Raw genomic sequence first — 124998 nt, forward strand, 5'->3', positions numbered from 1 at the left:
GTGTTTCCACTTTCATTTGTCTTGAGATACATGTTTTAAATTTCCCTTTTGATTTCTTCTTTGATCTATTGGTTATTCAGACATATGTTGTTTAATTTCCACATAGTTGAGAGTTTTCCAATTTTCCTCTTGTTCTTGATTTCTAGCTTCATACCATTGTACTCAGAAAAGATACTTGGTATGATTTCAATTTTCTTCACTTTGCTGAGACTTGTTTTGTGGCCAAACATAAGATCTGTCTTGGAGAATGTTTCATGTGTGCTTGAAAACAATGTGTTGGATGATTTTCTGTTTGAATGATCTATCCATTGTTGGAAATGGGGTATTGTAGTCCCTTACTTTTAATTATTGCATTGCTATCTATTTCTCCCTTTAGTCTGTTAATATTTGCTTTATATATTTAGCTGCTCCAATATTGGGTATATCTATATATATATATGGCTATATCCTCTTGATCAATTGACCCCTTTATCATTATATAGTGAGCTTTCTTTCTTTTGATAGTTTTTGACTGGTAGTCTATTTTTCTGACATAAGTATAGCTGCCCCTGCTCTCTTCTGGTTACCATTTGCATGGAATATCTTTTACCATCTTTTTACTTTTGGTCTATGTGTGTGCTTAAAGCTTAAGTGAGTATCTTATAGGCAACATATTGTTGTTCATAATATTCCCTTATCCTTTTTGTTTCTCTAAGATCAGTAGAGATGTCTCCTCTTTCATTCCCAATTGGAGCTGCAACTGTCTTTTAATGTAAACATAATGTGCCATGATGGAGCCTTGAGACATTTTTATTCAAGAAAACCAAGTGTCTGTGGAAATTAGTAAGATTTCTAAGGGACTAATTTAAACTATGGAACCAGTAAGATCACCTACCTTAATGCAGGTTTTTTCCAACAGCGCTGGCCTCAGTTCCCAAGAATTGTTTGGCAGACTGGGAAAGTCAGAGAGAGCATTCTGTGTATCAGGGTCTCGTGGCAATACCAGAAAAGGCATGAATCAGCACATAGAGCACCTGGGGATTATCTGATAACATATGGAAACATTTTATGGGTAGAAATAATTTGAAAAGGAGGTTGAAGTCCTGAAATTAACCATCCTTATTCATTTCCATGTTACAAATATGAAGGGCAGAATTCACTAACTTCTTGTTGCTTTCTTCAATTGTTTTCAGAAAGGCAGTTTAGAAGAAGGAAGGAAAAATCAAAGGACTTCTCAATTCACACAAATCATATAGCACAAGCAAAGCTGTTAATTATTAAATATTTAGCTAGGGATTGATAAGCCGTTATTTGGGAATGAGCTAGAATATTTAGGAGAATGGTAATATGGGTCTAAGTATTGTTACTGATTAGGGGCTATTCCAGTACAATCAAAATATAACCAGTTGAAGTTGAATGTGTTACCTATTTTTCTTAAAATTGCACAAATTAAAATGATTTATTCCTATTAAATACAGTAAAACCAGGTTCTAAATCAGATATGTCACTCTGAGCTCCACCATAATACTAAAAATCAATTGTTAGTTCCATGAGGGCAGAGATTTTGATCGCTTCATTTCATAGCGTGTCCCAAACATAGTGCTTTGTGCCCTGTAGGCACCCAATGAATTGTTGTTGAATAAATACATGATTAGTAGTAGCTGCTGTCACTAAGGTTCCACTGTTTTTTGTTTTAATTTTTTTTTAAGATTTTATTTATTTATTTGAGACAGGGTACGCAAGAGAGGGAGAGAAGGAGCAGGGGGAAGGGCAGAGGGAGAGGGAGAGGGAGAAGGAGGCTCCCGGCTGGAGGTGGGGGGTGGGAGGGCTCCATCCAATGACTCCAGGATCATGACCTGAGCTGAAGGCAGCGGCTTAACTGACTGAGCCACCCAGGCGCCCCACTAAGGTTCCACTGTAAATAATAACGGAAACCTCCTTTTTGTTGAAGAGTTATCATAGTTCAAAGGCAAAATAACCTCTCCTAGCAACTTCCAAAACGCAGCTATAAAACACCCCCTGAAGGATTAGTCCCCTGAGTGATAAAGCACCCTGATTCAAGGTTCCAAAAGCTCAGCCTGTCGGAAATATCAGAGTCTTAAAACAATCATGTTTAAAAACACTGTTGTTTTAAAGATTTTCTTTGATTTAAGTGTTGTTTCTCTTGGAAAGGGCTTGTTATTTTTCTAAGCAAGTTAGGTCATTAAACTGGGCATACCGGGAAAAAGGAAAATTAAAGAAGACATTTTAAAAACAGAAACTATGGTTACTTCATTGTATATGTCTTGACACAGTTTCTGGTGCCTCCCATTTAATTTTACCAATAAATGTTCTTTATTAAAAATAGACTGAAAATATAATTTGAAAGAAGGAATTTTAATAAGATGTTTAATCATACCTTCCTAATGGGGTTAGTATGAGGAGTAAATGGTCTAATGAATGTAAAGTACCTGAAATATATAAGACAATCATTAAATGTAGGACGTTTATTACTTTTGCTGTGGGTGGAGCCTGTCCTCATTAAACATTTTGATATTTTGTTCATCACAGATTTTCTAAAGGGAGTTTGATTCTTTAAAATATTGCATTAAAATATCATTTTTCTTGATTACTAAGCTTTGGGGTTTCCCTAAATTTTGTGCCTGAGGCAAGTGCCTCACTTGCCTCACTCTAATCCTGGTCCTGGTGGGTGACTCTGTGATCCACGGATGATTTAATCAGGTTCTCCAATGTGTCCCATGCCTGATCCCCTTATATAGAAAACTGCTCCACCCTTGACCTTGTGGAGAAGCAGTATCCTTAGAGTCATTTTGTGTCAATGACCACAGTTCTCCCTAATCCTTTTTTAAATATATGTGATTTGAACTATTCAATTGTATTTATTTTTTTAAGCTTTTATTTTAATTCCAGTTAAAATACAGTGTTACATTAGTTTCAGGTATACAATATAGTGATTCAACACTTTCATACATCACCTGGTGCTCATCAGGACAAGTGCACTCCTTTTTTTTTTTAAAGATTTTATTTATTTATTTGACAGAGAGAGACACAGTGAGAGATGGAACACAAGCAGGGGGAGTGGGAGAGGGAGAAGCAGGCTTCCTGCCGAGTGGGGAGCCCGATACAGGGCTCGATCCCAGGACCCTGGGATCATGACCTGAGCTGAAGGCAGATGCTTAATGACTGAGCGACCCAGGCGCCCCAGGAGAGGTGCACTCCTTAATCCCCAACATCTATTTCCCTCACCCCCCACCTCCCTCCCCCTCTCTGGTGACCATCAGTTTTGTCCTCTGTAATTAAGAGTCTGTTTCTTGATTTGTCTCTCATTCTTTCTTTTTTCTCTTTGCTTGTTTTGTTTCTTAAATTCCACATATGAGTGAAATCATATGGTATTTGTCTTTCTCTGATTTATTTCGCTTAGCACTGTACTCTCTAGCTCTATTCATGTTGCAAATGGCAAGATTTCATTCTTTTCTGTGGCCGAATAATATTCCATTGTATATATATGCAGCACATCTTCTTTATCCATTCATCAACCAATGGACACTAGGGCTGCTTCCATATCTTGGCTATTGTAAATATTGCTGCTATAAACATAAGGGTGCATATATCCCTTTGAATTAGTGTTCTTGTATTCTTTGGGTAAATACCCAGTAGTGTGATTGCTGGATCATAAGGTAGTCCTATTTTTAGCTTTTTGGGGAACCTCCCTACTGTTTCCCACAGTGGTGCCCCAGTTTGCATTCCCACTGAAGTACAAGAGGGTTTTCTCCCCTTCTCCACATCCTTGAAAACACCTGTTGTTTCTTGTATTGTTGATTTTAGCCATTCTGACAGGTGTGAGGTAATAGCTCATTGTTAGGTTTTTATTTTTTTAAGATTTATTTATTTGAGAGAGGGAATGAACAGGAGGGGCAGAGGAGGGAGAGAGAATCTCGAGCATACTATGCGCTGAGTGCAGAGTCCAATGTGGGGCTCAGTCTCACAATCCTGAGATCATGACCTGAGCCAAAACCAAGTCAGAGGCTCAATCAACTGCACCACCCTGGTGTCCCTCATTGTGGTTTTGATTTGCATTTCCCTGATGATAAGTGATGGTGAGTATCTTCTCATTATCTGTTGGCTATCTATATGTCTTCTTTGGAGAAATGTGTGTTCATGCCTTCTGCCCATTTTTTAATTGGGTTATTTGGTTTGTAGGTGTTGAGTTTTATAAGTTCTTTATATATTTTGGAAACTAACCCTTTATCGGATATGTCATTTGCAAATATCTTCTCCCATTACATAAGCTGCCTTTTAGTTTTGTTGATTTTTTCCTTTGCTGTGCAGAAGCTTTTTATTTTGATATAGTCCCAATAGTTTATTTTTGCTTTTATTTTCCTTGCCTCAGAAGACATATCTAGAAAGAAGCTGCTATGGCCAATGTCAAAAAAGTTACTGCCTGTTTTCTCTTCTAAAATTTTTATGGTTTAAGTCTCACATTTAGGTCTTTAAATCCTTTTGAATTTAATTTTGTGTATGGTTTACAAAAGTGGTCCAGTTTCATTCTTTTGCATGTTGCTGTCCATCCCTAGTCATTCTTGATAGGACTGTATTGGTCATCTCACCCAAAGACATCCAATCAATGGACAGTCTAGTAACCATTTGTATGGCAAGGCTTGAAATGATAAGCTAAGCCAATCAGATTCCTTTCTGATGGAAAAGATCTAATAATCTTAAAATATGGAAATACAATAAAAGTATTTAGAAGTGAAATGAAATGATTTTGGGGATTTGCTTTAAATCCCCTTTTTTTAAAAAAAGGAGAGATAGAAGTTAGTAAAATGTTAATAATTGGAAGGTAAGTGATGGGTTTTTGGAGTTTCATTATCTATTCTCTCTCTATTCTTATCTATTTAAATTGGAGCTATTATAAAACTAAGCCAATGAACAGTGAGGGCAAAAGCCAAATATCTATATCAAGAGTTGCCATTAGGTAGGACGCTGGGTGGCCACGATAAGCCATAGGCATTCCAAAGTTATGAGGGATTTAAAAGAATGAGTGAGCCGGAGCCCCTGGGTGGCAGAGCCTCTGGGTGGCTCAGTCAGTTGAGCATCCTACTCTTGATTTCGGCCAGGGTCAAGATCTAGAGTTATAAAATTGAGCCCCCATGCCCAGTCCTAGCACCTAGCCCCTGCACTGATCCCCCACACTGAGCCCCTACACTGTGCCCCTGCACTGAACCCCCATGCCAGCCCCCACGTGTAGCTTGGAGTCTGCTTGTCCCTCTCCCTCCTGCTGCTTGAGCATGCATGCTCTCTCTTTCTCTCTCAAATGAATGAATAAATAAAATCTTAAAAAAAAAAAAAAAGAGTAAGTAGAGGAAGCTGGTGGGCTTATGGAAGAAAATGGTGCTGTAATCCAGAAAGGCAGATGCCTGAGGAGAGTGGTCTCTGCTCCTTGTCGATTTCTAGTTCCTGGTTCCTTTTCCCACGGGGCTCAGCCATACTATAGCTTTTGCTCTTGAATTCCTATGCCATTCCTGATTCCAGGATGCCTCGTATTTATCTTTAAAAATTGATTCCCCTTTTCTTGAGCTAGCTCCAGTTATTTAATTAAAACAATTATTTGTATTTGTTACAGTCAGAATCTGCCCAAGTGGAGTGGCCCTACCAATCTTGGAGTCAAATGGTATTCAGCATCTCCTGGAGGGTTAGGAGATCCTTGTAGGAAACAGGATGTCAGGTGATCAAAGCCAATTCGATCTGCCCTCTAGGTACAAATGCACCAGGAGAGAATTAAAAGCAGTTTTCCTAAGAGGTCTCGACAGTGAACAGGCAGAACTGATAGACAGTTTGCCATGACTGTTTCCTGGGGAATATGTTGATCTAAGAAGTAAATATGGTCATTGACCACTCAAGTTGACCTGTAGGCTCTGTGTGCGAGGCCAATGTTCTTGCCTGAGGGGGACTTCCATTTTGAGTGCTATAAAAGCAAGGTAATCTCCCATTTGGATAAAGATGAAAGACTTGGAGGACTACCCTTTTGCCCTTCAATTTACCACAGAGAATAAAGGGTTTCTAGGCGGGATGAAAGAAGTAATTTAGGAAAGAAGCCAGGAAAAGGATTCCAACAGGAAGTGTCAGGAAGCTAGTTATTGGGGGAAGTTAGAGCAGAGGTGAAATAGGCAGAATTTGATGCCTGTGGTAGGGCAATGCTCTGAGGAACAAGTTGGGATTATCTGACAGCATCAAGGCCACCAAAGGGAGAGGGACCAAGGCAACCTCAGTGTGGGAGATCTTGCTAGAGCCAGAAGATATAAATGTAATTCAGGGAAATCTAGATTAGAAAAGAATATATATTTGTGCTTCAGAACTGAGAAGAGGGAGAATAACCCACTTTGCTCCTTTCAGGAAAGTGAGGTGGTACCATATACTTCCTGGGTCAAGGAAGGTCATGTTCTCGTAAAACAAGGAACAGACATGACAAAAGTGAACACAAATATCTGTAAGTTTAAAGAAAGAAGTAATATTCATCCATGCCCCACCACACAGAAAGAATCACCTTAAACAATTTAGTTTATTTTCTTAGCTTTTTTCTATGCATTTACTGAGTTGGATAAGATATATTGCTGATTTTAAGTGCCATTTCATTCAGGAATGTTCACAAATCACTTAATTTAGGAAGAGGCATTTAATGATATATAATGTCTATCTCTGGATGATTTATTGTCTGTCTTCATCCAAAAAAAAAAAATTCCAACAAGTTAGGTCATTTAACATGAAGCCTAAAGATGCATAAAAATAATTTCTCAAGTTCTTTAGCAATGAAAAAGTTCATTATGTCATTCTATGCAATACTGCTTTTGTGGAAAGGGAGAGAAAAGACCTTTTGTTTAGTAATTCTCTTGGCACAGGGTCTTTACTATGTAATAAGCTTAGCCATTGTTAGAAAAATCTGGACAAGAACAGCACCAGTTATTGTTATAAGTGATCATCAAATAAGGCAAGAGATTCCATATGAACTGGAGGTTAAAGGATATGGCTCAAGAAATATGTTTCTTGGTACTGAAAGAGGAATAGAACCCATATTCAGCTAAGTTAACACTTCAGGGCTGTGTCCCTTAGGATGTTTTTTCGACTGTAAGTGACAGAAAGTTCTGACTCATTTGTATTAAATAATAAATACTTATAGCATCACAGTGCAGGCCCAGATTTGGTTAATTTAGCAAACCAGTAATATCAGCAAGGACCCAGATTCTTCTCATCTTCTGGCTTTGCCATCCTAGGGATATTGGTGTGGTGGTGAGGCCAGCTCCTGTCACGGCTATGGGATGACTACAGCAGTTCCCAGACATGGCAGTAACCAGGGAAGAGGAGCCTGTCTTCTACGAGGTGTCTCTTTTGAAGAGAGGGGAAACTTTTCCCAGAAGTCTCCACCTACAGACTTCCCTTATGTCTTATGGGGGGGAGGGGGTTATGTCACACATCCATATCTAAACCAATCATAGACCGGAGGTACCCCAATCATGGCCCTCACCCTGTGTTTGGACATGAAACTAGCTTTCTTCGAAGCCCATGACTATGTAAAGAGATGGAGCTGAGCAAAACTGGGGTAGTACTAGAAAGGAGGAAGGGAGATGTTTGTAGTAACCAACAACATCTCTCACAAGGACTAAGTGGTCTCTGAGCTACACAAGGTCCCAGACGACAGACACAATCTACCGAATTTCTGAATATGGTTCCTAACTGTGTAAGGGAAGTCCTGCTCCTTTGTGCATGTGTGTTATTAATTCTGATTCTTTTATTACTTGGTCAGTGTATGTCTTCAAATAATGTCCAAGAAAAGACCATGGGCTGATCTACTTTCTGAGTCCCTGACTATGTGAAAGCATGTCTTTCTATTGCCTTCATTTATCAGTGATAACATGGTTAGATGTAAAATTATAGATCACAATCCTTTCCCATTAAAAGTTTGTAGATATGGTTGCATCATTTTCTGGCCGTTAGCACTGCAGAGAAGTCAGAGATGGGACTAATTTATGCTCCTTGTAAGTAAATTATTATTTTTTAACCTGAGTGCCGAAGGATTCTTTTCTTTATCTTCTCAATTTAAATATGTGCTCAAGATACATCTAGATGTGGGTCATTTTTCTTTAATTCTACCTAGAGTATGAGTCCCATCAGTCTGCACACTCAAATGTTTTTCATCACAAGAAAGCAGTTTTTAATTATGTCTGATTTGTCTCAGTTTCTCTTGTTCCTATCGTGCTTATTAGGTGGAAACATGTTTCTGTCCTCTGTCTACCACTTTCTCTCCACCATTATTTCTTCCTTCTGCTGTATATCATAGAAAAATATCTCAAGTATGATCTTCAGAATATTCACTTACTTCTCAACAGGACTAGTGCTACTCTTTACCCATTCCAATGTATTTTCATGACAAATTTTTTGATATGAAACTTATTATAGTTTTGGTATTGTTAATATTCTTAATTATCTAACCTATCTCTCCCTGCTATTCATCTCACTCTTTTGTCTTTGGGTCCCATCCTTTTCTCTGCGACTCTGTGCACTTCTTTCCCAGAAGCCATGTCTTCTTACATCTTTCTGAGGATATTACACAGTTTTCTAAAAATGTTTGCTGGTTCCCCTGCAGAAGGTCATTTTCAGAGGAATGTTTCTCATCTGGTCTTCTGTGTAATTGTTTTTCATGTTTCCAATGACAGTTTTTCTTTTTCTGATTACTCATTTTTTAATGAAAAGGCAAAAAACCAGTTTCAGATTCACCCACAGACAGGGTGTGTAGATTTTATTTGGTCCTATTGATTGGACACTTGGGTAATGATGGAATGTTCTCAGATTTATAGCTTGACAAGAATAGGTATCTGCCCAATTCTGATCATTTAGCTAGCATTCCTATAGTATGGCTCTGCTGTGCTGAGTTCCTTCCTCCAGGTCTGGTTCTATGATATCCTTCTCACTATGTACGGCAACTGGGACAATTCTTTCCCTACGCAGTGACAGCATTTTATTTTTTTTAAATGGTCAGAAATCCTCTATTTCTTGAGAAAAGGCAAGACTGTTCGCCAGTTGTTTTTTCCTTCTCATTTAAAAAGTTTAAGTAAAAAATTTCCTTCTAGATTTTAGGAAGTGATTTTATGTTGGTCTTGGCTTTTGGTGGCAAATGGGATTTTTATATTTGTGTCTTTCTGGGTACTTTAGAAAAAACTTAGGCAAGTTTCTACCAGGGCAGTTAGTCTGGTGTTGTTTAAAATCAGAAGTAAAAAAACAAATGTTTTAGTTGACCCAAACTGCATATGAGCCAATAATGTACTTGGCTGCTAAAAAAAGGGGGGGTGGCAGCAGCTATTTTAATATACAAACCAAGGTTCACAGTATTCTCACTGCATTCTCCCAGATGTAACTGGGAGTTTGGGGTCCACTTATGTCCCCTATTATTAATAAAACTGCAAACGTTTCTTGATAAATAAGAGCCAGTTCAAAGGTAGGATAACTAGGATGCTAGAAGTCTGCGTATCATGTTGATGGAGTGGAGGTAGTTAACTTAAAAAGAGATGATGTGGGTAGGGAATGGGGACGACCAGATAACTGTGATAAAATATTCAAATGGTGGTCATGGGAAAAGGGATTATATTTGTTCTGGTTTGCTTCAAAGAGCAGAACAAGGATCACTTGGAGAAAGCTACCACAAAGTGGATTTGGCTCAACATACAGTTAACTGGTGATGGAGTGGGCACCTCATAAAGAAGACCGTAAACTGCTTGATTCTTTCTGGAAGATCCTGGTCAAGAAGATCCTGGCTGATCACCCATCAAGGAAGCTGTGGGAGAAATTCTGATATTGAGTGGGAAGTTGGGTGATCCTGTGATCCGTATTTTAATGATCTTGGTTTTGGAGTTTCATTCCTGAAGTTTCTGCCTTTTAGGTTGGATGAGTGACTTGGATTCTCCTGCAAGGAAATCGCTGAACAATGAGAACTCGGCTGTTCCAAAGACTGGGCTCCATACAGACAGACAAGGCCCCAGGAGAGGTGAGTTCCACTTTCTCCTGGGCCCAACCATTCCCCGTCACACAGGAGTGAAGACTACTTCAGAAGCAGACCATGACCAAGCTTCTGTCGGGAGAGTGGAGAATGGGAGCAAACAGGTGGTTTATATGTCATCTCATGTAGTCCTCACCACGGCCTCGGGAGGCTGCTTCCCAGACCAAGAGCCTGAGACCAAAAGGGACCAGACAGCTTGCCAAGAACAAGAAGACATTCATTCATGGAGCCAGTGGAGGCCCCAGAATTTCCATGTAAGAGGGGCTCAGGGGCAGCAGTTGAGTTGGAATGAACACCTGGAACATTATCATGAAGCTGCATTTGCCTCATATGCATTTTCTAACAAAGCATTTAATCACATTTTACATTGTTGACGTCTGTAATGCTATTTTTATTTTGTCTTGGAGTGACTGGTGGGGGCAGTTGAAGATGGGGCTAGAGCCCCTCTGTCACGCCCCCCCGGCGCTCCTGGGCATCATGCAGGGCAAGTCAAGATTTGGCCCCTGGTCTGACTCCAAAGCTCATGCTGACCTCAGGGTGAGCAGAAAAACCTCTTTAAATGTTACTGGGGATTTGTTTTGTTGTTTTTGTACTTCATTTAAACTAATATAACTAAATAAGGCAGGAGAAAGCAGACCGCGTGATTTAACCTATTTTCCTGCAGACTCTCCAAATACAGAAAGCTGGCCTGGAGGCTGGCCCTGTCTTCACTCCAGCTCTATGCTGGCCCTGGACCCTCTGCTGGCCCCTTCCTCCGGCCTGCAGGTGCTGCTGCTTGCTACATGGGCAGGAGGATCCCCCATCTGCTGCTTCCCCAGGGGACACTGCGGTCTGTCTGGGTCAAGGCTGGAACTCCTTTTTTCCTTTCCTCTTACAAACAGAAATGCCTCCCATGTTTGTCCTATCGGGCTTGCAGTCCCAGATGTGTCAGGAGTTGGTTCCCGTAAAGCAGCCCAACCAAGGGGCTCTTCCACCGCATTACATAATGGCAGTCTTCACGTCATTTTCCATTGGTTTTGGACTGTGATGCATCGTCCTTTGGGGATGTGCTCAAGTTCAGGCTCCGTCAGAGTCAGGAGAGAAAAGCCCAACAGCAAAACAAGTGGAAAGTAAGAGAATACTGGCCACGTGGCCTTAGGGCTCTTCTGAAATGCCTGCCTGTTCCTGTGTTTTGTTCCTGGAAGGTTGTCAACGGTCTTCTTAATGCTAGTTCTGATGTTTTTTCCCTCATTATCAATCCTCCTGCCTTGTCTTTGAACATTTAACACTGTTGACCACTTCTTTTCTGCTTGAGGCTGCTTCTCCCTTAATTTCAGTAACCCTGCACTTTTGGAATTTGGTTTTCCTACTCACTCCTCTTCTTTCCTTAGCTGAGCATTCTGCTTCTGGATCCCCTTTGCCTTGCCATTCACTTTCAACCTGGCATTCCTCAGGGGGCCTCTGTGGTGAACCAGTTTTCAATTACAAATAGTTTCAAAAATTATAATGGCTCAATCACAAAAGAAGTCAATTTCTTACTTATGTATTAGCACACAGTGGCTTTTCCTTTTGGCAGGTGGATTTCCTCCACCTGGGGACCGAGAATCCTCATTCTATGGCTTCACCATCCCCCTAGACCTCTAGGGCCTCACTGTTACCTATATCCTGCCAGCCAAAAAAGGAAGAAAAGAATGAAAAAGGCACATCTGATTTGAGACTTTGGCCTGGAAGTGGGACGCCTGGGTGGCTCAGTTGGTTGAGGGTCTGACTTCAGCTCAGGTCATGATCTCAGGGTCCTGGGATCGAGCCCCATGGCAAGCCCCACATTGGGCTCCATGCTTAGAGGGGAGTCTGCTTCTCCTTTCCCTCCACCCCCCACCCCACTTGTGTGCGCTCACACACACTCTCTCTCTCTTAAATAAATAAATAAAATCTTAAAAAAAGACTTTGGCCTGGAAGTGACAGACATCACTTCTGCTCATTCTCCATAGAAGAAAACTAGTCATGTGGCCCCTTCTAGATGCAAAGAGGGCAGGAAAACATGGTTCATGTCTAGGAACCTCTTCCCCAGCAACAAGTCTATTCTAAGGTAGGGAAGATGGACTTCGGGACACAGTTGGCCATCTCTGCCACAGCCTTGGAGTTCTCTCACCAGACTCTCACCCTTGGTGACCTACTCATCCATTCTTCTCATTTCCTTATTTACCTCAGCATTCAAGACTCCTAAATCTCCATTTCCCCATCATTCTCCATCCAAAGCTGGCTCTCGTTCTGCCCATCCCCAGTTCTGTCAGTGGATCACCATTCTTCTGGCATCATCCATAATCCTTGCCTTTCCTCTGGGCTCCCATCCAGTGCCTCCCTGAGTCCTTGCTCATTCGTCCCTTTTTCTGTCTTCAACCTTCCACTTTTCTGATCTATTTAGAATGCTTCTGACAGGCTAATCTTTCTAGAACACTTTTATTATGTCACTGCCAAGAAATTTTCTTTAAGAACCTATGATTCCTCATAGCCACTTTAGAAACGTGAAACAGTTTTAAATAGTAACAGCCTATAAATAGGACAGCTTGTTAGACAAAACAGTTATTTTTTAATCTGAAGGGCAAGTTGAGTTCAGTGTGATGAGGTATAACAACCAACAGACAAGGAAGCAAGAAATCCTAATTCTAGCTTACTCTCTACCTCTAACCAAATCTCTGAGCCTCAGTTTTCATTTTGTAAAACTTAGAAGGTAGCCTTTTTCCTGTTTGAAATCCATGCACAGATGATCTCTTTTGGTTCCTTCCAGCACAATGATCAATAATTCCAAAACTACAACCTCCCCTGCCTAGTTTTTTAAGACCCTCCATAATGTGACCCCACTCTCTTTCTCCAGCTTAGTCACTCACACCTTCCTAAATGCTTTCTCTATTCTGTCAACATGTTTTCTCTGTATGTCCCAGGTGTGCTGAGTGTAATCTAGCCGAGCGTGAGTGCCACACCACTTTCCCTGTCCGGGATCTCTTCCCCCTGCTCTCTGCCCATCTAAGGCCCACCTATTCTGTAGGCACTGTCAGGAGCCAGCCTGGAGCATCTTGGAGGATTTGAGGCATTTAGAAGGACATTGCCACCCCACTGAGCTTGCCACTTAGGAGCTCCATGACATCAGTAACACATGTAAATTTTGCTTTGTAAAATGCCCTCACTACATTATTTAGTCCTGTGATTGCTTCATGAGTTAGTTTTGTTTCCCCAGGTAACTGGCTGACTGGTTAGATTAATTGATGATTGATTGGTTGATTGATTTCATCAGTCAACAAGGCTTGGCATAAGGTTGAACCATGTGAAGTTGCTGATATTTGACTGCTTTTGACCTACAAAGAAATGGCAATTTCCTAGGTAAACCTGATAAAGTATTCTAAAAATATTTGTTATTCTTTCCACTCAACTTAGTCCAGTCCTCCAACACAGGGGAAGCCAACATCTGGGAGTAAGAGTCAAAATCCTTGTGGATGTGATTGCTACATTTTCTTTTGTTGGTCATTTTCTATGCTGTGATTTGGGGGAAAGAGCTACCCCTGGAGGAGTGGCACATTTTCTCTCTCTCTGAGGTGGGCCTACGCTTTCATCTGCACTAGACCAAAGGTCTGTGAGATTTGGAAGGACAGATTTTAGACCCAGGTCTTGGCAACTGGGCCTCCCCACCTTAACTTTCCACAAAGGAATCAGAGTCACTGAGTGAAGACCTTAGGAATCCAGATCCTTTCCTTGTTTCTTTTTTGTCCCTAGAATTCAGTCCTTGTCAGAAATAAATAACATGGCCACTCTGTAGCACATGCAGGGTTTTGGCGGGAGAGATAGCATGAGTTTTGGAATCAAGCAGACCTGCCTTAAAATCCTATCACTGCCACTTATTAGAGATAAACTTGGACAAGTTAATTTCTTGAATCCTCAATTGTGTCATCTGGAAAAGGGGGATGAAAATGGTTAACTAACAGAGACAAACCTTTTTTGTTAAGAATCCCTTCAGGTGAAAGGACGCCTGGGTGGCTCAGTCTGTTAAGCGTCTGCCTTTGGCTCAGGTCATGATCCCAGTGTCCTGGGATTGAGTCCCTCATCGGGCTCCCTGTTCACTGGGGAGCCTGCTTCTCCCTCTGCACTCCCCCTGCTTGTGCTCTCTCTCTGACAGATAAATAAATAAAACCTTGAAAAAAAAAAAGAACCCCTTCAGATATTTTACTTAAAATATTTGCCCTTTTTACTGCAATAGCCCAAAGCTAGTGGCTCATTCAAGACCTGAGCTCTTGCCTTTCCTCTTATCCATGTACTCATGCTTCCCACCTTGAATTCTTCCTGAGCTCCTCCTGCACAAAAATACTAAAATGGGATTTCAGTATAACATTGGGTTTTTTTAATTATATGGCTCATTTATTACATGGAGCAAATCAAGTTCTAGAATTACATTGGGAAAAGCCACTTACCAGCCTGAGTCAGCAACGAGGGCCTGACTTATGGGTATACATGACAATTATTCAATGAGAACTTTTAAGTTTGTATTATCTCACAAATGAAGCATGGTATCTGTGGCTATTCTTCCTAAACCAGAGCTTGGGAGGCTGAGGAGCAGAGGTGTGCCTTGTCTAAGCTCCCATGGGTCAAGCTTGGGGGTCTCCTGAATCCCAGGGTGGGATGGTGACTGCAGGCCATCCTCTCCCCATGGTGGCTGGCCTCGAGACTCCCTGGACATCTCAGCCCTCCCCTAACTCCCTCAGGCTATCACTTGCAAAGTGATACTGGCAAAGGAACACTGCCAAGTTGTGCTTTTGCAGAGGAGGGGAGGCTCTGATCTATCTGTGCAGGCACTCCTTCATTCATCCTGATTTTTTTGCTATTTGACAGAGCCAGAAAGTAGAGCAAGTCCAAAGTGTCACTGGCATCTCAAGCCTCTGGGATTCCCTTGTGGGCTCAGGAGCTGAGGGATCCCAGAAAGGCTAAAGCTTTTCTGCCATTTGCCTGCAACTGGGTTGATGACATGGGTTTCTTCCAGGTCCCCCAGATGTTTAGGGTGGGTCCAACTTACACTTAAAAGGATCCAGCGGGTTCCCAGTCTGGTCCACACCCATAATTCCTGGAGTTGAGTGACTCAGCATTTTAGAAGATACCTCTGTGCTAACTCACACCTCCTCCCCAGACCCCGTCATGAGGAAAGGGTGTTGCATGCTAAGGGCTGTGTCACCTGTGGGCTGGGAACACATTCTGGGCCTTTCCACCGCAGCTTTCACTTAAATCCTGGGGTTCACAATGCAAGCTGGCATTCTGCTACCCCGTTTCCAGCCAGACTATGGTGACATTGCCACAATCCATGAAGACTCCTTAGTGGGTCATGGACCTTGACCACCCTCTCTCCTTAGCCAGTTTTAAATGTGTTAACTAAAGGAGAGAAGAAGTGTAGATGGTCTATATAGAATTTGGGGTAAAGAAGAGTATCTACACAGCCCGGAGGCCGACCTGCAGGAGACCGTGGACCTGGCTCTCAGTCACACACTAAAGGTGTGTGCACACAACAACCCTCAGTCAAAGGGTCTTCCCGGAGTCAGTCCCTTGTGCTCGGGTACGATTGAGCTCTGGACCTTTAAGCTGAGTAGCTGAGTTCTGTTCCAGTCCACCAGTGACACAGCCCCCGAATGTGAAACAGCCTCCCCTGGGGGGTGATTTAGCACTGAGGAATCTTCCGAAGCCCTGAGTCCAAAGTCTCCTCAATGCCTCAGCCATAGGCATCTCAAAATACATGCTTCTAGCTTCAGCTGAGCACAGGCCATGGATACTGAGTACAAGAGTGTGACCCAGACATGGCGAGGACTCTGTGCAGAGCCACACTGACATTAATAGATATTCCCTACTGGAACTTCTCGAGTGGAAGAGCAAATGCTGAATGTGGGCAGAACCGTGGCAGTTTGATGATTTCCAAAGTTACCATTATTTACATATTTATATATGCATTTATATATAATTTATATATACATTTTGCATGTAGTGAGGTGGATACTACAGGGCACAAGTTTTGGAAACAAGACACAGCTTTTAAGCAGCTTCTCGTCTTTCACGTATATGTGCCGACCTGTGGCTCACAATATATGTTTACTGCTATATTTTTATAATATTAATAAACCACAAGTTAATGTAAATGTCCACTTACAGGAGAATGATTAAGTCAATTGTTACACAATGGGATAATCTTTAGCAGATTAATGATATAGAGAAATACGATATCTTGCTAAGTAAAAAAAAGACTAAAATATTATATGAACTGAATTTTGAACCTGTCCCCACACAAAACCAACAAAAAGCAATGTATAATATACATACATTTTTAAAAAAGATTTATATTTATTCATTCATGAGAGACAAAGAGAGAGAGAGAGAGAGGCTGAGGCAGAGGGAGAAATAGGCTCTCTGCTGAGCAGGGAGCCCGATGCGGGACTCGATCCCAGGAGCCCAGGATCATGACCTGAGCTGAAGGCAGATGCTTAACGACTGAGCCACCCAGGTGCCCTACATACATTTTTGTATACTGAAAAATACTAACCTGATATATACCAAGATTTATGTAGTTATCTTTCTTCTTATGTTTTTCTACAGTGGTTATGTACTAATCTTACAATTTAAAAATGTTATTGCTTTTTAAAAAGGACACTTAGAAATTGTTTATTTTGGAGACTTAGGGGGAAGACTCTGGTCCTTCTACTAATATGTGCACACTGTGCACTGAACTCAAGTGCTGATAACGTGAGCCGAGTCCAGGGGACGCAGGCCAAGGACGCCGGTCACGGCTGCACCCTTCCCCTTCATATCCCTGAGCTGATTAGTCCCCAGATCAACCAATGAAGTCAAACCATACACTTTGTTCATAAGCAGCGTCACTCACATTCTTAACATGCGCTGTGGAGCATACAGCCTGGGAGGGGCTCCTTCTCTGCTTTGCTGCCCCTCTGTGCCTGGAGCCCATCCACACTCAGGGATGAGTAGGCAGCACCTGCTCAGGAGCTCCAGCACCTGCTGGTGGCCGGGGTCTGCCGACCCACACTTGTACCCTTAGAGGCAAAAGGTCCTATTTATCCTCACCTGAATACCCTAACCGAATGAACCCTAAGGGCAAGCTGGAAGGGTAAAAGGAGTCACAAGATGGTGGCATTCAGCCCAAAAGGTATGGAAAAGGTGGGATGGCAAGGTGCCTTGTGGAGGGGGGAGAAGGAGAGGGATGTGGGGTTCCTGCCAGCTGTGTTCATGGTGTTCCAGGTATCTCTCACATCAGCTGAAAGCTCTTCTGATCCATTGCCCAGATACTGGCCATAGTAAAAATCGCCCTCCTCTGCCCTTCTAGAGGGACAAATCATAAGGCCCAATCCCTTTTGGACATGTGTGTCACCATGTCTTGGCTTCTTTTTTTTTTTTTTTAAGATTTATTTATTTATTTGTCAGAGGAGAGAGAGAGAGAACAAGCAGGAGGAGCGGCAGGCAGAGGGAGAAGCAGGCGCCCTGCTGAACAAGGAGCCCGATGCGGGGCTCGATCCCAGGACCCTGGGATCATGACCTGAGCTGAAAGCAGATGCTTAATCGACTGAGCCACCCAGGTGTCCCCATGTCTTGGTTTCTGAAGGATTTGACCCTCTGGGTGATTTATGGAATTTGACTTTGAGGGTCTAGAGGGCACATGAGCCGTGCAGGTGCTAAGTGAAGAGAATGAAAACAACAAAAGATACCACTTATTCATTCATTCATTTGTTCATCTACTGCATATTGACTGTATACTATGTGCCCTTGGGTTACAGCAAGGAACATGGCAGATGAGGACCCCACCCTCATGGAACTGGCCTTCCAGGGTGATGGGAGAGAGACGATAAGCAGGCCAACAATAACTTATAATGGTAAGTGTAATAATGAAACTATCACATCAAGATGTGATAGAGAGTACCTGAGGGCAGGGGTGCAGGGTTCCTGTAGACCGCCCACTGTGTCCATCAGGGGCCCTGGAGGGGAGAGAGGGAAATGATTCTCAGTAAAGTAGGAGGGCGCCCTTTGGCTGTGTGTATATGTGGTCATGTCCTGGGGCTCTCCCCTTCAGCCTAAGTTTTTCTCTTCCTTAAATTTGTCTCACTTAATGGTAAGGAGGACTCCTGGGGTCGATTTACATGTGGGTCTTTTAGAGAAAGGAAGGAGTCAAAGAAGCACTGGGGTCCCAGGTAGAGGGAGAAGAAAGCAGGTGTCTGGCATGATGTGTCCTACACCCTCTTTCCCCTGCCTCAGAGCTCAGCTTGATGAACTCCTGTCTGAGCTTTCTGGAGAGAGGCTGCAGACTAACGCAGGCAAAACTTCTATCACTGAGGACTCCGAGGGCCACAGGGCCACAAGCGTTCTGGTTGTGAACAGTTGTATGGGTGTGTGTCCAGTATAATAAATGCTCAACGATGCTAATTATTATACTACTTTTTAAATGACGAAATAGGAGACAGAATTAGGGAAGGGAACATCCCATTCAAATGTGGCTAATGTAGAGGTTCCTGGGCATCTAGAAGGCCCGAAGCTCTGGGAGGATCCAGGGCCTCTCCACGCTGTGTAGACATCAGCCTTCTCACACGAGAGCCACTTGAAGAAGCCAGGATGGCAGCCAGGGGCAGGACGGGGACCTTACCAAAAGGTGGAAAGAGGGAGAGAAGAAGCCATAGGAGGAAAGGGAAAGAGGAACTTCTTTTTCCTTTCAGTCCTTTCCTTTTTTTTTAATTTAAATTTTAATATTTTTTTAGAGAGAGATTGAGAGTGAGCACAAGCAGGGGAGGGGCAGAGGGGGAGGGAGGTAGAGAATCTCAAGCAGATTCCATGGTCAGCCCGGGGCCCGATGTGGCGCTTGATCCCACAATCTTGAGTTCGTGACCCTGAGATCACAACCCGGAGATCATGACCTGAGCTAAATCAAGAGTTGGATGCTTGGGGTGCCTGGGTGGCTCAGATGGTTAAGCATCTGCCTTCGGCTCAGGTCATGATGCCAGGGTCATGGGATCGAGTCCCGCATCGGGCTCCCTGCATCAGGCTCCCTGCTCGGCGGAGAGCCTGCTTCTCCCTCTGCCTCTGCTGCTCTCCCTGCTTGTGCTCTCTCGCTCTCTCTGTCAAGTAAATAAGTTAAATCTTGAAAGAAAAAAGAGAGTTGGATGCTTAGCTGACTGAGCCATCCAGGCACCCCTACTTCTAGTCCTTCCTATTCATCAGTAAGCCAAAAGCAGAGTGTTGGTAGAACACATGCATAGCAAGATGAGAAATAAAAACAATGTATTCATTTTGTGCAGTGTCTGTACCGCTCAGTAAGAAGGAAGTACATAGGCATATACAGGCTGTGAGATACAAACTGCGTAACGTTAGTGATTCTACGTGAGTTAAATGCTCTACATTTGCATGTAAAACAGGTATTGCACAATATATAGATGAATGGCAAAAATTTGTGCTAATAATCTAAAATGTTCATTTGTCTTTATTTGCAATGCTCTATAGCAAATAAAAAACACCACGGCAAACAGAGACCACAGGTGAAACGAACAAGCTTTATGTTTTAGTACTTTCAAAGGCACTTCTTTCTCTGCTTTTTAAATAAGGGATGCCACATCTTCATTTTGCACTGGGGCCCACAAATTATGTAAGTGGCCTTGGCAAGGAGTCTATATCCATGCTGCAGGTTTAAAAAATGTGTCTGTGTCACCATCCTTGGACCCCAGGGGAATCTCGGGAGCACTCACCTCATCCCACCCGAAAAAGAGATGCGTGGACCATTGATGAGCAAAGATGCAGTAGGGCCGCGTTATCTGAGGGAGCCTCAGTGAGGCAAACAGCTTCCCCCTTTGCTTGTCTTTCCTTTCCTCAAGAAGGGTAAAGTCTGGAGGACTAAGGTGAAGGTGCTGTTCACCCTCAGCCAGATTTTCACTAAAGCTCAGATCTGCCTGTAGCCTGCAAAAAACCTGGCTCCTCCTAGCTCATCTGAAGACAATTTGGGGGCTTGTGGCCAAAGACCATTTCAGGGATATAATTTTTCCCCTCTGTGTATTTGTATGTATATGTGTCTGTGAATCTCCTTCGGGGCTTATCTTGGTAGTGGAGGCTCAAAGATTTGCGGTTCTTGATTGGGACCCTCAAACCAGCACCTCAGGCTCTCAGAATCCATTTCCCTCTAGGGAGTCTGCGCGCTGGGGCTGAGGAGAGAGCATGGAGGACTGAGGAAATGGTGAGCAGGTCTGGGAGGCAGGTCTGGGAGGCAGCGCTGGGAGGACAGACCTGCCAGGGAGAGCGCTCCCCGCCTCCCCCTCCAGGCAGGCAGCGGATGTGGGGACTGAGGAGCCCTACTGCTAGCGAGTGAGTGAGGACAGGGGAATCAATCACCAGGGCCAGGCTGGGTGACACCACCTCAGGCCTCCTGTCAGCGAGCTGGCCTCTCTCCTACCTGGGCCTGGCAGCGGGGAGTCTGGAGGATCCTAAGCCAGTGAGATGTGTGCCAAGGCAGGCCCTTTCCAAGGCTGCAAACAGCTCCCAGGGGTTTGAGCACACTGGGGGTTTGTTTCAGCTCGTTTGCCTGCGTCCAAAGAATCAACCAGAGTCAGCAAGCCCTTACAAAAGACTGAGCTCCTTGGAGAGAAAGCAGCTTGTTAGAAAGGCAGCACCTACAAGACCTTGTAGGTTTATCTTTCTATGGCACCATTTTTGGGGGCAATGGGAAATCAAGGGATATTAGGAACATTCATTCATTCACTCAGTGTTTATTATCTACCTATTCTGTGAAAGAAAATGCTGTTCCAGGAGATGAGACAGACTTAGGGAAGAAAACCCAGGGCACCTTTGAGTGGCGGAAAAGTTTAGCCAGCATTTAAGAAAATGAATAGTACCAATAATTAGAAAAGATAAGGGGTTCTGGAGTTTGGACTTTATTTTAATTCCTTGTGCAAATGGGAACCATGAAAAGTTCTTGTCACTGTCACTGCTTTTGAGGTGTCACGTACATGCAGCAGAATTCATCCTTTTTGTCATTCTGATGTTCGTAAATGCATATAGTCTTGTAAATACCACCATGACCAAGCTACAGAACATCCCCATCATGCCACAGAATTTTCTTGTCTCTTTGCAGGAAACCCTTCCCCCCACATAGCCCCTTATAACCACCGATCTGTTGACTGTCTCTCTAGTTTTATTTTCCAGAGTGTCCTATACATGGAATCATAGAGCAAGTAGCTTCTTGAGTCTATCTTCTCTCACTTAGAATACCACATCTGAGATTTATCCAGGTTTTTGTATGTCAACAGTCATACGTTCCCTTCTTTTCTCACCACTATTCTGTTCTGTGGATGTGTCACAGTGGGTTCATCCATTCATCATTTGAAGGACTTTTGGGTTATTTCCAGGTTTTGGTGGTTGTGAACAGACTCCCTAAGAACAGTCATGCACAGGTTTTTGTGTGAATGTAAATTTTCAGTTCCCTTGGGCAAATATCTAAGCATGTAAGAGTAGGATCGCTATGTCAGACCAGTGTTCATAAGTGTGTATTTAACTTTATTTAAAAGAAAACCTTGTCAAACTGTTTTCCAAAGCAATTGTAGTATTTTCTATCCTCCCCAGCGGAGTATGGAAATTCTAGTTATTGCACATCTTATCCTCACCAGCACTTGGTATTGTATTTTTATTCTTAACTCTTCTAATAGGTATGTGATAGGTATGCAATCGGTCGTGGTTTTAAACCGCATTGACTAATGCTGTTGAGCATCTTTTCATGGGTTCATCTGCTGTTCGTATATGTGTTAGGGTGAAAGATCTGTTCAAGTCCGTTCAAGTGACACGATCATAGTTGTGCATGAGGAAGATTATCCTGGCAGCAGGGTACAGCCTTGCTACTGGACATGCTGAATCAGGACCTTGGACTCATTCCAACAAGATCTCCAGGTGGCTTGTATGCATGTTAAACTTTGAGAAGTGCTACTGTACAGGAGTAATTGGAGGAGAGGGGAAAAATGCTGGGATTAATTGTTGTGATATGGAGAAGTTGGGGATGCTGAGCAGTCAGAAGGCTAAGGAAGTAAGAATCTATGCATCTCCTGCTGACCTGCTCTGGAAACCTGGCTCATAGTTTGAGTTCCTGCGTTCCGCTGCTGGATGAAGGCCCATGTGGTAGCAAAGAGGGCCTTCAGAGGAAACCATTCCCTGGAACGGCAGACCCACCTGTTCAGGCCTCCAGTCATGGCCAGTGGGGCCAGAGCGTAGGGAGACCTGTCAGTATGGCCGAGCAGGATAGGATTCTGTTTCATCAATCACGCCAGCCAATACTGACAGGACCTGTGTGTCGGCACATGGATCAGGCTCTGCCCTCAGGTGAAAGTGCATGGTCTAGATGAGGAGACAGGCAGACACCATTGCCACTCAGTATAGATGAATGGCCTAGCAGAGACTTCTATACAGTTCTGTGTAGTCTCATCCTCAGCACAGCCCTGTGAGGTGGGGACTGTTATAAGCCTCATTTTATGAGAAAGTATCCACGGGCACAGGGGGATTCAGGGACTCACCCTATGTCTCATAGTTCGATGCCCACTTGGTCAGGCTCCAAAGCTTGTGTTCTTAACTGACCATGTGCTAATGAGCCAGGGGCTGTCCCAGAGGACCCTGAGGAGAACTGACACAGAAACCAGTGTCCCTGGCCCCAGCAGCTCCCAGTCCTTGCCCCAGCCCCGACTGTGCCCAGGGGGGCTGATGATGTTGAACAGATGCCGAGACAAAGTCTTCTAGCTGCCTGTAGACAATTCGAGCACAGACTGGAGGCACCGGGCTTTCTTGCTTGCTGCGGAGCTGCCCTCTTGGTCAGGCCTCCGTGGTCATCCTCTGCTCCGGCCCCTGCCTTTTACTGCAGGCGGAGCTGGACAGTATCAGAAGCTTGGCTCTCCTTAGATCCCACATAACTGTGGATTTCTCCTCTATCCAAGAGATAAAGCCAAAGACAGACTTTTGCGATTTCTCAGCCTCCCCTGACAGCATTGAGGCCTGTGCATTGTTAAGATTTCCAAAAAGCAACTCTGCTGTAGGTTTTAGAAGTCAGCCTGGAGATGTGGGGTGGACATGACCCCTGGGATATCTTTGTAAAGGCCTCATGCCCCCTTGACCCATTGAATGTTGTAAGCTCCTTGAGTGCCAGGACATAGATCCCTTTATGTTCCTCTCTCAGTGCCTTCCCGCCGTGCTGGCCTAAGACAGATGTGCTGACAGTGTTAGGATGTTGGAGCTTGGAGGGGCTGTGGTTCGTAGGAGTGAGGGGCACAGACTCTGGAGCCAGGCTGTCGGGCTGAATCTTGTCCTTGCCACTTACTAGCAGTGTGACCTTAGGCAAGTAACTTAACCTCTCTGGGCCTTAGTTTTTCCTCTGTAAGATGAAGATGAAAGTTCCTCCCTCCTAGAGTTGTTGTGAGGTTTAAATGAGTTATTACAAGTAAAGTGCATAGAAAAGTAGCCCACAGTAAGCGCAAATAATAAGCATAGTGTAAGACAGCAGTCTTTGAAATTAGGCCTGGTTTGAAATTTCAGCTCTGTCCCTTTCTAGCTATAACCTCCAGCAAAGTCCTGAGCCTGAATTTTAGCTTCAAACTGAAAAATCGGGACAAGACCTTCAAAGGAGGATGAAGGAGAGGATTAAAAAGTAGTAAAGAGCTGGCCCAGTACCTTCTCAGAGTAAGACTGCTGCAATCACTTGGTTTCTTCACCCATTGTCTGCCTGATCTGAGGGTGAGGGAGACAAGGCTGCTCTCTTGTCATCCTGGTGAGGAGCCTTGGCCCCATCCAGGACAGAATCATGAAGCAACTGGAGGTTGTGGGCAACGGGGCAGCTGGGCTGTCCAGAGAGGACCTAACCCTTCTAGGGCAGAACTAGCAAGACCAGTTCGGTGGGAGGCCTGGAGGAAGATGAGCAAGATAACCCTGCCCCAGAAAGTAAATGCAGAAGGTATGGCAGCTGTCTGGCCCCAAGGGAGTGGAGAGAAAGCTGGATGGATGTTGGGTCTCCCCCACGCCGCGGTTACCCGGTACCTCTGTGCATCCCGGCCCTCGGCAGTCTGCTGGGAGCCTCGTCCTGTCACAGAGCAGCACCCCTCTTCCTGTTTCTGTGCATTCCAGGCTCCCTACAGACAAATCTGTGCCCTTCACAAAGCTCATGGACAAAATCAGAGTAGTTCCAGGAAAGTAGGATCAAGAACAAGGACGAGGAGATAAAGCAAACATCTGCTGAATATTAGTGGAGAAACCCTGACTGTTGGTGTAAGTATCACCCAGGGTGGCCACAGGGTCTTCTGGGTTTCTGTGCTGTTGGCCGTGGGCGGGTGGTCTGACGAAGCCTTTTATCACCTTCCTCTTCTGATGCGCCGCTATTGTGACCATAGCAGTAGGGCCCTTCACCGTTCTGGGCACAGTCTTTGGAAGCCCCCAGAGGAGGGGTGCATGGCACTGGGGGGACGGGAGCTGACTCGGGAGAGGTGGGCAGGGCGGGATCCCAGAGGCTCTTGACTGCAGAGCCAAGGAACCTGGCTTGGGTACTGAGGGCAACAGTCAGCCAGAGAGGGACTTCAAGCAGGGAAGCTGAATGATTTGGTGGGTGTTTTAGAAACTCTTTTCACAGCTTGTGTGGAGGATAAGCTCCTGAAAAAGATAAAACGTTGGCTTATTTTTTTTCTTAAATATGCTATATTTTTTAAGCAAAGCCTAAATCACCAACTTCGCTTTTCTCTATGTATTTTTTATTTGATCTCTTTAAAAGGTTATGGGAGACTTTTATTAACTTAAGCCTCTGGTGATGCCCTAATTTGTCCTCTCCCCACCATTCTCTTGCCAGAGAAATAAAGCAGCCTTCCCAAACTGGTGCGGTGGGCTTTGGCACAACCAGGAAGGATTTCACATAGTCTGGATTCTCAGAATTGTGCTCTAAGGAGACCCTGTGGCCCTCCACCCACACAACCAGGTTCACACGTAACCTCCTAAAAAGTCACTTTGGACTCAGAGCACACTCAAGCTTTGGAAACTTGGCTCCACGTCCAAGTCCCACATTAGACATTTGCAGATCACTGCCTCAGTTTCTTTCTGCGTCACTGGGCTCACGTTGTTAATGTTTCTCAGGGAGCTTCCTGCCAGTTCCTTCACTGTATTATAAATGTAAACGCAGTACCAAAGTTGGCCTTCAGCCCAGTGTGGCTCCTCAGGAAATGTGAGTGGTAAACAAATGCTGAACAGAGAAGTCAATGCTGACTGCCTTCTCTTCTAATACTGCCAACGTATCTTTCCCTTTACCATGAAAATTGGCTTCAGCCCCATGAGTCTGGCAGTCTACCCACTGCCCTCTGCCTCCAGAACACCCCTGATGGGAAAGATCTGTATGCAGAGGATGTCATGAAGCTGCATGTTTCGCGTACTGTGGATTTCACAGAAATGCTTCTGTAATTTGAAGTGGAAAATGGTATACCGTATATCATTTTAACTAATTGACCTCAAACTCTGTGCCATTCCTGAAGTTCATATAAATGCATCGCTGTCCTTGATACAAAAGGCTTCCAAACTGTACAATGATGAACAGGTACAGTCCTGTCCAGAAGATACTACGATCCTGTGTAGTACTTTGCTTTCAGTCCAAACCTCATGCATCTAGCCTTGAGTCCTCGGAGGCAAAAAAAAAAAGGTGAAAACCTTTAGGTCACATAAGTAAACAAAGTTTGAGCTTTTTAAACAGGATGTTGTTGGGCTCAAATTGGACTTCGGGCTAAGGGGAATGAACAGTGCCTTTAACTACACCCTGAGGCTTCCAAAGAAAAGTACGGCAGGCTTGAAAGGAATCATGCTTCAGACAGGTTAGGACTTTTCCAAAAAAGAAGAAACAAATAGAAATCTGTACTTTTTGAGCAAGAACTGGTAAGATAGTCTCAGTTCGCTTAATAAAAGCATGTTTAAACCTATCTCAGAGTTGGGTCTATAAAGCATCCTCGCCGGAAATCAGAGATGGGAGTGGGGAAAGGTGGAGGTCACTTGATTTTCCCTCAGAGAACTAAGTGTGGTCCCAACAGGATACAGTATCCCCTGGATCTGAATAAAGCCCCGAGCAACACAGCTGGTGCCAGATTTCACCGTGACACCATCTGGGCCCTGTTCTTAATGCTCAACATCCATTTTCTCTAAATGAAACACTAACCTGGAACAAGACAGAGCTTACGAGAGGACTCACATTCAGCTCAGTCCTTATGAGAGAGGGTAGCAAATACTGACCACAGGTGGCAAAAATCCAGGTGGGAGAAACACCCTCCAGTGTGCCTTTCAGAAGTCGGAGATGTCCCATCCATATTATACTATAAGCCTCTCCTCTATCTTGAATTTTTAAAAACCTCAGAGGCCATTTTATATTTCCCACCATCACTTATGTGTTTTGTTTCACTATCAGATGTATTTCTACCATCAAATGATTGTTTCATAGCTTCATTTTAACTATTCTATTTTACTCCAAACCCCCTTTCCTGGGCCAGACCAGGACCCCAAAACACAATCACCATCAATTATTATCCCAGGGAATTCAGGAAAAGCTTAGAATAATATTCCTTAGGATCACTTTCTGGAATCAACATTTTGCAGCAAGTCTGAATATTTCTTCCTTTTGCCACAAGAAAAAAAACTCACTGGAGAAATCATGTTGCCGATGAAACTGAAAAGAGTACACAAAGTCAAATGTCCCCCATAAATCTTACAGCTAGAGAAATGAGAACAGCTTCCCTAAAAAGGGATGAGGTTAAATGGAATTATGTGATCATGTTGAGCTGTGTTTACAAGATTCAAGCTTAGGGTGAGCATAATGATCAGGATAAAACCAGCCTGCTAACTTTGTTTTTAAATGTATTTGAAAACGTCAAATATAGCAAAATTAAAAATTTACAGAGGGCTGGAAGTGTTTTTTTAAAAGAATGCCTTTTCTTTGCCCAAATTTCCAAGTTAATAGAATTATTAACTTGTGAAATTGACATTTGAAAAGCTACATATTAGTTTAAACCAGACTTGATTAGTACAATGTCTTTACCAACTTTCCCCCTACCTGTTCTTTCATCCCATTTATCATTATATCATAGGCATTTTTCCCTGCTATAATCTCCCTTCATAATTATCCTTTAATTTATACATTAGTATTCCCAACCACTAAATGCACAATACATTTATTATTCTCTTTTTGGTTGCTTCTAATTTCTCACTATTATAAATATTGCCACAATGAGCATTTTACGGACTTTAGCTTATATTTTTAGAAGTAGAAATAATGGATTAAATAGTATGTATATCTATATGTGTCTGGATGTAGTTTGCTAGATTATTTTTCAAGAAGATTATACATAGTTATCCAGTCATTATCAATGAATGAGAAACTTGTTCTCACCAGCTTTGGGTATTAAGATGTAAAATTTGCTCATTAAACAGCAAAATAATTTACCTGAAAGCTTTAAAATTTTTAGGAAGGCAAACATGGCCATCTTTGTCTCTGCTTTCTTAAACTGCTTTCCGCTTAGAAAGTTGTTCCCTTCCCCCTTCAAGAGCATTGGATTTGCAAATGTTGGGAGGGCAGGATGCTCCCCCTGGCTTAAGCCACACCCTAGGAAAATTACATCAAAATATCTGGAAGTGGGTCCTGGGCCCCAGGTGATTCCAGTGTGTATCCAAGTCTACCACTGGGATAGAAGGTAGGGATCAAAGTTTGTTTTGAAAGGGGCAAATAAGAAAAGGAGTGCTGGGGACAGAGAGGCAATAGTTTCCTTTCATGAAGTTTGACCGAAGGCAGAGAGATCATGAAAGTAGCTTGAAGAAACAGCAGTGTCAAAGAAAGGTGCTTTTAACAAAGAGTAGGCGAGCTGCATAGGCTTGAAGGCAGAGGGAGGGATTCCATGGAAAGGGAGAGAAAGATGTGAAAAGCTGAGAGAAAGATGGAGAAAGCAGGAATGAGGGGAAGGCATTGGCCCAGGAAGAGGGGTCAGCATAGGTTAAAGGGAAATCATTCTTGCTGAAAGAGACGTGAAGGAGCAAGTATGGGAGGAAATGCTGGGACATTTTGAGGCGTGGGAGTTTGCATCAGCTGGCCCTGAACTTTGCAGAGGTGCAAGAAACTCTAGGGAGTGGAGTCAGGGCAGGGGAACCACTGTGGACAACCACTGTGGGGAAGGGGAAAAGAGGAAATAAAAGCACCTTGTACTAGGTGCAGCCAGTTTGGTCAACTGGTCAACAACACTCCTGATGAAAGTCCCCATTGAGAAGGGACAACAGACTAATGACTAAAATTAGGCTTGGAGATTATTAGCTGTCATCCATTCACATGATCCTTGCAAGTTTGTGCCCCTGAGCTGGCTGTATACTTTGTATCAGCCAGGGTTCGATCAGAAAAGCCAACTATGCATGATATATAATGAGATTTTTTTTTAAATGTGGGTTGGAATTGAAGCAATCGTAGGACCTGGTGGAGAAGTCTTTCCAAGACTGTTGCCTCTGCATGTGGCATTGGGACTGAAGTCACCGTAGGTCAGCAGGGACTGAAAAGAGGATATGCAGTCAGGGACAAGTTGGAACTCATGAGGACAACTAGGACCCACATTGGTATCCCTGCCTGCAGCTTTGAGGATATGGGTGACCTGCAGAAGCAGCTGGTGCCCTTTGTCGGAGCTGCACATGTACCTGGCCCAGGACCTGAGAGGAGGGAGCCCCACATCAACAAAGTAGCCCAACATAGGCCTGACAACATAGGTGAGCTGCCAAAGTGCCTGGTGCCTCCCCAGACCTTGGGAGCATGGAAATGGCTGCCTCATTTTTGTCTGCCAGCTCTCACCCAGAACCAGAACCACAGGGGGCAGTGAATTCTGGGAAATTCGCTTCAGTGTGCTGACACCTTACAACCTCACCACACACACACATGCACACACAGTCTGTGTTCAGAAATTTGTTGTTGTTTTTAGATAGGGAGATAGAATGGGGGAGGGGCACAGAGAGAGGGAGAGAGAGAATCTCCATCAGACTCCCAGCTGAGTAAGGAGCCGGACTCCGGCCTGGATCCCAGAGCCCTGCGATCACGACCTGAGCTGAAATCAAGAGTCCACGCATTAGGGACTGAACCACCCAGGCGCTCCCAGAAGTGTTTTAAAGCACTCCACAGACTCATGCAGGAATCTGAGACGTGAAGTAGACTGCAAGCAACATTTGAGTTTTATAAGAGGGGAAACGTCAGCCCAAAGGTTACAATTTGGACCCAAAATCTCATCTTGGGTTTCCGCTGGAATGGTGACATTTAAAACTTTGTTTTCTGGTCCTACCCGTGAGTGAGAATGGCAATGCCCCCTCTCTGCAGGCTGTGACCTGAGGCCCCGGAAAACTAGCGCAAGTGTTTCGTGTCATTGCAGCAAGAAGCTTGGGGCCAGAGGCATCCGCAGCGTTTTTAGGAATGTGGCGTTTAGTGAGTTTTTCTCATCTCAGCACCCCCTTTGAGCACACCTGGAGGTGCTGGGGGGTGGATCGGAACACTTGCACAGCTGGCACCTTTGCAAAACGCGCAGGGGGGGTGGAGGGAGCACATAACTCTCGTGCGGTAGCTCCGCTGTGAACCCGAAAACTCGGCAACGTCCCGGATCCTCGTGAAGCTGCTCACATATTTGCCATCCAACCAAGCACGGCTGAAATAACACAATCTCCTTGTTGTAGGTTTGGGGAATGCTGCGTCAGCTAGCCTTCTGGCTGCGTGGCTTCCATTCCCTTCCGTGGAGGTGGCCGCCTGAGGAGCTAGGCCCTCTGGTCTGAGGGTGGGGGACCACCACGTCTGCTCTGGCATGCGCCCTGCCTGCTTCCTCTGGCACCTGGCCTCGGACCCAAAGGCAATCAACAGCAGGATAGAGGTTAGCCAGCTCTTCCTTCCTGTGCCTGGGAGAGGGTGACGTTTTAGTCCGACTCAGATATCATTGAGTTTTACTACACCTGTGCCATCAAGCTATGCTGGAAAGCAGAGCCATTTAATAGGACCTGGGTTGGAAGGATTTTGGAAAATGTTCTTGGAACCATGAAAGGCTGGCTGCCCAAAGCTTTGCTCCATCTCTCCCTTTTCTTTCCTCCTGGGTTTCCTCTTCCTTCGTCCCCCTTCTCTTCTCTGTCCTTCATTCTCATTCCAGAAACATGTAACCAACCACATGTTTACTGGTCCCAGGCCTGGGATGGGAGCTGGGGATCCTGAGAGGTCACAGCCTCCACCCCCAGGGAACTGGCCCAGGCGAGCGTCAGTTGAGCTGAGTCTTGAAAGAGACAGCAGGAGTTACCTGGTGGTCTCCTTTGTTCCTTAGTTCTCATTGCCCTGCCCAAACGTCCTCTTTTCGTACATTTTGCCACCGCTAGACTGTCTGAAGAAAGGGGGAAACTGGCAGCCAATAGTAAACCCTGAAGTCACACTTCCTGTGGGCATCTCTGGAACCCATCTCCTGGGTAAAGAAATCATTCTCAAATGCCAAACTCTCGAACTTCCTGACTCCCCAGAAGCACCCAAAGTAAAGTTCCAGACACCTAATCTCTGGCCCACTTTTAATTAAGGCCTCTCAGCTGTGTTGGCCTGTTAAAATTTCTGCAATTCTCTTAAAACCCAAACATACTTGACTTTCAAGGCTCTTTCTTGTTATTCACAGTTTTCTGGGCTTCCTGTGCTGGATTTTGCTGTTGCCTTGACTTTCTCTTGTGCCCCATCCATACCAAAGCTTATAAGGTGGCCAGCAACTTAAACAGAATTGGGCTCGCAGGCTGAGAATCTAATTTATCATCCACCCATCCCCTGGTATCTCACCTGTCCTCCCGACAGCAACCTCTGGTAACCTGGCCCAGCCATAACCTGAAGGTGCTAATTGCCAGGGAACCGGAACCAACTGTTCAGGGAGGGGCTTGAGAATGCTGACGTCATAGCACCAGACCAGCGAGAGGACACTGAGCAAAGTGTGAGATGGCTCTGGGACTGAAGGCAAAAGTTGACAAACAGGTAAGAAGCCTTTGAAACTAGGTACCAAGAGAGATACACTTCCTGCAGAATCTTTAGGAGGCGCGTGTCACTTATCTGCTCTGCCATCTGGGTGCCTCAGCGGGACAGTTTGAAGGTCTTGGAGGTTTGCTGTGGGCCTGATAACCAGAATGCTGCCCTTACGTTGTATAGCCGATCAGAAAGGTGGGAGGTGGGGGGTTGGTGGTGGGGTCCTGAGACCAGCAGCATCTGTGTCACCTGGGAGCTTGTTAGAAATGCTGGATCTCAGGCCCCATGCCCGATCTACGGAAACGGATTGTATTTTAACAAGATCCCCAGGTGATCTGCATGCACATGACCATTTGTTACAGAGTTTTATGGCTAATAAAGCCCTGTCACCTGCATAAAATCCTCATCCAAGGAAAGCAGAGGAAACTGGGGATTTGAGGTGAGTGACTAATCTAAGGTCACATAGCTGCAACTAGAAGTTTCTTACCCTCTACTAGCTTGGCGTTCTTTTTGCTGTATCTCTATGTATCCTGGCAACAATCAAGAAAGAATCACTGTTCACAGGATACTTTTGTTGAGCTCTCACCTCCTGCCAAGCACTGCTCTTAGTGAGTTGTTAATCTCACTAGACTTATGAGGTGGGACTTTTATTTTTCTCCTTTTTCAGCGAGTGAGGTGGTGGAGGACCAGAAACAACTAGTGTATTCCAGACCTTTTTTGAGTTGCCCACCTGAAAGTTGGGTGTTGGACTTCCCAGCAGTGACTGGGGAGCCGCAAGGAACCAGAGGATGACACATGAACGGGGACCTAGCAGCGAAGCACCGGATAAGTCACCTCCCCATCCTGCACCCAGCCTGCTGGCCAGCGTCAGCCCAATCTGCCATGTGGCATCTTGGGATAATTTCCAATACAGCTGTCCTACAAAAATTTCTGAGAGTGACTTAAAAATCCTCCTTGCAGCTGCATCACACCCTTCCAAATTGAGCTGGCAGGAGGATGCCTTTAAAGAAGGGAAGGTGGTTGGGTCTGGAGTATTTCCTACAAATCCCACACCACAGACTGAGTTACTGCCAATGAATCGGGAACATAGGGTGCTCAACAGGCTTCTCTCAGAATGTGCACTGTTTAATAACCTAGGGAATCGCTGTTTCTCAAAACAGTTGGGGTTTGTTAGCAAATCCAGGCCCTCTGAAATCCAGTTTGAAATGCACTGTCAAACACGCCACACTGTCCAGGGCCAGATTAATGGACCTTTGCTTTATCCACAGGAGATTATTTCCCAATAGTACCATTTGGTGATTGTGACTCAGAATGGGGTCTGATTAGGACCAAGGTTTAAAAGACACCTGACCAGTTATGCTGAGTAAATGCAGCTTAAAACAAATCACAAGCACGGCTTTAGTCACAGTGCAAAAGAACACACACTTGCTGCTTCTATTTTCAGAAAATTAATGAACGATTTCAGTTATGGCAAAACAACCCTGCAGACAAGGGTCAGTTTGCTCTTTTAATCAAGAAGCTTTGCCAAATATTTACTAAAATAGGGCAGACTCCTTGTAAAAGTATAAATAGTTTTGTTTCTTATTTAAAATAAAAAAGGTCCCTAGCACCTTATATGGTCTGATCCTTTGATGGCACTCAAGTGTTTTTATAGTAGGATTTCCATTGTGGTCTCTGTTAAGGAAAAAAGAAACAAGATTGCTGCACGAGGTCAGAGAAAAATGATGCTTCACATAAAAATCTGATAGGAAACTCTGCAGAGTAAACTGTGAGTAATGTTGTCTTGAGAGGAAAAAGCATGTGGTAATGCACTCAGACTCAGTGAAGGCCAAGGTTTCTATAGCAGACTCAGTTGGTTGCTTACTCAAGATTTGTCCCTCCTTCTTCTCTCCTTCCTGATGTGCCTTTGCTCAGTTATTTCTCTCTCCCCAGTGCTATTCAGGGGATGGGCTCCATAGGCAAATTCACTTTAAACCAATCACCAGGAGTCCCCTAGAAACAGGCATGTAATCCAGTTCTGTCCAATGAAAGGTGGGAAGTCTGCCGAGGGGATTTGGGGAAACATTTCCTTGCTCCCAAGAAGGAAAAGTAAGAAGAGACAGGTTCTTCTTCCTGTGGATGTTGTCATCTTGCAAAGAGGCAGCCATCTTGCTCTCAGACAAGGGCAAAACTGATGCAGGGTTTGGGCAAGACGAGAATCAGGGAGACCTGCAAAAGAGCCCTGACACATTCCATCTGGAGCCCACCTGCCTTTGGAGTTCCTGTTATTGGAAATAACAAGTGTCCTTATTGTTTAAGTCAGTTTGGGTTGGTGTTTGCAGTATTCGCTGCCCAAAGCATCCAAACCCGTCTACTATTACATTGTCCTGAAAACATCACCTCACCTCTTGTGTTGCCAAAAGGCTTCTGAGAGGTTAAAATTTCCTTCTCTGATGTAACATAGAGCTGTAGGTTAAACAATATGTCAAAATGATGATTCTATACTGGTTACAGCTTATTTATTTTCACTTCTCAAGGTAGGCAGGTCCGAGTGGTATCCTAAAAGGCACTTTTTATAATAAAGATAATATTGGGTCAATAGTACATGTGTGGCTAGGACTGGGTGAGTGTCTATTCATCCTCTCTCATGTGTTTCTTTGTAACAAGTTGCTGAAAATGTCAAGACAGCTGATGGGGGTCAGAGTTCATGGTCGGGGCACCTCGAACAGCAAATCTTACTAGGTCACCCCAGAGTTAAGCCTCTGGCCCAGGCTGCAGGGACATCTTGAGCTATAGATACAGAGGTTTACTGTCCCAAACCCCATTTGAGAGCTCAAGCTCAAGTTTTAGAAAAAAAATCCCTTTGCCATACATACAAAGTAAAAATGAAGGATTTTCAATTATCGTCTGGTAGTATTTATGCCTCTGATTGTATGTATCCCAAAAATAGGCTTCCAATTTTCCCAAACATAGATTTCATCTCAAATTGTTCTTTCTGCCTAGATTCAGATATATACAGATATATTCTGTATTTTACATTCAGAATGTCTTTTTCTCCCCTGCCCTTTTATTACCTTCATTAAATGTCTTCATACAAATACTTCAGAACAAAACAATGTAATAAAAAAGGTTAAGGGGAATTCTGAAAGCATTCTCTGCCAGTATCTGATGAATGAAAAGGTTGGATTTTTCACCTTTAATTATTTGGCTCATTGCCTGAGTTTTCTGTTGCCTTATATCTACGACGACCCGGTTTAGCACTCTCTGCCAAATCCCTCGCAGGAGGTGATTACTAAAGGTGCGGCCAGCTCTAACAAGGAAAGGCGGGAGGCTTAGCTCCATGAGGGCCCCTGGTTCTTAGATTACAGGTTGGAGGAACGATGGGTAATGCCCAACCAAAATTGAATCTGGAAATATTTTTCATTAGTATTTAGAATAGTAAACTTTGCGCCTATATTCACTCAAAATTATTAATAGAATAGGGGTTAAGTTCCGTGGAGGACGGCAGCAGAGGTTGTGAGAACCTATTGGCTGAAGGGCAAAACTCACAAATCATAAATCACATGTTGATCCTGCTTCTATGTTGATATATTCTCACAATGGCAAGGAGAGCTCTCCTGGCACACATCATCACTCTCTTCAAAGATGTAAACAGTGTGGTGTGAGCTCTGTTCAGAGAGAATTACTGCTCTACAAAGTTAGGCACTGAGAGTTTTTTCGTTTCTTCTCATTCCTGGAAAGGTACAGCGCCTTCCTTGCAGACGTTGCTCTGGGCAGCACGGTGCACAGACGCAAAAACTGTACTCCGTAGCAAGCACAGCTTGACTTCAGATTCATAACCTTTGGGACTCTTCCCTTTATTTAATTATTTATTTTTAAAGATTTTATTTATTTATTTGAGAGAGGGAGAGAATGAGAGAGAGAGAGAGAGAGAGAGCACATGAGAGTGGGGAGGGTCAGAGGGAGAAGCAGACTCCCTGCTGAGCAGGAAGCCCGATGTGGGACTCGATCCCGGGACTCCAGGATCATGACCTGAGCCGAAGGCCATCGCTCAACTAACTGAGCCATCCAGGTGCCTGGGACTCTTCCCTTTAATGTGAAATCCAAACACAAGGCTCCAGAACCATGTTAACACAGGCCTTTATGCATTGCCTTTGTCACAGTTCAAACAAAGAGAAAGTGGGATGCGCCCAGTACCACGGGGCAGCAGGCTTCCACCATATTCATGTCATCTAAAGCACACCTCAGGTTGCAATGGTTTTCCACACGTTCTCTTGTTTGAACCTCTCAATAATCCTGGTGGAACTCTATAGACAAGAAAGGTAGAGATGAAATCAGAAGGCTCAAATTAGGGACCTCTGGGTGGTTCAGTTGGTTAAATGTCTGCCTTCAGCTCAGGTCATGATCCCAGGGTCCTGGGATTGAGTCCCGCATCCGGCTCCTTGATCAGTGGGGAGCCTGCTTCTCCCTCTCCTTCTGCCTGCCGCTCCCCCTGCTTTGTGCTCTCTCTCTCTCTCCTCTCTGACAAACAAATAAGTAAAATAAAAAAAAAATAAGGTTCAAATTACTTGCTCAAGTTCACATTTGGAGGCAGAACTGACACTTGAACGAAGAAGTGTCTTTACTCCGAATGTGGTGCTTCTTCCATGAAACCATATTTTCTTGAAGAATGCCGCACGAGAGCAGTATTATATAATTGGGAAAAGCACAGGAGATCTGGGTTCAAATTCTAGCCTCACTACTTACTTCTTCTGTGAACTTGGAAATTTTCTAAGTCCCTGCCTTGGTTTTCCGTCTATAAAATGGAAGTAATAATATGTACATCACAGGGTTTGGGAGCTGAATGCATTTAATGCATGAACAGCACTAAGTGTAGTGCTTAGTACAAAGCACGGTACTTAGCAAGTCCTCAGTGAGGAATAGTTATTAAAAAACAAAGGGAAGATTAAGCTTTGGTTGACAGCTTTAAGTGCAAAATGTCATTTTGGTGGCTTTTCACTCTGCTATTGACTGTGTTAGTCAAAGATGTCCTGTGAGTTCGAGTTTCTTGCCCCACCAAATGAAGGCAACAGGGGCTTCATATGAAAACCTGGGAGAACCATTCTATCTGCTGTCCATCTTTAGCACAGGGCTCTCCACTCTGCGGTGTGTGTGTGTGTGTGTGTGTGCGTGTGCATGTGCACGCACTCTAGATGTGTTGTGGGGAGGAGGAGGAAGAAAGGAGTGAAGGGCCCTTGTATCAAATTTACCAGCTTTCACTTCATGTTAACACTCACCGAGCACCTAGCCAAGGAGTTGCCAGGGTGGGAGATTAAAATGCAAAGTAAAGTGGTGACATTTGGAAACTGCCACGGGTCTCCTGGAAAATACATACCAACACACACACAAGGCTGCTATTGACTGCAAAGACTTACTGATTATAGGAACGCAACAATATGATTAGGTAGATTTCTCAATTTACATCATTTCTTTCAAATACTATAGGGCACAAACAAGTAGAGTGAACCACAATATTCACATCACCTGGCGGGAATGATCATGCGTTGAGAAAGCCCGCACAGAGAAGAGACTGCTGCTCGTGACCGCACTAAATGAACTGGCCATTCTGAGGAGGAATGGTTTGCTGTGTGCCAGAGAAACCATTCTAACTGAGGCCCAGGAGGTGGGGGGCAGGTCCAGGCACTCAGAGTCCTCTCTCCAACCCTTTGAAAGGTAAATGAAGCAACTCCTTGCTGGGATGTGCAACAAACAAGAAAGTACAAATTCCCGTGCAGGGTCAAAGTGATTCTTGACGTAGAACAACGTTCCTTAGGGTTCTACTTGGCCAAAGGGGCCACAACTCAGGCTCCCAAAGTTAGAACTCTTTATAGTCAATGTTTAGTTGTTCCCGAGAAGCTCAACATCTCTGGGGGGGGTGGGAGGTGGGAGGTGGGGGGTGGTGGGGAGGGTTTTTGTTTGGGCTTTTCAGATCAAGTGTTCCCACTCTACGCCTACCGTCCGCCTTTGACAGCTCAGGCTGTTGTATGGATTCTAGAATCTCAATTGACTCCCCCCTTCCTGCCTGTGAACTCCCATGGTGTCTTTTCCCAAAAGTAAGTTTTTATTTGGGCCCTCTAACCTCAGAGAAGCTCTAATAACATGAGCCTCTGCATAACGTCTGTATGGATGAACAGCCTCTGTCATGCCACAAAAAAAAAAAAAAAAAACGTTTCTGCTACCATCCTCTGCTGGGGCAATGAGAGCTTCTGTGCTTTAAGACATTTAAATATGAGGCATCAAAGGGGGACCACTCAAGCGGTACTTAGGATATGGTCTCTTCTCATCAGTATGATTGTATTGTTTGGGGGCAAATTCATGCTCAGGGACTGAGATTGTCTTTGCCAATAGTTTATTTAACACAGTTTCAGTGCAGGAATTTCACAAGCCAAAAGCGTACAGGATAATGTCTGTTAATAAGCCAACAAAAACCCAACATGCTCCAAATCAATGACAAATCAATCATTGTTCCAGGCAAGGGGAGATGAAAGGTCTGCTGTCCAAATGTAGTTGAGGTGTGCCATGGGAACGGTTGGTACTCGTGAGGGTGGCTTAGCCAACTAAGCGCCGTTGTCCACCAGTGAGCACAGAAGTGAAAGTCCCGTGTTGCTGGAACACATTGTTTGGAAACTAAGTCACCCCTGTCTTCATTACCTTCAGTGCGTGATTTAGGCAGCTCCTTCTTCCGTCCTTGGTCACGAGTCAGGTAAACCCGAAGTCACAGCTTTCAAAAGCCAACAAACTACAGGGAATTAATTTGTGCTTATAACTTCAGACCACCTTCTTTCTCTTCGCTGGCTGTATCTGCCCACCGCTGCATCCTGCTCTATTAACCACAACTCAGAGTTGCTTCAAACTGCTCTTTCTTTTTAGGGAATTATCTTCATCCTGAGCACACACTGAGATCGGAAGTTACATTCTCTATTTGGTTAGAATTAGGCCTCTCGGTAATCCAGGAAATTAAATGGAGCCCTAATCCATCACCCACCACCTAATCTAAGAAGGTGCTGTTTTAGAAACATATCAAATGATGGGCCCAGGATCTCAGTGAGAGATCTACTTTTTCTATAGTATTTCTAATTTCAAATGGAAAGTCACGGCATGTGAATTAATCAATACTGTTGTTTTTAAAGTTTAAATCGTTAATTGCTAGCTTCTCATGTAACTGACCGAAAAACAACCAGGAGGGGCTCTCCATTACTAATGCGGTAGAATTAAATTATCAGTCACCCTATGACCCCAGTACACTCCTGTAAATTTTGAAAGAAATAGACTGTCATTTATATGTTTCATTTGGTTGTCAATACGAGTTTATATATCCCTAACAGCTGGGTGGGGAGCAGACTATGTTTTTTTGTTTGTTTGTTTAGTCTATAAAAGCTAACTTTCAAGCCAGCTGCATTTCTTCTTCAAGAGGGATCACTGAGGAGGTGATGGTTTGTTTAATTGCAGAAATGTAAACAGAAGGAAGCCTGTCACAATTAAGTTAGAAAGTAAGCACTAATTAAGTCTGATGCAGGAGCATGGAGATTCAGATTTAGCAAATATTGGTCCCAAATGGCTCTATTTTCTTTATATATCTCAAATTAATCTTAATGTAAACCAAAGTGCATGTGTTCTTTTCAAAGTAAAATTCACTCATATCTGTATTCTAAGAGAAATGAGATTGGAAACCACAAGATTACATTTCCCAGGAATGTGTATGAGAGAGCGCGGCCTTGGAGCTGTGCTATCTAGTTCTGCACTATTGCTTGGGGCCCACCACTTCACACAGACCAGCACAGATTGCGAAGAGATCCTGGGCGAGATCACACACACACACACACTCACACACTCACCCTCCCCCCCACACACTCTCTCTCTCTTATATAAACTGACCCAAAGTGTTACAGACTCCAAGATTTTAAGATCTACTTTTTAAGGTTGGTTGCGTAACTGGAAGAGTGTGTTAAAAATATTTGAAAAAAAAATTCTAATTAATCTACCAGCAACTACAGCTCCTCTTTCAGTCTACCTGTGTGATGGCTAACTGAAAATCCAGATTGCCTTTGAGGGCATGGGGAAATAAACCGTTCCTGATACTTCACAGAAGAGGAATTTATTTAATGCTGCTAAGGGAGTTCGTGATTGCCCAGTTTCCTTTAAGACCATCTTTGTCATTAAAAAATACGTTCTTGTTGAGTAAGTTAACCTTTAACTTTTGTTTTTATATAAAGATGAAATATCTATATTATCTTCTTCAAGTTTTATTATTTTTTTAAACAGCTGGGATCAGAAAGGAAAAACAAAAGCCAACCCTCACCTAAAATGGGTAAATGATTTTCCCAAGAGAAGAATTTTGTCATATGAATTGGTGGATAGACCAGGAAATATTTTGGTAATGGAATGTATGGCATCTTACATCTTCTATCAGAATCACAGACCTGGAAAAGACAATCCCCCTCTTCTGAGCAGGGCTATCCCTGAAAAACATTAGCATTTTTCTTAACAATTTGATGACCAAAATAGAAATTCAGAAAGTAAATTATCTGGGCTACCCATTTTGTAGATGAGAGGACTGAGGCTTCCTCTGTGAACCCACAAAGCTGATGACAGCTTAGATGAGATCCGGGAGGGATGTTGGAGGAGGAACCAGCAAGAATCAGCAATGGGCGGGCTGTGGAGGAGCAATCAGGGATGACTTCTAAGTTTTTGATCTGAGAAGTTGGGTGGGAGGTGATGTCACGTCCTGAGATGGTGAAGACTGGGAGAAGGACAGGTGGGGAAGGTGGTGGGACACAGGGGTCTGCTGTGGAGGATGTCTGAGATGCCCGTTAGCCATCTAAGTGGAGATGTCAAAGAAGCAGCTGAATATGTGAATGTGGAAGCTCAAGGGAGCTTGGAACTGGAAATTAAAAGTGGAGAGGATTAGGATGGAGAGGAGAAGCAGGCTCAGGACGGATGTCTGTATAGGGAGAACTTCTAGAAGGAAAATCAGAGTTGGAAAACTCATCATTTTGAGCTTCCTTATTGAGTGTCTTTATCGTTTTGTTTAGAGTTATAAATTCCTGGAATAGCAAACATACTCATGTTCCTACATATGGCTTAACTATGTGGACAAAAGTATATTCTGGGGTCAAATGGTGATGAATTTTGGATGAATTGCTTTAGGATTATTTTTAATCATTGCATCGGGAGCTGACTGTATTCACATCTTCATATCCAGTAGGAACTAGTTCAATGAATTTGGCAAACATTTAATAAATGGCTTTAGAATCAGATATCCTGGACTTGAGTGCTAATTATCCACTAAATTAGCTGTGCTTTCCTAGGCAAATAAAGTCTGGTCTGAGCCTCGAGTTCCTGAGGTATAAAATGGCATTGGGAGGATGAAGTGAGACAATTGAAGATAAAATGCCTGGAGCAATTCCTAGCACACAGTAAGAGCTCCACGAGAGGAATCTATTATTATTTAGATAAGGCATGTTCTCCCAGGGACCTTCCAGTCTGGTGAGAGGACCCAACACAACCAGGAAATGCCAGCAAGAAGCTTCCAAAGTGAAAAGATTTGATAGGAACAGGGATCTCTTTAGAATACTTTCATTCCCTTCCTGACAACCGGAGTCAGAAGTATGGTGCCAGCCTCGTCGGCTCTCCTGGCTGGCTTGAAGCTAGATGGCAGCCCAGCACTAGCCCTTGGAGAACTGTTTCTGGCCACTGAAGAGGCACTGACTCCTCAGGACTTGGAGCCAAGGGCAGTTGGCGGGCCCTCTCTTGGTCCCTGGTCCCTTCCTTCCCTGGGGTGCTTCTGCCCTCCCCTTACCGGCCTGAGTCTCCTCCCCATCGGAACCTTTCTTTACTGCTCCCAGAGTTATACTTGGTTTCCTAACATGATGCTCTGTCCCTAATTAGCTGTTTCATTTCCCTCTCCGGCCTGGGGTTTCCAATAACAAAGGCCGTGGCATCCAGAGGACATGTTCTTACTGCTGTGTTGGGGTCCTTCCAGCGGAGCCTGATGTACCCCCACCTGGCCTGGAGATGCTGAGCTCACATGAGGGTTATTCGCAGACCTGGGCTGAAACTCCTGTTGTGTGGTTTGCTCTGGTCTAAGGTGCCACTATACTTTTGCAATCATAGATTTCAGCCCTTATGATGGCAGGGGCTGTATGTCCTTGCTGGGTCTAGCTACTTGGTTCATTGGTGTAATTCACTATGGATCTTGAAATGTTTCTTTCTTCTGTTCATATCACAGCAGCTTCAGTAGCCAAGGGATCAAATCTAAGCAGGAGATGAGCTGTGCTTCTTGCCTTAGTGGCCGCCAGGCCAGCTATCAGGGCGAAAGGCAGATTTTAGTACGTTATTTGGTATATAGCTCAGTAACAGCTCAATATCCGGGGTGTTGGGTCCCAAGGCAATGGGTGATCAGTTTCCCCGGGGTTTATGGAATTGAAGAATAACAGCAGTAACAACAAAAATGTATAAATGTAAAATGTTGTATGCTGGTAAACAACATCTCATAAGTTTATTTAAGCCAGTAAATATTAGGGCACCTGGGTGGCTCAGTCGGTTAAGCATCTGCCTTTAGCTTGGGTCATGATTCCAGGGTCCTGGGATCAAGCCCCACGTCAGGCTCCCTGCTCAGCAGGGTCTGCTTCTCCCTCTGCCTCTGACCCTTCCCCTGTTTGTGCTCTCTCTTGCTCTCTCTTGCTTGCTCTCTCTATCTCAAATAAATAAATAGAATTAAAAAAAAAATAAACCAGTAAGTATTCTGTGTAAGTTTCTAAAATGATATTTTAAAATGATTACTTTTTAATTGATTAACCCAGTGCTTCAATCTATTAATAGTCCTCAGCTTTGCTGGGCTTCTTTTTACTTCTTACTCTGATCTTTCTAATTTCTACCCTGAGCTTGAAAACCAACAATTAGGCATCTCTGTGTGCCAGGGAAATAAGGTCAGGCCTTGCTTCCTACTACCAGACAGGAGCCATCAAAGATCTTGGGTGGTCAAAGCTCGGGGAGGGGCAGAAGTGGGTCTATTGAAAAGGTGGGTTTAAGCATGTGGACTTGGGATTCTTTTAAGGCCCTGTACCTGATTTTGTATTTGTAATTTTGCATTGTTTTTATTTTAAAGGGACAGAAATGATATGAGCCTGAGGTCTCACCAAACCTGAGTCTACCTTTGGGAAAAGTGAACTCACTCTAGGGCCAGGCAAGGGACCTTTCTGGTTCCCTGAGGGCAGCCTGTAACAAGGGGTCAGGAGGCTGAGCTATGAAACCATGAGGGGTATAGTCTCCATGTCAACAGGACCCTGGGCACTGACCTAGGGCAGTGTTGGGGGCAGAATACTGCTGGAGAAATTTGCGTGACACGAGGCAATGGACATTGACATCCATCTCTGAGTACCAAAAGGAGGTGTTCTTGGGGGCGCCTGGCTGGCTCAGTCAGTAGAGCATGTGACTCTTGATCTTGGGGTCAAGCCCCATATTGTGTATAGAGATTACTTAAACAAAAACACCCCCCCAAAAAAACAAAAGGGGATGTTTTTGATGGGGTGCTGAAAGAATAAATCCAAAGAAAATGTAGGCTATGAGGTAGGGCTGAATATCCATCTAGCCTCCTAAGGGAGCCTCCCAAGCCCTCCTGTCTCCCTGAGCTTACCCCCGTGTGATCAGGATCCTCTTCATCTGGGGTTCCCTGTTCTTTGCATGTCCCATTTGGGGTTCTTGTTATTGCTGTACATTTTGTGGTTTCTATTTAATCCTAGCTGTTTCCTTAGGACTCTGGCCAAGTTCCTAGATCCATCCTACCTGCATGGAGGGAACGGAATGTAAATAGTAATAGATTTCGAACAACACTGTAAATGCTTTATGGACTGTGTGTTACAGGGAGTAACTGAGCTGTAAAATTGGAATTAATTCTATGTGTTTACAGAAATGTGCCAATTGTAAAACCTCCCTACTTTCTAAATAGAGCCTTTGTGATGCAGAGCTTTGGGTACACAGAGGGTGGCTCAGAACTGGTGACTCTGGGACCTCTCTGGCAGCCTCCTGTGAGCGTCTGAGACTACATCTTGCTCCCATTTTCCCCACAGCCCTTTGGAGTAAGTCTTCTTGGGGGGCATGCAGCTTCTTCAACGAGTCTGTAATGCATTCTTTGTTAAATATCCCTCATATGTGCTCTTCCATGGGAGCAGGAAATACCCCTCCTCTGAGGTGAAAATGGTGCTGTCAACACCTCTCTTCAGAGGACATATGGTTTATGAGTGATAGTGATGAGCTCCACCAGCCGTCATGGTCTCTGCCCCCTTCACTGACAAGCCAGCTGGAAATATCCCTCTGAGTTGCTATGACCAAGGCAGGAGAAAGCAGCTTTCTTCCTTCCTTTCCTTCCTCCTCCATCCTTTCCTCCTTCCCTCTTTTCCTTCCTCTCTCCCTCCTTCCTTTCTTGCCCTTCTTCCTTCCTTTCTTCCTGTGGGTCTCCTTTCTGAATGTCTGCTCCCAGACTCTTGACTTTGCTCATTCGTCACTAATTGGCTCCATAAGCAGTATGTAAAGTAAAAGAGGATTCTGCCAGCTTTTCTGGGCTCAGAGGACATCCCCCTCCCAAACACACACACACACACACACACATCAAAGGAGTAGGAGTAATAAGAGAGGAAGGTAGCTTAGAAGCATAGAAAAAAAGTCAGACAGTCCTAGCTTTGAATCCTGGCCTAGATACTTACTGGGTGAAGGACCTTGGGCAACTCATTTAACCTCTCTGAGCTTCTTCTGTTCCTTCCTCGGATGCATGATGGGGATAAGAACTTTGCAAGGGCAATCTAAGAATTCAGATCCATATAATAGGTGCCCACTAAGTGGTACACATTGTTATCTGTATGATTTGGACAACTGTGCACAATATTTCCTGCAGTCTTTAAGAAGGAAATACCCAGAAATCAGTTTCATCATTTGGGTTTCTGATGGATATAGATTGGTAGGAAATAAGTAAATCTGTATTTCAGAAATTGGCATAAAGCAATGGGAGATTCAATTCAGAGACCATTTTGGACTGGTCTTGGCTCACAACACACTGAAGACCAACCCACCAAAGTTCATTCACTGGGAGCCAAATTAATGAACTAGAATTGAAATAGGAAACATTTGGGCATGTCAGATAGCTAAGCATCTTTCTACTGTGGGCTTGTGGGTGCTAAGCATTCTGGAGCAGGGTTCCAGGATGTTCTGTCAGTGGAGTATGCACAATATGACCTGGGGGACACTAAAAATCCTGCCCACCCCCCAGAGTGTTTCTCTGGCGGTTGGTATCTATGTTATGATCATGGCACCCTGTGTTCAGAAATGCCGAAGCAGCAAACTTCCAGGCACCCTCTCAGCACCTCTAAAGTTTTTAAAATTGAGATATAATTGCCATATAACATTAGATTTGTTTCAGGTATACAACATAATGATTCAATACTTGTAAATGTTGCAAAATGATCACCCCCTAAGTTTTGACACTCGCCACCCTGGAGTCCAGGCCCTGGGCACTTGTGCTTGGCATCTTTCCCCAGCCTCTCCTACCATCAGATGCTCATCTCTGCATTCCATTTGCTCTCAGCTGACCGTAAATAACACTAAGAAACCACCCTGCAAACCACTCCCTATAGAGGGATTAATGGCTGGCCGCAAGAACAAGGGCACTAAAAAAGCACTTATTTTGTACTAGCAACTTTACAGAACATATTATTTCTAATCTGTATGAGAATTCTGCATGGTGGTTTTTTTCTTTATACTGTTATGTAGATGAAGAAACTGAGGCTCAAACAGTTTACTAATTTGGACAAGGTTGCACATCCAGTACTCGGTGGAACTAGGATCTGGACTCAGATTTGTCAGTGAATGTTTATGAACTATTCACCTATGTAGTGTCTAAAATCGAGGCTGCATGAGGGATGGTGTGGATACCTGAATAACAATCGGTGTAGTTACTAAGGGTGGAGGAACGGATGTTGGGGAGGCAGGCATAATGGCCATTGCAACTCTGTACCCAGCCTTCATGCCATGCACTTGAAAGGGAAAATGTTTATCCCTTCTGGGTACATTTCCCCCTCCTCTGTGTTGAAGCCATAGGGTGACTGGTGCTCCACCGAGAAGCAGTCAACATGATGTCGTTTCGGAAAGGATATTGTCAACATGGGCTACAGGCAAGCCACCTGGTCCTCAGAAAATGGCAGGGCACAGAGTAAAGACACGTGGCAGCCGAAGGGCTCTCAGAGCTATGCTGGGCCATGTGTGTGCCATCCTGGGGGACTGCGGTGTCTGATTCCCACCAAGTGAGTTGGGACTGCTGGTAGGGGCTTCTATCTTGGTGGTGCCAACAAATTGTTTGGTTTCCCAATCGGGCGAGAGAGTCCTGGGGACTCTAGGGCATTGGATAACACAGCTTGGTGACAAGCGGGAGGGTGCCATTGTTGGAGGGCTTGGGTCAGATCCTGAATTGGCTGTTCATGAGGAGGGTGAGTCTGAGTATGTTGATATACCCTTCTCACCCCTAGTTTCTTCATCTGTCAAACGCGACTACTCACTATACCTATACTTCACTAGGATCTTGTGAGGATTAAATGGGAGAATGTATGAACATATGTAATTCTTAATAGCCTTACACATAATAAATACCCAATAAATGTAAGCTTTTAGGATGATTTTGGTTTCTTCATGTACTATAGTTGTTCTCAACTGGGGGCGACTCCCTGGCCATTTGGAAATATCTGGAGACAATTTTGGTTGTCACAGCTAGGAGACTGAATGCTACTGACAGCTAGTGGGTAGAGGCCTGGGACGCTGCTAGATATCCCGCAATGCACAGGACAGGCCCCTACAAAAAAAGAATTACCAAGCTCAACATGTTAATAATACCAAGGTTCATAAAAACCAAACCATGTGGATCTCCCATTGTTTACCAAGAAGCTGGTGAGATAGTTGATCCAACATGAGACTGGAAAGAGCTGGATTCAGGAGGTTAACAAACAGGCTCTTCCATACGGGTAAGTGGAACTATGCGGCACATCATTTTGACCCAGTCCTCAAATTCTCCTTCCAGGCTCGCTTCATCTGCTGCTTGTATTAGCAAGCAATATTGGACTACCGTGACCCCTGCACTTTTATCTTTCTTGGCAGAGAAGATCGCCAGCCATCTGAAAGAGTGGTGAGTTGCAACCAGATGATAAAACAGGCCATGGTCATTGCTGAGGGTCGGCAGTACCGCTTGCGTTCATGGAGGTCCCCTACCACCAGTGGTTTTACTCATTCTACTTGCAGAGGATTTTATAAAATCCCATTTACATTACTTTGTTCAAGACAGTCCCTCCACCGGGAATTCTGCTCTGTTCTCCTTGCATCCCACTCCCCCCAGTCTCTTGACTATTAAAATGGAAATCTTATTCACTTCATAGGGTCTGCTTCACACTTCACCTCCCGCAACATCGCTGAAGTAGTTGGAAAGTGTCTCTCCCTCCCCTGAACTCCTCAGTCGTGGTCTGATCGCACCCTCACCTAAATGAGGTTGCCTGATAGCTGTTCAGGGCAAAGACTGTCTTTTTTTTTTTTTTTTTTTCCATACATGTCCCCAGGTTTCTAATGCTCAGGCTCAGTAAGTGCTTGAATGAAGGGATAGCCATACGGGGCGCCACAGGAATGCTCCATCACCACCATCCAGATGTGAGTCAGTACAAGCCTGGGAAGACCTGTGCCCAGGCCCCCTCCACTGCTGTGCATTTCCGTGGGGCCGCATGCCTCTCTGAGGAGGCTGCTTTCTCTTGCATTTCTTGGGAAAATGTCCCAGGCATGGGCAATGAAGGTCACCACTCCAGGCAGGGGACTGTCCCGCTGAATTTATGTTTCTACCCTCAAGGGCCTGGAGCTAAACTGCACATAGGGTGGGACCCAGAAATAAGAGGAGATTGTGGTGTGAATGTCAGCAGTTGGGAGCACTGGGCCCTCTGCCCCTGACTTGGCCAAAGGGCACGGCCCGCTCTCTATAGGACCGCTGTTAACAGCCAGAGGGTGTCCAGCGGGTGTTAAAGGAAAGTTCACATTTCCATGGAAGGCCCAGAGGCCAGGGGAGAGGTCAGATGCGTCTGTGGGGCTTTTGTCTGGTGGTTCTTTGTTAAACCCCACATGTGGGCCTATTTTGCTCTCGCGCAGATCGGCATGTGTTTCTGGGTAGATGGGAACGCTCTGCAGCTGGACCCCGTGGCATGGTTCCGGCCTACGGCAGGATCGAGCAGGAGCCTTGTAGACAGGGTTGCATTCTGCTCTCAGTTTCCAACTTGGCAAAAGAAACTGCATGTTCATCTCATCAAGCAAGGGGAGAGTTAAGGGCGTTGCCACCAAATTCTTCTCCCTTCCCACATGTGCAAGTCAGGAGGGAAAACTCTATGTTTTTCTGGAATGCCAATTCATGGCTTAGGTGCAGTGCGTCCAGCCTGGTCCCCGGTACATAGTAGGTGTCACTCCCCAGCTTGCATTGTGGAAAATTCAAGCATGTGTAAAGATGGAATATGCAAGATTTCAGGCATCTATCACTCAGCCTCAACTTCTGTGGACTCACGGCCAAAATTGTTTCATATATACCCCCACTCACCTCCTCCACCCCATCTGCATTATTTTGAAGCAAATTCCAGCCATCATAGAGTTTCTTCTATAAACAGCTCTGTAGGAATCTCTGAAAGAGAAGGACTCTTTAGGGAAAAAAAAACAAAAACAAAAAAACACATAACTACAACTCTATTATCACATCTAAAAAAATAGTGGTAAGTCCTCAGTTGCATCGAATATTTAGTCAGTGTTCAGATTAAGTTGTCTCACGAACATCATCATTTTTTAAGAAGTTTTTTTTAGTTAATTATGTTCCTTATTTTATGTTTCTTTGTCTTCTGTTTTACCTATAAATTGGTCGTTGGATTGTAGGCTTCATCAGCTTCAGCTCTGATTTTTACTTTTTGGTAGGACTGCTTTATAGATGTGGTATTCTCCCAGCAGGAAGTACATAGTATCTGGCTTCTCTCTGATCAATGATCTCTCTGTTCCTCTACTGAGGATCAATTCCTATATCCCTTAATTCATTGGAAGTTGCAAAATGCCATTACTTCCTCATTTATTAGCTGTAATACTTCTATAAAGAGAAGAGAAACTTCTCATGTACTGCTTGGTTAGGCAGTGCAATCATCAGTGTAGGAAAGGCAAGAGAAGTGCTTGATTTTTTTCCCTCCTATTTTCCACTGATTAAAAAACAAGAAAGAAAAAATTGATTCACCAGCCTTCAAGTGTGACCGCACCACTGATTATCTTTTAGAATCAACATGAACTCATGAATTTAAACATATTTGATGCATTTTAGTCTATTGCAGTTACTATTACTATTTATTTTCAAACTGCCCCATTTTTGGCCCGTGGGAGCCCCTCAAAGTTAGCTTGTTTTCTTTTTTAAATTGAATACAGTTGACACACAATGTTGCATTAGTTTCAGGTGTACAACATAGTGATTCAACGTCTCTCGCGTTATTGATGTGCTTGCCAGACAGCACTATTCCAGTAACATGGACTATATTCTCTATGCCGTGCCTTTTATGCCCGTGACTTCTTCATTCCATGGCTGGAAGCCTGTGTCTCCCACTCCCCTTCACCCATTTTGTCCAGCCCACACCCCGTTCCTTCTGGTGACCATCAGTTTGTTCTTTGTATTTACAGGTCTGATTCTGCTTTTGTTTGTTTATTCATTTGTCTTGTTTTTTTTAGATTCCACATATGAGTGAAATCACACGGTATTTGTCTTTCTCAGTCTGACTTACTTCATTTGGCATAATACCCTCTAGATCTATCCATAAAGCTGAATTTTTAGTCCCTTCATGCAATCCTAGTAGTTTTCAATAACTTTCTATCTGGAGTGACAAGATGTTCCAGGCATATCTTGTGCATTTCCTGCTTTAATCTGAAATCAGCTGTTTCTTCAAAGAGCCGTGTGTCTTTTAGTGGGAAATGGTGTTGCTTAAGCTCACTCTGGGCATCAGGGTGCTCTATGCTAACTGGTCACTCATTGCTTCTAGGCCTTTTTAGTAGACTGAACCAGGAAATATATTCATTTCTTAAAATAAATACATCATGAGTTCATACTAATACTTCCAATTTAAAATCAGGATCACAGGGATTCGGCTTAACGTCTTCAATCGTACATCTCCTTTCTCCCAAAGTTGAGAATCTTAGTTTTCAAAGACAATCCTGGTTTTCAAAAATGACACAATTACACATTTGTTCTATCATACCACACACACACACATACACGCACACCCCTCAGAAAAATACCAATATTGCCACCAATGGTAGGATTCCTGAAAAGAGTTTAAATGGGTTGTCTTCTTGCTCTTGTAGTTCTTACTGCCCCTAAAGTATGTCCCGTCAGGGACCTGATGCCAAACTGAAGTTTTAAAGTCCCATGGAATAGTTCCTTGGTGTGAGGTTATGCAGACTGTATTCACACTTAGGGTCATTTGTTTCATTTTCTTTTCCAGGATTACTTTTTTAATAATGTAATTTAATAAAATATTTACATGGTTCCAAAGTCAAATCTATAAAACATAGTATATTTAAAGTAGTCTAACTTTTATTTCCTATTTCCTTCATCTAATTTTCTCCTATATCTTCCAGGTAATCATTTATTTTTAAAATTTTATGTTTATTCTTCTATTCTTTTTTAAATGTTATGCATACATATACACACCTAGATATACACTTCCTTTCCTCACATATATACACAATTTTCTCAACTCTGCTTTTTTTGCTGACTATAGCTTAAAGACCCCTCCATAATGATATATAGACACATTGCTTACTCCTCTCTTACTCCTTCTTTTAATAATGGGTATTTGAGTTGTTTCATCTTCAATGGCAAAACTAATAATAATCTTGTGCTCTTTCTTTCTTTCTCTTTCTTTCAGTATTTTCAACAGTATATCTTTGGAACAGATTCCTAAAATGGGATTGCTGGATAGAGAGTAGTTTAAACAAAGTTGTTTAACAATCTCAAACTTAAAGAAAATTTGCAAATAGAATACAAAGAACATTTTTTCCCTGTATCACTTGAGTGTATGTTGCCCCATCACCAGTGAATACTTGAGTATGTTTTTCCTACAAATAAAGACATTTGTCCATGTAACAACAATACAATGATCAAAATCAGGAAATTAACGTTAACCTAATACTACCATCTAATCCTTGGATCCATTCACTCTCCAGCAATTACACTTTTTTTTTTAAAGCACAAGGATCCAGTGTGGAATCACACATTGCATGCCAGTGTCCCATCTCGTCATGTCTCATTTTGGGATACTTCTCTCTTTCCTTACCTTTCATGACCTCAATATGTTTGATGATGACAAGACAGTTATTTTGTTGTATGTTTCCCAATTTGGGTTCATAGTATTGTGAGGTTTTTAAAAAGGACGTATTGAATTAATGTTGATCATGTTCTTCTTAGGTAGTGTCAGGACCTTGGGGGAGACGATGGAGCAAGATGAAGGGGGAGAAATATCTCTGGAAGAGAGGGGCCCATCCCCTTTGAAAATGTGTTTATCTCACTGTACACAAAGGATGAAGGCCTCTTTTAATGAAGGATGTGGGTCAGAGAAAGGGAGCTGATTCCCCAGGAAGTTCTCCCAGATAAGAAATCTGTGACTATGAACTCGTCTGCTTCTGTGTTTTTGTATTGTCCCTCCTTGGCTTCCTCTTTAGTTCCAGTAAAATTATTTGCGGGTAGGAAAAAAAAATCCCAGGTTTGTTTCAGCTGAACTAAGGGGAAAAGGTTGGTCAAAAGAGCTGGTCAGGAAGGAGGGCCGGGTGTGATGGGTCTACCTTCTTCATGAGTCAAACTCAGCAGCTGGCTCTTAAATACAGATGGAATGAAATCCTGTATGAGAGGTGCCTCAACACAGCAAGCACTGGATAGATAGCTGCTAGGTAGACAGGAACTCCTCCTTCCTCCCGCCTGGGCTCTGCTCATCCCCTGCTATATAGGCCCTACCCTGTTGGAACTGTCAGTGCTCCTTCTCCATGGGCCTGGGGGTGCCTCCTAGATGGGGGCCGTGAACTCTTATCAGAGCTGAGCAAGGGGAAGGGCATATGCTGAATGGCGTCACATTAATACGACTTTCAGCCGCTCAACCTGTTAGTAACCCTACTTAGGAGGGCTTCCTTCAGGCAGCAGGAATCGTCCCCAGAAAGAAGCTGGGTAAGGGCACGATTAATATGGGCGAAGAAAGAAGGACCGGGTAACCATCTACTTGATGATCCTTTTGGGTCCATCAGGCCGAGTAATTTCACTTAAACTCAACTTGAGGAGAGAAGGAAGAGAGGGGGATTGGGAAGGTTAAAGAATCTGTGATTGGTTTCCTTTCATATCCAGGATGCGGGAGCTGTCAGAAGGGGCCTAGGTTGGCAAATGCTCCCAGGAGCCCCTGCAGCTGGAATCCAGCCGGACCCAGCCCTGAGACTCTACATCCTGAGCGCACCTGAGAGCAGGGCCAGGCAGGGAACAATTTACCTTAGCAGCATGTGTAAAGCCATGTTTTCTTTTCAGGCAACAAACAAAAAAACAACCTGAAAAGGAAAGAAAAAAAGGTAAAATCTTAGTGCAATCCAAGTGTTTGCCCTGCTTGCCAAAGCTAGAACAGATACAATTTCCCCTTAGGAGGGATGGTGGGAGTTTGGGGGATGGTGTCTGTGTGTGCATTTAATCCGGTAGATCCCCCAAATTGGATAGAGCCCCTAAAGCCTGAGTCCTTTTGTTACTTGAAACTCCAACCCACTCATCAGGGGAAATCAAGGAACACCTTTAAACAACAGCTTTGAGATAAACTCAAAGACTTAAAAGCCAGTATTTGCTTATAGAAACTCTATGCATATTCCACACATTTCATACATTGGTCTTTTAAAATTCCCTGTGTCTGATGAAGTATAGTTTGCGGATTACCACTCATCAGAAGGTCCCTATTTCCCTATCCTCCCCCACTTTTTCTGGACAAAGCATTATTTTTAAACTCTCTAGTGATTGGTATTTGGCAATAGTAGGAGCTCTCAATAAGGGGATTTTTTTATTTTTATGAATTTTATGAATTGGGGAGAGACAGCACAATTTGACAGTAGAGCTTCTAGGTAGAAAAGATTTTATTAAAACACTTGGAATTTAAAAGCTCTTTTTGCCTTGTAATGAGTCCTTTGAAAGATAATCTGTTCGAGGCCCTATGGGGTTTCTGAGGAAACATGCAGCTTTGAGGGGAAATGCTCTCTCTCCCCCTTGGTCCCACAAGTGCACATTTCCCAACCCGGTGCTCTAGCTGGATCGTTCTGTTTCCTGATGCAGTAATCAGATATTTTGGTGAAGGAAATTTTAAAGCCTAATCATGCTGTAGTGAGGAAGGTGGGATTTCTTTCCTTGCATGTAACTCAAGGGCACATTTTTCTCAAAGACCAGGTGTTACCTTTTGGCTTCTCACAAGATGTCCAGCCCATTACTTTGAAGGAGGCCACAGTCTTTGCTCTTGGAGAGGTTACCGTCCAGAGTGGAAGAGAGGCAGCCAGCCAAATAATTTACACGTGTGGTAATTGCAGTAAACTTTTATTACTGTTGTCAGTACATTCGACACATTTATTGCATTTACTGAGCCCAGTGCCTGGGGACACAAAGGCAAACACTGAAATTTTTCAAATCTATGCCATATATTACAGTCACGCCATTACTCTCTCCCCCTTTTTTTTGGACTCACCAAGAAAGAACAAAACACTGCCAATTGTGATATAATGCATCTTGATTCCAAAGATGCTAAAAAGTTGAGAATCTGCATCTTAGAATGAATAAGATGCAGTAATCCCTTCCAGATTCACCCAGTAGACAGCTTGGGAAACATTCACAAAGCAAGAAACGCCATCAGGTTGGAACAATGTGCTAAGTTGGTCCAGCACCAGGAACACCTGATGCTAAGAGGCAAGGTAGGTAAGGCTTCACAGAGGAGGTGACATTTGAACAAGGTCTTAATGAATGAATAAGGATTTGCAGGTGGAGGACAGGGCATTTCAGGCTGAGGAACCGGTGTGTGAGCTTCAAATAGATGTCAGTTTAAGGCGCATAGGAATACCTTAGGTTGTATTCTCTTTCATGGAGGAGGAAACAGGCACAGGTTTAGTAATTTGCCCATTTCTTAGCTGGTACCAGCTATTACTCTTTTTTTTTTTTTTAAGATTTTATTTATTTGACAGAGAGAGACAGCGAGAGAGAGAAAGCACAAGCAGGGGGAGCAGCAGAGGGAGAGGGAGAGGGAGAAGCAGGCTCCCCGCCAAGCAGGGAGCCCGATGTGGGGCTCGATCCCAGGACTCCAGGATCACAGCCTGAGCCGAAGGCAGATGCTTAACCGACTGAGCCACCCAGGCAATCCACCCCCCCAATTTTTTTTAATTATATATGTGGCTCACGTTATAGTTCCATCAGTCAACACTTTTCTAGAACAGTCTGCTTGAAGTGGTGTTTTTGAGCAAAGGAACGCAGCTGTGCCCATGTTCACGACCCTCCGCGGCCAGAGTGTGTTCGTCATACCTCACATACTGACAGCTCCCTGGTTAGGCAGCCTGTCCCGGGCTCCACAGCTGTAAGTGCCAGAGCTGGGCTTTGAACCCAGGCAGCCTCGCTCCAGAGCCTACCTTTGAGCTTCAGAAATGTGAGCTGTTGGTGACTCTGAGCGCAAGGGGGTGGGGTCAGATTGTTACTGTGTTACTCCCTTCAGGGAGCAGGTACATGCATGTTTCCAGAAGGTCTCTGAGGAGTGGGAGGAATGCTGGGAATTCTGGCACCAGCTGCAAGGTCTCCAGGAAGCAGCTTCAGTCCTGAGCCAGGCTCCTGTAAGAGCTGGGCACCTGGGGTGTTACCTGGAGGGCAACCAGGTTTTGGCCAGTACTCGTGAGCTTCTGCCTGAAGCCTAAGTCTTGAGCAAGGATCCAAACTCCTCCACACCCAGGACCCCGCGTCCTAACATCACTGTTCCAGCACCTACCCCACGTACCCCACAGACTGAGGCAGCCATGCCATCGTTAACGCTTTCCCTCAGCTTACTGGCCCTTTCTTGTGTTGCCTACAAGTGCAGCTCATCCTCCCAGACCCAGCCCAACCCGCTCCTCTGCTCCATGTTGTACTTGTCGGTCTCCATGGCCGTGGCCCTGCTTGACCATCACCCCACGTGGGGTGGCAGCCTCCTACACGTCCTGTCCACAGGGCCAAGGACACGCCGCACACAAGCTCAGTGCCTGCTTGGAATGGAATGGACTCGAATCACATTCAGCCAACGGAAGGACACCGGTGACGACCCCCACACCGTCAAACTCCCCTCTGCCGATCCTCGGGGAGGCCAGGGGCTCTTGCTCTTTGCCTGTCTGTTAAAAGGCAGGACTACAAGAGGACACGGGCAGCAGTTACCTTTAACCTCTGAAGTGAGTGTTAGAGAAGCAAATCATGCAAGAAAAAACAACTCAGCAGCATGATTCAGTGACGGGGCACATTCCAGGGGACACGCACGTTGGTTTTACTCACAGGCTCTTAATCCCTGAAACACAATCCCTCTCCCTCTCAGGTGTCACATGCTCTGATGTCTTGGGGTTGGAGGCACCATCAGGGGCCCGTTTCCGTGACACCTGGAGACTTCTATGCTTGAGTTCTCCACTTGATTCGTGTGCTTCTCACAGCAGTTTCACAGAGTGAAGTTTGGGGAGATTTTCACTGGTCTTAAAGTCTTGTCTCATGAGTTAACCACATGTGGCAACTTCCCCTACCTCTGCGTGGTTTGATGTTTTCCCTTCAAACCTGTTACTGATGGTCAATGCTTTGGAATCCTGCCTCTCCTACCACGACCAGAAGCTGACAGCAATGACCAGGTGCCAGGGGACACCTTTAAAATGGCAACAGGGCTCCCTGAAAAGGAGCTCCGAGTCAGACCCGAGAGCCGGGGCATGCTGCCGTGTCTGTGGAATCGTCCGCCACTCCTGTTCTTGCAACAGCCAAGTAAAATGGACCCTTATTCCAAAAAGGAACAATTTGACCCCCAGCTCCCCAAGCACACCCCAGGAGCCTATCCCACCCATCACCCGAAAAATTCTTTTGCATTAGAATTTTGATTCTTTTACTACAATGTCTGGCCAAGATTCAGTACCTTGAAGCCAGACAACTCAACAGGACAATCTCTCCCTTTTCTTCCTGATTGTAAAGTTGTGCACTACATTTTGGAATATGCACAATTTAGAGAAGGAAGTCCGTCTCCTGCTCAAGAAAAGCAGGGAATATGCCTGTGCAGTCCGTGTGTGAAGAGCTGTGTAGTGGAATGACATGCTGATATTCAGCTTCTGTGGTAGTGTTCTCATTTATCTCCTTCCTCATCTCCTCTTCTCTTTCTACAGAGAAAGGTATCGTAAGGTCTGGGAGGGTGAAATGTCCTGAGGTGTTGCAGTATCTCCCTCCTCCTGAGGGAGACCATCAAAGTGACCAATCTAAGAGGTTCGGTAGCCCTCTATGCTGGAAATGAGGAATGCCGAGGACCTTTTGTGTTGCAAGGGCTGGAAAGGAAAAGTTGCTGGACCTACAGTGGCATGGTCCCTGGGAATGGAACGTTTACAGAAGTTTGGGGTCTGCAGGACTGGACAGCCTTATATAATCTGACACAGCCCTTTTGGGTGACTGGGTCTTTGAGGAAAGGTCCCATGAAGAACTGAAGGTTGGCAGTAAGAGCTGTAATTCTGGGAACCTACGCTGAGCCGAGCATGAGGTAGAGGATCATCCTCCCCCAGCTCTTTAGTGGCCCGTGTAAAGCCCTAGCCCAGCATCCTCTGAAGGCTCTGACTGGGTATCTCACACAAGCAGGTGGCAGTGATCAGCCACCATCTCCCACTGGGGTGGAGAAGTCCGGCAGACCCTTCTGTTTGGATGATGTGAGCCTTTGAGGTTTTGGACTAGTCATGGGGTGGGAGACAGCCCCAAGACAGAGATGCTAGACTTTGTGCTCATCCCACAGTCTGTTAAACCACAGGAATTTAAGCCTCTTGGTTTGTATAAAAAAACTAAACCCGACAGTATTTGCCCCTGGGTTTGTAAGCGGTCCTATTGGTTATCGCATGGAGAGTATGTGTGCACATGAACAGTTGGAAAGCAAAGAGGTTTTCACCATCAGCCCCAAATTGAAAGGTGGTGAAGGGGCTTACCCCAAGCTTCTGTCTTGATGGTTCTGAGACTCACTGAGTCAAATACAAAAAGCAGAAGCCACTTGATATATATTTTGTGTTTATAATGAGAAAGGGAAATGATCAGTCTGGGGAAGATGGTTTAACAAAGCAAAATGAGAGCCTAAGTTTTGAGACTGGTTTGCCCATAGTTATTCTGCATTTAATAAGTATTGCCATAGTATCTATTCTTTGCCATGCACTGTGCTACGTACTAGAAAATAAAGTGATAAAGCAGCCGTTGTCCTTGCCTTCTGGTGCAGAGGTGGAGAAATACATTAATCAAATAATCAACTCAAATAAATAACAATAGTTAGCACTGAGGATGAATTATTGTCTATTTCCAGGCTGATTTATTTTCAGCTAAGGGACAGGATAGTTGGGATTCTATATATACAGCTGGAGATAGGAAAGAGTTAAGCCCTACATGGGGCCTTGCTGGGGCTGTCCCAGGGGAAAAGAGGTGCCCATTTATCAGTCCTTGGGCAATGGGTTGGTTCTTCCTCTACTGTCATTTCAGAGAATATGTGTTCCCTCCAGCAACCTGGCTGGCCCGGAAGGTCGCTGCAGGCTCAGGGTGCCACAAATGCAGGATTGTTCACTCTCTTTGGCTGGGGAAATGGGCTGGGGACCAAACTGGCCCACAAACTCAGGTTTTCCCATTTCGTTTCAAGAATAGCCAACTTCAGGGCCTTAAAAACAGGTTTGTGGTAACACTAGGAGGGATGGGGAGGAGGGCCAAAGTCAATGCCATCAATAGGCCATGGATGCCTTCAGAATAATTTCCCAGTTTTGAAACAACTACAGAGTGATTGCCAGAGTAATTCAGAGGGGAGGAGAGATGGAGTGATTTGGGCTAGCAAGGCTGTATGTTGAAACAATATGAAATAGTAAAAAGAATGTCCTAGGGTTCCCCAAACTAGTCTATTTTTGAATAGTGTGGGTTTGGTTTCTTGTTATAATTCTTGAGCATACTGTGCATTAATTTTCTATTAATTAGCTCATCAATTCAACAAATATTCATTGTAGTTCACTCTTCTACTAGCTGTAATACCTTAGGTTCCAATCTATCCATCCCTCCTTCCATCCAACCAACAAATACTTATTTAATAGTGCCTACTGCAAGTCAGACTTCATGCTTCCCCCAAAGAGGGGAACCTAACCTAACCTAACTCTTGGGAGAGGAGCTGGGTACAGTAAGGGAGACTTCCCTGTAGCAAAGACAATGCTTACAGTTCACCAAATCTCATGCCATTCACCTCTCCCCAAGCACATAGGAAAACTACATTTCCCGGACACCCTTGGAAGTCCTTATTAGGTTAGGACCACGTGACTAGATTCAACCTATTAGGAAAGAGTAGAAATGATGTATGTTGCTCTCAGGCCTGGCCATAAAACTCCTTGTGCAACTGTCCAGGGTCTGACGTTCCCTTCTGTGGTGAATCCAGATGGCATCAATATAAGATGCAAGGGATGTGGAACCCTGAGTCACCACTTGGAGGAGAGCCACAGAAGGACTGTTGTGTGGAATTTATTTGTTATAACCTAGCCTCACCTTCCTTAACTTATGCATACCCTCTAAACATAAGGATGTCTAAGTTTAACACTGAAAGAAAAGGAGAAATTATCCTGGCTAAGTCAGGTAACATGACCACATTTAATGATCTTTTTCTAGGTAGGAAAGAAAAAAACATACTAAAAAAAGCCAACTTACCACACAAAATATCTTGATCTTCATACCAAAGTCTTGAATGAACCCCAAATTTCTATTTGAACAACTGGGTATAGTGGTTGCGTTCATCAATATTGTAGAAATTTCCTGAAAATTTCTAATTTACCCTTTAGAGAGTTTTAATATGACTGAAGAAGGTAACATATTAGCTGAAAGAACCACTTTCTCATCATAAAAATGGATCAGCCAGGCCTTGACCATTTGGAGTTTACAATTTAATGAGGTAGAATAAAGGAGAGCAGGGAGAGAATATCAAGTTCATTCAAATCCTAGAGCCTGTGTCTAGATTTCTTTCCCCTTCCAGGAAGGCTGCTCTTGTCACTTGCTTCCTCCTGACAGCTTGATATAAAGCAGTCACCCAGTTACACTCTACTGAATCCCCCATTCTAATTTTCTGTGTAGTGTCCCTCACTGTCTGATAGTTTTCTTGTTTATGAATTTTATTATCGGCTGTCTCTTCTCATTAGAATGGGGAAAAAAATACTTTGTTCAACATTATCTCCAGGATGGTGAACAGTGGCCAGCACATAGTAGGAGCTCCATACGTGTTTACGAATAAGTGAATGACATGTGGCCAAACAGGAATAAAAAAGCAAATGTTTTATTTTAAAACAGATTTGCAAATGTACTAAATGGCCAAGGTTGGGATGTGTCCCAAATGAGAACCGTGAGGTGGCCATGTTTATCATTTTGTAGCAAAGAAAAACCAATGTCAATTGGCATCAATATCTTATCTTTTTGAAATTAAATTTTCTCAAAAGACACTCAGGAACAGTCCATTCCTGAGAATTCCTTGTTGACAAAGTCCCTCTATGTAAATGGTTTTGAATTTAGTGTTATTCATATACATTAAATCTCTTTTTTGCAACATGTCTTACATAATTCAACACTCAAGAGGCAATTTTTTTGCTGTAGATGCTAAAAGAAGCAAGAACTCTCTTTCAAAAGAGACATGAATTCTTGAATGTGGGCCTTCTAACTGCTCTGGACCCTGAGGCATGGACATTTCAGATTTGAGTTATCAGGAAATCATAAGAACACGTAGTGTGTCTGTTCTATGATCTAATATTGTCTTCAGACAACTAAAATCTCAGTTTTGAAAGTCATGTCCAATGAGTGTTAAGACTAAAAAGGATGTGGTTGCAATCCTGAACCTAGAAGCTATAGCCAGAAAATGGGTCAGGAAAAAAAAATGCCAAACCAAAACTGATGGAACTGGGCCCTCCAAGGACTAGCTTTGCTGGTTCACCAAACAAGGTAGACTCCTCAGGAAGCTGCATGGGTGGGCTCATCTCAAACCAAGCTGACCAACCAAGCACTAAAGAGGAGTCTACAGCTTCAGTAACAGAGCGACTAACATTTACTGAGTGCTTACTGAGTGGTAGGCACTCCGCCAAGTGCTTTACCTACATCATCTCATTTAATTCCTCATGGCATGTGCCAAGGATGGAGGGGTTAGTAATTTCTATTTATAGGCCCAGAAACAGGTTAATAAACTTGTCCAAGTACAGACAGATTTTCCTGACTCTAAAATTCAAGGTTTTACCCATAACCTTTCCAATTCTCCAGTCTTAGCATTCATTGTAATTATCATAAAAGATGGACTGCTTCTAGAGTGGCAGAAAACAAAAACAAAAACAAAAAATAAGCAAGCAAACATGGGCTCTGAAAACATATAGGTATATTTATTTCATTTGAGTCTTCTTATAACAAAGAGGATCAAAATGTGCAACTCAGGAGAGAGTATGGGGGGTGGTGGAAAGAGGAAAGTAGGTCAAGCCTCTGGGTCCTGCCTCATTCTTGTATGAACCATCAGTGTGACTCCAGATCCCCACTCATCTGCTCTCTGTCTCTGTTTCCTAGTCTGTGAGATAGGACTAATCTGTACCCTGTATTTCCCAGTCCTGAGAAGATTTCTGAGAGGCCTAACAAAGGGAAGTATTCTCATTTACATTGTCTAAACAGTTTTGATCCATTTTAGTCTCCAGGATTTTTTTCCACTATCCACTAGGTACACAGGAACAAGAAATGTTGCAGTAGAATCACAATACGATTAAAATCTCATCTGCACTACAGGAAACCTAATTCATTCTTTGTGGCCTATCCTGTGCCTTTTCCCTTCAGAGGACTAGAAAAGGGAAGGTCTTCTGATCTCTGCTGAGGAGGCAGCAGGAGGTAGCTTGGAAGAGAGGGCGGACACCAGCTTCTCACCTCGGAGTGGTCGTGGGGAGGCAGCAGGCATAGTGTAGTCGCCCAGAAAACACCAGCAGAGTGGAGGTTGTGCCGTATCCAGCTACTTAAATTCCTGCAACATTGTTATTATCTTCTGTCTAAATTATAAAGCTTCAAGCTAATATTTCTTTGGCATTTTCTCAGGTAGAAGTCTTGAACCAACTCCATATACATTATACTCAGACAAGATGGAAAGGGGCTCCTTGGTCTGGCTGTCTGTCCCTGGGAGGCAGAGGTAAGGCCCTAGATGGGGGCTGGGGGGGGGGGTCTGTGAATCAGGGAAACTCTGATCCCCAGAGGTGTTGAGGGACCTCAGAGCTGAGCTTGAGGGGGCTCTGTGGGTGAAGGATGGAGCCCAAGGGATGCTCAAAACAATACTCTTCCTTCCGTCTCCAAATGTTGACTGTGTGACCCATGTCCAGGCACTGTCCTGAGCACTGGAGAAACAGGGATGAGAGGACAGTCTTTTATAGTCCAGTTTAAGACAGACTTTTGAATCAAACATGTAGGGAACTGGACTGGATGTGTTTAAACCTTGCCTGTGCCACTAATTAGATGGGACTGTGGGGGTTACTTGACTCTGAGCTCAGCTTCTTCAACTAGAAAGTGGGGACAACCTCACAATTATGACGGTGAAAATTAAGTTAGATTATTGAAGTGAAGCATTTAGCCCGGTCCCTGACGTGTAGTAAGGGCATCCACACAATGCTGTAAGCCCCATGAGATAGGGATTGTGTCTTGGATTCACGTTGAATCCTCAGTGCTTACTGGGGTTATACAGAAAGTACTGAAAGAATTATCTGTTGAAGGTTTAAAGGCTAATGAGGGAGTCAGGTTGGAGGCCAGGAAGCAAACTAAGGTTCTAGAACAGGATTAAAAAGTCGAAATGTCAAGAACTAGAAAAAACAGAAACACGATGTAGGAACTGAACATTCATAGTAACCGGTTCCTGAGGGAGGCCTCTGCAGGAGGCAGTGGGTATATGGGTGGGCATGGAATAAAGGGTCGTGGGAGATCCTGGGGTCTCCTCCTCAGACCAACCCATAGGTTGTTAACAGTCCTCCTTGTTCCCACAAACACCCTGACTCTCTTCTAGTAACCATAGATCTGCTCTGAAATAATTAGCTCCCCTTCAGGAGTTTCCACTTGCCTTTTCCACCAAACCTTTTCTTTGGGTCAAGGGGGTACAAACAGAAAATCAGTTGTCAACCTGATGAACACACCGTGGTCTCCATGCAGGAGGACACATCAGGGGACCCGGCAGTTCTGAGATGTGGGGCCTTGGAGGGCAGTCGCTCTACCAGGTCCAAGAATCACTCTGGGGTTTTCCTTCAGGTGTCCTGGCTTTCGTTGTGAAGCCTATGTGAGGCTTTGCAGGGGTTGGTCAGCATCTTTTGGGCCAAGAAGTGAATGGGGCACTGTGCAGGATGGAGAAAGAACAATCTCTGACTTTGGATTAAGAGGTAAGATTTCAGATCCTTTCAAAGCCCGGACATGCGAACGAAATCAAACATGTAGGGAACTGGACTGGATGGTGTTAGAAGAGAGACTTGCAGGTAGAAGGGAATTTCACACTGAGTTTTGCAGGAGATAATCCTGGGGGATTAGTGGAAATGGATGAAGGAGGCTGCTGAGTTGAGGAACTCAAAGGTGGAGGTACAGAGGCAGGAAGGAACAAGCTCTAGGAGCAGCCTCCCCTCAAAAGCCATCAAGTCAGAAAGAAATACCTCAATCTGTCAAGGACCCACAGGACACTCTTCTCTGTTAGTTCCGAGGGCGAGCCCCTGGGGCAGCAACCAGCCCACATCCTGCCTTCCATACTCTGATGGCCCAGCGACACACAGTGCCTGGGCTTTTGGAGACATTCCCATGGGTGTTATTTTGATCATGCGTGCCCAGCAGTAAAATAACACCCAACTAATGAGCTGCCAATTGCAAACAGTTGCCACCAACGTCCTCCCTCCCTGTCCCAGTTCCCATCTACCCCGGAGTGGCCCCACATCTTGATTTTCCACACCCTTCAGAGCAGGGTCAAATGAAAGGCACATTCAGGGCTTCTGGGGAGAGAGGAAGGGCCGGGAAAGGGTTGCCTTGCTGCAAGACAAAGCTAGGGGAACAACTGAGTCTTTGCCTCGTTGACAAAGGAGAATGAGGGACGAGCGCCAGGCTAGCTTGAACTGACTGAAGAAAAGTAACTTTTGTAATTCACGGCCCTCTGTGTGCTGTGAAAATGCTGGCAAGACAGTGAGACAGGCATGTACTTTGCAGGCAGAAAGAGCATGAACCATGAGACAATTTTGCGTTCCAGGGTCAAGGATGGGGTTGCCCAAGGGCATCAGGAGAGCCTCTGGGAGGCAGGGACTGCCGGGGGAGGGGCTTGGCCACCCCTGCTGGCCTCAGGGTCCATAGCTCCCCCAGCACCACCTGCTGGGCTGGAAGGACTGGCACCACCCACTTCTATGTTCACAGGGTCAATGTTAGCCAATCCAGGATGGCCACTGAGGGGTTCTGCGGGGAATCAAGGAGAGCCGGGAGGCTGCTCTCTGTAGGGAGGGAAGGCACAAAGAGCAAGTCAGGGGTAGTAGGAGGGAATCCAGTGCACCCCATCTATCGGTTACTCAACAAGGCATTACTGGGCTTAGCATAACAACTGGATTTTTGCTCCACTGCTTAACTAACTGATGAGCTATAAGGTATAGATAGTGAATAACTTAGCAGTGATGAAGTATATACTGAAGACTTACCCCACAGCCACAAGAACCTCAAAGAGGAGGTTGGTGGCCAAAATTGAATTTCTCATCATTTTTGGTGGGTAGGTCTCAGCCAGAGGTCATGGTTTAGAACAAACAAATGTGACATTTCTTACATCCAAGTGGTCTAGGAAAATCCATATTAATTATACAGCACAAACCTGCTATATGACTGGGGGGCAGTTGAGTACAACTGTGGAGAGGTGGAGAGCTCCCCAAGGGCCAGCGCCATCAGGAAGATCTTTGTGGAAGAGGGAGAACTGGAGTTAGGTGCTGAGGGAGAGGTGGGCTGTGGACAGGCAGAGGAAAGTGGGGAGGCATTCCAGGAGGGAGGGGCAGCACAACCGAAGACCATGAGATAAACATGGTGAGTTTATGGTGCTTTAGAGGGATTAGGCTGTTTGGGTTTAGCAGATGCTCTTAAGAGCATGGGAGAGAAGAAAGTGCAGGCAGTTGGAGCTTAGAAAGGAGCTCATTGCAGGACCTCACAGTGCCTAGGAGGGTCTCAGCTGTCAGGGTCTTCTCCTGAGACTCATCCTCAGGTCCTTTTGGGGTTTCAGGAGATCTTTCATCAGAATTCCAAGCACTTTAGTTGATTTTTAATTCCCCCTCACTGAACCCCATGGAAGGGGGCCAAGAAAGCAGGTGCTACCCTGAAGTACTAAAACTGGGACTGAGAGGAAATTTTTAGAGAGAAAAAGGAGTGTCTTACAGGTTTCAAAAATCTTAGGCATGAAGCCAATAAGGCAGGAGGAGCTGCTGAGGGGACACCCTAAGAAAGCAGAAGAGCTTTGGGCAAAGAATTGGTTGTGGGGACAGGGAACTGGGCTTTACAATAGGGGAGCAGGGGTTGGGGAGAAGAGAGATGACAAGAGTCTCAGGCCACCACTAGAAAGTTGCTGTACTGAGATCCTGGGTATCTGCAGTACCTCCTCCTTTTCTGGAAGTGGCATCAGGGATCCCTTTGAAAAGAGATCATCCAGGATCTGTCAAAAGGGCAGGACAGAAAAAGGCAAGAATGTTTGTGCTCACCGCTTCAAGTCAACTTTATTTTTATTTTTTTATTTTTAAAGATTTTACTTATTTGACAGAGAGAGACACAGTGAGAGAGGGAACACAAGCAGGGGGAGTGGGAAAGGGAGAAGCAGTCTTCCCACTGAGCAAGGAGCCACGTGGGGCCCAATCCCAGGACCCTGGGATCATAACCTGAGCCGAAGGCAGACGCTTAACGACTGAGCCACCCAGGCACCCCTCAAGTCAACTTTAAACAGGAGATCCTAGTCAGTACAATTGAGCAAGAAAAAGACATTAAAAACTGTATATACAGATTGGAGAGGAAGAAGTAAAACTGTTCTTATTTGCAGGTGACGTGCTTTTGTATGTAGAAAGGCCTAAAGAGTCTACAAAAGTCTACTAGAACTAATAAGCAAGTTTTGTAGAATTGCAGGATACACTATTAACAAATGACCAAACAATGAAATTTTAAAAATTCCATTCACAATAGCATAAAAAGAAAAAAATATTTAGCAATAACTCTAGTAGAAGAAGTATAAGACCTATACACTGAAAACCTCAAAATCTTGCTGAGAGAAAGTGAAGAAGATTGAGACAAATGTAGAGATATACTATATTCATGAATTGAAAGATTCGATATTGTTCCTAAAGATAGGCATATAGATCATTGGGACAGAATAGACTGCAGAAGTAAACCCTTACATTTATGGTCAGTTGATTTTGATCTAAAGATGTGACGGCAATTCAATCATCTTTTCAATAGATGATGCCGAAACAATTGGATATCCACAGCAAAAAAAAAAAAAAAAAAAAAAAAAAATTTTTTTAAAACAAAAAGCAAAAAAAAAATTAAACCAAAAAAAAAAAAAAAAAAAAAAAAAAAAAGAACATATCTTTACCCCACATCATAAGCAAAAATTAACTCAAAATGAATCATAAAGTTAAATGTAAGAGCTAAAACTATGAAACTTCTAGAAGAAAACATAAGAGAAAGCCTTTGTGAATTTGGATTAGGCAAAGATGATCCTTAAAAGAAAATATGGATAAATTGGACTTCATGAAATAGAAACTTTGGCTTTTCAGGAGATACCACTGAAAAAATGAAAAGACAAACCAGACAATATGAGAAAACATTTGCAAAACATATATCCGATAAAGGACTTTTGTCCAGAATATAGAAATAACTCTTATAATAAGATAAATTGATTTTTTTTAAATGTGCAAAAGATTTGAACAGGCACTTCACCAAAGCAGATTTACAAATGGTCAATAAACATCTGAAAAGATGCTCAACATCAGTCACAAGGAAATGCAAATTAAAAGAGTAATGAGCTGCTACCACCTACACTAGAATGATTAAGGTATCAGATTGACAATATCAATTATTGACAAGGATATGCAGAAATTGGAACTCCCATACATGGCTTTTGGAAACATAAAATAGTACAGCTAATTTGGATAACAGTTTCTAAAATGTTTCTAAACATTTCTAAAATGTTCCTATATGTTTCTAAAATGTTTCTAAAATGTTAAATGTTCTAAATTGTTTCTAAACTGTTTCTAAAATGTTAAATATATATTTCCCAGATGACCCAGCCATTCCACTCCTAGGTGTCTACCCAAGAGAAATGAAGACATATATCCACACAAACACATGCAAAATTTCATAGCTACATTAAAACAGCCCCTGAAGGGTAGCAGAATATGCCACCCCAAAATACGCCTCTTTGGTATAAGGATTATTTTAAGAACATCAGACACAGAAGAAGCTCTGAAAACAGCAAATTTACCCTTTGTAAGGGAAATTTACATTTATGAAAGAAATCTCCATTTGTAAGGATGTCTCCCTTTCTGTACCAGGAAGGGAAGGATAATTCTTAATCACAAGAGAACCTTATTAACAGAGAAGGCACTGACCTAAAACTGCATAACAAACCTTACCCTGTTCTACCATGCTTTTTCTAGTAACTTCCCCTAACTGGCCTCCACCCCCACACTCCCTCCCCACACACAACTTTCTTCTTACTTTAGCTGAAAATGGTATTCCAGCTGGAGGTTTAGCCCACCTCAGGGAATTACTCATTATTCCCTGGGTGTCTCCCATGTATACTTGATGTATCCATGTTAATAAACTTCTGTTTGTTTTTTCCTTATTAATCTGTTTTTTATTATAAGGGTCTTGGCCAAGTAGTCAGAAAAGTAGAGGGAAAATGATTTTTCCTTCCCTACACCCCAAACTGGAAATAATCAAATGTCTGTCGACTAGTATGTAAATAAACAAAATCTGGTTTATCCATACGAGGGGATAAATAAAAAGGAATGAACTACTGATACATGCAAAAACCCAGATGAACTACAAAGACATGCACAGTAGAAAAAGTCACTCAGAAGCCTACATTTTTATATGATTTTGTTTACATGGAATTTTTAGAAAGGGAAAGAGTATAGAGGAATAGAGTTAGAAACGGCAGTGAACTACATAAGAATAGGAGGGACCATTCTGGTGGGATGGAAGCATTCTAAAACTGGATTATTATGATAGTTGTGATTGTACTGCTGTTTAACTTTACTTAAATAATCAAGCTGTACACGTACGATGGGTGACCTTTATAGTATGTAAATTATACTTCATTAAACCTGTTAAAACAGGGGTGCCTGGGTGGCTCAGTTGGTTAAGCCACTGACTCTTGATTTTGACTCAGGTGGTGATTTCAGGGTCGTGAGATGGAGCCCCGCATCAGGCTCCACACTCAGCAGGGAGTCTGCTTGAGATCCTCTCTCCCTCTCCCTCTGCACACACACACACTCTCTCTCTCTCACACACACACACACAATAAATAAATCTTTTTTAAAAATCCTACACTTAGGCAAGTTCTTCTGCACCTTGTTTTCGTACCTATAAAATGGAGGGGGAGAAAAGCTGTTAAACCAAAGGACAGGGAGGCTCCTAGAAAGGTCTTTCCCCAAAGACCTTTCTGTAACACACCCCAAAGGGGGGGTGTGTGTGTGTGTGTGTGTGTGTGTGTGTGTGTGTTACAGGAAGGGAGAAAACACCTATGGGAGGTAGTTATGAATTGAAGTGCAGTGGAAAAACACAGGGGCTCTGGAGCCAGACTGCTGGGTCTGAATCTGGCATCTACCACTTACTACCTGGATGGACTTGAGACAAATTACTTAACCTGTGAGCCTCAGTGAAGTGGGGCTAATAGGAAATACTAAGGTAGTTGTGAGCATTGAAGGCAATGTATGTAAAGTGCTTAGGCCAGAGTCTGACGACATAGTAGGTACTCACTGAGAGAAATTTCTAAACCAATTAGTTCTACAGAAAATTCAGGGCTCTGTTGGAGCTGTAAAATTATGGGCTCTCTGGGTGTATTATAACAGAATTACAAGCCTCTCACTGACCTGGTTTAGCAGCCTTATTAATGAAGAAGCTTGGGACCAGGGGCCAAAAGCCTTGGTTTCCAGTACTGTTTCTACCACAATCACACCATGTAACTATAAGGGGGTTTCTTAAACTCTCTAGGTCCCTAAGATATGCCCATTTACCAAACAGGGTTGCCAGGATGCTCCACAAGTCAGAGCTTACTGCCAACATTAAAGGTGTTCTGTGTAAGGTAATGATAGCACAGAGCACAGAGTGGGGGCTGGGGGCTGGTGCTAGAGGAACTTGGTCTGGCCAAGGTCACTGGGCCTATGCACTGGGATATGTGAACATCAGCCTAGCAGGAGACCATGGAAATTTTCACAAACCAAAATTGGCATTTGGAGCTGAACTGAAAAGCAGTGAACACAGGATGTTGCTGAAAATGGTGCTGGGCAGGGCTGCTACCTGAGGTTTTGGCAGGCTTCACCCCCTGCCAGTTGATTGCAGAAGGATGTTGGACTATCAGGAAATAGGGATTTGAAATGATCCCACAGGAAGTGTGAATAACAACAGAAGCAACAAACAAAGTCAGCTAGGCCAGGTCTGACAGGGGGGTATTGGGTTGGGAGACAAGTGAGTTCTCACTTTCTTCAATACTTGAGGAACTTCTAAGGAGGAGCCCATCTGGGATTCAAAGATGGCTTTGTGATAGATTCCTCCACCCCTTCTCCCCTCCTCCATTAGCACCTTCTGGAGGAGCAGAGGGAAACGTAGCAGCTTGAGGGGACAACTAATTTCTGGCTCAGGATCCTGGCGGTGCTCCATGTAACAGTTTGTAAAGGACACCCGCTATATTTTTGGATGCCCAGCACCCATTCTTATTTTTTTCTGGTAAGATCGTGTGGGTTTTTTGGGGGGGGAAGTTCCTCTCCCCATTATGTATGATCTTGGTGGAACTGTCAATACAGGTATGCTGCCCTCCTCTGGCCAATTAAAATCTCCCTCGTGGATTCTGAGTTGAGCTGAGTTATCGATAAGAATGGAACCAAGTCTGTTGGAGAGGATCTGACTCCAGGCCCTTGTTCAACCTTTACTTATACCCACCTCTGCCCTGGTTTATTAACTCTTCTCTTATTTTGTGAGCCTCTGAGATCATCCCAATAAGTTGTTTTGCTTAGCTGTGGTCTATTTCCATTTCAAAGAACAGACACAGAGCATGGCTGTGGCTCTTGCTTAGGGCAGGCTTCACGGAGGACACGCTCGGGGAGTAGAAAGAGCCCAGCCTCGGTCATCTACCATCAGCCATCCCACTCCAACTCTAACCATGTGGCCACAGGCAAGCTACTAAATCCATCTGAACCCCAGCTTCTTCTGTAGAATAGAAATACTATTACTTTGTAGAACTATTAGGATTAAATATATTTATTCTCTCTTTCATTTAGCATTTACTCATAGCCACCATAATCTTTATATTCTGTGAGGATCCAGAATAGAGATGTGAACAAGACAGACGTAATACAGTCCCTGTCTTCAAGACACACACACTTTTAATGGGAAGAGAGACAGTGAACTTGGGTTTACAAGTCTGATGATGTTACTATAGACGGTACAAGGCACTGTGGGAGTGGTTAATAAGGGGATTCAAAGAATCCATTAGAGGCCACATAAGGAAGGGCCTTAGTAAATGTGACTTCCTTTCCCCTTTCTGTCTCCTGTTTTCTTCTTCATCACAGTACCTTCACCACTGAATGATCTTCGCCACATTCTTACAGTAGAATCAGGACACTCCAGAGAAGTCCTGACTGGATTCTGCCTATTGGGTCTGTGGCAGAAGTTGGAAGCCACTCACCCGAACAGATGGGCTTACCCAGGCATAAATGGAAGGCACTTACACCTTTAGAATTGACAGCTTCTGAGACCAACAACCTTGTCTGGTAGGAGTCAAGGTGGAAGAGGCGTATGCCTAACGGTGATACGGACAAGACAAGATCAGGCAACTGCCCTGATCTATTAGGCACCTACTTTCTAGCATCACACAGTCTCAAAATTCGTGCATTTTTAGAAATGATTCATAAAATGTTAGCACAAGGGAAAACCTTCGAGAACATCTAGAAAGCCCCTTCCTTGGCAGAGGAGGAAGCCAGTGCTCACAGGTATTAAGTCTGTTATCTGTGTCCTGAGTGTGTAACCTTGTGACACCTTTGCCAGGCAGTGAAAGAGACTGGTTCCTTGTTCACGTGGACAAGTCTGGCGGATGTGCCTTCTGACAAACAGTCTAGGTTAACCTCCCAAATGGCAAGGACAAAGGGAACGAGGCTCTGGGCTATGTGCTGGGGAGGGACAAAGACAGTAAGACACAAGTCCTTTAGGGTTCTTCTGACATAGCTGGGGAGTTGAGATACTCACAGTGCCAGATAATCACACAAAGGAGCAATACGTGGAGACCGCCTGCTGGCCAGGGTTACATGGATGTTCTGGTGTTCTGGTGCAGTTCCCCTCTTGACATCCTGAAACCCTTCTCGTCATTTCTGCCCACTTTTCTCCCACGTCTCCTACTGGGGGTGCCTTCTCCTCAGGCACTTGTGTCTTAATAGTGAAGTATCTTCCAATCACAAAGGCTTGAAATATTGAACTTAGTTTTTACTCCTTTCTTCCTTCCTCCCCACTCCAGTTAGTCACCAGGTCCTGTTGATCTGATCCTTAAATTCCACCTCGTCCTGTCCAAAGACATCAGAATAGTATTTCTTTTTTTTTTTTTTAAGAAAGATGAGATGAATATTTCTTTTTTTTTTTTTAATTTATTTATTTGAGAGAGAGCACATGAGAGGGGGGAGGGTCAGAGGGAGAAGCAGACTCCCTGCCGAGCAGGGAGCCCGATGCGGGACTCGATCCCGGGACTCCAGGATCATGACCTGAGCCGAAGGCAGTCGCCCAACCAACTGAGCCACCCAGGCGCCCCAGAATAGTATTTCTAATAATCATGCCCCTGCTCAACGTCCTTCAGGGTGCTGCAGAGGAATTTGTAGAATGAAACCCAAACTCCTTAGCTTTTCATGCTTGTGGTGCCTCATGATCTAGTCCCAACTCCCATTTCCTCCCTCAAGTCTCCTACAGGAATGTATCAGCCATGGCTTTTTGCTTTTGGGGTCTTTTTATATTGTGATTCTTTTTTTTTAAGATTTTATTTATTTATTTGACAGAGAGAGAGCATAAGTAGGGGGGAGCAGTAGAGGGAGAGGGAGAAACAGGCCCCCCATTGAGCAGAGAGCCCAATGTGAAACTTGATCCCAAGACGTCAGGATTATGACCTGAGCCAAAGGCAGATGCTCAGTCAACTGAGCCACCCAGGTGCTCCTGTATTGTGATTCTTTGACGTCTGGGCCTTGCTGACCCTGGAGGGTTTGCCCCTCCTAGGGCTAGCCAGTTCCTAGAGATAGTAAACAACTAGCCCCAGAATGCGCCTTTCAAAGGCAAACCAGGGGCACCTGGCTGGCTCAGTTGGTGGAGCAGGAGACTCTTGATGTTGGGGTCATGAGTTTGAACCCCACATTGGGTGTAGAGTTTACTTCAAAAAAAGAAAAGAAAAAAAGCAAACCAGGGTGCTTGGCTGACTCAGTAGAGCATGCAACACTTGATCTTGGCATTGTGAGTTCAAACCCCACATTGGGCATAGAGCTTACCTTAAAAAAAAAAAAAAAAGGCAAACCAACCAATCCAGAGCCCACACCCCAACTACCTCCCCTCTCTGTCTCTTACTCTCAAGGCTACTATTCCCCTAACTGAAACAGTCTGGGGCCAGCCCCTAGGCCCCTGGGCCTCCTAAAATTGTTCCAACTAGCCAGCTCTAAACTTGCTCACCCTGTCTTGCCCATTCCTCCCCATGGAAACCACAGTAAAGGCTCTTGCCCATGTTTTACCCTGCTCCTTCTGCTTGCTGACCAACCTCGATGCTTCCTCATGTGGCCCCCTGTGGCGTGGTGTGCCCTTTCTCCTGGGATTGTGAGTGTAACTACCTTTTCAAGGGCAGTCTTCTCCTAATCTTCAGTTGGCCTTGCCTTACCTAAATAATAATAAAACTTATACTTTAAAATAAGCAATCTCATGCTCCAGAGGAGCTCTCTGCTTCCCAAACAAGCTCCTTCTGCTTTCCTACATACATGTCTTTGCCTGGACTATTTGTCACTCTCAGAATGAATTCCTTCTGCCATTCCTGCATCTTACAGTTCCATCCATCCTTCAGTGTACTCTCATCAGCATTGGCCTGCCTGGATCACTGGTAGGGTAAAGCTGAATGTGTGATTTGTACCGTAACACACAGCAAGTGGAAGGCAGTGGCAGACCTTGAAGCCCAGCAGGCTTTCTCTGTGCCCTTTTCCATCACTGCACTGGCTCAGGTCCTTTGAGTATGTGCCACAGAAACTAACCCTGGCCTACTTGTGTGCAAAAGGGATTTCCTGGAAGGATGCTGGGGCAGCTTACATAACGAAAGGAGCTGAAGGACCCGATTGCAGGTAAAGTGTGATCCAGGGCAGCCCTGCGGATATGTCTGAATCTTCCTTAAGATCCCAGTTCTTAATAGGACTCAGCTCAATCCCTTAAAGTTTCAAATATCTGGAAGTAAAAATTTGAGGGACCCCACATGGTCAGGTGTAAGCCCTGGATCAAATGTGGGTATGTTTGGGAGGGGGCAGGGTAACAACACTGATATGATCACTGGGGGACCACTCCTGTGTATTGGAGAGTTCCCCGAAGGAAAAGGGAGCCGTTGAGATTTGAGCATATAGCCCAACTTGAGTCTCCTACAGCCATCTTTCTAGTATTTTAAATACTAAGCTCCTCAAATCAAACTGGGTAATAGAAGGCTTGGGTGAAAACAGCTCCAAATCCACTTAACAATAGTCACTGAATGCCTGCTCAGTGTAAAGCACTATGTGAGAACCTGGGTGGGGAAAAGGATGAGTTTGGAATGTGAAAATCTGTAAGACATGGCTCAAGGATAAGATAGGCATATAAATCAGGACAATGCAAGGCAGAATAAAGGCATGACGATGCAAGGCTCTGAAAGGGGGAGAAAGTCCTAAGAGATTTTACAATACGGTGAGATTCCCTAAAATTTATATCCAGAGGAAAAGCAAAAAACTAAAGTTCAGATTTTCCTTCCTATTGCAACTTTATCACATGCTGGGGAAACTATACATGACTCCACGTGGAAAGAAACACAATGTTCTTATTTCTACCCACTGCAGCCCAGCCGCCAATCCAAGCATCTGTCACCCCTGAAACGTGCACTTAGGGAAGCATCAGGTTCAGGGGGCTCGTGTGCCACTGCTAAACTCCAATGGCCTGGATAAACATGGTGTCTGGGAAGGAAAAAGGGGAGCCAGAGGAGTCCTGCCTAGACTCCTATGAAGATTTCAGATGTTTGTTCCATCAGGGAGACACTTCAGAAAATCTGTGGGCACAGACAGGGAGAAAGCCCTCTAGCATTCTTACTGATAGGGTTCAGGACAGAGTCTTCTGCTGATAACATCTCTGTACAAGGAGAGTTTGCCACAACATTTCCTAACTCAAGAGCTGCAGGCCCAAGGCCACGCTGTTGCAACATATTTGGATCCCTCTCACGTTGTGGTGGTGAGAGAGTGAGAAGAATGTAAACATCTTGGTCCCATGGGGATCATCAAAACAACCTGGCTTTATTGAGAGCACCAGGTGCTCCTCATGACTCCCTGGGGGCAGGGAAAAGCAGTTGAGGATCTGCTGTAGGGTGGGGAGCGCCACGGCTTCTTCACTTACTACCGGGCCCTTGGCCTGTCTTTAGTCGGTGGCTGCAGGAGGAGGCCGGGGCGTGGGGACGCGCAGGAAGGGGAGGCTGAAGAAGCAGGTGAGTGGGGAGCCTGTTTGGGAGCAGGGGGCATTGTTTAGCCTGGCTTTCACCATGGGGGAGAGAAAGCAAAACAGAATCGGTGTTCCATCGACAGTAGAGAGCAGGGCCACGACAGGCCGGGCACCGCAGCATTTCCTTCCACTTGGGAACTTAGGAACAGGGAAGCCTCCAGCGCGTAACACTTGGAGACTTACAAAAATATAGCCGACATCTCCTCACCCTTAATCCACACATAAGCTTCATCTCTCAAATGTGGCTTTCTTTTAGCCGGGTGTTCAGTCCCCACCCCTGGGTCAGAAAGCTTAGAGCGCTTTTGTTTGGAGGCTGACAATAAACACACAGAGGCTATTGTAGGAAAAAACAAAGCAAAACCTAGTATAAGTAGTAGCCCTGCTACCATGAGTCCTCTGCTTCACTGAGTTCCTCAAAAAACAATTTGCTTCTCTGTAGTCCTACCATGCACCTATGTGTGTATTTAAGTTATACATGCTCCTTTTCCAACAAATATTGATTGGGGCCTCACTATATGCTAGGCACTGAAGATACAGTGGTGCGTAAGATAGGCACGGTTCTCGTTATGAAGTTGATAATCTAGTAGGTGATACAGACGAGAGCCTGATGATATATGCTGTAAGTGCCACATGGAAATGACTGAGGCTACAGGGTGCTGTGGAAGTAGTCATTCCTTACCATAGGGTGTTTTTTAACATTTTTTTAAAATTTAAATTCAATTAGTATATTGTTGATTTCAGAGGTAGAGGTCAGCGATTCATCAGTTGTGTATAATACCCGGTGCTCGTTACATCACGTGCCCTCCTTAATGCCCATCACCCAGTTACCCCATCCCCACCCCTCCAGCAACCCTCAGTTTGTTTCCTATGATTAAGAGTCTCTTACAGCTTGTCTCCCTCTCCGATTTCATCTTGTTTTTTTTCCTCTCTTCCCCTATGACCCTCTGTTTTGTTTCTTAAATTCCACACAGGAGTGAGTACCATAGGGTTTGACTGTCCACTTGTCCAAAGCACTGTTCTAGATTATTGAGGAAGAGATGATAAATAAATCAGGAGGCCTGTTTGAGGAGGCAACATTTGAACAGGATACAAATGATGAGCAGGATCGGAGGATCAGGGAGGAAGCTAGGTAGGAGGCACTGAACTCAAAATGAGAGGTCAAGGCTTCCTAAAGATAGTGATGTCTGAGTTGAACTCTGAAGGATGAACAGGAGATATGCAGGTGACCGAGGCCAGGGTTTAGTGAAGTATTCCAGGCAAAGGAAGGAGGGTATGAAAAAGCCCAGGAGAGAAAGAGAACATATGAGAAACTTGTGCCTGGAAAAGGTGAAGGTGTGGCAGGTGATCACTAGCCACCCGACCCCTACCCCATTCCCCTTTGCCTGGCAAAATTTTTTTTGTTGTATAAGGGCCATTATTTTTGTGTATGTTATTTTTTGTTTTCATAGCCTTACTGATACACTAGTCCAAACATGTCTGGACAGCTGATAGAACATGCCAAAGGAACTCCTGCCATCTGGTGGATAGAACATCATCATGCATAGAAAATAAATGTCAGGCTCACAGCATCCCAGATTATGGCAATTTTCCACTCAATGGTTTAAAAGCCCTAATAGGAGCTTAAAAAAAAAATGGTTAAGGAAGAAATACATAATATTCTTAGACCAGGGGCACCTGGGTGGCTCAGTCGTTAAGCGTCTGCCTTCGGCTCAGGTCATGATCCCAGGGTCCTGGGATCGAGCCCCGCATCGGGCTCCCTGCTCGGCGGGAGGCCTGCTTCTCCCTCTCCCACTCCCCCTGCTTGTGTTCCCTCTCTCGCTGTGTTTCTCTCTGTCAAATAAATAAATCTTTAAAAAATATATGTATATTCTTAGACCAGAGTCCCCTGGAGTGCGGGAAATGTAAGGGGCAGAAGGGAAGGGAAACAATTACATACTGTGTCAACATTATACTTAGGGAGCATGCTCTCACTCATTCCTCCAAACGATGAGGTAGGTATAGAAACCCCATTTTACAGCGAAGCAAACCAAGGCTCAAAGTACAGGGAAGAGCCAGCTTTGGCTGACTGCTTTGTTATGCTGCCTCTAGATGTGGTTTCTTTTTAATTGGTAACAGGTGAGTAAAGGGGCATTGGTCCTCCAGCTGTTACATCTATGCTTTTCACCTCAATGAAAATATTTAAGGCCCCATTTGGTGTTTGTTTTTTTTTTTAAGATTTTATTTATTTGACAGAGAGAGACACAGCGAGAGAGGGAACACAAGCAGGGGGAGTGGGAGAGGGAGAAGCAGGCTCCCCGTGGAGCAGGGAGCCCGACGCGGGGCTCGATCCCAGGACCCTGGGATCATGACCTGAGCCGAAGGCAGCCGCTTAACGACTGAGCCACCCAGGTGCTCCAAGGCCCCATTTGGTGTTTAAAAGACATTGGAAGACTGTCCATTTTACTCATACTCATAATACATACATCAGTTGGTTCACAAAGCAAAAGAGAGCCTCAAATGCCACATTAATGCGGACATATTTTTATTTTTATTTTTTTAAATTTTTAAAAATTTTATTACTTTAGTCACCATACAAGACATCATTAGTTTTTGATGTGGTGATCCATGATCCATTGTTTTCATATAACACCCAGTGCTCCATGCCGTATGTGCCCTCCTTAATACCCATCACCAGGTTAACCAATCCCCTCCTCCCCACCCCAAAACCCTGTTTGTTTCTCAGAGTCCGTAGTCTCTCATGGTTCATCTCTCCCTCCGATTCCCTCTCCCCATTTTTCCCTTCCTTCTCCTAATGTCCTCCATGTTATTCCTTATGTTCCACAAATAAGTGAAACCATATGATAATTGACTTTCGCTGTTTGATTTATTTCACTTAGCATAATCTCCTCCAGTTTCATCCATGTTAATGTAAAAGTTGGGTATTCATCTTTTGATGGCTGAGTAATATTCCATTGTATATATGGACCACATCTTCTTTATCCATTCATCTGTTGAAGGGCATCTCAGCTCTTTCCAGTTTGGCTATTGCAGACATTGCTGCTATGAACATTGGGGTGCATATGGCCCTTCTTTTCACTACATCTGTGTCTTTGGGGTAAATACCCAGTAGTGCAATTGCTGGGTCATAGGGTAGCTCTATTTTTAATTTTTTGAGGAAACTCCACACTGTTTTCCAAAGTGGCTGTACCAACTTGCATTCCCACCAACAGTGTAAGAGAGTTCCCCTTTCTCCACAACCTCTCCAACATTTGTTGTTTCTTTCCCTGTCCATTTTTGCCTTTCTAACTGGTATAAGGAGGTATCTCAGCGTGGTTTTGATTTGAATTTTCCTGATGGCTAAGGATGATGAACATTTTTTCATGTGTCTGTTAGCCATTTGTATGTCTTCTTTAGAGAAGTGTCTTTTCATATCTTCTGCCCATTTTGTGACTTGATTATTTGTTTTTTGGGTGTTGAGTTTGAGAAGTTCTTTATAGATCTTGGATACCAGCTCTTTATCTGTAGTGTCATTTGCAAAAATCTTCTCCCATTCTCTGGGTTGCCTCTTTGTTTTGTTGACTGTTCCCTTTGCTGTGCAGGAGTTTTTTATCTTGATGAAGTCCCAAAAGTTCATTTTTGCTTTTGTTTCACTAGCTTTTGGAGATGTATCTTGAAAGAAGTTGCTGTGGTCGATGTCAAAGAGGTTGCTGCCTATGTTCTCCTCTAGGATTTTGATGGATTCCTGTCTCACATTGAGGTCTTTCATCCGTTTTGAGTTTATCTTTGTGTATGGTGTTAGAGAATGGTTGAGTTTCATTCTTCTGCATGTGGCTGTCCAATTTTCCCAGCACCATTTATTGAAGAGACTGTCTTTTTTCCATTGCATATTTTTTCCTGCTTTGTCGAAGATTATTTGACCATAGAGTTGAGGGTTTGTATTTGGGCTCTCTATTCTGTTCCATTGGTCTATGTGTCTGTTTTTGTGCCAGTACCATGCTGTCTTGGTGATCACAGCTTTGTAATATAGCTCGAAACCAGGCAACGTGATGCCCCCACCTTTGTTTTTCTTTTTCAACATTTCCTTGGCGATTCACTGTCTTTTCTGATTCCATACAAATTTTAGGATTGTTTGTTCCAGCACTTTGAAAAATGTCATTGGAATTTTGATCGGGATGGCACTGAAGGTATAGATTGCTCTGGGGAGCATAGACATTTTAACAATGTTTATTCTTCCAATCCACGAGCATGGAATATTTTTCCATCTTTTTGTGTCTTCAATTTCTTTCATGAGTGTTTTGTAGTTCCTAGAGTATAGATCCTTTATCTCTCTCCCTCAAATAAATGAAATCTTTTAAAAAGAACAAAAGGGGCTGTCCTTAGGCTGGGATTGTCCTGGTAGGGTTTGGAAATACCTCCTGGTGTCAGGTTCCTAGTCAACCCCAAAGTTTTGACAATGTACTCGATTCTCTAATGTGGTAAGAAATGTGGGGGGACATAAAACAGTCTCTATCTTCCAGAAATTTATCATCTGGGTATCAGAAATCAGGAAATGGATCATTTGGATTGATGAGGAAAGGTTTTGTAGAGGGAGGAATGTGACTTCTGACAGCCTACTAAGAGCACATTTGGGATATGCAGAGACGAGGGAGAGGCATTGCAGGTTATGGCAACTGAAAGTCCACAGACCCCTTTAGGGCTCTTCAGAACCTAAAGCCTGACATCAAAATATTGCTTTCATTTATTTTTTTATTTTTTTAAAAATTTTTAAAGATTTTATTTATTTATTTGACAGAGACACAGCGAGAGAGGGAACACAAGCAGGGGGAGTGGGAGAGGGAGAAGCAGGCTTCCCGCGGAGCAGAGAGCCCGATGTGGGGCTCAATGTGGGGCTCGATCCCAGGACCCTGGGACCATGACCTGAGCCAAAGGCAGACGTTTAACGACTGAGCTACCCAGGCGCCCCAAAATATTGCTTTCATTTAAATTACATTTTTGTTGGGGGTCGGCACAGTCTACTGAAAAGAGATAATGTAAAAAGGAATGAGGCATTTCATTTTTATGTTGCTCCCTATCAAATAAATTGTACCAAATTTAGGAAAATAGGCACCCGTATTAAGAGAGGTTTTTTGGCTTAATATCTTGCCAGAAAAGCAAATTAATTAAATTTGACTTTAATTAAATATATAAGCAAATTATATATTATAAAATATATATTATAAAATATAAAAGCAAATTAATTAAATTTGACTTTAATTAAATATATTTAATTATATAGAAAAAAATGTAGGTCAAGGAATATATACAAAAATAAATATATTCACTTAAATACTTATTGAACACTTGCTCAATAAATGCCAGGCCTGGTTGTCACACTGCATAGGGACAAATAAGAAAGATACTTCCTCAAAACATACAACTAAGGGATATAAGATGCTCGTGTTTATTTTTACACATAAAAGTGATAATGGGTTTCAATATTAGGAGTACACATTTCATATGGCCATTTATCTGTGGAGTTTCAAAATAAGAAATTAAAAAAGGGGCGCCTGGGTGGCTCAGTTGGTTAAGCGACTGCCTTCGGCTCAGGTCATAATCCTGGAGTCCCTGGATCGAGTCCCACATCGGGCTCCCTGCTCAGCGGGGGGTCTGCTTCTCCCTCTGACCCTCTTCCCTTTCGTGCTCTCTGTCTCTCATTCTCTCTCTCAAATAAATAAATAAAATCTTTAAAAAAACCAAAAAACAAAATAAGAAATTAAAATGACAGGACACTCACAGAACACCAGGCATTCATTTCACAAACCTTGAGGGAAAAGTGTAAAGGAGCATTGCTAATACTTGTCCAAAGATTACTCATATACACACACACACACACACACACACAGTGGGGCTGGTTTTGTTTTTAATCAGAATATTTGAGTGTAGGAAGACCAGCAACATGCCAGAAGAAATAAAGAAACTTCTGGGTAAAAAAGTATTAAAGTATCTAGAAAAATTTGGTGGTGGCTAGATTCCCCACCCCCTGCTCCTTTTGCTTATGGACAGAGCTAAAATAACAAAGTGAGGCTACACAGCCATACATCTGCTTCTGATTTACTGTCTTAATCTTGTCTGAGTTGGAGTCATTTCTAATCTTCAGAGAAGTTACAGAAGGAATTTATACAAAGGGTGAGTACATCACTAAATATACACCTATAAAAACACATCATCAATAGAATGTAGGTTAAGAAATATATACAAAAATTCTGATTAGAAAAATTATCAGGTGCTGGGGCGCCTGGGTGGCTCAGTCAGTTGAGCGCCCAACTCTTGATTTTGGCTCAGGTCATGATCTCAGTGTTGTGAGTCAAGCCCTGATTCGGTCTCTGCACTCTCCATGGAGTCTGCTTGGGTTTCTCTGCCTCTGCCCACTCACCCCCAACTCACACATGCTCTCTAAATCTTAAAAACAAAAAACAAAAAACAAAAAACTATCAGGTGGCTCTTCCATTTTCTGAGTTGTGCCACTCATTCCCCAGCTGATAGGTTATTACTGATTTCAGGATCTCAAAAGCCCATCCCTTGGTTCATCTTGGTTTCTTACTAGAGGGAGTGACACTTGCCTTCTCTACATCTAGAATTAGAGATGAATCTGTAAGTTATCCTCTATTTTCTTTCATAAGAGAGTATTAAATTTCCTAGTGCTAAACTGTTACTTTCCTTGAAGAATTGCTTCAGTAGGGTCCAAGATGGAATCCACTTAAGGGCTGGGATGGTGTGTTAAATTTAAAAGGGCATTTTGCATACGGTGCATGCTTAAATCAGAATTCTAAACCGGGGCGCCTGGGTGGCTCAGTTGGTTAAGCGACTGCCTTCAGCTCAGGTCATGATCCTGGAGTCCTGGGATCGAGTCCCGCATCGGGCTCCCTGCTCGGCAGGGAGTCTGCTTCTCCCTCTGACCCTCACCCTTCTCCTTCTCTCTCTCTCTCTGTCATTCTCTCTCTCTCTCAAAAATAAAAAAATTAAAAAAAAAAATTCTAAACCGTTTACATGTTTTCTAGTCATCTTCCTTGCCTTATAAAAGCTATGTACACACTCCCCCAATAAGATTTTTCTTAACCTTTTGAATTCCTTACCAGACTTTATTTTTTTTAAAGATTTTGTCAGACATTATTTTAATTTTTTAAAAGCACTCAAAACAGTGGTCAAGGGCAATTATTTTAATTCATTTTCTTCTATTAAGAAAAAAAAACTGAGCAGGTCACATTAAGCTTGAACTATTTTGACAGCACTTTTCTGACTTCATTTTTATAATTTTCTCACCAAACCTGCAACTGCTTTCCTAAGATCAGAGCCTTTTCATTATCTAAAATGTCATTATTTAGTAAACATTTGCCTTAACACTGACCTTTGTGGTTACTTTGTTGAAAATCTTACTGTAATCTGACACAGCATTAACTACTCCTGATTACTTATCTACTACATGGGTGATAACGTCCACCTTTCAAGAAAGGAAGACAGTTCAAACACAAAATTTGACAAAACTAGGAAATGGCAACCTCAGTTCTAAGAACAAAGGAAAAAATCTGAACGGGGAGTTGACATTTCTGCCTAGTGTTAGGTAGTGTTCTTTAAAGACCACAGACAGCACGCACAATGTAGGCGGAAACAATACATCTGCAGACACTGGCAGACAGCATTACCCGCCAAATTTGGCCACAGTTTCTTAAGATAAATAACTTTTCGGTGACGCGCAGGGCTGAAATCACATAAACAGCAGAAATTACTAAGACCTAAGCCTACATGTCTTGTGGGTTTCAAGATTTTACGCAATCAATATTCTGACATCTGTAACATCATTTTGTTCCTAAAATGCTAATGCCAGAAACATGAGATTAACATCACTTGATGACTTTTGTTCAGATTTTGAAACAAAGTTTCATTCTTTGGAATAATCATTCTTGAGCCATTTTATTTAGGTCATTAAGACAACCATAATCATCTCCATATAAGGAAAAGTTTCATTAAAAATGCTACAGAGCTGCAGCCTGTTTCGAAAACCAATACTTGAAGCTTGTTATATTAATAGTTCTAAATGTCTAAGGCTTATTAAATGAAAACACCCTTAACAGTTTTATCTCAAGAGTCTGAGCAGTAAGAATTTTAAAAAGCTGACAATGAAAAATAGCTGAATATTCTGGGAACTTCCATAATAATAGGAAATGGCATTAACTAGTTACCTTCTTCATCCTTCCCTAAAAATGACTATTTTGACTAATTAAAATCTTTTAGACTGATATATGCCATTATTTAGAAGGCTGAAAACCTTGAATATGCGTATGGAAGCGCCTAATTTATGTCTATATAGCACCCAACGCTCTAGTGGGGTTGAAATTCCCTGAGAACTAATTTACATCACTGGATGGCTTTTAACACAGTGGCTCCCTTTACCTCCCACCTCCCCTTGCATATCAGCCAAGTTCTCTTCTGTGATATTAATAAAAACTTCAAACAACCCTGAATATTAAACTTTCTTTGAGAACATCTCCTGCCCTGTACTTTTGGTAGTTAAATTTTTCTTCCTGTTAATTTTCTTAGAATATGTTAACTTGATTGTGAAATCACACCATGAACTTTTTTTTTTAGCTAAGACTTCTGATTACTGAGATGACTTACTGCTTTACTATCTGCTTATAAATTTCCTATAGATGAGGTCAATGAGCACCTTTCTATAACAAAAATCTGCTTCCATCTTTCACATACTAGTTGAGCCAGGTCAATTTTTGTTAATCTACTGCCTACTATTTGCTGGAGAGAGCATTCATCAGTCCCAGAAGGAAAATATTTCCAGTGATCAATACTTTTTTTTTTAAAGGGTATTTTTCAAATGAGTAGTCAGACATAAAAAATATAAAAGAATAACTTTATTAAACATACAAATTCAAGAACATTCAGGTTTTGTTGTTTTTAAAGATTACAGTATGAGAAGACAGCACATCAGCGGTAGTGGTTTCTGTATCTACTATACTTACCAAAGAGAGTAGGTGGACATACTGACTTGAATGCACAAAATAACAATGTACGTTTTATATCCCTAGGCTGTTTCTATACTCTATCCCTACTAAATGGGAAACTTCTCAGCAGATCCATACCCCTAGACTTATCTGCCACAGAAAGAGTTTGATATATTGTCAATGACATTTGTCATTTTGGAATGTAGTAAGCCTCCATCTCTGATCCTCTTCTACTTTACCCACTTATCTCTCTCTCCCCAACACACCCAAGACTCTAGTAATCAACCTTCTCTGAGCAGGACCAATTTAGTTATAACAGGATATAGAGATCCTGATGACACTATGCAGAGGAAAAAAATCTCCAACAATATTCTCAAGGTTGTATTTATTTTTCCTTTTAGCCAGCTACCTAATTACACCTAGGACGGCGAGAAAAAGAAAACCATTTTGGACTATCCGTATTCACCTTGGCTCTGCAGCTTCCCTTTAAACAACCAGTGTACAGTGAGTTCCCAACTGTAAACACAGGCAATATTTAACAAAGACCCAGAAACTTTGTGGAAAGCACCATATTATTTCCAAGGAGAATGTGTTAGGTGGGGAAAGAGAAAGTGGAAAAATCAAGAGAGAAACCATTAAGAAAAACATGGCAATTCACACAAAATATGCTTTAACAAAATACTTTGAAAAATGGATAAATTCAATTTTAAGTGATATTACCCCCAACATTTTCTCATTAATTGTTTGTGTTCGGAAGTATAATATATGTCTCTAGAAGAGGAAATGATCTCCTTTACCCACAGAATGGTTAGAGCACCAGCACCAGGTTGAGTTTTCCAGAAGTACACACAGCTCACAGTTTAAAGAAACCAGTAACATCTTTTGACTCATTTAGTCCTGATCACATCCATTAATTTTAAGACTTACACCTGAAACTCCTATGTACTAGGCTGAAACAGCTTCTTTTTCTGTGTATGGCAGTGACAAGTAATTAGGGAAGCTAAAGATCTGATTCTACTTGGGTAAATCTAACTCAAAGATCACGTAGTTAGCCCAAAGAACTATCCCAGGCATTTTAAGTAATCTTAATCCATATTTTAGAATCTGCCAAAGAGCAAATACTAAAATTTTAAAATAAATTATTCATCCTGCTTGCCCTGGTCTCCAATCAAGAAGTTACAGCTATTACAAAGAACTCTTTTTCACCCCGTCTCGTAACACAAAACATCAAACATTACATGATGAACGATAATCACAAGCTCGTATCTTTAAAAAAAGGGTGCAACAAAGCCTCTTCTGCTGTTATTCTTGAAGCTGGATTTAGATCTAGAAGTTTATCAAGCAGGTCGTAAGCTTCATCAGGTACCTCATTCCAGCCTTCTAAATTGGTAGTATCCGTATTCAAACTACCCCCACAGCCATTACTGTCCCCTTTATACAAGGAATTCCCTGAGTGCTGTGCTTGAGGTGTTTGTATAAGGTGAGAAGCTTTATGGTCAATCTTCTCTGAAAAAGTTGGGTCACGAGAAGCAAGCCCCTGTATATCACTTGTTAATTTGGGAGTCTTAGAATCGATACCTCTGAGCTTCTCACAGAGTTTTCTCAAGTCTTGTGCTGGAACTTCTTTGCTACACAATATTGATTTGCCTAAAAAGGAAAAAATACATGTATTTTATATTATCTGAATATATCAGAATCATAAGAATCTCTCATAAGAATCATGCAAGTCCATAAGAATCTCTCTCTCATAAGAATCATGCAAGTCCAACCATGCACTTTGTGGATATATTTACACTGTGTGTGAGACAGAGCACCACATGCTCATATTTAAGTTCTGTTTTGTACTACATAGTAGTAAGTAGAAATCACACAAACAGGCAGTAGTGTATTATCTTGGCCTTATATTTCCTTATTAAACAGAAATGTGGGAGCACCTGGGTGGCTCGGTCGGTTAAGATGGGACTTCAGCTCAGGTCATGATCTTAGGGTCCTGGGATTGAGCCCCATGTGGGGTTCCCTGTTCAGCCGGAGTCTGCTTGAAATTCTCTTCCTCTGCCCCTCCCCCCACTCTCTCTCAAATAAATATCTTTAAAAAAATATTTTGTTACAGACCATGTCAGGCATTTGTTTTAGCTCAAGGTTTTTCTGAATTTCTTTGACAGAACTCAACAAGTACTTGATGACAATCCACAGTGGGGCCAGCTCTATGAGTTGAGGACAGTGAGGTAAGTTATACATAATAGAAGTAAAAGTACTCCCACTGCTAATCCCAAGCAAGTCATTTCTTTGGGTCTTAAAGGAGAACTGTGACTACTGAAGTTTTGAGTCCTTCTGTACTCAGCCCAAAGTTACAGTAAGATTTGACTGAAACAGCTGAAGAAGTCCTACTAATAAAACTGAGACAAGTACTACGTGGCATTATTATTTTTCTAATATGAGAACAAGCATTACAATGATAAACCTTTAAAAGCCCTTGCCTGCTATCCTGACACTTACCCTAGAATGTTTTTGTGTCGCATGTTGTGCTTCCATTGTTGATCCTCATTCTTTGACTACAGATAGGGGAGATTTAAGCTCTTCAACAAAATGTTTTGGTGTTCACTCTCTGATAAACTTCATGTTCATAAAGTTCTTAGGAAGTTATTCAACAGCAGATGAAAAGTTTTCTCAATCAGTTGAGAATATGTGTAAGAATGTCTAAGAATATAATTTCCAAGTTCTCAATCTTGCCTTCCATTTATTGTCACTTTCCCTTTGTATGTGTGTACTATTTCACCGTATTACCTCAGATAAAATTTTCTTATAGTAGGTGCAAGAAACCTACAAGTTGTGGATTGACTTTGATGCAGAAACACTTTTTGGTAAGCCTCTATCACAAAGCTTTCTTCACAACCACCACCAAGTTTTTCTGATGGGATTAGACCGTAGCAGTGGTGTCTAAGTAAGGGGCAATCATTTTTGCAGTGGTTCTTTGAAGTTGTTCTTGGTCAAAATCACTTGATTTTTCAAATAAGCCTGGACCTTCCTATCATATTTTTCTGAATCTTATTTTCCAGGAAGGAGTGGGGTGAGAAAGTTCCTCAGATAATTTTGATCTGGACCCCTGATGGAAGACCCACTGATCCTGGGGCTGGGCACAAAGCAGCCCAGCTACTTTTGAAGTGGGCTGCCTGAAATTTTGTCCCACACGGGTGTTGTATATCATGTGGTAGCATGCTGACTCAATCATAGGCACCCACTTTGGAAAACATTAACTATAATTGTACATGGAGAATAAATACAAGGTGAGCATTTGATTTCAAGTCATTGGCCAGAACAAGGCTGAGATAATTCTCAGGTGCCCTATGAAGTACACTGCATATCCCAGTCTTGGAAGTGTAAGAATGTGGATAGCTAAGGAGAGGATTTCCCATGTCCAATATATGCTTACAATAATAACTCCATCAGCAAAGGTGTTCTGCTCATTTCTCCTCTTGCTACCCTAACCCTAAGGAATCTAACAACTAACACATATTAACTGTTTATTGTTAGTATAGACTAAGATCACTTAAGGCAGGCCCAAGAACACCTGATGCTTAATAAATATATAATAAAACATACTATTAAAAATATATAATAAAGTCAAACCATAACTACAGGGAGTTATTCCTTATTTTAAGATTATAAAGTTGAATTTTAATTTAAATATTTAAATAGCACTTTGTGCTTGGTAAGATTAAATGATTATATAGAAGAAAAGTGATAAATTATTTTCTTACACAATGCAATTAATTTTAGAGCAAGAGAAATTTTGTACCTAACATCAGAGAATTTTACAAACACAAAATATGTTTATTTGTAAAGAGAATTTCATAATAATTTGATTTATAGGAGATAATAAAGGCATTTGTTTTGTTCTAGAAAATAAAACTGCTTACCAAAAGTTTTAGCAGCTTGGATAGTTTCCCTGGATCCACGAATTGTCATAATTTGAGCCAAAGCAGTTAAATCATCACTTGCTTTATAAAATGGATATCGCCCACTAAGCAAAGAAAGGAATATGACACCTGCAGACCACATGTCAATTGCTGTAACAGAAAACAAACTTTAAAAAAAAATCCCAAATCTGTAATTTTATCACCAGTAGTCAGTTTATATCAATGTTACATCCATAGCTCTCAACTTTCGTTGTGCAAATTATCTTGATCCTTACAAAAATTCTGATGCCCAGTCCCACTCCCTCAGAGATTCTGACTTAATTGTTCTGGAGTATGGCTCAGGCATCAGTATTTTTTTTAAGTTCCTCAGATGCTATAATGTGATATCAGGACTGAGAAACCCTGGTCCAACATTCTTAATACAAAATACAATGTCTTCTTTCTTAAGCAACATGTTAGTAAGTTTAAAGGATATTTCATCATTAGAAAACAATAAGTAGATATGTATTTTATAAGATCAAAAGAAATCCAAAAATAGCTGTATGGGAAAAATCTGGATGCTCCTCAAGAATTACCCACCATAGTGAAAGTGGTTTATTTTAGTGAAAAGTACTGAACATCAGAAGCTTTTCTTCAGCCAGGTACTAACCCTAACTTCTGCTATAGAAACTTTAATCTCTAGAATTCTGGCAATTAACATTAAGACCAGCCCAGGCTCACATTTAGAAACTATTTTTTTTTTAGGGACATCTCTCCTAATTGTTGACCTCCTAGTAAGTCCCAAGTTATTTGCTCTCTATTCCCTTGGCTTTTGTATCACCTGCCTTTCTTCGTTCCCTCTGTACATCTGCTTCCTCCTTCGACATTCTCTCCAAGCCTTAAGGCTGAGGTTCCCCAGAGTTCCAACCTCTTCTTCCCCTGTATACTCTCCCTGATTGGATCCATCTACCTCATGGCTTTAATGATCTTTTCTGCACTGATGGCATTCAACTATGTTTCCAGCCCGGACTTCCCTGAGCTTGACTTTTATTCTGTTGGACATTTCTGTGTCTCACAAATATCTCAAGCCAATTATGCCCCAATCCACCTTATCTTTCCTTGTAAACCAGTTGTTTATTCTCCACCTTTGTGAATGATACCCATTCAAGTCCCCTAAGCTAGAAATCTGATAAACATCCCGGGTGCCTTTTCCTTCACCATCCCAAACCCAAATCCCACATCCAATTATCTATCAAGTTCCACCTTTCCAATCCTTCACCTTTCTTTTCATTCCTATTAATGATGCCCTCATTCAGGCTTTCAGCATCTCTCACTTGGACCACTGTAAGCCACCACTCTCCAAAACCTATCCGCTCTGTATACCTGCCAGAATGATCCAGTTAGAACATAATTAATACCATGTCTTTCCCTTGAATAACTTTCCAACACTTACAGGATACAGTCCAAGCTGTTTAACATGTGTGATTTGACTTGTCTACCTATTATCAGGTTTATTTCTCACCATTCCTTTACTTCCATCTTACATTCTAGCAACACTAAACTTACTGTTTCCTATATGACTAGACCATTCTGTTTCTTGAGATCCTCTGCTCATTTATCAATGCCAACCACCCACTCCAATTTACATCTCTTCTCAGAGGTTCCCTCTTCTGTAAATTTCCTTCCATATTCCCTTCAGGTAAGAATAGTTAGGTATCCCTAAAATACCTTGTGTAAAGATTTATAACCATCCTCAGCAGGTTATTAATTATTATTTGGACAGTAAGCACTTTAATTTTTTTGTATCATTAGCAAGTTAGAATATACACAATGGGTGAATGTATTTCTTTGAAGTCCATAATCCAAGTGAATGGTAGGATTTATTTACTCAAGACTTTTCCTGGGTTTTGGCTCCATGATAACTTTTGTAGATTATAAACCTTTTCCTTTTTTAAAACTCTTGAATGCTACTGTATTATTTTCACATTAACAAAAAATAATTTTAATCACACAAGCGCATCACAAGACTTTTGGGGTACTGGGCAAACAGATAAAATGCTGCCAAGTCTCAAGTTAGCAAAGACTACTAAACACAATTTTTCTTCCAAAACAAAATTCCTGGCAAAAATCATCTTGTAAATAGATAAGCAAGATGTAATCTATAGGAAAAAATTTGTTACCACAAAAAAAAAAAAGGCAACACTAGTAGAAATTTTCATTAATAGCATGATCTCAAAAATGGGACTGCCACACTGCTAGAACCACTTATATAATTTATTAAAAGCAGAAAAACACTAATATTAGTAAAACATAAAGATCATAAAATAAAATATACCTGGGATAACCAATTCTAATTGAGTTCTGTATTTGTAGTGCAACATACCTGTAGTTTGATTGGGGCACTTTGTCAAAACCTCTGGTGCTCTGAATCCCGGTGTACCTGCCCTAGGGGCAACCTGTTGCCGCCTTATGATGATGAAATAAGATTTTTCTAGTTATGTTAAAGTTTATTTAAAACCAAAAAGTAACATTTATTGATCTATTTCACAGTAAATTCTGCCTTGATATCTATATAAATAAAAGTTATTTATAAAGCAAAAGATAATCCAGTGTGATGAAAATCCTAGATTTTGTTTCTACTGGTCCCTTCCCCCTCTACCCCACAAATAACCAGGCCATATTCCAGAAAAATTTTAAGGTAACTTCCAGGTATAAAAATAGGTAGTAGATGATAAGGACCCTAACAGAAAAATGTAATACAACAGAACTGAATACAACAGAATTCAGAGGTATAAAAATTCATTTCTGTTTGGAGTGATATCAGAAAGTTTCTGATATACTTATTCTCATATATTTGGGTTAGGAGAGGTTCATGAAAGCTCATGCAACTTTTGAAAGAAAGGAATTTATGGGGCTAAGAGTAGGAAGTGGGAGTGAGAGAGACACTCTATTTTTGGTTCTGGTTATTCTACATAGGTGGGAATAAAGAAAGAAAAGATTAAATTAGCAAACAAAATGTGTGATTCTAAGGTTCCAAAAAAACTACCCCTACCCCCACCAAAATTATTTGCATATAAGAGCAAAGGTGTTTTTCAAAGAGCATGTAAATGTCAAATGAACAATACATGACAATAGTTATCATTTGCTCTTCAAGGTACCTCTCCCGACATCAGCGTGTGTTGTTTCTTTCCTCACACTAAATCAATTACCCACCAAAATCATTGCAATTTCTAATCTTGTCTGGCAGCATGCTGGTGATTTTATAGCACCATCAAAACACATTACCTTGAAAGGCAAATACTGCAAACTTTATCTGTTGCATAACAGTCACAGGTCAGGCTAGCTGGGCAAGAACTGGCAGTTTTCCTCATCACACCACTATTCATAACTTTTGTAGAAATAGCCTTCTTTTTTGTTGCTAACTTTCTAGATAGTACATCCCCAGTCTTTGACTGCTTCATAAGCTGTAAAAGAAAAGTCATATTTCCTATTTTCATGATATTTAACATACCTTCAAATGCTAGTATGGCAAAACGTTAACAGTAGAAACGTAACTTTTAAAACTGCCGAATGTGCTGTTGGATTTTAAGTAAACAGTTGTCTATTAAAGTATTTTAGATCTTTTTAGGTTTTCCTGTTGAATAAACATTTTTAAATTTACTAAATAGTCCTCAATTGGTAAATACTTGACTTACACTTTATCAGAACTTTTCCTGATTTATGTTACGAAAGTATAACATAGTTACGTTCTAGTGTCTAACTCCATTTCAGAACTGTAAACTGCACAATTACATTGGCTAAAATCAGAGTTTTAATTTGTTGCTCATGCTATCTAGCTGTTACAGGATATCGTAAGTCAATTTAAAACCATTTAACATTGATTACAATTTCGTAAACTTGACAAACATCTTTACACTATCACCTGTGTGTCAGAAATGTGTTAGTTATTAGGAGCTCACATTCTAGCCAATGAGAGAAAAGGCCTTAATGTTCTAAATGTTCCTTTAGAAAAGAGCAACAACAGTCAGCTAACCAAAAATGATGAAAAATTCCACCAGAAAAGTTCAGGGAAAAAAAACTGGAGAAAATAAAAGTGTTGACAAGATGCTCAAAGCAGTTAATACCGTCTGCCACAGCAAAACTCTACTTTTAAAAACTTAGTGATAATAAATACTAATCTACCAATCCCTAAATTCTCTTCACTGTACGACTGACTCATGATTGCACTATTAAGCTACATTACTTACTTTCACTGCAGGGCTCTCATGTGAAATGGAGCTGTGTATATTGAAATTTCTTTCTCCAAAAACAGAGCGCTGGACAGAAAGGCCTACAGATCCCTCCTACAATACCAACAAAAACAAGGAAAATAAGGATTATATCTGTAACACTTTCTGCCAGCCGTACTCTGCCAGTTTTGAAAGAGTTAAGTGACATGAAACAAAAACAGCTGCATCCAAGTCATTTTCAGGCACCAAAACACTTCTGTGAAAGGAGAGAATAGTCTAGACAGAACTCTTAACACCCATATAATGTTAATCATAATCCACAAATAATATATAACTAAAGAATTTAAAAACCACCTGCATGGATGTTACATTTTTGCTGTGCAGCTAAAATGGAGATAGACACTTCAGAATTTTTCTCCTATAACTGTTTTCTTTTAAAAAGGATAATTAATCTGAACTTTAGAACATGCAGGGAAAATTTGTTATTTTCCATATTTGTTACATAACGTAATGACAGAGACATTGTAACTCTACCAAGTAATTTCAGTTTTGAAATGGTAAAACAATCCATTATAAATCTTAGTGGAATTTAATCCATTTGATGTGTAACAAATGTAAAAATAATTTTTTAATTGCAAGTATTATCCTAGTATTATATCTCCCTCTGTTGGATGAGGAAGTACATTTCTAAAACCTTATTAGTATTTAAGAAATAAAAGAGATAGAACCTTTCCATCTTTTCCTTGTTTAATCTGACTTTGTGCATTTGTGTAGGGCCTTTTAACAGAAGTTTTCATGGTGGACTGCTGATCCAACTCCTTAGGTGCTGCTGGGCCACTCAATGAAATCTTGTTTCCTGTGATTACATGGGATTTATTTTGTGAACAGCTTTCCTGCTGAGCTTCAGACTGGACAAATTTGAGAAGCTCTATTTTCGTATCATGGGTTCCTTGGGCCAAACCAAAGTCTACCAATGCGTACCTAGGACAGACAAAAGTAAGCATTTTTACTTCTTTGTAACAACTAAAGCTCAATAACATCATAATACGCTCAAGTCATATTCATATAAAAAGTTAATTCTTTACGGGATCAATTAAGAATTTATAACATTCTTGAAAAAAGACAAGAAAAATGAGTTTATAGACAAGGTAATGATTTAGTAGCTAACTAGGCTTGAAAATTAAGAAATGATACATCCCATACACACACAAAAATCTTTCTGCCCTTTCTCCAATGGCCTGTGCTAACAAGGCAGACAAGGACTGCAGGATAGAAGCCCAATCCTTTGTTCTCTTACAATGGCAGAGATGGCATCATAGTAGATAATTTTTAATTAAACAAGCTTAAAAAATTTAAAATCATGTGTTTAAAATTTGATTTAATTAAAGAAAATTAAAGAGACAAGCCAGAAGTATAAAATTCAAGAAAAGAAGTTATAATTCTATACTCCCTACCATCCTCAGTGTGACCGATTGTATACTGAACAGTATTAAAGTTAGGTTTTCAGCTTACAATGTCTCTATCCGTATAAAACACACACACACATATAAACATATACAATATAAATATACATAAAAACACAACTTTAGTGTTGAAACAGGAAATTGGCTATCATGTGGGCAATCCTCTCCTTTACTAGAAAAGAAAAATGAAGCCCAGAGATAAGAGCAATGTGAAGGTCAAAAAGGCCTAGACTTTTTCGAAGTTTCTTTTAGCTAAGTGCTATTTCCACTGAACCATGGTATATCTAATGATGTACACTGCTTTACCAATACAATTTTATCTCTTCTTTCACTGTATTTTCATTCCCCAACCACAATGAAAATTTGAAAGAAAAAAAAATCTGTGCATGGCTGTTGCAGTATGTTCTGTATCTCCGAGATGAACCCCATAGCACAAATTCTTTCAAGTGTAGTTATTTTCTGGTAACTGTTCATACTTACTTTTTCAGGCGCCTATTATATAAAAAATTGCTGGGTTTAACATCACGGTGAACAATACCAAACTGATGAATGCGTTTCAAAGCTTTGAACAGATTAAACATATATTCCCGTACTTCTTGAAAGGAAAGAGAATTCAAAATGTCCTAAAATAAAGTTATGAATAAGGTCATAGAATTGTTTTCAATTAAATATTTAGCCAATAAAAATTCAAGTATTAAAACCTACCAAAAAGGACTCATGCTCCAGATATGGCATAGCAATAACCACATGATCATTTTTCCTAAAGCAGTATTTAACTCCCATGACATTGTCTTGCCCCCTAGTGGAAAAATGCATAATGAACTTTAGAAGAAAGGTCAAATGAATTGAAATTTTGTGCTCAGTTTCTTTAAAAATGAAATTTTAGCAATGCATAAATAATGCTAGAAAACTACTTAAAACCAACTTGTAGGATAGTATACATGTTTAACTTGTACACGATAAAGTTTAAAAAAGAAATCACCAGTTATGAGGTTACTATAATAATTCAAACATGAGATAATTATAGTTTTAAATTGGGGAAATGACAGAATGAGAAGCACAACATGAATAACAAGAATGAATTAACAAGTCTTAGTAGCCAATAAAATGGTAATAATAAATAAGTTAATTAAAAAATAATAGCTAACATTTATTGAGCATTCACTATGTCAAGCTTTGATTTAAGTAAGCACTTTACATTTATTAACTAATTCACTGAATCCTCACAACAGCTCTATCAGGACAATGCCATTATTTCCTCCCCCTTTTGTACAGATAAGGAAATTGAGGCACAGAGAAGTTCAGGAATGTTCCCAAAGACACTAAACTAGTAAGTCATGGAGACAGGATTTGAATCTGGATAGTCTGCTCTAGATCTGTGCTCTAAATTGCTATGCTATATTGCATCATAAAAGATGAGGAAAACAGGGTAAAGCTGACTTCCATGGTTTTGAGCCCAATTAGTAAAACAACATGGATACCAACAAAATCTGTGGAGAAATCAGGAAAAGAAGCATTGAAAAACAAGACATTTTGATAAAAATTTCTAGATACAAAATTATATCTTATGTGAGGAGAGGTCAGTGACAGTACTTAAGAAGTGATACCTAAAGCTCTGAAAATGATTTGAGAGAAAACCTGAGTCTTGGAAAAGTCTCAAGTTGGAGGGCAAAATAAGGAAGAAGAGGCAGAAAGCCCAGAAAGGGATGTCACCCAGATGAGGAGTTTTAAAGGAAGGTAGTAATCAATATGAAGGTCATGAGAATAAGGACTGAGGGAGGTCTTTTAGTTTGGCAAAGAGGAATTAACTGGTGATTTTTCAGAAAGCAATTTAAGTGGAAAGGAAGAGGCCAAACAGGATACAATGGAAGCAGAACACTCAATTTCCCTGAAATATCTGGCAAAGAAGAAAAACCAGTGTGGGAGCTAGAAAGGAAGCAAGATCAGATAAAGATTTTTTTTTTTTTAGCATGTACTTTTTTGAAGTACTCAGAAAGGAAAAATGGTAGAGAAAATATTTAAAATATGGAAAAAATAACAATTTTATTCAAGTGATTAGAACATATGTAATTCTGCCTTAGAGAGGCCATCTCATCCTCTTGTCTGCTCTCATAAACAGAGGGGTGAAACAAAGAAATAGGCTTGTCCATTCATCCAATAAATATTTAGTGGGCACAGGTATGTGGCAGACATTATGTTAGATATTAGGAAAGGGAAGGTGAATTAAAATTAACATGATTTCTGCCCTCATGGAGTTTATTATCTAATGAGCAATAACAGATAATAAAATAACACATGACAGATTATAAGGGTTTTGAAAGAGATCAAAAGGTGCTGTGAAAATAACAAATAAGTGAATCTAATTTAATTCAGAAGACATCTTTGTTTTTTGTTTTTAAGTAGGCTCCAGGCCTGGAGTGGACTCCAACTCGAGGCCTAAACTCAGGACCCTGAGATCAAGACCTGAGGTGAAATCAAGAGTCAGATGCTTAACTGAGCCACCTGGGTGCCCCTCAGAAGACATCTTTGAAGTGGTGCCACTCTTGCTCAGATCAGAAAGAAGAGAGGTCAGTATGCAAAGACTGGGAGAGGTCTTACTGGGGAACAGTATGGGTAGTGACACTAAGATGAGAAAGCTTGAGACAAATTTGAGGAACTAAAGAAACTAGAGCACAGAGAGAGGGAGATGGGAAGAGTGGCATTGAGCGTGGTATTGATAAGGCTGGATTTTTTTTTTTTTTTTCAAAGGACACTGGAAAACCACTGAAGGATTTTAAGGGATGGAACTAACAGTATACAATTTACATTATTTATATATATATATATATATATACACACACACACACAAATTTTTATACTTTAAAAATCACTCTGGCTATTTTGTTAACGATGGGTTTCAGCAGGAAAGAGAAGCAGCAGCCTAGTTTAGCAATCTAGGCTCGGTCTGAGGTAGTGGTTGAGAAGACAGAAAAACATGGATGGATTTTGATATATTTTGGAGGTAAAATGGCCAAGACCTGATGATTGATGCCCAAATGAGCAGATAAAATAGGCTGTTGCAATAGGGGTTTTTGGGCAGGCAAAGGAGTATTAAAATTTAGTTTACAGAATATGTTTGAGATATTTATTAGGTGCTCAAGTGGGTATGTCAAATCAGCAGGTGGGTATATACAAATCTGCAGGTAAGAGGTCTGAGGCAAGACACATACTTATGGGAATCCTTACCATACACTGAAAGCCACATGGAAATACATACTACCTACAGAAGAGTCCGGAGCAAGAAAGCCCAAGATCAGGCACTCCAACATTTAGACGTCAGGTAGAAGAGGAAGAACTGGCCAAAGGATACTGAAAATGAAAAGCCAAATAAAGCAGGAAGAAAACAAGGAGTGTGTGGCAGTACAGAAGTCAAAAGACAATGGTTCTAGGGCGCCTGGGTGGCTCAGTCGTTAAGCGTCTGCCTTCAGCTCAGGTCATGGTCCCAGGGTCCTGGGATCGAGCCCCACATTGGGCTCCCTGCTCGGCGGGAAGCCTCCTTCTCCCTCTCCTCCTGCTGTGTTCCCTCTCTCACTGTGTCTCTCTCTCTGTCAAATAAATAAAATCTTCAAAAAAAAAAATGGTTCAAATCAATGATGTTAAACACTGCTTATGTTCGTATGAACAGAAAAAGAAAACTGGCAAAACGGAAGTCATGGATGACTCTATCTAAAGCAGCTTCGGTTTAGCACAGAGGACAGCAGACACTGTGAGTAGTGAAGGTAGGGTGTGAAAGTGAAAACAGTTTATGTAGATCATTTTTGGGAAGTCTGGCTGGGAAGGGCAGCAAAGACTTGACGGAGCAGCTGGAAGAGGGATGGCAATACAGGGGCATAAGAGATACCAGATCATGTACCTTGGCTGACAGGAATGACCTAGAAGAGAGAGACCAATAAGAAAGACATGGCAGATGTTTCTGTTGTTCAAAATTAAAGTATGAAATGAGGCTGTCAATAGCTGAGGAGATATGAAATATGAATTCCCCACATTTTAAAAAATATCTAGATCATGGTTTAGGATTTAGCAGGAAGATTAGAAAAAGCGGTAAGAGAACAGGAAGTCAAGCTAAGCCTCAAGGGTAATCCACTCTAAAAATATAAATTTAATTAACCATCCCAACGTTAGAGGAAAAACGCTACCAAACTGCAAACACCTGACTGAAAAATGTTTAATTCATGGATAACCTCATCATCCCTGTTAGATATCCCTTAAAAAATCTTAAAAATTATACACAGCCAGTTCAATTAAAATATCTTTAAATTACCTACCCAGCCACTGTTAGGCACTGAAGTTCAGCTGCAATTCTTATAGGATGACTTGTTGGAATTAAATGTTTTAGAGCAATTTTCTCTTCAGGTCCTACTTGTAACTGTGCTGTGGCCAAATAAACAGAGCTAAAAGTGCCTGTAAAACAATTTATTAGATTTTTCAATATTTGGTTTTTAAAAATGTCAATGAAACGATGCTAAAATAGATCCTAAAAACTGTATGGAATCCATAAAATTATCCTAATCATTAATATATTTAATGATACTAAACACGAAGAGTAACATTCATAAATACAACTTTCAATTTTTAATAAATTCTTAACTGTTCTCAGTTCTTTACAGGGTATATTAATTTACCAAAGCTCTACAGCAAATCTATTTGCCTGGGTTAAAATAAAATTTTTCCATGGTCACAATCCATTCTAATAACTATTTTTCTATAATACTGTCATTTGAAATTACTTTCTTACGACGTGGATACAGGTCTGTTAGAAGCAGAAATGTTAATAGTCTTCAGGGAAAAAAACCTACAAAAACACCTAGGCTTTTAAATTCAGCATTAAACTAAACAGAAAACATAAAAGAGTTAGTGGCCAGTTAAATGTGAGAAATACTGAGTTAAAACAAATTGATAAATTTCTCTACTACAAAATTTTCCAGAGGTTTAATGTGTTTTAAGTATATCACGAATAACCAAAAGGGAGCTATACCTACTACATTTTCCAACTTATTTAGCCATAGAACACCCTCCTCCTCCTTCCCCCCTCCAAGAATAGCTATCAATTTGTTAGGAGGACACCAGTGGATTCCAGAACAGAGTTCTGAGCACTAAGTCAGAACACACTGGGATTCAGTCCCGCACCCTGTTCAGCGCAGTTTCTTCTCCCTCTCCCCCTCCGCCCTGCTCATGCTCTTTCTGTCTGAAATAAAATCTTTTAAAAAAATTTCTAAAAAAACAAGGTAAGGAAAAGATGGAAAGATCTACTTCTTACATCCCAAATCATCTCATCTTCTAATTCTTTTGCCCCCAATGACCCAGCCTTTTCTTGTCTGACGCTTTTCGTTGTCAAAAGCAAACTATGAAGTAAGTGGAAGGTTTTTTGTTTTTAACTATTTAGGCATTTCCCAATATAGCCACCAAAAACTTCTATTATCTTTTACCTTCTCATTCACTTCACAATTGATAAATTTACCCTTCATTCAGTCGACAAGATTGCCACTCTCAATGACATTTATGTTAACACCATTCTTTTTTTAAAAATTTATTTATTGGGGGGGGAGGAAAAGAGAGAATCTCAAGCAGACTCCCCACTGAGTGTGGAGCCCGATGCAGGGCTCAATCCTTCGACCCTGAGATCGTGACCTGAGCCAAAACCAAGAGTCGGACACTTAACCAACTGAGCCACCCCAATACTATTTTATAAACATCGTACCACTTTATTTTCATCTATTTTGCCACTTTAGGTTTCATACATGTTTCAATGTACAGTTCTACCTAACTATAATGGAGAAAGGAAAAGGAGCTGACTTCCTTTGATCAAATTCCTCCATATGAATTTATAATTTCTCATTTTTAATTATTATTAATGATATATTAGTATATCAATACTTTTAATGGTATAACAGCATAAAGATTAAAATAGGACTATTCATTTTACTGTAAATACTTATTCTTTCACTCTTTCCAGGGGAAAATGAAAACCTGATGTCATAATTAGTAATATGACCATGGTCTTAATATTTTAGAAAGGATATACTTTTCAATAGGAAATAGTAATGAAAATCAAGATTATACAAAGGAAAATGTAAGGAAAAGAAACTTATAAATAAAGTATATCTCTAAGTTACCTTCTCCAATTTTGTCCTTAATCTTAAACAGATTACCAAGCTGTGGTACAGCTTCATAAAGCTTCTCAATATCTTTTTTAACACCTATCAAGGAGGAAGAATTTATAGTTATAATTAATGAGAGTATATTTTATACTTTAAAAGTTAAAATCAACTCGAAATAAATTCTAAAACAAGAGTAAATTACAAATTTAAAAACTGCTATGCTAAATCTCAAAATCATAATAAAAATACTTAAAATCCCATTAAATTGCTGTAACACACACACCTCTTGAACAAACAGATAAAACTGGTAAGTCCCAGAATCACACACACCAAACTGGTATTATTCTGGAATTACATACTAGCAGATACATTGTCACTGCATAGAGTACAACACAATAAAGAAGCTAAATTAAAAAACTAACAATTTGTCCTGTGATCACTAGATGGCATGACAAGGACATAATGCAATCTTCTTTAAAACTATTTCTTTCCCCCAAAGACACAAAATCTTACAGGCTTGGGAAAGTTTTATATATTGAATATTCACAGTGTACCTCCAAGAGAAAAGTCTACCAAAGCTCTCAGGAATGTTAGAAATATTTTTAAAGAATTGTCCCAATTATCAATAGTATCCTCTATCCTTGAGAGCAAATACGATAAATTGCTACTTTTAAATAAATATAAGCTCTTTGCAAAAATACACGTGGTTAAAATAAGGAGAGGCAATAATACCTGTTGTGATAAACTACTGGATATAAAAGAAAACTACATACTTATTAAGAGTCATTGGATTTTGGGAGGGAGGAGCAAGATGGCAGAGGAGTAGGAGACCTAAATTATGTCTGGTCCCAGGGAATTCAGCTAGATAGGGATCAAACCATTCTGAGCACCTACGAACTCAACAGGAGATCTAAGAAAAGAATAGCAGCAACTCTCTGAACAGAAAAGCGACCACTTTCTGGAAGGTAGGTCCTGCGGAGAAGTGAATCTGAGGCGATATTCAGGAGGATAGACAGCGGGGGAGGGGGCCTCCGTTGGCTGCTTCTGGCAAGTGATAGAGTAGCGGTGCACAAAATCAGAACTTCTAGAAATCTGCTCTGCTGGGGGATGTCACTCCAGTGGCTAAGCAGGGGGTGGAACCCTTGCTGGGACAGTGGGGTCTCAGGACCCTCGGGGTCACAGAAAGACCAGGGGTGCCTAAGTGTGGCAGAGTTCCCAGGGATCGGAGCAGGGAAGCCGGGGGCAGAGACGGAGCCGAGGAGGGGGCTCTCAGCTCGGGGTTGCCATAAACCGAGATCTGTGGCACAGTCGGGCCACTGCTCTTCCATCAGGGACCCAACAAGCGGCAGATCTGGGGAAACTCCCCTTCCTCCCCCGGGGAGGAGCAGCGTGCGAGCACACTGCAGGGATCTGCTGGGTTTGGAGACTCCATACTGGGTCAGGTGCCAGAGACAGAAACGCTTGGTCACAGGCAAGGTGAGCATGGAGTGCGGCCGGAGACGGGGGAGACGGGAGTGATTGACTGGTTTTCTCTGGGGCTCATGGAGGAGTAGAGCCCCAAGTTCTCAGCTCCCCCAGGGCAGAGATTGGGAGGCCGCATTTCACTCTCATCCTCCAAAGCTGTACGGAAGGCTTGCAGGAAACAAAAGCTACAGAGAGCAAACCCGAGCAGATTACCTAGCCCGGACCCAGCAAGGGCGGGGAAATTCTGCCTCCGGCAAAGACATTTGGGAACCACGGCAACAGGCCCCTCCCCCAGAAGATCAGCAAGAACAGCCAGCCAAGACCAACTTTACCGATCAATAAGAACAGCAGAACTCCAGCGCTAGGGGAATACTGCACATAAAATTCATGGCTTTTTCCCCCATGATTCTTTAGTCTTTCAAAGTTAAATTTTTTTTTTTTTTTACTTTTTCTTTTTCTTTTTTGAATTTTTCTTTTTCCCTTTTTCAATCAACATCTTATCAATCCCTTTTTATTTTTCATTTTTAATATATATACATATTTTTTAAGATTTTATTTCTTTTTTGACAGAGAGACACACAGCGAGAGAGGGAGAAGCAGGCTTCCTGCAGAGCAGGGAGCCCGATGTGGGGCGCAATCCCAGGACCCCGGGATCATGACCTGAGCCAAAGGCAGACACTTAATGACTGAGCCACCCAGGCACCCCTATTTTTCATTTTTAGAGTCGTATTCTATCCCTTCATAGTAGTTAACCTTATTTTTGGTATATATATATATACATAAGTTGTTCTCTCTTTAAAACTTGGGGATAGTTTCTTCTAACAGACCAAAATATACCCTAAATCTCTAGTGTATGGCTTTGTTCTAGTCTCCTGCCTGATCACATTCTTTTTTTTTTAAATCCTCTTTTTTCAACCAACTTTTTTTTTTTTAAGATTTTATTTATTTGAGACAGAGAGAATGAGAGAGAGAGAGAGAGCACATGAGAGGGGGGAGGGTGAGAGGGAGAAGCAGGCTCCTTGCTGAGCAGGGAACCCGATGCGGGACTCGATCCAGTGACTCCAGGATCATGACCTGAACTGAAGGCAGTCGCTTAACCAACTGAACCACCCAGGCGCCCTCAACCAACTTCTTATCAATTCCTTTTATAAAATCTTTTATAATTTTCATCTTTACAGTCATATTCCATCCCTTCATCGTATTAACCCTTATTTTTGTACATATATAAGTTTTTCTTTCTTTAAAATTTTGGGAGTCACTTTCTTCTAACAGACCAAAATATGCCCAAAATCTGGTGTGTGGCACTGATCTATGCACCAGCCTGATCATATTTGATCATACTGTTTTTTTGTTGTTTTTGTTGTTTGTTTTTATCTTTTTCTTTTTCTCTTTTCTTTCTTTCTCTTTCTCTTCCCCCGGTTTCAGCTCTCTTCTGATTTGTTTAGTGTATATTTTTCTGGGGACGTTGTTACCTGTTAGCATTTTGTTCTCTCATTCATCTATTCTCCTCTGGACAAAATGACAAGACGGAAAAAATCACCTCAACAAAAAGAACAAGAGGCAGTACCAACTGCCAGGGACCTAATCAATACGGACATGAGTAAGATGTCAGAACTAGAGTTCAGAATGATGATTTTAAAGATACTAGCTGGGCTTGAAAAAAGCATGGAAGATATTAGAGAAATGCTTTCTGGAGAAATAAAAGAACTAAAATCTAACCAAGTCAAAATCAAAAAGGCTATTAATGAGGTGCAATCCAAAATGGAGGTTCTAACTGCTAGGATAAATGAGGCAGAAGAGAGAATTAGCGATATAGAAGACCAAATGATGGAAAATAAAGAAGCTGAGAAAAAGAGAGATAAACAACTACTGGATCACGAAGGCAGAATTCGAGAGATAAGTGATACCATGAGACAAAACAATATTAGAGTAATTGGGATCCCAGAAGAAGAAGAAAGAGAGAGGGGCAGAAGGTATACTGGAGCAAATTATAGCAGAGAACTTCCCTAATTTGGGGAAGGAAACAGGCATCAGAATCCAGGAGGCACAGAGAACCCCCCTCAAAATCAATAAAAATAGGTCAACACCCCGACATCTAATAGAAAACTTACGAGTCTCAGAGACAAAGAGAAAATCCTGAAAGCACCTCAGGAGAAGAGATCTGTAACCTACAATGGTAGAAACATTAGATTGGCAACAGACCTATCCACAGAGACCTGGCAGGCCAGAAAGGACTGGCATGATATATTCAGAGCACTAAATGAGAAAAATATGCAGCCAAGAATACTATATCCAGCTAGGCCTCCATTGAAAATAGAAGGAGAGGGGCACCTGGGTGGCTCAGTTGTTAAGCATCTGCCTTTGGCTCGGGTCATGATCCCAGGGTCCTGGGATCGAGCCCCGCATTGGGCTCCCTGCTCGGCAGGAGGCCTGCTTCTCCCTCTCCCACTCCCCCTGCTGTGTTCCCTCTCTCACTGTCTCTCTCTCTGTAAAATAAATAAATAAAATCTTAAAAAATAAAAAAGAAAAGAAAATAGAAGGAAAGATAAAAAGCTTCCAGGACAAACGAAAACAAAAGGAATTTGGAAACACGAAACCAGCCCTACAAGAAATATTGAAAGGGATCCTCTAAGCAGAGAGAGCCTAAAAGTAACATACACCAGAAAGGAACACAGACAATATACAGTAACAGTCACCTTACAGGCAATACAATGGCACTAAATTCATATCTTTCAATAGTAAACCCTGAATGTAAATGGGCTAAATGCCCCAATCAAAAGACACAGGCTATCAGATTGGATAAAAAAACAAGACCCATTGATATGCTGTCTGCAAGAGACTCATTTTAGACCCACAGACACCCCCAGATTGAGAGTGAAGGGGGTGGAAAACCATTTACCATGCTTATGGACACCAAAGGAAAGCTGGGGTGGTAATCCTTATATCAGACAAATTAGATTTTAAACCAAAGACTATAATAAGAGATGAGGAAGGACACTATATCATAATTAAAGGGTCTACCCAACAAGATCTAACAATTGTAAATATCTATGCCCCTAACATGGGAGCAGCCAATTATATAAGCCAATTAATAACAAAAGCAAAGAAATACATCGACAACAATACAATAATAGTGGGGGACTTTAACACCCCCTCACTGAAATGGACAGATCATCTAAGCAAAAGATCAGAAATAAAGACTTTAAATGACACACTGGACCAAATGGACCTCACAGATACATTCAGAACATTCCATCCCAAAGCAACAGAATACACATTCTTCTCTAGTGCCCATGGAACATTCTCCAGAATAGATCACATCCTAGGTCACAAATCAGGTCTCAACCGGTACCAAAAGATTGGGATCATTCCCTGCATATTTTCAGGCCACAATGCTTTGAAACTAGAACTCAATCACAAGAGGAAAGACGGAAAGAACTCAAATACATGGAGGCTAAAGAGCATCCTACTAAAGAAAGAATGGGTCAACCAGGAAATTAAAGAAGAATTTAAAAAATTCATGGAAACAAATGAAAATGAAAACACAACTGTTCAAAATCTTTGGGATGCAGCAAAGGTGGTCCTAAGAGGAAAGTATAGAGCAATACAAGCCTTTCTCAAGGAACAAGAAAGGTTTCACATACACAACCAAATACACAACCTAACCCTACACCTATAGGAGCTGGAGAAACAACAGCAGATAAAGCCTAAACCCAGCAGAAGAAGAGAAATAATAAAGATCAGAGCAGAAATCAATGAAACAGAAACCAAAAGAACAGTAGAACAGATCAATGAAACTAGGAGCTGGTTCTTGGAAAGAATGAATAAGATTGATAAACCCCTGGCCAGACTTATCAAAAAGAAAAGAGAAATGACCCAAATAAATAAAATCATGAATGAAAGAGGAGAGATCACAACCAACACCAAATAAACACAAACAATTATAAGAACATATTAGGAGCAACTATATGCCAGTAAATCAGATAATCCGGAAGAAATGGATGCATTCCTAGAGATGTATCAACTACCAAAACTGAACCAGGAAGAAACAGAAAACCTGAACAGACCTATAACCACTAAGGAAATTGAAGCAGTCATCAAAAATCTCCCAACAAACAAGAGCCCAGGGCCAGATGGCTTCCCAGGGGAATTCTACCAAACATTTAAAGAAGAATTAATACCTATTCTTCTGAAACTGTTCCAAAAAATAGAAATGGAAGGAAAACTTCCAAACTCATTTTATGAGGCCAGCATTACCTTGATCCCCAAACCAAAGACCCCATCAAAAACGAGAATTACAGACCAATATCCTTGATGAACATGGATGCAAAAATTCTCACCAAAATACTAGCCAATAGGATCCAACAGTACATTAAAAGGATTATTCATCACAACTAAGTGGGATTTATGCCTGGGCTGCAAGTTTAGTTCAACATCTGCAAATCAATCAATGTGATACATTAATAAAAGAAAGAACAAGAACCATATGATCCTCTCAATAGATGCAGAAAAAAGCATTTGACAAAGTACAGCATCCTCTCTTGATCAAAACTCTTCAGAGTATAGGCATAGAGGGTACATATCTCAATATCATAAAAGCCATCTATGATAAACCCGCAACGAATATCATTCTCAATGGGGAAAAACTGAGAGCTTTTCCCCTAAGGTCAGGAACATGGCACGGATGTCCACTATCACCACTGCTATTCAACACAGTATTAGAAGTCCTAGCCACAGCAATCAGACAACAAAAAGAAATAAAAGGCATCCGAATCGGCAAAGAAGAAGTCAAACTCTCACTCTTTGCAGATGATATGGTACTTTATGTGGAAAACCCAAAAGACTCCACCCCAAAACGGCTAGAACTCATACAGCAATTCAGTCAAGTGGCAGGATATAAAATCAATGCACAGAAATCAGTGGCATTCCTATACACCACCAACAAGACAGAAGAAAGAGAAAGTAAGGAGTCGATCCCATTTATAATTACACCCAAAACCATAAGATACCTAGGAATAAATCTAACCAAATAGGCAAAGAATCTGTACTCAGAAAACTATAGAATACTCATGAAAGAAATTGAGGAAGACACAAAGAAATGGAAAAAATGTGCCATGCTCATGGATCGGAAGAACAAATGTTGTGAAGATGTCAATGGCTACCTAGAGCAATCTACACATTCAATGCAATCCCTATCAAAATACCATCAACATTTTCCACAGAGCTGGAACAAATAATCCTAAAATTTGTATGGAACCAGAAAAGACCCCGAAAAGCCAGAGGAATGTTGAAAAAGAAAAGCAAAGCTGGTGGCATCACAATTCCGGACTTCAAGCTCTATTACAAAGCTGTCATCATCAAGACAGTATGGTTCTGGCACAAAAACAGACACATAGATCAATGGAACAGAATAGAGAGCCCAGAAATGGACCCTCAACTCTATGGTCAACTAATCTTCGACAAAGCAGGAAAGAATGTCCAATGGAAAAAAGTCTCTTCAACAAATGGTGTTGGGAAAATTGGACAGCTACATGCAGAAGAATGAAACTGGACCACTTCCTTACACCACACACAAAAATAGACTCAAATGGTTGAAAGACCTAAATGTGAGACAGGAGTCCATCAAAATCCTTGAGGAGAACACAGGCAGCAACCTCTTCGACCTTAGCCACAGCACCTTTTTCCTAGAAACATCACCAAACGCAAGGGAAGCAAGGGCAAAAATGAACTACTGGGACTTCATCAAGATAAAAAGCTTTTGCACAGCAGAAGAAACAGTGAACAAAACCAAAAGACAATCGAAAGAATGGGAGAAGATATTTACAAATGACCTATCAGATAAAGGGCTAGTATCCAAAATCTATAAAGAATTTACAAACTCAACACCCAAAGAACAAATGATCCAATCAAGAAATGGGCAGAAGACATGAACAGACATTTTTCCAAAGAAGACATCCAAATGGCCAACAGACACATGAAAAAGTGCTCAACATCACTCGGCAGCAGGGAAATCCAAATCAAAACCTCAATGAGCTACCACCTCACACCAGTCAGAATGGCTAAAATTAACAAGTCAGGAAACGACAGATGTTGGCGAGGATGCGGAGAAAGGGGAACCCTCCTACACTGTTGGTGGGAATGCAAGCTGGTGCAGCCATTCTGGAAACAGTATGGAGGTTCCTCAAAAAGTTGAAAATAGAGCTACCATACGATCCAGCAATTGCACTACCAGGTATTTACCCCAAAGATACAAATGTAGGGATCCAAAGGGGTACGTGCACCCCAATGTTGATAGCAGCAACGTCCACAATAGCCAAACTATGGAAAGAGCCAAGATGTCCATTGACAGATGAATGGAAAAAGAAGATTTGGTATATATATACAACAGAATATTATGCAGCCATCAAAAGGAATGAAATCTTGCCATTTGCAACGACATGGATGGAACTGGAGGGTATTATGCTGAGCGAAATAAGTCAATCAGAGAAAGACATGTATCATAGGACCTCACTGATATGAGGAATTCTTAATCTCAGGAAACAAACTGAGGGTTGCTGGAGTGGTGGGGGGTGGGAGGGATGGGGTGGCTGGGTGATAAGACATTGGGGAGGGTATGTGCTATGGTGAGCACTATGAATTGTGTAAGACTGTTGAATCATAGACCTCTACCTCTGAAACAAATAATACATTATATGTTAAAAAAAAAAAAAAAGAAGAAGAAGATAGCAGGAAGGGAAAAATGAAGGGCGGGAAATCGGAGGGGGAGACAAACCATAAGAGACTATGGACTCTGAGAAACAAACTGAGGGTTCTAGAGGGGAGGGGAGTGGGGGGATGGTTTAGCCTGGTGATGGGTATTAAAGAGGGCACGTATTGAATGGAACACTGGGTGTTATACGCAAACAATGAATCATGGAACACTACATCAAAAACTAATGATGTGGGGCGCCTGGGTGGCTCAGTCGTTAGGCGTCTGCCTTCGGCTCAGGCCAGGGTCCCAGGGTCCTGGGATCAAGTCTCACATTGGGCTCCCTGCTCGGCAGGAAGCCTGCTTCTCCCTCTCCCGCTCCCCCTTGCTTGTGTTCCCTCTATCGCTGTGTCTCTCTGTCAAATAAATAAATAAAATCTTTAAAAAAAAAACAACTAAGGATGTAATGTATGGTGATTAACATAATAACAAAAAGTCATTGGATTTTATTACAGTATCTAAGCCAACCATCAGCTACTTTTTCAGTTATAATAATAATTTGAATAGTGTATATAATGGTTTAAGACATTTTCAAACCGTTTTCACATGTATTATCTTTTCAGATCTTCACAATAGCACTGAGATATTGGCAGAACAGGTATTATCCTGATTTTCAGATAAGAAACCCTACTCAGGGAAGTGAAATCATTTGTCCATTTAACAAACATTGTATTTTTAAAAATGCTTAGCGATGGGTAGTTAAAAAGATTTTAACAAATTTGGTGCAGCCCCTGTTCTCTAGGAGCTCAGTCTAGTGGAAAAGACAGATTTTAAAAGCTCACTCTGAATACAAGACAGTAATTATAATAATACACGAATGCATATTTTACTAGATAGAAGGAGGCGGAGGGGAATGAACACATCTGAAGGTACCAGGAAGCTTCAGGTTGACAGTTAAGCTGTGTTTTGAAGCACTCACCAAGTAGAAAAAGTGGATGAGGCATTTTAGGAAGAAGGAACTATGTATGTAAAGACATGGAAAAGGAAAAAGACGTGGATTATTTTGGGGGGAGAGGTGGGTGAGGGAAGTAATGAAATTCAATGTGGCTGAAGAAGGGAAAGACAGAGAATGCAAGTGAAAGCCATGGAGATTTTTAAGCAGGATGAGAAGAAGAGGACGAATTTGAGGGAGAGGAAGAACAACATTAAGATCTTTCAGAGACTAGGGGTGCCTCAGTTGGTTAAGTGGCTGCCTTTGGCTTAGGTCATGAACCTAGGGTCCTGGGATCAAGTCCCGCATGGGACTCCCTGCTCAGTGGGAAGTCTGCTTCTCCCTCTCCCTCTGACCTCCCCCCATGCTCTCTAGTGTGTGGGGGTGGGTGTGCACATGCATTCTCTCAAATGAATAAAAAAAAAAAGAGCTGGAACTATGTAACAGGCCAAGAAGATCTAGTCCAATATTCTTTCCACTATATCAATCCATATGAGGATTACTTTCCCATCTACTTCATAGGTGAAGTGGAGAAGCTTTATGGGTTTCAATACAAGAGGCAAGAATATAACCGTAACTATGCATACCAGTTTTGGAGATGGGAGGCCTAAATTAAAATCCTGGCTCCAATATTTAACAGGCAGTATGACCTTCCTTGAGCACACAGCTTATCGCTTTGAGCCTTAGTCTCCCTATCTACAGAAAAGGGGTAATAACTGTACCCATGCCACTGAGATACTGTGAGGATTAAATGAAATAATATACATAAGAGAAACTTTTAACAACAATGCCTGGCACGTAGTAAATATTAAATAAAAGTGATCATTCTTATTGTTGTAATTATTGTTATTAACATTATTTCTTTAGCACTTTTGCTTTTATTATTCCCTCTACTTGAAATCTTTTTCCCATATAATTTCATGTGGCTGGCTCAATGTTCAGTCTTCTCTGACACCCTATTTAAAACAGCATTCTTCTCATTACTCACATTACCCTGCTTATTGTCTTTAGAGTACTTACTATAAAATCATCCTGTTTTTTTGTTTGTTTGCTGTCTGCCTCCTCCCACTAGAATATAAGCTCCACCAGTACATTTCCCTATTTATGTAATTTACCATAGTACATTCAGCTCCTAGTTAGAAACGCCTGGCATGTTTGTTCAATGAATGAATTATTACTATCATTATGGGGCATTCAGAGATAGCTGCGAGGAAAAAAAAAAATGAAAGTTTAGAAGTTACAAAAGAGTGAAGCCAAAGACAGTAGCAGCTACCTCACTATCAGCTACCACACTACTTCACTCTAAAAACCAAAACCAAGGCCTGGGGGGTAAAGCCAGCTTTCTAGCAGTCATAGTTGCCACAGTCAATTACAATCTTTCCTAATGAGTGTCAATTCCAACCAGCTTCAAATTCCAGTGTTATAGGAAAGGTACCATGAAAGGTACTAAAATGATATGTTCAATTTTATATTACCTTGATTCTGAAAAACAATTTTTAAAACTCTGAAATTGGGATGCAACCTACAATTATTGTCAGCCAGCATCAACAAACTTGCAGAACAGGTATCAGTACCTTAAAGAAAATCCAAGGTATCATAAAGGCGCATTCACATTTAACCCTTAGGCGCAGATGGTTGTAGGGAGAAATGGTAAAGGTGGTGAAGGAGAAATCAAATGTAGGCCAACTCCACATAATTGGGCTTTTAGGAGTCCATTAACAATGGCTTTAAAAAAATAAACTTCAAAGAAATTCTGCATCACTAATGTATAGAGAACAATATTGTGAGGGGGGAAAGTAGGATGTCGGTGAGTCTAAGTACTAAATTGATTCAGAAGAGAAAGAGGTGAAATGTTTGTTTTCCTTTTTAATTATGTACCAGAGACATACAATTATTTATCTAATTAGATCTAAAAGAACTCTTTCAAAAAGTATAAAATAAAAAATTCTGGTGGTAAGAAAGCATTGTGTCATAGTATAACCGGCAGCATTTCTGAGCAGTATGTAAAATGGTGTATCTAACAATGATACTTCCATACGACGGAGTATGTTAAGAAGCCTGTTTGTAGTCTTTTTATTACTAAATGTATTGAAGTGTTTGTGTGCATCTTTTGTTTTATGTGTATATATGATTAATAACACCAGGGCGCCTGGGTGGCTCAGTTGGTTAAGCGACTGCCTTCGGCTCAGGTCATGATCCTGGAGTCCCGGGATCGAGTCCCGCATCGGGCTCCCTGCTCGGCGGGGAGTTAGCTTCTCCCTCTGCCCTTCCCCCGTCTCATGCTCTCTCTAATAAATAAATAAATAAATCATAACACCAAAAGCTTTGTAGGAGTATGACACAGAGTTGTGCTGTCTACGAGTTTCATGCAACTATTCAAGATTTAAGCTAAAATTTAAAAAAATTAAAAATTTTCTCAGTCACACTAGCCACAGGTGACAACAGAGACATTTCCATCATCACAGAAGGTACTACTGGAGTGCTGATATAGAAGAGAGCCTAGATCCAGCTCTTATCACTAAACTACATTAATGTCCAGTTTCTTAACCTGCAAATCAAAGGGGTCAGTTTAGACGAACTTTACTTCCAAGTCTATGAGTTCTATATTTTGGAACTTCCCTCTGTAGTAGCATGAGCTGGCAGTTAGTAGTAGAGATGCTGGTTAACTATAAGAAATCACCAGAGAAAAATATATGTAATAAGGAACTACTGTAATGCACAAACCATGTGAATGACTGTGTAAGCTCAATGTGCTTCCATACCACTCACTACTAACTTGCTATGTACTTACCTGTCTTTACAAAACTCAAAATATGCTTAGTTTCCTGTCACTACACAGCAACTCTGACATTTTTAAACAACAGCAAAACTTTCTGACAACCAAACTGAATGCAAAATCCTCCAATCTAAAGTGGAGATGAGAGTAAACTGCGGAAGAGAGCATTAATGTTAAACAATGGAAACTACTACTAAAGGCAGAGATGAATGAATATATACTTTGAGGATTAGGGCAAGACTGAAAAGTGTACAAGTCAAAAAATTAAGTGCCTATATTTTAAACATAAAGGTCTAGGTTTCTGTTTTGAAATTTTAAGTAAAATTTTTTTTCCTGCTACATAATATATCCAAGTGATTTTATTTTTTTTTTCCAAACATATCCAAGTGGTTTTAATAAAGCCACTATACTCACTGTTTTCATCATTGCTGGCCTGTATAATCTATTTGTAACATAGCCAGAGTGATCCTGCGAAAGCTAAGTCACCATGTCACTATTTTGCTCAAACTAATAGTTTCATAACTCGCTTCGTATAAAAGCCGAGGAACTACCTCCTCTCCTCACACCTCTCTGCCATCACTCCCATCACCCTCCAGCTTCCACTCACAAGGACCTCCTTGCTACTCCTAAGTGCTAGGCACCTCCCATCTCAGGGCCTTCTCCCTTGCTGTTTCCTCTGCCAGGGAATGGTCCCCCAGATTTCTACATAACTCACTCCTTTAACACCTTCAAGTCTTAGTTCAACTGTTATCACACTGAAGTCTTCTCTGACCAATTACACTTATTAAAATCACAATCTCCTCCACCAACGCTTCCTATCTCCACTTCCCTTCTATTTTTTCTTCACAGTACTAACCACCTTTGAATATTTCTTTATTGTCTATCTTTCCCCTAGGATGAGGGCATTGATTTTTGTCTATTTTATGCACTGATTTATCCCAGCACCTAGAGAAGTAACTGCACAGAATAAACATTTAATATTCATCATATAAATGAAATGTTTTCAATTACTTACCAAGGAGTAAAACTGACACTCTAGGAATATATGTGATGTTTATTCTGGAGTTTCATGTACTGCCTGACTTACATCTCTTAAACTAGGAAGATCATGTAATTTAACCCAAACTGAGGCACTCTTGAGAGTGAAAAGGGGTGCTAATAATAAGGACAGTGTGACAAGAGGCATAAACTGGATCTGTCCCAGGCAAATCATATGGCACGTATAACCTATTTTAGTAGTATCAACTAAGAGCATCTACATAACACACCAAATGCATGCCTTATGGTATAGTTCAACAATACAAAGGAAAATAAACATTTGATACAATATTATGCCTAGTACTTTGTTCATTGGAGAATATTTCTTAATAGGTAAAAATGGAAAACAATCTAAAGGTTCAATAAAGAAGGTAATTAAATTATAGCATACTATGCAATGAAACATTAGGCAGTCAATTTAAATCAAGCTGTAGATTTAATTACATAAGAAATGCTCAAGTTACATATTGCTAAGTAAAAAATTAAAGATTAGAAATAAGTTGGTTACATTCCTAATTTATTCTTTTCTTAAATGTACCTCTGTATGCACAGGAAGACTAAAGGACTGTAACAAAATGTCAACAGTGGCAATATTTGTATAGTGGGATACTATTTCCTTATTTTGGCTTTCTATACTTTCTAAATTTTCTTCAATAAGCATGTATAATTTTTTTTCTTCAATAAGCATGTATAATTTTTTTATCAAAAAAAAAAAAAAAGCTATAAAAAACTGACAAATATCCCAAAACAAAAGATCCTGTTATTCATCCATTACACGAAGTATTTTACTTTATATTCTTGCATTAAGCCATTCACTGGGGGTGCATGGGTGGCTCAGGGACACCTGGGCATCTGTCTTCAGCTCAGGTCATGATCTTGGGGTCCTAGAATGGAGCCCCAAGTCCAGCTCCCCTCTCAGCGAGGAGTCTGCTTCTCCCTCTGCCCCTCCCCTGCTTGTGCTCGCTCTCTCTCTCAGATGAATAAATAAAATCTTTAGAAGAAAATAAACCATTCATTCAAGTATTTTCAAGCACCTACTATGTGCTAGACACTATTAGGTTCTGGGAATACAAAGATACATAAAAAGTTCCCACCACTCAAAAGTTATTCCATCAAGGGAAAGTAAATCATATTAGATCATGAGACAGTTATGGGCCTGGATCTCATCAGCTTTACTCCTGACTGAAGTTGTTTTTGATAAAACCTTAGCTTTTACTAAGAGTCATTAGAAAAAAGGTATTACTAAAATTTCAGCATGTTTTATGAATTATCAAAGGTACTGCTTGGGGCGCCTGGGTGGCTCAGTTGGTTAAGTGTCTGCCTTCGGCTCAGATCATGATCCCAGGGTCCTGGGATCAAGCCCCGCATCGGGCTCCCTGTTCAGCAGGAAGCCTGCTTCTCCCTCTCCCTCTCCCTCTCCCACTGCTTGTGTTCCCTCTCTCGCTGTGTCTCTCTCTCTGTCAAATAAATAAATAAAATCTTTTTTTAAAAAAAAAAAGGTACTGCTTATAAGGTTCAATGTTCTGATACGTAAAAGCCATAAAACTTTAGAAATTTAGAATAAAATTCATCTCTCTTTATTTCTCAGGTTTTCAGAAGAATATTAGAACAGTAGCTTTCACTTGAACATAATACTAGAACCAAGTCAGATTCATCTGTTCATATACTCTGCCTAATGTACAACATACACCAGGAGCTGTATGAGATACTGCCTCCAAGGAGCTTACAGTATAACTGAAAAGACAAATTACACGGAGTGCTAAAAAATACAAGAACGATAATACAATGACTCTGTTATTGTATTATGTGTCCAATGACATAGGGGAAAGCTGAATTGGGAAGAACAGGATAAATGGAAGAGGGACAGCATCCATGAAACTGGATGAAGTGGCATCTTAAGATTACTCTAGTAGCAGTGTACCAGATGAACTGGAGGATGGAAAAGAAGTGAAAGCAGGCAGTTTAGATAAGAAACTTCATTGCAATTCAGGAGCAAAGTGTAAGGGAACAAGTTACTGTGGTAGGAGTGGGAATGGAAAGAAGCAATGCCATACATATTAAAAAGAAGATAAAGCTGGGTAACCGAATATGGGGAGCAAATACAAATCACAAGTGAAGACATCTTTAAAGTTTTAAGCATAGATAACTGGAATAATAGTGGCTTTCACCACCAAAAATAGGGACATCAGAAAGGGTACTCATTTTGAAACCAAAGAAGAGTTTAGTTTCAGTCAAAAAGCAAAAGCAAGGGATGTCATTCTCCTAGGGTGTTGTTAAAGTCTATTTTGTAGTGAATAAGTATATATCATGGATAGAAGGTCAAATTAATATCTTTTGGACAAGCACTAAATACGCTTAAAACAAAGATGGAAAAGATTTAGCTACCTTTTAGGAAAAAGAAAAATGGCCAACTGGGACTCCCCTATTTAACAAGTATTTATTAAAGGTCTATTATGTCCCAGGCACTGCTAGAGCAGGAATGAAGGTGCACATTTTAGTGTACAAGATCAAGTACTGGTTGTCCCCCTCCTTCTCACTTCAGGGTCTGGATCAGGGTCAAACAACACTTCATAAGGTACACGGAGAAACAGTGCTTTACTATTGCTAAACCATTTATTTTTGTCAGTGAATTCTGCTTTTCAACACTTTAACTGAAAATCCCTCCAATGTTGACTTCTAAATCCAAGTTTAATGCAATATGGTGAGGAGAGATAAAAACATAGGCCTAGGAGAAAAGAAATTCTAGTCTGAGTATCAACAAACTGTGTTCTTGGATAACCACCTTAGCAACTTCATCTGTAAAATGACGTGGATGGACTGTAATCCATTGCTATCCATCCACTGGATAGCAACCCAATCCTAAATCTAGATCCTAGGATGCTTTACTGATTTGTAAAATGCTCCCGTATAATCATACAACTCACTTTACCATTCAGGAAGTTCCCTTTAAAAAAAAATAATCGAAATCACAGAATTGTTGCCTGCACATCCTTGGAATTAAACACATACCTGGTAGTTTAAAATTCTGCTCATGTTTTTTTAACGAGCCATCCGCCTGAACCTGGTCACGCTGGGGAGAAAAAGCCATTGGTTCATCCATCTGAATCCCCAAAGACGCCTCCATCACAAAACAACTGGGATGCAAAATGCCAGCTAAGGGGTCATGTCCACAGGGGGAACAAAGCAGCTGTGAAAATTAGAATACTGGAGAAGATGAGAAGTTTAAATCACTCACTGAACCAAGCACTAAAAAATGCCACTCTCCCCAAAGGGGCAAACATTTAAGAGTGCACCCTACGTCTGAATCCCCAAAGGTGGGAAACCTGTGGGCCATTGCTAAGGATTCCGTTTGCTTCACTTTCACCTTCCAGAAACACAAGCAGGGGGAACGAGGGGAAAATGTCCTGGTCAGGGGAGCCTCCTCGGCGGCCGGCGGCAGAGGAAAGGGTGTTGGTGGGAACCGGGGTGGCAGACCGCCCCGGCACCAGCCAGCTGGAGAATGGGGGAGCAGGGACAGGTTGCGGTAGGCCTTGTGGGGAGAGCGGTTTGACCTGAGGGAGAGGACTGGAGGAGGAAATCGTTTGACTACTCAAAGAGAGCGCCAGGAGGCTTGTCCAAAGCCCCGTGCAAGCTGACGGAGAACTGATCCGATACAGGCCACAAGCGCCGGGCAAAGAGAAAAGGGAACGAATGGGATCCTTCTAGGAGCACAGGCCGCGAGCGCAGCCGGGAAGGACCTTTCTCCCTCAGACCCGAGAGCGAAGGGATGCTTAGTGCGCAGGCGCAGGACTTTCCCGCCGTGGGTCAGCGGGATCCCAAGGGGCTGAGGGAGTTACTGCGCTGCGAGAAGACCGAAGTCACGATCCAGAATTCGTTTCTAATCCCTCAAAATCCCGCGCCATGGAACAAACCGTCGGAAACTCACAGTTTAAGGGGATACGACTTCTGTGGCTCCCCAGACGCCTGGGTCGCCGCCTCCAAGAGCTCCCCACCTCCAAGAGCTCCCCACCTAGCGAGTCTGCCAAACGCGCCTGCGCAACACTTCCCGCCTCGCCGCTTCAGGTTGCTCATGCGCACTGTAAAGCCCTCGGAGTCGCGGAATCGGCTGCTGGGCGCTTGCGCAAGAGGGTCGGGTTTCTTCCCCTAGGCGGTGGTTGGCTAAAAGAGCGGTTACAGAAATAAAGCCCGGGAATAATTCTTTGCTTAAAAAAAATCGTGAACCGGGGGCACCTGGGTGGCTCAGTCGTTAAGCGTCTGCCTTCGGCTCAGGTCATGATCCCAGGGTCCTGGGATCGAGCCCCACGTCGGGCTCCCTGCTCCACAGGAAGCCTGCTTCTCCCTCTCCCACTCCCCCTGCTTGTGTTCCCTCTCTCGCTGTGTCTCTCTCTGCCAAATAAATAAATAAATAAAATCTTAAAAAAAAAAAAATAGTGAACCGTAAGGTTAAGGATCCAGCACTATTTTCAGGGAAGATAATTCAGATACAGAAAGGTCTCAGGTTTTAGAAGTTCTAGCACATCCTGACATACGTGGCCACACAAGACACTAGGCACACTATGGATAAAAGATGGTCAGTTTCCTGACCCCCTGCTTTTCACTTCTTTTTGTTGAGTGTCCTACTAAATTAAAACAAACAAAAAATGCAACTGCCGGTTGTTTATTGCAGAAATGAGCCCAGCGACATTCAAACATTCATTCATTCCTACTGAGCCCATGGCTGTAAGGCAGGTTTCTGGAGGCTGGGGTTACACCCGTGAACACTGCAGAAAAACATCAACCCTGTATGGAGCAAAATTCCAGTAAGGAGACGACAACAAAGAAACGAACAAACGAACAAATTTCTTCCAGATATTGATTAGTTCTTTGAAGGAAATAAAGTGGAAGGATGTGTAAATGACTAGAAAAGAAGCACCATGATGGGAGCCAATAGGGAGAGACTACCAGGCAAAGGATAGAGCAAGTGCAGGGGTAGGAATGAACTTGGTTGGGGGAGGTGGTAAGAGGGGGTGTAAATTCACAGAAATCAACATCTGACAAAGCCACTCTATGACCATGGTAAATCAAGACAAAAATAAAAGTTATTTTTGTAATTATACCTGTAACCGTATCTGACCATAGGCAAAACAGAAACATTGTCTGAGCCATGAAAATGAGCAAACATTTTCCTATCCTGGCTAATATGAGTGACTGCTGCTGCTTTACCGATTACAGTTTTAGCCTCAGCCCAGTAGATAATACTCAGTCCTTCTAGATAATACTTATTAAAATTTCCATTATAAAATTACTCCTGCCTCCTACAGTTTCCAACCCAGAGCAAAGTCCCTCTTCCTTGAACCCTCCCGTAAATCACCTAACAAGTCCAAATTTCTACCACCCTCTTACTAAGATGCCCAAGGTTCTCCATAGTGTGTATTCTCACCTACTAAAACAATAAACCCAGCTTGTTCAACTACAGTTTTTATTCCCAGTGGTCTTTGGTTGGTGGGTATTGACGATAATCAAGTCTGAGAGGCCTGTTAGATATCCAAATGATAACGTCAAGTAAACAGATGGATATATTGGTCTGAGTCTAGGCTGGAGACATAAAATTGGCAGTTATGAGTTTATACATGAAACCTAAAACCTTGGGACTACTTGAGATTACCTAGGCAGACTACAGACAGAGAACTGAGCTATGAGAACCTCCAACATTTCAAAGTTGGGCAGAGGAAGAAGAGCTAACAAGAGACTGAGAAGGAATGACCTGTGAGGTGAAAAGTTGATGTCATAGAAGTCAAGAGAAGGAAGTTTTCCAATTGAAAGGAAGTGGTCAACTATAGCAAATGCTGCATAGGAGTCATGTAGTGAGTACACAGAAATGACCAATGGATTTGGCAACATAGCAATCATTAGAGTCTCTGGCAAGAATAGTTTCAGGGTGTGAGGCAGAAAGATTGAAGTGTACTAAAGAACAAAAGAAGAACAAGTGTGGACAAGTCTTAAGGTTTTGTTTCTTTGGTTGGTTTCTTGGAGGTTTTTTTGGTGGGGTGGAGGTGGGGGGTTGAAGATCAGAGAAATAGGATGGTGGCTAGAGTGGGTTAAATAGAGTAAGGGAAGTTTTCTGTTAATGTTGTTGTGTTGACAGATAAATGCTTATATAATAGTGGAAATGGTGTAGTACAGAGAGAAATTGTTGATGTTGGAGAAAAAGGGAATATCTACAGGAATGGAATTATAGAGGAGAATGAAGGAAAGGATCCAAAATATAAGTGGGCCTTCGAAAAGAACCTAGATGGGGGGGAAAAAAAACAACAAAAACGTAGATTCCCATCCTTTTAACAGGAGGGAAAAACAGAAGATGAATTCAGGTGCAGATGTTTTGTGTATGGGTGGGAAGACAAAGTAGTTCCTACCAGATCACATGCATTTTCTTAATAAAATGAGATGAGGTCTTCAGCTGAGAGTGAGGCAAAACGGGGGTAAGAGGGTGGAGGGGTGAGAAGACCAGAGATATATTCTGAGAGTGAGAAGGTGAACTGTGGAAAGACTGGGATATTGCCAGCTGGATTGAGTGCCTATTTTCAATTTAAAGTGAGTCCAGATGGAATAGTGGTATGAATTTCTCAATTAACCCTCAGTCAAGAGAAGGAAGAAATGAAAAGAATGGTTGGACTTAACTGAGGATGAATATCACACAGAGGGGCAAATGAGGGTGTTTATAAGGAAGTGATTGTAATAATACATCATGGAATCTTTGGGAAGCAAGAAGGAAAGGTTATAGGAAGGTGATAGATACTGATATATAGATTGACAGATCAATACATAGATAAAAAGTACTGGGAACTATGGATTGGAACACTCTGTAATCTAAGAATTGGTATAATTGAAGTATAAGATTGAGCTAAAAGGATAGAGCTAGTAGATGGTGCACAGAATGGTGAAAATTGGGATTTCAGAGATAACAAGTGTTCGAGAGGGTAGTTAACTTTGCTGGAGAAAAAGATCTGTTTTGGTGCGAAAAGATTGTATTATCCTGAGTCCAAAACCCATGCTCAGGCCAGGGAGATATCAGTTATTTTGCCTAATGCACTTTCTCCCCAAGCAGTAAGTAATATCCCCTCCTCTGGGTTCCATTAGTATTTTATGCCTGCTGTCATTTCAACACACAGGCGTAGGAAAGACATGAAGAATCTGGGCCCTACCACAGACCTATGGAATCAGAATCTTCAGTAAAACAGGCTCCCCAGGTTATTTGTATAATCTCTAAAGCCTCGGAAGCACTGTTCTAGAACACTGGCTCTCAACCTTACCTGCACATTCGAATCACCTGAGAAGCTTTTAAAATTCTGAAGCCCAGACTATACCTCAGATCAATTACATCAGAATTTCTGGGGATGGGATCCAAACATCAGATTCCTTTAAAGCTCCCCCATTTGACTCCAATGTGCAACAGGGTAAAAACCACTAATTTAGATCTGGTCACATTAATCTGTAAAGCTTGTTATCACAATCTTTGCCAAAGTTATTTCCCCTCATTTATTTTTTATTTTTTAAAGATTTTATTTATTTATTTGAGAGAGAGAGAGAGCATGAGCTGGGGGAGAGGCAGATGGAGAGGGAGAGGCAGACTCCCCCCCACCCCAGCAGGGAGCCTGATGCGGGGCTTGATCCCAGGACCCCTGGGATCATAACCTGAGCCGAAGTTAGTCTCTTAACCGACTGAGCCACCCAGGCGCCCCTATTTCCCTTCATTTAATCATAGAATTACCTCTGTAGTTTTTAACCTCTCTTTTGTATCTTTTACACTAAGTGCGCAGTAACTACTTATTTGAATGACTGTATCTTGTGTCTCAAATTGTTTATAAGCTTTATACTACCTGTGTAGCCTGCATGGATTACTCTATATCTGAGTGAGAGACAGTCTCTATTTCAAAAATGTAAAATGGACAAAATCCTTGCTTGGTTTTGCTGGAGGGATTGAGTTAGATAAAGTGAAATAAGACATGTTAAAATGCTTAGCCTAGTAAGCCTGACTATGTTAGCTCATTTAATTTATATTCGGTATTTTTTCCTCTTTCCCTATGTCCTATCCCCAGTGCTGTCCACAAAGTAGAGACACAATAAATGGCTATGGAATTAATGAACAATTAGAGTTTAGGTTTTATTTTTTTTATTTTTTACTTTTTTTAAAGAGGGAGAGAGGTAGAGAGTGGGGGAGGAGGGGCAGAGGCAGAGGGAGAGAAGGGACTCTTAAGCAGGCTCCACATCCACCCAACTCTGAGATCATGGCTTGAGCCAAAATCAAGAGTCAGACACTTAACCACCTGAGCCACCCAGGCACCCCTAGAATTTAGGTTTTAAATGGCTGGTTGCTTTTTTATCTCCAGGAACAAATAGAAGATGAGTTGATTTAATGATTGTTGAATTTTAATTATAAAATTCAGTTTAATAATACAAATGGGCATATAATTGACATTTAATTATTAAATAAAAGTTTAATAATTGCTGACTTGTGTGTTGAATTAAGAGTTGTTACTTAGGGATGTTGATAACTCTGTAACACAAAGTTTTCTTTAGGGTCAGACCAGTGCTTTCACTATTTTTCCGTTAACAGCATGTTTATTCAGCCTCCACAGAGTGTGTGTGTTTGTGTGTGTGTGTGTGTGTGTTGTGGTGTGTGTGTCTCGTTTTTATCTTTTATTTATTTTCTTTTATATCTATGCATCCTCCAAAGTTAGTGAAGGTTCCATTTCTCCAGATATCCCAGCTCAGGATCTGTCCCTTTCCTAATTCATGTTTATCTCCTTATGGACCATCTACAGGTAAACTTATCATGTGCTGTTTTGTTTTCTAATTAACTATTGAACAATTTAGTTCCTTATTAAATATATTTCATGTTCTCTGAAGTACACTGCTCTTCTGTGCATTTCATGTTCCAACTTGACTGCAATCTTGTGGAGAAGGACCTTTTCTTCTAAGGATCTCTTTTATTCTTCATAGCACTTAATTCCATACTAGCCACAGAGTAGGTGTTTTACTAATGCTTTTTGCAGTCATCATCAACATGTGCTGAGTTTTTTAAGTTTTTATTTTAATTCCAGTTAGTTAAAATATACAGTGTTGTATTAGTTTCCTGTGTACAATGTATCTACTGAGTTTTTGATCCTACCTAAATGAACTCATATTCTGAGGAAGGGAGTTTGTTTATCCAGTAGCAATGAAGGATAGAAGAAAGGTAGGCAGGGACTAGGGAACCTAGTCACCCTAAGAGGAAACCACACTTAGAGGGATTTTATACTAAATACGCTGGAAGGACCCTCCACCCTTTCCCATGTGATAGATAGTTGACAACAACCTGTTTGGGTGACAGGCACATGGAGGGTTAATCAGATTAAAACCACCGACCAACAAGCCCATAAAACCCCCTAGATTTAGAAACTCCAGTGGCAACCCTCTTGGGTCCCCTCCCTCTTCGGGAGCTTTATACTGCACTTGATACTATTGCTCATTAAACTTTGCTTTGCTGCCCACCACTCTTCATCTGGTCTACCTCTTCATTCATGAAGCAGCATGACCAAGAACCATAGGCACTAAAGGAAAAGAAACCCTGTAACAGTAGGTTGTTCTCTCTTTCCTCCACTTACACAGGCAAGAGTTAAGGATTGCCAAGAAGGGGAAACAGAGAATTGGGGACTGAGACTTAAAAGAGACAGAAGCAGAAACCATTGGAACAGGAATCTGGAGGTAGTTTTATTTCAAAGGCATGAGAAAGCTCTGCAGTGATTTTAGGCAACTGATAGCAGAACAGGGCTTTTTACATAGGTCCTTCTATGGTTCTAAACTGTGTCAGCAAAAAGACAAGGACTATGTAAAATAACTGTTTTGAATTCTTCATCTTCAAAGGTAAGAGATAGGGAATGCTAAGGGGAAGTAAGAAAGAAAGTGGAAGTAGAAAAGGGAATTAACCTGTTAAAGTACAGACCACTGTGCAGGCTTTAATCTTATTATTCTAGATGTCCTGTAAGAAAGGGAAAAAGTTAATTGGGGGAGTGAGGTTCCTTTAGAGGGGGACAACCATGTTGGTAGATCCTGTCCACTGGAGGGGGAGATGGAAGACTTGAGTGGAGAATGACTGAGCAGTGCTTCTAGGAAGACTGCTTCCTAAGCCTGGCAAGATGCCCATCTCAGTTGACAGGAGCAGGGAGGGACCAGGTGGGCTGGACAATGGGACAATGGATACCTCATCACTAAGAGGTGGTCTCCCCAGTGCTATGTGCTACATAAGACACCCCCCTGGAATCTTTGCATAATTCCTGCCAGGTTTAGAGGGGATGAAGAGAATGAATTTCCTACCATCTTAGTAGAATGATGTCTCAGGGCCAAATTAAATTGGATTTGGATAAATAAATGCAGCAGTTTTTTGAACAGCTGAGTTGGAAGTCGAACTTGCTTGATAGGTTCACACAATAAAACAGGTAAGTCAGGACTTAGAATTCTACTCTTCATGTCCCAAAGCCTGTGCATTTTTCACTGGAGGAGTGACCAATTAGAGGGACAATTAAGCCATTGCCTACCTGGGCTGGGGCATGGGGTGCCATATGGCCCCAAGTCCTCCTATGTTTATCCAGTTGTGTTAAAAATCTTTCCCTGTCAGCAGCCCACTTCTCCCCCTCAACCCCCTAATACAGCTGCTTCTCAAAACCTTTTACTCCTGAGTGCTAAGTAAAGCAGAAATTTTTATTTGACAAATAAGGAATCATTTAAGGCTGTCCTCCAAGGTGGCTAAGAGTGAATTCCATAGTGTCAGAATCACACAGTCTGGAAAAAGGAATAAACTTTATTGGGAAAAGTTATTAGCTAACGGTGAGCAAGAGAAGCTATGGACCTCTTGTTACTAGTGAGATTGTGGGTCTGTGCTGCAACAAAGCTTATTCTGCGCTCCTGTTGTTCTCCTTTCTTATAGGGAACACATGGGGACAATCTTAGTGGGATTCAAACTACTTGGGCATCAGGCAATCTGTGTTTAGATGCTAAGTGATTATAGACAACTTATCTGGGAAAACCTGGTACCCAGCAGGTGGAGACCTTGGAGCAGGTGGAAATTTGAGTTGGGTGCAGCCACTCCCTCTAGGAAAAATAGGGAGTCCCTGTCAGTTGTATGGTCAACTCAGAATAAGTTCCCAGCACAACGTTCAAAGAATTTTGCTCATCTTTTTTTCTTCTCGTGGAGGCACCTATTAACAGGAAAAGTTATTGGAAGTCTTATCCCCCTTCCCCCCCTTTTTTTTTTTACCTCCACTATTAAGCGGAGGCACTCTCTCAGGAAATCCTCAAAGATAGAGAACCTAGGATAAAGATAAAACAAATACATAACTTTTAATATGAACAGAAAATTTCTTTTAGGACAATAGCTATAAATTTAATGTTTCTGGGGGCCCCCCTTTCACATGTTGATTTTGAAACCTAATCCCCATTGTGATGGTGTAAAAAGGTGATGCCTTTGAGAGGTGATTAGATCCTGGGAGTGAGAGCTGCAGTTGGAATTAGTGTCCTTATAAAGAGACCCCACAGAGTTCCCTTGTCCCTTCTGCCAGGTGAGGGCACAACAAAACCAGGAAAATGTTCTCATCCATCTGGTCCTTGATCTTGGACTTGCCAGCCTCCAGAAATGGGAGAAATAAATGTCTGTTGTTTAAGCCACCAATCTGCAGTAGTTTTGTTATAGCAGCCTGAATGGACTAAGACAAAATAGGTACATGAAATAAACCTCCATATTATAAAATAAAAGTCTACACATTCATTGTAAAATATACGTGGGACAAAACACTTAGCATTTCATGGGGAAATACTATTTCAAAAATAAAATTATAGGGCGCCTGGGTGGCTCAGTCAGTTAAACACCTGCCTTAGGCTCAGGTCATGATCCCAGGGTCCTGGGATTGCAGGAATGTTACACAGATTGAATAAAACATTTAAAGCTTTTGGTAAAGCTCATAGAAGACATCTAACATTTTAATTAATTTATTAAATCAATAAATACCTTCTCATACTTGTGCCTAGCCAATAGAATAGGTCCTGTCATATGGACATGACTAAGAAGAGGACTCCTCTTCTAAGTGGCTTAAAGTCTATCTAGGGGCTGAAGGAGACAGTTTTCATATTCATCCTTCATGACCTGGCTTTACTCTTTCTCAAGGAAGCCTCACCAACTGAACATGTTAGGTCTCTAGGTGTATGCTTCCATAGCATACTGTACTCTTTCTTTTATCAATTTTGTTACAATTACTTGTTAATGTTGATCTTCCTCATTAGACTTGTTATCTCTTATAATAGGCATGAGGCCTGTCTTGAACATGCACTCTGAAGCTGGACTGTTAGGGTGACCATGGGAAACTTACTTAACCTCTCTGGGATTCAGTTTCTTCATTTATACAATGGTGATAAGTAATAGTATCTACTTCACAAAGTTGTTGCTCAGGTAAATAAATTAATAAATGTATGTTGTTTAGAACAGTGCCTGCCACATGGTGAACTATATGTGAGTATTAGCCAGGAAGACAGAGGTGAAGATGAAATTCCCTAGCACAGTACTTGACATGTGTTAAGTAGGTCAATAAATATTTGTTGAATGTTATTGAATCTTGTCAAATGAATGAGTAAAATGGCATAAGTGCACAGAAGAACAAGTTATTAACTCTGAATCAGAGAACTTTTTCTGGGGAAATTGAAGTCCAAGCTGAGTTTTGAAAAATTAATGAGTTTACCACCACCAGGTGAATAGGGGAAGGAAGAGGCATTCTCTTAGCCAATGAAAGAGAACTGAAACAGACAAATGTGTTCAGGGAACTATAAGTTGTTTAGAAATAGAAAAAGATTGGAGGGAGAGGAGCTAGAGACTAGAAACCGACCTCATCAAGAACCTCCTTGTGTGCTATTCTCAAAATGGGTAATAGCAAGATAATAGAGTTAAACGGGGGTAAGAAAAATATAAACTGAGTTTTATTAAGATCACTTTGGGAAGAGTGCAGAAAATAAACTATAGGAGAAAGAGGCTATAACTGGGTGACCTATCCAATAAATGTTTAGAGTCAGTAGGAGCAAGAACTTGAAATAGACCTGAAATGGTCTCTTTTTGGAAAAGCTTCATTTTTTTGTGATTCCTCTTTCATGGCTTTATGCTGCATTCAAGTCATTTCTATTTTGTTTGGGTTTGTATCTCCTTGTGGGATGTTGAAAGGAGAGCAAGTCTCTAGTTTGTTTATGAACAGGTGTACAAGAAAGCAAAAGTAGCAACCCTGTTCTCATCATTGCTGACTTGACCACAAGAATGTTGTTTCTAGTGTTGCCAATGTGGTCTCCTTTGCAAGAGAAAACAGTTGAAGCAATATTAACTGAGCCAACAATTCTAATGAGTGAATGTAGGAACAAATTAGCCAATGAAAAATAGTTCCCTTCTTTTTATGTAGCCATTTTTGGAGGAGGTGCCTTTCTGGCTCAGTCAGTTGGGCATCTGACTCTTTGATCTCAGCTCAGGTCTTGATTTCAGGGTCCTGAGCTCAAGCCCAGTGTTGGGCTTCACACTGGGTGTGGAGCCTACTTGAAAAAAAAAAAAAGCAGCTGGTGAATAGTTGAGAGAGAACTGGGGTAAATGATTCTAACCCAAACCCCTTTCTTCAGGGTTTGGTTGTAGTTGAGGTAGGTAAATAATATTTAAGTTTAGTCCCGCATTAAAATAGTGAGGAAAATGGGCATTTTCCCGTGGCATCAAGGGACATAATTATAGTGACCAAACTAGGAGTTCACTCCCATTCAGGCATCTTGAACAGAAATTAGGAAAATTTGGGGTGCCTGGGTGGCTCAGTTGGCTGAGTGTCCAACTCTTGATTTTGGCTCAGGTCTCAGGGTCGTGAGATAGAGCCCAGAGTGGGGCTGCGCGCTCAGTCGGAGGAGTCCGCTTGAGATTCTCTCCTTCTCCCTCTGCCCCTCCCCCTGTTCGTGCACCCTTTCTTTAAATAAATAAATAAATAAATAAATAAATAAATAAATAAATAAATAAATAAATA

At 42.0% G+C, this 124998-nt stretch overlaps 1 protein-coding gene and 1 long non-coding RNA gene across 4 annotated transcripts; one reads left to right on the top strand and one right to left on the bottom strand.

Annotated features, from left to right (window-relative positions):
* The first annotated feature begins 19172 nt into the window (after window positions 1-19172).
* Window positions 19173-112904, top strand: LOC118019154. Its single transcript, XR_004681587.1, has 11 exons — window positions 19173-24301; window positions 29741-31049; window positions 36501-36728; window positions 46114-46218; window positions 60424-61742; window positions 84437-84499; window positions 85081-85135; window positions 85331-85558; window positions 91174-91395; window positions 94263-94429; window positions 112545-112904. It is a non-coding gene; the product is annotated as an uncharacterized LOC118019154 (long non-coding RNA).
* CDC7 (cell division cycle 7) lies at window positions 82166-114996 on the bottom strand. 3 transcript variants are annotated; one of them, XM_035018051.1, is made up of 12 exons: window positions 114882-114996; window positions 113966-114160; window positions 98015-98098; window positions 96167-96302; window positions 92568-92661; window positions 92343-92485; window positions 91128-91380; window positions 90418-90513; window positions 89456-89634; window positions 88554-88636; window positions 86192-86341; window positions 82166-83921 (listed from the first exon to the last, which is right to left on the bottom strand). In XM_035018051.1, exons 2-12 carry the CDS (start codon window positions 114078-114080, stop codon window positions 83527-83529), a joined length of 1728 nt encoding a protein of 575 aa, XP_034873942.1. In that variant the 5' UTR covers window positions 114081-114160; window positions 114882-114996; the 3' UTR covers window positions 82166-83526. The 3 variants fall into 3 exon arrangements, with proteins under 3 accessions (XP_034873942.1, XP_034873944.1, XP_034873943.1); XM_035018052.1 differs by having other exon boundaries at window positions 83527-83921; window positions 113966-114143; XM_035018053.1 differs by lacking the exon at window positions 90418-90513.
* Between the last annotated feature and the right edge of the window lie 10002 nt (window positions 114997-124998).

This window comes from Mirounga leonina, unplaced genomic scaffold (genome assembly GCF_011800145.1).
Source record: "Mirounga leonina isolate KUSES-001 unplaced genomic scaffold, KU_Mleo_1.0 Mir_173, whole genome shotgun sequence".
NCBI classification, from domain to species: domain Eukaryota; kingdom Metazoa; phylum Chordata; class Mammalia; order Carnivora; family Phocidae; genus Mirounga; species Mirounga leonina.

Bases quoted from the DNA above. Each gene is read 5' to 3' on its own strand.
- CDC7 (XM_035018051.1), bottom strand. From the start codon at position 114,080: ATGGAGGCGTCTTTGGGGATTCAGATGGATGAACCAATGGCTTTTTCT. The intron at 98,099-113,965 runs GTATGTGTTTAA...CCTCCTTGATAG, and splicing joins GCAGAATTTTAAACTACCAG to GTGTTAAAAAAGATATTGAG. The intron at 91,381-92,342 runs GTAAGTATGAAC...TGTCTGTCCTAG, and splicing joins TATAATAGGCGCCTGAAAAA to GTACGCATTGGTAGACTTTG.